This window comes from Neoarius graeffei, chromosome 3 (genome assembly GCF_027579695.1).
Source record: "Neoarius graeffei isolate fNeoGra1 chromosome 3, fNeoGra1.pri, whole genome shotgun sequence".
Lineage (NCBI taxonomy): Eukaryota > Metazoa > Chordata > Actinopteri > Siluriformes > Ariidae > Neoarius > Neoarius graeffei.
In genome coordinates this window covers 86972518-87116696 of record NC_083571.1, presented here as the reverse complement: position 1 = coordinate 87116696, position 144179 = coordinate 86972518, and the positions used below count along the sequence as shown (strand labels likewise).

At 41.9% G+C, this 144179-nt stretch overlaps 1 protein-coding gene across 2 annotated transcripts; it reads right to left on the bottom strand.

Annotated features, from left to right (window-relative positions):
- Positions 1-77567: 77567 nt before the first annotated feature.
- On the bottom strand, positions 77568-140719 carry plpp3 (phospholipid phosphatase 3). 2 transcript variants are annotated; one of them, XM_060917592.1, is made up of 6 exons: positions 140080-140719; positions 107140-107297; positions 101276-101556; positions 99982-100039; positions 89696-89872; positions 77568-79667 (listed from the first exon to the last, which is right to left on the bottom strand). In XM_060917592.1, exons 1-6 carry the CDS (start codon positions 140213-140215, stop codon positions 79539-79541), a joined length of 939 nt encoding a protein of 312 aa, XP_060773575.1. In that variant the 5' UTR covers positions 140216-140719; the 3' UTR covers positions 77568-79538. The 2 variants fall into 2 exon arrangements, with proteins under 2 accessions (XP_060773575.1, XP_060773576.1); XM_060917593.1 differs by lacking the exon at positions 107140-107297 and adding an exon at positions 107777-107931 and having other exon boundaries at positions 77570-79667; positions 140080-140703.
- Positions 140720-144179: the final 3460 nt, after the last annotated feature.

Genomic DNA, 144179 nt, shown 5'->3' with positions numbered 1-144179 from the left:
GAGTGTGAATGGTTGTCTATGTGTCAGCCCTGTGATGACCTGGCTACTTGTCCAGGGTGTAACCCGCCTTTCGCCCGTAGTCAGCTGGGATAGGCTCCAGCTTGCCTGTGACCCTGTAGAAGGATAAAGCGGCTAGAGATAATGAGATGAGATGAGAGACAAGCAAACAAACTAAAAACACAAAGCTTCTACACAACAACACACAATGGCTCAGTTACACACATGCAGTATCCACATTAATAAAAGAAGTAAAAAGAAAGTACATAAATAAGTAAATGAAGGAAAAGAAAAATAGGTGTACAGCAATGTGTCCCCTTATTATGACCTTCCAGGGAATCCCTGTAACAGAATGGAAGATACACTGGGGTCCAAGTATTTCAAATAAGGTTCCCAAACTTGATAAAATTGGTTTGATTTTGAATGTGATATACAAGTCAAGTATTCTGGGGTCCATCCCCAGTTTTAATCCTAGTATCTTTTCAATTTCTGTTAAGACATTAGACCAGTTATAGTATTCTTATAGTATTTATAGCATGTTATATAAATTATTAACATCCAAAACGACTTAAAATAAAGTAAATTAATTGTCATCCATGCAAAAACAATTAAAAATTTGAGAATGCACACATGTAAAGTCCATTTGTGATCCAGCACCATGGGGAAAGACTAAGAGATTTCAACACACTTCAGTTCACTTGGATTTGATTGACTTTAAGCTCAAAATCTAATGAAATAAAATTTTTTTTACTCTATACAGCTGTGGATGTGTAATAACTCAAAACTGCACTATTCGGTGTCACCCAGAAGGGGATGGGTTCCCTAATGAGCATTCAAAATCCTCTTGTCATTTCAAGGATTTTTCCTTGCCACTGTTCTTCCATATGACATATCTACATTAACCATCCAATTTATTAGGAACATCTGCACATTCATGCACTTATCTAATCAGCCAATCATGTAGCAGAAGAGCCAAATAAATAAATAAATAAATAAATCATGCAGATACAGGTCAAGAGTTCCAGTTAATGTTCACATGAAACATCAGAATGAAGAAAAAGTGATCTCTGTGACTTTGATCATGGCATGGTTGTTGGTACCAGTTCGGCTGAGTATTGTGTGTATGGGAGGGTCTTCCTCAAGCTTGGGTCCTCTAAAAAAAAAAGGCCTGGGAGTATCTTAGCTGTTCCTAGGACTGCACTCTTCTGGACAGAGACCTCAGATGTTGTACCTGGAATCTGCTGGAGCCACTCTCCCAGTTTGGGGGTCACAGCCCCTAATGCTCCCATCACCACTGGGAGCACTTTGGACTTTACCTTCCACATCTGTTCCAGTTGGTCTTTCAGTCCCTGGTACTTCGTGATCTTCTTGTGCTCCTTCTGCCTGATGTTAATGTCAGCTGGGATTGCCACATCTAACAAAACTACACTCTTTTGCTTTTTGTGTATCACCACTATGTCTGGCTGGTTAGCCTGCATCTGCTTGTCAGTCTGAAATTTGAAGTCCCACAGGATCTTAGCTATGTTGTTCTCCACCGCTTTTGGTGGTATGTCCCATTGGGACTTGGGAACTTCAAGTCCGTACTCAGCACAGATGTACACTATTTCAGCCACTTGGTTTCTTTCAGTACATGGACAAGAACTGAGAATATATATATATATATATATATATATATATATATATATATATATATATATATATATACACACACACACAGGTCTGGAAAAAATTAAGAGACCACTGCAAAATTATCAATTTCCCTGGTTTTACTATTTATAGTTATGTGTTTGAGGAACATGAACTTTTTTTTCTATAAACTAGTAACAACATTTCCCCCAAATTCCACATAAAAATATTGTCACTTAGAGCATTTAATTGCAGAAAATGACAACTGGTCAGGGTCGTGGAGGCAGCAGTCTGAGCATGGAAGCCCAAACTTCCCTTTCCCCAGACACCTCGGCCAGCTCCTCGGGAAGAACACCAAGACGTTCCCAGGCCAGCCGAGAGACATAATCCCTCCAACGTGTCCCGGAGGGCCTCCTCCCCAGCCGGCCCGTTGCACCCATGGTGTCCTCCCCTCTCCCTCTCCTGTGTCTGTGTTGTCTCCCCCTCAGGTGAGTGACACCCATAACACCAGTGCAGAGGGAAAGCCTGGGCCAGTGTGCTGGCGCGGCGGGGAATTAGAGCATCTCCAAGGTCAGAACTCCGCAAGGGAGGTGGGTGGTGTAATCCGGATCCCCGACGTGCCAGAAACCACCTCCGATCGGGCCAGAACATATTGCATACCGGTGAGTATTCAAGGGGCTACATATCATGCTTTGGTGGATTCCGGTTGTAATCAGACCTCAATTCACCAATGCCTGGTGCAAGGTGAGGCATTGGGGGGAGCACAAGTGGTGAAAGTGTTGTGTGTGCACGGGGATGTTCACCATTACCCTCTAGTGTCTGTCCAAATTCTATTCCGGGGCCAAATGCATCGAATAAAGGCGGCAGTTAGTCCCCATCTCACCCACTCGTTGATTTTAGGTACTGATTGGCCAGGATTTAAAAACCTAATGGAATATTTAACACGCAGTGGGTCCTGCACTAGTAGGTCAGGGGAAGATCCTGGTGTGGCGTTGACTGGAGAAGCTGTCGCAGAGCTGTCTACGTCAACACCGCGTCAGAGTGAGGACCAGCCCGCTCCTCCTCCCTCTCTCAGGGATTCCCTTGGGGATTTCCCGTTAGAACAGTCGCGAGATGAGACTCTGTGGCATGCGTTTGACCAAGTGAGAGTAATCGATGGTCAAACTCTTCAGCCAAGCACAGCACCGACCTTCCCCTATTTTGCCATTATTAAAGATAGATTGTACCGAGTGACACAGGACACTCAAACCAAGGAACAAATAAACCAGTTGTTAATCCCAAAGAGCCATAGGGAACTCGTGTTCCATGTGGCTCACTTTAATCCCATGGCTGGACACTTGGGGCAAGATAAAACACTAGCCCAAATAATGGCCCAGTTCTATTGGCCAGGGATTCACAGGGATGTCCGTCGGTGGTGTGCGGCATGCCGTGAATGCCAATTAGTAAATCCTATGGCCACTCCAAAAGCGCCTTTGTGCCCTCTTCCTCTAATTGAGACCCCATTTGAGCGAATTGGGATGGATCTCATTGGGCCATTAGATTGGTCAGCATGGGGATATCGCTTTATTTTAGTTCAACGCGATATCCAGAAGCAGTGCCTCTCCGCAATATCTCAGCACACAGTATTGCGAAAGCACTCTTCCACTTTATCTTCCGGGTCGGGATTCCGAAAGAAATCCTGACAGACCAAGGCACTTCGTTTATGTCACGCACACTGCACGAGCTGTATGGGTTACTGGGGATTAAGTCTATCCGCACCAGTGTCTATCACCCCGCAAACGGATGGCTTAGTAGAGTGATTTAACCAGACACTCAAAAACATAATCCGTAAATTCATAAGTGAAGATGCGCGTAATTGGGATAAGTGGCTCGAGCCCCTGTTGTTAGCAGTACGAGAGGTCCCGCAAACCTCCACGGGGTTTTCTCCCTTCTAATTATTATATGGGTGTAAGCCGTGTGGCATTCTGGACGTGCTACGGGAAAATTGGGAGGAGGGACTTTCACCGAGTAAAAATGAAATCCAGTACGTTCTTGACCTGGGCGCAAAACTCCACACCCTCATGCACCTAACCCAGGAGAATTTATGGCAGGCACAAGAACATCAAATCCGGCTGTATGACAGGGGCACGCGCCTTAGAGAGTTCATGCCGGGAGACAAAGTGCTCGTATTATTGCCCACGTCGAGTTCTAAATTAATCGCCAAGTGGCAAGGGCCCTTTGAGGTCACACGGCGAGTCGGGGACGTTGACTATGAGGTGAAGCGAATGGATAGGGGTGGGGCACTGCAAATCTACCACCTCAACCTTTTAAAATGCTGGAATGAGGGGGTCCCCATGGCGTTGGCATCGGTAGTCCCAGAGAAGGCAGAGCTGGGGCCGGAGGTAAAAAAGATAAGATCTTGGACCACTCTGGTCCCTTGTGGAGACCACCTTTCACCGGCCCAACTCACAGAGGTAGATAAGTCGCAGAAGGAATTTTCCGATGTGTTCTCGCCCCTTCCTGGTCGTACCCACCTCATAGAACACAACATCGAAACGACCCCAGGGGTGGTAGTGCATAGCTGCCCTTACCGCTTGCTCGAACACAAGAAAAAGGTGGTTCAGGACAAACTCAAGGCCATGCTCGAAATGGGCATAGTTGAGGAGTCCCACAGTGACTGGAGCAGCCCAGTGGTCCTGGTTCCCAAGACCGACGGGTCGGTCCGGTTCTGTGTGGACTATAGAAAGGGTAACGCGGTAAATTTGACTCATACCCAATGCCTTGCATTGATGAGTTGCTTGATCGGTTAGGCACTGCTCGCTTTTATTCGACACTGGATCTAACAAAGGGATATTGGTAGATCCCCTTGACTCCTCTATCCAGAGAGAAAACAGCCTTTTCCACACCGTTTGGATTACACCAATTTGCCATGCTCCCTTTTGGGTTGTTTGGAGCGCCCGCTACATTCCAGCAGCTTATGGACAGGGTCCTCCGCCCTCACACTGCCTACGTGGCCACCTATCTAGACGACATCGTAAACTACAGTAATGATTGGCCACGGCACTTGGAACACCTGAAGGCTGTTCCAAAGTCGCTGAGGCGAGCAGGCCTCACAACTAACCCAAAAAAGTGTGTGATTGGGCAGGTGGAAGTACGGTATCTGGGATTCCACTTGGGCCATGGGCAGGTGCATCCCCAAATTAACAAGACTGCAGCAATTGCGGCCTGCCCGAGGCCCAAGACCAAAAAGGAGGTGAGACGGTTCTTGGGGCTGGCTGGCTATTATCATAGGTTTCTACCTAATTATTCGGACATCACCAGCCCGCTAACCGATCTCACTAAAAAGGGGGCTCCAGATCCGGTCCAGTGGACAGAGCAGTGCCAACAGGCTTTCTCTGAGGTAAAAGCTGCACTGTGTGGGGGGCCACTTTTACACTCCCCTGACTTCTCTCTCCCCTTTATTTTGCAGACTGATGCATCGGACAGAGGGCTGGGGGCCATTTTGTCTCAGGAGGTGGAGGGCGAGGAACGCCCCGTGCTGTACATTAGCCGGAAACCCTCGATGTGTGAAAGCAGGTACAGCACAATCGAGAAGGAGTGTCTCGCCATCAAGTGGGCGGTCCTTGCCCTCCAATACTACCTGCTGGGGCGCCCTTTCACTCTCTGTTCGGACCACGTGCCCCTCCAGTGGCTCCACCGCATGAAGGATGCCAATGAGCGGATCACCCGCTGGTATCTCGCCCTCCAGCCATTTAAGTTCGAGGTGATCCACAGGCCGGGGGCACAGATGGTGGTGGTGGACTTCCTGTCCCATCGGGGGGGGAGTCAGCTTCAGGCCGGATGGCTCCCCGGCCTGAGTCAGGCGGTGGGAGTATGTGGCAGTGGGGGTGTGGTCAAGCAGCAGTTTGTGAATGGAGGGCGGGTCGGGGAAGGTAAGTGGCTAAGTCATTCCACCTGCTGTCAATTAGTGTGTGTGTGTGTGTGTGTTTGTTACAGGGACGGAGCATAAAAGGAGAGAGAGAGCAGAGAAAGGGAGCTCTCTCCCCAACCACAATGCATGTGAGTGAGTGATGAAAGGAAGCAAGCAAGCTGAAAAGCCCGAATAAAAGTATTCGTACAAATATCAACTCTCGCCTGCCATGCTTATGTACTCCACCCACATCAGGAAATGTTACATGCTGATTTAAGAAAAAATGAAGTGATCTCTTAACTTTATATATATATATATATATATATATATATATATATATATATATATATATATATAATCCAACCCTATCTCACAGTTACTAAGCTCTTTGATGTTATAATTATCAGAGGTGGACAGTAATAAAGTGCATTTACTTGAGTACTGTACTTAAGTACACTTTTTGAGCATCTGTACTTTACTTAAGTATTTTTTTTGGAAACTTATGACTTTAACTTCACTACATTCGAAAAGCAAATATCGTACTTTTTACTCCACTACATTTCTATCAAGGTCCTCGTTACTCATTACCATGAAGCAGCTTTGAAAGTGGAGGTTTTTTCTTTTCTTTTCTAAAACACGATTGATTTTTCGCAGGTGACACTGAGGCAGCCCATCAGTAATCACTAGGGTCACATCATGTCCATAGACTGTATAAAATCAAGTTCAGTGATTTCTCAGCAGCATTATTTGAACACGATCAGTTGATGGCAGAATGTAAGGAGGCGGTTCTTCTGGGGAATGCACGCACCCATGGCTACAGCTAGAACCCATGTTTCAGTTTTTTGAAAGGATTAAATATTCATTTCGTTTTAAATGTTTGTTTTGTTTACCTAAAACGAACCACATCACAGCCTACAAAAACTTGCCATCCGACCTGTGAAAGCATACTGAGGTATGTAAACGTTATTTCAAGAGAAAGCTTGCAATTAAAGTTGTCTGTGCTTTTAGAGCTAGCGGTAACTTTACAATAGCTATGTAGTCTGGTTGGTCAAATGACTTTCTATGGATTTGCCAGCCAAGTTGCCATAGCCACGGCTAACGTTAACACATAGCTAGTTAACTTTGACACTGTTAGTTAGCATGTAAAAATGGAGTTACACTAACATGAATAATGTTAACTTATCTGAAGTCCTTTCAGAAATATGTTTTAGCATAATCTTGCCAAATAAACAGAATGTAGGAATCAGTGGCGGCTGGTAGTCTTTCAAACAGGGGAGGCTGGTCAGTTACGATATTTCCAGATTTTAAAAGAAAAAACACATCAATTTTGCCCATACTCTTGCCTCTGATCTGGCTGATTGTTGGCAGGGTCACAAACTGTGAAATAACAGGTTTTTTTGGCCCATTAGCCTACTGTCCAATATACATGATGGTGGTGTTGGGAGGGGTATATTTTAATATTTTATATTTTAAAATTGTGGCATGTTGTTTAAAAATTGATCATTATTGAAAGCAGCTCTTTGTCAGGAACCTCAGCAGTAACAGCAGAGTGTTCTGGAATAGACACAAGCACTGACCTTGGGGAGCCAAACATAGAGCTGGGTGCCACACATTTCATTCAGTGACACTTTCCCTATATTTTACTTATTTTGACTGAGAAATGTTTTATTGACAATTTTGATAACCCTTCACTTTTAATCCAGGTCTGTAGTGTGAAATGTTCTCGGCTGTGTTTTTGTTTAAAAATGTTTTCCAAATTGTAGCTGTGTTTAATTCATCTCATCATCTCTAGCCGCTTTATCCTTCTACAGGGTCGCAGGCAAGCTGGAGCCTATCCCAGCTGACTATGGGCGAAAGGCGGGGTACACCCTGGACAAGTCGCCAGGTCATCACAGGGCTGACACATAGACACAGACAACCATTCACACTCACGGTCAATTTAGAGTCACCAGTTAACCTAACCTGCATGTCTTTGGGGGAAACCGGAGCACACCCACGCGGACACGGGGAGAACATGCAAACTCCGCACAGAAAGGCCCTCGCCGGCCCCGGGGCTCGAACCCAGGACCTTCTTGCTGTGAGGCGACAGCGCTAACCACTACACCACCGTGCTGCCTGTTTAATTCATATCCAGAAAAATATATATTCCAATATAATATACTCAGCATAAACATTTTAAATAGATTCTATATTTTTGGTCCATCCATGACATATTACTAAAGTAGCCTATTTACTGTTGTTGATGTGGGTCACTTGCTGTTAGCCAATTCACTTTCTCGTACCAGGAGAGCTGAAAGGAACGAGTATTATTCCCTACCTTTTTCACCAAGTCAGTTTGAGGCGTTGGTCTACCCTGCTCTTTAATTTTAATTTTTTCCTCGAAAGGAAGACTGGCAAATGGCTTCACCAAAATTAAATCAGCAATGCTTGGCATCCGTGCGCAGCTTTCTTGCTAGCTGACTAGACCCCTCAAGTTCAAGCTCAGTCACTCAAATAAATGAAATTTCTGGAACTAAGATAGCAAACTTGACAACACTATATTTACACTTTATTTACAATGAAAATATATACAAACTAAAAAAGCTGGTAGAAACCATATGTAATGAATGAAATCGAAATGTAAGCTGATCTCTTACAATACACCACAGCACTTGCGAATCCGCATGGGACTGAACTGAAATTCACCGCTGCCTGTCTATATTTGAAACGAGCTGTCAATCAAAGAAAATATCCGGCCGCTTTCACCAATCACCAGTCTCCTCGTGGAAACTGCCATGTTCCTCCCACTGTGAGGCTGGGAGTCCAGTGGGCGGGCGTTTTCACAGTATTTGTCCAATAATCGTCTTGCATTTTGAGATTGAAAAGCGCATAGCTCCCAAATGCCATTGAAGTCCACTGAGGCTGGGCTGCATCGTGCTGTCACGAGGGGGAAAAACTCACGCACACATTAGGTGAACTGGGGAAAGTTATAACGGAATGATTTCGCACTGTAGTTGGGTTGAGCACATATATTTCTATGATTCTGGATCTGAAATAGCAATGTTATAAGGTCGGCTATAACATAAGCCTAGCGCAATTCATCCTACACGATGTTTGTCATTTTTAGAGGAGGCTGAGCCTCCCTCGTTGTCTTAGAGCAATCGCCCGTGGTAGAAATCTTTCTTTTCTCGTAGATAGCCAATATGATTTTGAGTTTGAAAAGAGTTTGCTAGCATGTAAGGTGGAGCTTCACTGACTAGCTAGCTTCACATTAAACCACCATGATGCACATCTCATCTCATTATCTCTAGCTGCTTTATCCTGTTCTACAGGGTCACAGGCAAGCTGGAGCCTATCCCAGCTGACTACGGGCGAAAGGCAGGGTACACCCTGGACAAGTCGCCAGGTCATCACAGGGCTGACACATAGAGACAGACAACCATTCACACTCACATTCACACCTACGGTCAATTTAGAGTCACCAGTTAACCTAACCTGCATGTCTTTGGACTGTGGGGGAAACCGGAGCACCCGGAGGAAACCCACGCGGACACAGGGAGAACATGCAAACTCCGCACAGAAAGGCCCTTGCCGGCCACGGGGCTCGAACCCAGACCTTCTTGCTGTGAGGCGACAGCGCTAACCACTACACCACCGTGCCACCCATGTTCATTTTGTGAATTCACAAAATAATCCAGTCGGTTGCTTCAGAGGCATGAGGTATTATAAGCGTTGTGGCAATAATACAACAGTGTGTTGACAGAAAATGTACTTTTAATACCTAAGTATTTTTAAAAGCAAGTACTTTAATTTAAGTAAAAATTTGACTGTACAACTTTCACTTGTATCAGAGTAACATTTGGCCAGTGGGATCTGTACTTTGATTTAAGTAATGAAGTTGGGTATTTTCTCCACCTCTGATAATTATACCTCTATTTTTAACATATTAAGCATTGCCCACTTCTTGCATAAAGGCTGCACTTTTTTACGGTTTACAAGTCATGTGTTAAAGCAGGTATTTCAAACCATGGAAAGTCTCGATATTATCAGTAGCATAAATAATTTACAGGGTAAAAACTATGTGTTTAAAAAATAATACCCACACAGACATTATACATGAAGCAGGCATTTCTCAATTTGTTAAAAACAGAAGTAAAATTATTTATTGCATAGTGATCTCATTCAAATAGTGTAGTGGTAGAGGTTAGCTTGATGCAAAACTCCTCATAGAGTATTTGAGTGAAAGTTTGATATATTGCTATGCAACATGTGCTTGTTACCTGTCAGGAAATGAAGGTTGATCAACATGCCTCAACAAATGTCTCCAACCTGAGTATGGTTGGTGGCTCATTACTTTACTTTAACTACTATACTATACTATGCCATTAATTCTGAAAACCAGTGTTTTGTAGAGGAAAAAAAGGTAATTAAGAAAACTTTTGAAGACATATTGTGTTTTAAGCTGCATGTGCTGCACGTTTTATGTGCTCATTTCTGCTCAGTTTCACAAAGGGTGCCAATAATCCTAGGACCGTACCTGGACACATTTACTTCTTACTATAAATAATGCAGTTAATTCTGTTGTCCAAGCAGGTATTTTCCTGGAAACGTTTTCCAGATGGACAAGAGGGACCTCATGCATGAGTTAGCATAATTATAGTGGAATATTCCACACAAGCAAGAGTGTGAGGAATAGATTTGCGGGAGAAAGATCTGAAGTTTGTGCTCAGTGCAGAGCTTCACATAAACATTGAAAATTCACTGCAGTGTGATGTTATTCTGTGATTTATTACTGCAATATAATGATTTTTAAAACAGGCTCTCATAAGAGAGACGCATTTTCTTCTTCTCTCTTTTCCTTACTGCCTTTCCACTGACTTGATTTATTATTATTATTATTATTATTATTATTATTATTATTATTATTTATTAATCTATTTATTTAATCAGTGCACAAAGGTACTGAGCCACTCACGGTAACTAAAATGGTTTGTATTTTTTTTCAAATGAGTGATACAGAAATGCCCTGACACTTAGAAATCATTTAACTGTGGAAAAAAAAAAAAATCAAGTGGTTTAACTTAGAAGTGGAAATTCACCTGCTGCCTTAAAAGCATGAGTCAACAGACGCGCAGCTTGTGAACAGGCAAGGCAGGCAACTGCTTGGGGCCCCCTGGCCCAGGGCCCCCCCGAGAGTCAGGGCCCAAGGGCTTATTTATTTTGTTTTTTATTGTTTTTATGGTTCTTTACCATTGTATTTTCACATTTGGAATTTAAAAAACTTTGGTTTCATATATTTTTCGTTGGTGTCAGATTATTTATAACATATTGGTGATGAACACTGGTCAGAAGTAGTCTGGTTAACACCAGACCATATCACAAGTGAAATATGGTCTGGAATCCGCCTATTGAATTTCTCGTAGGGGAGGTGTGGTTTACGATTGTCAACGGCCGTTTATTGGACGTTGCGAATGTCTATCATTTGGCGTATACGTAGCCCATGGCCAATCATGGCAGTTGTACCCGGTGACGTAGTTAGAGCGACGAAGAGGCGAAGAAAGACTGTAACGCCAAACGCTGTTCTTTTTTTAAAACAAACTTTCGCTCTAAACTATTCAGAACAGTGTCTAAAGCTTGATCGAAAGTTTGGTTCGTATCGCTCGCCGCCATGTTAAATGTGATCCGTAAACAGTCCCAAATAAACTACAAGCTTCCGTTTGTCGAGTAGTATGCGTCACCGTCTTTCCACCCCTCCCCACTCTCTGATTGGCTCCCTAACTCAGGCGAGCCTTTAGACCATAGTTTCCATGCTGTCTTTTCAGATCGGAATGATTGTGCAAAGCAGTATGGGATTTCCCAGGCTAGGTCAGAAGGGCCCCCTGGAAATTTTTGCTTGGGGCCACAACGGACTCTAGAATCACCTCTGTGAGTCAAGTGAATATAGATAAAACTCACAAGTAGTCAAGACAATTAATTACTTTAAGTTGAATTTTTTGAAAACAATTCAGTTGGAGTTAAAGAGAAATACGGTAAGTGCACCTAACTTAGTGGAGCTATCTTTTTTTTTTCCCCCACAGTGGTCACAAGAACCTATGCATGGAGACTGATAATCCTACACTTTACTTCAGTCTTGGAATAGTGCATAAAGACACATTGGAGTCACTAGCAGTGCAACATGGGTATCAGTAGCTCATGAATTATCAAGATGAACGGCCTTCTTTGTCCATGGGCCCAAGTGACATGGCCACTACTTTAGTATATCATGATTACCTAATAATTGTGGCCAAAAAGATTATTAGTTTGTGGCCTTGAAAGATTAACTTAGGTCCTCAGTATCTTCACTCAGGGCTGTGCCGTATTAAAAATAACGACCACTGGCTCTATAGAAAATAGACAATATGCAACAGTATGAACATATATTAGTACAAGATCAAATCCAATGTAAATCAATTTCCTGTGTATCGTTTTCCCAGTTTAAAATGTTACCCTCAATTCCTAAATGCAATATTTTAAACAAGCTCTTACACATTCACTGAGAAACTGCACTAAGGTTTTCTAGAAGAAGAACAACAACAACTTTATTCATCACACATACACTAAAGCACAGTGAAATTCCTCTCTGCATTTAACCCATCTGAAGCAGTGAACACACACACACACACACACACACACACATGAGCAATGAGCATACAGACACACATACCCAGAGCAGTGAGGATGCACGCTACAGCACCCGGGGAGCAATTGGGGGTTAGGTGCCTCGCTCAAGGACACCTCAGCCTAAGGCTGCCCCATGTTAACCTAGCCACGTCTTTGGACTGTGGTGAAACTGGAGCAGCCGGAGGAAACCCACGCAGACAACATGCAAACTCCACACAGAAAGGCCCCCGTCAGCCACTGGGCTCAAACCCAGAACCTTCTTGCTGTGAGTTAACAGTGCTAACCACTACACCACCGTGCAACCCCGAGTTTGAAAGTATATGACAATCTCCTTCTTCTCACTGCACTCTCCAAATGTCTAAAGCAAAAAATATAGACAGATTTGGTCACACATGCCAAAATAAATTGGACTGCAAGCCATATAGCAACAAATTACTGAAATGCACCACTGACCAACTTTCTTTTCAAGACAGAATGAGTGAGCTGCTATTGTTCTGGACGGCGTAAACAAGCTCTTTCTTGGGTGGTATTTACAGCCCCTGGATAGCACGCAAATCCCTCATGGCCAGTTGTCTCAGTTAAACTATTCTTATATTGGCATCCAGATGCAGTAGATGGTTGTGCATCTTGGAAAAAGAAGCAGTAGAGAGTCATTGATGATCACTCTGTGTCAGCGTGTATGGAACTGCACATGCATGAACAGCTGCAGAGCCATCCACTAATACATATACACAGAAACAAACTGTTGGTGATTACTCAGTCGAGAGCTACAGTACAATTCAGATGTTTTTCATAATCACTCACTGTCCTAAGGATCCTGTTTGGCTGGAACAGGAGTTAGCATAGCTTTGCTGAATGAGTGATCTCACTGTCTAACTGAATAAACTGGGAGAAGGCCATTATGGAAAGCCTGTACCTCGACTGGCATCTTGGTTCCACTACCATGCTACAAATTCTAGACTCCAATAATAAAGGTCCATACTTCTACTAACACCCAGAAAAATTGAACTTCTGTCACTTTTCCTCTGATTCATGAATAGTACAATACTTTCAATGTCCCAGGCTCTATCTCTAGCTGTCCTGTCTTTCTCTGAGAGGCCCCCTGTTGGAATGTGTGAAATGTGGATTAGTAGACGGCCCAAACTGTTCCTGCTGAGCTCAAAAGAAAAGCCCAGACAGAAGACAGGCAGATGGGAGGGGAAATACTTTTACCTTGCTCACTTTGACCTTCTATGAAATGTAGTTTAGACCCCTCATTTGCTGTGCTGTCATTAACTGCACACTCTACACTGCCACATTTTGTGCAATTTTAGCATTCATTTACCTCCGACTAATGGTGTTACTAAATAAACTTGCACTATTGTATAATACTGCAGCTACATTCACCAGACACTTTATTCAGAACACCCATACAGCTGCTGTTTTATGCAGTTTTCTAATTGGCCAATCCCTTGACAACAGCACAGTGCATAAAATCATGCAGATACAAATCAAGAGCTTCAGTTAATGTTCACTTCAAACATCAGAATGGGAAAAAGTGTGATCTCTGTGAATTTCACTGTGGCATGGCTGTTGGTGCCAAATGGACTGGTTTGAGTATTTCAGAAACTGCTGATCTCCTGGGGTTTTCACACACAACAGTCTCTAGAGTTTACACTGAATGGCGCAAAAAAAAAAAACGTTGAGTGAGCGACAGTTCTGTGGATAGAAATGCCTTGTTGATAAGAGAGGTCAGAGGAAAATGGGCAGATTGGTTTGAGATGCCAGGAAGGATATAGTAACTCATATAATCGCTCTTTACAACCGTGGTGAGCAGAAAAGCATCTTAGCATGCAACAGCAGAAGACCACATTGGGTTCCACTCCTGCCAGCCAAGAACAGGAATCTTAGAATCAAGAACAAGTAAAGTGGCTAGTGAGTATATATGAACTTCAGACTGCTTTATGAAAATACATCAATATTGGTTATATTGATGTATTTAGTAATTATTATGGGTAATATCATACAACTACTACTACTAATACTAATAATAATAATAATAATAATGATGATGATGATGATGATGTCTATCAAGTATGCTACAAATCATATTACCCAGCAAAAAAAAAAGGCTAAAACATTGTTTAATTTTAGGTTAAAAATGTTTGAAGACAAACATGTTCTATATTGGAATTTTTTTGAATTGTTAAACATAGATTATATTCTCAAATCATTCCATAAAAGGATTGCAAAATATTATGCTACCAAGACATCTGAAGAGTGTATTCCTGCCCCACGCCCAGTGTTCCCTGACCAGGATAAAGTACTTACTGAAGATGAATAAATAAAATGAATGAGTCTGTCATATTTCTTCTAAAACAGGTTGTGAAATGCATCATGAGCACATGTGTACTTTGCAGGGTACAGTGCCTTGCAAAAGTATTCATCCCCCTTGGTGTTTGTCCTGTTTTGTCGCATTACAAGCTGGAATTAAAATGGATTTTTGAGGGCTTAGCGCCATTTGATTTCCACAACATGCCTACCACTTTAAAGATGCACACTGTTTTTTTTTTTTAATTGTGATGCAAACAATAATTAAGATGAAAAAACAGAAATCTGGAGTGTGCATAGGTATTCACCCCCCCAAGTCAATACTTTATAGAGCCATCTTTTGCTACAATTACAGCTGCAAGTCTCTTGGGGTATGTCTCTATTAGCTTAGCACATCTAGCCACTGGGATTTTTGCCCAGTCCTCAAGGCAAAACTGCTCCAACTCCTTCAAGTTAGATGGGTTGTGTTGGTGTATAGTAATCTTCAAGTTATGCCACAGATTCTCAATTGGATTAAGGTCTGGGCTTTGATTAGGCCATTCCAAGACATTTAAATGTTTCCCTTTAAACCATTCCAATGTAGCTTTAGCAGTATGTTTAAGGTCATTGTCCTGCTAGACCATGAACCTTCAGCCCAGTCTCAAACCTCTGGCTGACTCAAACAGTTTTTTCTCCAGAATTGCCCTGTATTTAGTGCCATCCATCTTTCCTTCAGTCCTGACCAGCTTTCCTGTCCCTGCAGATGAAAAACATCCCCACAGCATGATGCTGCCACCACCATGATTTATTGTAGGGATGGTGTTCTCAGGATGTTGGCTTTGTGCCACACATGGCATTTCCCATGATGGCCAAAAAGTTCAATTTTTTCTCATTTGACCAGAGAATCTTCTTCCATGTGTTTGGGGAGTCTGCCACATGCTGTTGGGTAAACTCCAAATGTGATTTTTTTAAGCAATTACTTTTTTTCTGGCCACTCTTCCATAAAGCCCCACTCTGTGTAGTGTATGGCTTAAAGTGGTCCTATGGACAGATACTCCCATCTCCACTGTGGACCTTTGCAGCTCCTTCAGTGTTATCTTTGGTGTCTTTGTTGCATCTCTGATTAATGCCCTCCTTGCCCGGTCTGTGAGTTTTGATGGGCGACCTTCTCTTGTCAGGTTTGTAGTAGTGACATATTCTTTCCATTTTGCTATAATGAATTTAATGGCGATCCCTGGGATATTCAAAGTTTGAGATATTTTTTATAACCCAGCCCTGATCTATACTTCTCCACAGCTTTGTCTCTGACCTGTTTGGAGGCTCCTTGGTTTTCATGTTGCTTGCTTAGTAGTGTTGCAGAGTCAGGGTCCTTCCAGAACAGGTTGATTTATACAGACATCATGTGACAGATCATGTGACACTTTGATTGCACACAGGTGGATCTCATCTCATTATCTCTAGCCGCTTTATCCTGTTCTACAGGGTTGCAGGCAAGCTGGAGCCTATCCCAGCTGACTACAGGCAAAAGGCGGGGTGCACCCTGTACAAGTCACCAGGTCATCACAGGGCTGACACATTGACACAGACAACCATTCACACCTACGGTCAATTTAGAGTCACCAGTTAACCTAACCTGCATGTCTTTGGACTGTGGGGGAAACTGGAGCACCCGGAGGAAACCCACGCAGACACGGGGAGAACATGCAAACTCCACACAGAAAGGCCCTCGCTGGCCACAGGGCTCGAACCCGGACCTTCTTGCTGTGAGACGACAGCACTAACCACTACACCACCATGCCGTCCCAGGTGGATCTTAATCAACTAATTATGTGACTTATGAAGTGAATTGGTTGGACCAGCTCTTATTTAGGGGTTTCATACAAAAGGGGAGCGAATACCTATGCACACTCCAGATTTCTGCTTTTTCATCTTAATTATTGTTTGTGTCACAGTAAAACAAAAACAATGTGCACCTTTAATATGGTAGGCATGCTGTGTAAATCAAATGGCACTAACCCCCCCAAAATCCATTTTAATTCCAGCTTGTAATGCGACAAAACAGGACAAACACCAAGGGGGATGAATACTTTTGCAAGGCACTGTATGTTATTTATTTATTTTATGAGAGAAAGCACTGTTTAAATACTTACTTGTGTCAGAGTGGCAGGTGGTGTATGAGTAGGTCAGTGCACAATTTCACTGCCAAATATTTCCAAATATCTGTCTCTGTAGTACAATTTTCCCCTCAAAGTTTGAGCTCCGTTTTGGATTGAAGCCAGCATTACATTGTCACTGAGGAATCTCCATTAAAAATCATTTTCTAGGCTAGAACTAGGTTAATCTGTGTCCTGAAATGTAACTGTATAAACCACAAAACTCTTAGTGTACCTTCACACATTAATGTAATTTAATGTAAAGCATTTGTAAGATATAAACAGTTGTGCTTTATCAGCTATGATTTTCATAAATGTTTCATTCTTTCATTCATTCATGGTTTATACCGCTTATCCATTGCTGGGTTTCAGTCATGTAACTTTTCTTAGCGGTTTTACCAGAAGTGAAATAGCTGGTGGTCTAAACGGCTGCTGTAGCGCAAACAACTAGTGATAACTTATCAGAGTATGCTCTTAATCTAGAAGCCACTGCTCGCTTTAGATATATTCAGAAGATTGCTATGTGCAATGGAATCGACCCCTACAGTCTGGGAAAGAAGGATTTGTCATACGATCTTGAAAACTACCCTTCAGTCGAGTTCCCCGACATCTCGGACTATCTGGTGTTGCAGACGTCCTTCTACACTGCAAAACAGATGAAAGCGTGGAAGAGTATGGAGGCTTACAACTTTTTTTGTATGTGGCTGGGTAAAGGACCTCGGTATCAAGTCCCTGCCAAACAAATTGGGGTTTTTTTATTGTTTTGATTGTTTTTTTCTGTGTAAGTATGTTTTTTAAGCTTTTCATTCACGTCTTTACAATGAAGCGCTGCAAGCTGAAGTGTAAACAAAAAACAGTTTGCTTGATTCTCACTTGTGTTGGCTCTTATCTCTCAGGTAAATCATTCACAAAGATCATCAGAAACCCCTTTAAAGACCTGGACCTAAGTTGAACAAGACGGAGAAGTGATCACGGCGCATTGTAACTGTATGGCTGGGTAAGAATTTTGTCACGACCTTCATGCATATGGACTTTGTGAGGAGTGAGGAGTAAACAAGGAAGCAGCTGGAGACTTTAGCGCTTTGTGACAAAAAAAGTACCGTAAAATAACGACACATCGCAAGAAAAGTACTTGGAAAACACTAAAGACATAGCTGAGAGGGATATACAAACCTTTCACAAAGTGATCACCGCAAACTCGAGCATACTTCGACTCGGCTCCCTTCGATTTCAGTGAGAGGTTCAAAAGCCACCTTTCTCAATGTCTTAATTCGGTGTTCGTTCACCCTTTTTTATTAGTTCATGGGAAACCCTGAAGAAACTTATCAGTTTTCACGGTTTGATCGATTCGAACAACCTAAAACAATGCAAGCGTAAGGCATTTTTCATGCCACCTTCTCCATACAAATGCTTTGTCAACTGAGCTTTGGTAGACCACCAGCTAAAGTTTTGAATAATTAATGAGGCGGATGTGACGTCACGTGAAACCCAACAATTGCAGGTCATGTGTGAGCTGGAGTTAATCTCAGTTGACTTCAGGTGAAAGGTGGGTACACCCCTGGCAGGTCTCCAGTCTATCATGGGGCTAACACAGAGAGACAGACAGCTATTTCTATGTGGACTTTCACATTCACACCTATGGGCAATTTAGAGTGGCCAGTTGATCTAATCTGCATTTCTTTGGCCTGTGGGAGGAAACCCACACCGGCATGGGGGGAACATACAAAGTCCACATAGAAAGAGCGCCAGGTTCAAACCCATAATCTGCTTGCTGTGAGGCAACAGTGCTAACCACTACAGCACCATGCTGCTCTTTCATAAATGATAAATGTTCTAATTATGAATATACTTTTGGATTCCTGTGGGATTAAATGAATGAAACTGCATCACCTACAAGTGCACACTAATTTGGGAGTTTCTGAAAGCATACTGTAGTGACAATAATACTGATCTGTTGCTCTTGTGAAGATTTAGTACTTTCCACACATCCCTTCAGTACAGATTTATTTTATGAACGTGTATAATAATATTTTGTCTATTTATTAGTATGAGAGCTATTGAGATTTCTATTCCTGAACTTGCCACAGACAGAACACAGTGTTCTGAAAGCATCGCTCCTGTGGAGGACAGCCCCATGTGGACAGTTGAAAGTCACACTTGGAGGACGCTCTGGACACTTACAGTAATGCTTTTATGGCTGAGGACTACAGTTGACTTGCTAACTTTAGGACTGCAGTTGTCATGAACAGTTTTGCACTCAAGTTTCCATCAATGAAGAGTTTATAACATCAACGAAACTGACTTCATGTTAAAACTGTTAATGTTGTCTGTTGTTGCCCAAATGAGGATGGGTTCCCTTTTGAGTCTGGTTCCTCTCGAGGTTTCTTCCTCATGTCGTCTGAGAGAGTTTTTCCTTGCCACTGTCGCCATAGGCTTGCTCATTGGGGATAGATTAGGGATAAAATTAGCTCATGTTTTAAGTTGTTCAAATTCTGTAAAGCTGCTTTGCGACAATGTTTATTGTTAAAAGCGCTATACAAATGACTTGACATTAGGTCCATTATTTATAGGCCCACTTGTTTTTGAGTTATTGAGGTTTAGATTAAACCCATTCACTTCAAAGTACCACACAAACACTTTAATAATTTTAACAAATCTGAGAACCATTGCCTTTGAGGATTGAGAATAGGGAGTAGGGCAACATTTCAGACATGGTTGTGTAATAAAAGATTCAGAAAGAAAGCTGAAGTGAAGAGGTCATCTCTCACATGGGTGGAAAGTCAGATGGAAACTATCCACAATCTTTTTCTTGAATATCACATTTACCAGAATTAGAGAAACTTTAACAGTCATCAATTTGTTTCTGTGTACAGATTCACCCCCCACCTAATAGCAGACCTTCCCAAACTGTATCCAGTGTCCGAAATTTGTGTGAGTTCACACTTTTTACCCAGAACTGGAAAGAAAACAATAGTCTTACTGCCAAAGTAAAACATGCAAGCTATCATTGTTTCTGGGATGACTGACAAAGAAGGAAATCCAAGATAGATACATTTGAGGTTATACAAATAGTCAAAACGGGCAAAGAAATGAGGAGCAGAGACACCACTGACAGGGAGAGCATTTATGCTACTTAAAACAATACGATTGTCAAAATGCAACACAAAGTGGAATTGGTTGTAAGTGATAGAGCCATGATAGCACTAATCCTACTAACCAAATACATTCAGGATAAAGAAATAGAATGAGTAATAGCACTGGAAGAGTGTTTAAATCACCTGAAGTGAGTGAAAGTGCAGTGTTTGAGACACACTTTTGCTCTTCTCCTGTGTGTGTGTGTGCGTGTGTGTGCACGCACTTCTGGCTAATAGCCTGAGGCAAAAGCTGGCATTCATGAATGAGACTTTGCCTCATAGCAGTCTCAGACTGTAATTATGGCCTTTCGGTGTGTGAAAACAAACACACAAATACACCACAAATCTGGCTCACACCACACACAGGCTTCAAACCTTTCCAGTCAGTGAAACCCTTGAGAATGTGGTTGTAAGACATTTCTACTTCGTGGAATTGTGTCAAAAATGACTAGGCTTTGTTGCACAACTGCTTCTACACCAAAGTGAAGCTTACACTTTTTGTGGTCCAATTATATGTGGAATGTACTGTTTTGAGAACACCATGGTTTTGGAAGTATTTATTACTGATAGTACTGCTGATAAGTGCATTAAAAAGCTCATTAGTAAGCAAAGAACTGTGTAATGAAAACATGGCCACTTTATGTTTGTATCTGCTCAACTTTTTCAGGCACTGCAAAAAAATGAAAACTGAATTTGAGGAGAAAATGACAACACTAGTGACATTATCTTGCTGCATGAACAGATAATTTTACTTGACAAGACATCTTGGGGGCGGCACGGTGGTGTAGTGGTTAGCGCTGTCGCCTCACAGCAAGAAGGTCCTGGGTTCGAGCCCCGGGGCCGGCGAGGGCCTTTCTGTGTGGAGTTTGCATGTTCTCCCCGTGTCCACGTGGGTTTCCTCCGGGTGCTCCGGTTTCCCCCACAGTCCAAAGACATGCAGGTTAGGTTAACTGGTGACTCTAAATTGACCGTAGGTGTGAATGGTTGTCTGTGTCTATGTGTCAGCCCTGTGATGACCTGGCGACTTGTCCAGGGTGTACCCCGCCTTTCGCCCGTAGTCAGCTGGGATAGGCTCCAGCTTGCCTGCGACCCTGTAGAAGGATAAAGCGGCTAGAGATAATGAGATGAGATGAGAAGACATCTTGGAAGAAGTTGGTTACAATCTAAAACTACTTTTAATAATCTCAGAGTTGGTGTCTTGTATTCTTTTCATAGGAAATGCTAGATCGTTTCAACGATATTCAAGATATTCTAACTTGCTAAGATATCATTTTTTGCAGTGTGAAATATTTCACTTTTCCAAACTGTCCTTGGAAAGAAATATAGAATATGGAGAGCTCTGAGTTATAGGACTTCATTGACACTGCGGCTAACGGTTAACCACTTCCTTTAAACCTGACCATAATTACTGACCAGCTTACAGAGTCAGGGAGTCAGCCAGAGAGAGAGAGAGAGAGTAGTAAAAAAAAAGGATGAATGAATGAAAGTAGCTGAATGAAATGAAAGAATAGAATTAGGAGAACATACAGTGGTGCTTGAAAGTTTGTGAACCCTTCAGAATTTTCTATATTTCTGCATAAATATGATCTAAAACATCATCAGATTTTCACACAAGTCCTAAAAGTAGATAAAGAGAACCCAGTTAAACAAATGAGACAAAAATATTATACTTGGTCATTTATTTATTGAGGAAAATGATCCAATATTACATATCTGTGAGTGGCAAAAGTATGTGAACCTTTGCTTTCAGTATCTGGTGTGACCCCCTTGTGCAGCAATAACTGCAACTAAACATTTCCGGTAACTGTTGATCAGTCCTGCACACCGGCTTGGAGGAATTTTAGCCTATTCCTCCATACAGAACAGCTTCAACTCTGGGATGTTGGTGGGTTTCCTCACATGAACTGCTCGCTTCAGGTCCTTCCACAACATTTAAATTGGATTAAGGTCAGGACTTTGACTTGGCCATTCCAAAACATTAACTTTATTCTTCTTTAACCATTCTTTGGTAGAATGACTTGTGTGCTTAGGGTCGTTGTCTTGCTGCATGACCCACCTTCTCTTGAGATTCAGGTCATGGACAGATGTCCTGACATTTTCCTTTACGATTCACTGGTATAATTCAAAATTCATTGTTCCATCAATGATGGCAAGCCGTCCTGGCCCAGATGCAGCAAAACAGGCCCAAACCATGATACTACCACCACCATGTTTCACAGATGGGATAAGGTTCTTATGCTGGAATGCAGTGTTTTCTTTTCTCCAAACATAACGCTTCTCATTTAAACCAAAAAGTTCTATTTTGGTCTCGTCCATCCACAAAACATTTTTCCAATAACCTTCTGGCTTGTCCACGTGATCTTTAGCAAACTGCAGATGAGCAGCAATGTTCTTTTTGGAGAGCAGTGACTTTCTCCTTGCAGCTCTGCCATGCACACTACTGTTGTTCAGTGTTCTCCTGATGGTGGATTCATGAACATTAACATTAGCCAATGTTAGGGAGGCCTTCAGTTGCTTAGAAGTTACCCTGGGGTCCTTTGTGACCTCGCCGAATATTACACGCCTTGCTCTTGGAGTGATCTTTGTTGGTCGACCACTCCTGGGGAGGTTAACAATGGTCTTGAATTTCCTCCATTTGTACACAACCTGTCTGACTGTGGATTGATTGAGACCAAACTCTTTAGAGATGGTTTTGTAACCTTTTCCAGCCTGATGAGCATCAACAACGCTTTTTCTGAGGTCCTCAAAAATCTCCTTTGTTCGTGTCATGATACACTTCCACAAACCTGTGTTGTGAAATCAGACTTTGATAGATCCCTGTTCTTTAAATAAAACAGGGTGCCCACTCACACCTGATTGTCATCCCATTGATTGAAAACACCTGACTCTAATTTCACCTTCAAATTAACTGCTAATCCTAGAGGTTCACATACTTTTGCCACTCACAAGCATGTAATATTGTATCATTGTCCTCAATAAATAAATGACCAAGTATAATATTTTTGTTTAACTGGGTTCTCTTTATCTACTTTTAGGACTTGTGTGAAAATCTGATGATGTTTTAGGTCATATTTATGCAGAAATATAGAAAATTCTAAAGGGTTCACAAACTTTCAAGCACCACTGTAAATAGCAGCATGTCTGAGAGTGAGATTTAGGGAAAAGTCTATCTTCTCCTTGTTTTCTAGTGCCTTTCGTGTCACCGTATTCTCTGTCAGCAGTTCCTTGTTGTAAACATTAGCAAGGTTTATTTACATAATGCTGAGAGAGAGTCTGTGTGTATACACATACGTGTGTGCATGGGTTTCTCTGGCTGTAACAAACACAGCACTTCTGGTGCTCAAGAGCACCAGAAAAATTTAAATAGCAATTTTTAAGCTTTGAGATACTTTCCACAAACTCTCTCTCCAATTTCCACATCTCATCTCATTATCTGTAGCCGCTTTATCCTGTTCTACAGGGGCGCAGGCAAGCTGGAGCCTATCCCAGCTGACTACAGGCGAAAGGCGGGGTACACCCTGGACAAGTCGCCAGGTCATCACAGGGCTGACACATAGACACGGACAACCATTCACACTCACATTCACACCTACGGTCAATTTAGAGTCACCAGTTAACCTAACTTGCATGTCTTTGGACTGTGGGGGAAACCGGAGCACCCAGAGGAAACCCACGCAGACACGGGGAGAACATGCAAACTCCGCACAGAAAGGCCCTTGCCGGCCATGGGGCTCGAACCCGGACCTTCTTGCTGTGAGGCGACAGCGCTAACCACTACACCACCGTGCCGCCTCCCCAATTTCCACATGAACAAACAAATTCACACAACCCGTTTGAAGTGTCAGGATTAACAACAAATCATATTCAGCAAGCACAGACAGTAAGTAAAAGGGTGGTTTTGCAGAAGTATGAACTTTAATATATTCTATTCCCATTCTGCACATTAACACACATACTTACAGCTTTACACGACTTGCCAAGACTGACAGATTTCACTCTCCTCTCTGCAATTAGCTCACCTGCTTTTCTCATTTGACTCTGGACCCAAATGCATATCAGTAACTTCCCCAGAATTGCCTTCCACTGCAAAGTCAAAGAGCAGTGTACATATGCAGTATCAAAGCACTCTCATATCTGTTTGACTAAAGGGTTAAATGTCAGCACACAGACAAGCTAAAAATTTCAGGCGTGTAAGAGTGCATAAGTGCTTGGTGAGCAACTTGAACGACGAGTGTTTGACAGGCAACATGAATGACACATATATAGTTAAAAGTAACATTTACTTTGTGATTATATCCCAGAAAAAAGGCACTTGTTGTTCATGTCACCCCCTTAGTTTCAAGAACTCATTAGCACAAGCCATATAATGGGAAATAAAACTAGCTCTTACTGGAAAGTAATGCAAATAGAGTGGGAAATATGCATTAAAATATCACCACTGTCTTAAACTAAATCAATTGTCGAGTTCAGTGTTAAAGACATACTGTACTTAGGGGGTTTATCTGATCTAAGACTTATTTTACTGTTAGAGATTAGTCATTCAGTTTAGATAGGCTTCAGTCTCGAGTACTTAAAGAATTTGAGTACTCAAGTGGCATTTATGCTAGCTCAGAAACTAAAATATAAATTAAAGATGATTCATTTATATGTGAAAAAAGAAAAAAACAGCACTGTGGTAGGTGATGGCAAGTCCTGTTGTGACTGTCCTATAATGTCATAATAAACTCAGCACTCATGGATACCTTCTGGATACATAGCAGCTCCAATCTGGATACTTACATTCACTATCATTGGGAAGGCACACTATATGGCCAAAAATATGGTAGGACACCTCACCCTCATGCAGATCTTCCAGAAACTATTGCCACAAAGTTGGAAGCACACATCCATCCATTATCCATAACCACTTAGCCTGTGCAGAGTCGCGGGCAAGCTGGAGCCTATCCCAGCTGACTATGGGAGAGAGGTGGTGTACACGCTGGACAAGTCACCAGATCATTACAGGGCTGACACATAGAAACAAACAGCCATTCACACTCAAGGTCAATGTAGAGCCACCAATTAACCTAACCTGCATGTCTTTGGACTGTGGGGGAACCCAGAGCACCCAGAGGAAACCCACACAAACACGAGAAGAACATGCAAACTCCACACAGAAAGGCCCCTGTTGGCCACTGGGCTTGATCCCAGAACCTTCTTGCTGTGAGGCAACAGTGCTAACCACTACACCACTGTGCTGCCCCTGGAAGCACACAATTGGATAGAATCTCTTCGCATGCTATAGCATTAAGAGTTCCATTCACTGGAATTAAGAGGCCCAAACCTGTTTGAGCATGACAGTGTCCCTGTGCAGAAAGACATGGTTTGATAAGGTTGGTGTGGAAGAACTCGAGTGACTTGCATAGAACCTTGAATACCTTTGGGACGAACTGGAAAGCTTACTTGAAAACTAGGCCTCCTTGCCTGATATCAGTTCCCAATCTCTTGCAACAGCCCCTCACAGCCATACTCCAAAACTCACCCTCCAGGCTGTGTGAAGAGTGCACGCTGATATAGCAGCAAAGGGGAACAAATCAATATCAATCCCCATGATTTTGGAATAGGATGTTCAATAATTCACATACTTCCAGACATATAGTATAGCATGTTTATGGTGCATGTGAGATCAATAAAAAGTTTCAGTTATACTTAAACATATTACTTATGGTAATATTCACTGCTCTTTTTATTAACTCAATCTTACTTCGTACATTAAACTCTAGTAAGGTTCATCTTTCATATCAGAGCACTTTGTAGTCATTCAGTGGATGCCAGTGTGTTGCTGTGTAGCTCTATGTCAGCTCTTTGTCTACTCTGTCCATCAGTGAATATGGGCCATCATAGGACCACCTCTGACCTCAGCGTTCCCAAGGGTTTTTTTTTTGTTTATTTGATTTTTAACACCTCCGTGTCAATGCTGGACTGAGAAACAGTCCATTGACCAAAACTATCAATTCAGCAGCAGTGCTCTGATTAGAAACTGACACAGAGGACTAGAGAACAAATAAAACACTGTACATAGGAAAGAAGCAGCTTTAGGCTCTAACTGTACACTTACAAGCTAGACCAACATGGTAAATGTGTTTAATAATGTGGCCTGTACCTGTCTTGTGTGTCGAAACCCAGCAATGCTGTATCTCAAACCAGCACCTCATACACATTACTGTACTATTATTATCACAAAAGCCATAAATATGCCATAATTATTTACCAAATGAATGTCTCACTGTCAGTGCTGTGCATTAATGGTCCATTATCCATACATTATCTGGTCAGCGATGGTCTCTTTCAAACCAGTACTTAGGAAGTGCAACTATACAACTGCAGTACAGAGTACCAGTCAAATGTTTGGACACATTTTCTAATTCAATGGTTTTTCTTTATTTTTATTAAAGGTAGACTGCCTTTCAGATTTTTCAAGTGTAGGTCATAAAAAATTTTTTCCCTGACACCCAAATATTTTTGTTTACTGGACTGAAAGCTACTGAATTCAAATCACAGACTTCCGATTTTATTAAGTTTTTTAAAATAGAACAATTAATGAATTTAGGGCCACATGGCCCTAAATTCTCCACTATTTTTTCCTGCTTCACCATGACTCAATTCAAGATACTTTATCATGCATCACGTGGTGGGTTTTCCCCGTTTGCGCAAGGCATTGTGGGATACAAATTTGAAACAGGAGAGAAAAATGTAGGACGTGAGTATGTGAATGAAACGTGAAAGACCAACAACAGTTATGGAAAGCGAGAAGAAAAGGGATTATGTTGCGAAGAAAAGGAAACAGAGGACCAAACTAATAAATATCGGCGGTCAGCGAGCACCTCGGTGTGATCAGCTGTTCGTTTAGTGACAGAATGATGTAACTGTCAGTGCACGGTCAAAGGTAAACCTGTAGATGGCAGTCATGCAACACTGTGGATGCCAGCTGCCGTAAAACCCAAAAGATGAAGAAAGAGGAAGAAGAGGAAGGAAGTAAACCTGTGCATGCAGACACAGACTTCCTTTGCCTGCTTGACTGTGCGAAGCAAGCGATTCCATGCACATTGTCTGCTAGGGAATCCCCTCAAATTAAATAACTTCCCAGCCACAGAATGACCTGGGTGTTTTTTGTTTGTCTGTTTTTTTTTAGATACTACAGAAATAAACATATCATAATGACCAAATTTCAGGGGGAACTAAATTTCACCGATTTTATGAAATCGAAAGGCCATCTAGCTTTAATTAAAAGACACTTCATGTCTTAAAGTAATGATGGATGTCCTTTCTCTGTACTTAGTTGAGTGGTTCTTGAGATAATATGGATTACTTCAGGTGTTGAATAGAGCTTCAAATGCTTTTATTTATAAAAGCATTCCAGGTGGCTACCTCATGAAGCTGGTTAAGATAATGCCAATAGTGTGCAAAGTGTCATCAACGCTGGCTAAACATGCAAAGTGTCATACTTTGAAGAATCTAAAATATGAAATGTTTTTTGTTTAACACATAATTACATATATGTTCCATATGTTATTTCATGGCAGCATGGTGATGCAAGTGGTTAGCACTGTTGCCTTACAGCAAGAAGGTCCTGGGTTCGAGCCCTGTGGCTGGCAAGGAAAGCGGCCTTTCTGTGTGGAATTTGCGTGGAATTTGCGTGCTCCGGTTTCCCCCAAAGACATGCAGGTTAGCTTAATTGGTGGCTCTAAATTGACCATAGGTGTGAATGGTTGTTTGTCTCTGTGTCAGCCCTGCGGTGACCTGACAACTTGTCCAGGGTGTACCCCGCCTCTCGCCTATAGTCAGCTGGGATAGGCTCCTGCGACCCTGTAGAACAGGATAAGTGGCTACAGATAATGGATAGATGTTATTTCATAGTTTTGATATCTTCAGTATTGTTCTACAATGTAGAAAATAAGAAAAATGAAGAAAAAACAACTAAAAATTAGAAGGCTTGTCCAAATTTTTGACTGGTACTGGTATACAGATATGGTAGGTTTAATTGGAGATAGTGTACATGCTCAAAGATATTGGAATGGAGTGGCCAAACATGTCAATCATTTTTTTTAAACAGCTCAACTACATTACCTACATATTTAAAAGGGAAGCCCTCTGTCCCTCAAGACTCATGAGAAACATAAGGCAGGAGGAAAGTCAAATATCGATACTTTACCACATGAAGGATAGAATGCTCTATGCAGTTAATAAGCACACAGTATTTTCAGGGCTTGTTTCTGTCATCTTTAATTTGATGACAATTAAGCAGACTAAACCTCAATCAAGGACCAGAAAGCAATAGAAAAGAACCAGAGGAACAAATAAATAGCAGTGGTGTGGGGAATGCAAGGAAGAGGATAAAATGCTGTGGCTTTCTCAGGCACTTTTCTCACCACTTGGTCCAAAACAATGAGACTGATGACGATAGAACAGAGGTTGAACTCCAGACTAATCCCTCTCTTCCTAGTTTATTCCACCACATGCCATTTTAACAACTGCATTTTCTCACTCCAAATTTCATTTCATTTTAGTCTATTTTCCCATCACTCGCTGTCACACAAGCTCTCTGCTTCTTGCTGTTCCCTGAAATAATTTCTCCCTTATGTTGTCTAATCAAACTTGAATTGTGTCCAGTCTTCAGAAATGTTGTTATTACAATACACTGTAATCAGGAATAAAAAAGGGCAACAGTGTTTATAGGCAGTGTTGGGGAGTAACGAATTACATGTAACGACGTTACGTAATTTAATTACAAAAAAAGTGTAACTGTAATTCGTTACAGTTACAACAGGAAAATATGTAATTCAGTTACAGTTACTTATGGAAATATTGAGAATTACAATTTTAGTTACATTTGAAAAACAAAAACCTTTGCGACATGAGCAAGGATATTTTTATTGCTTTGCGCATAATTTTGCCGTTTCCCGCCACGGCTCCTTGTCTGTCCTGGGTTTTCCTATCATGTTTGCCAGCAGCAGCGCCACTCTGTTTCTGTGCTTGAACACTAGAGCAGCAAGAAGCGCGCGGTTCAGTTCAGCTCAAGCAGCAGTCAGGGCCGGAACTACCATTGAGGACACCGAGCTCATGTCCTTGGCATTTTTTTCCCACGTTTTTTTTTTTTTCACTCAGAAATGTGAAATTAATATATGATGAAAATTGTTCTGACTTTGATCGGTGGAAAATTCTAAATTCAGCTTGCATCCCCCTGTTCTCATTTGTTTGTCTAAAAATAAAGTCCACATAATCATTTTTAAACGAAGCTGAAATATCCGACATTGGAAACATTTCATATCAGGCAGCCTCGCGATAGTCAGCTAAGCACCACGGGATACACAAGAGCTGAGAAGTGTTCTCATCAAGGTCCGACTCCGCAGCCAGGCAGTTTGTCAATTAGTCGTGGAATCTGAAAATTGACATAAGATGAAGAAGTCTACTACATTAAAACAAACCAAACTCAGCTCTGGAAAGTCAACAAGTGAGAGAAAAAGAAAGAGGGAAGAAGGGGAGTTAATTTTGCCAGTCACTGACAGTTATGTGCCGGAATGCTTATGATCATTAACAGTGCAATTTTAATTAGCATTTCAAGCAACAACAGTCGAAGCCACTTAGCTAGATAGGATTTTCGTTTTCCAGGCGGCACAAACTCTTTTATTCTCTCTCTCGATTTGATTTGGTGCGTTTCAGATCAGAAAAGGCTGGACAGTCGTGACCTGTTGTTTATGAAGTTATTGTGTTCTGACGAGACTTGATCTATTTTGCTAACTTACCAGACTATAGGCTAACGTGAACACAAGACACTATTGTTTTGATCATTGGTTGTATTTTCGAACGGAAATGAAAACGGGTAGCAAACTTATTATGTTCACATTTTATTTACAACATGATGTACCACCTCTGACTGCTTTCTGTCAATCATGAACAGCCCAGCCGCGTTCACAGCTCCTCCTCCGATCAGCAGCTGGAGATGAGCCTCCTCTCGGGAAGTCTTGTCCCGCCCCTCTTATTGACTCCCATCTCCAGTGAGGCTCAGTCTCCCAATGGAGCGTTTTAGTCGGTTTTGTCCAATAACCGTCTAGTATTTTGCTATTGAAAAGGGCAGATATTTTTTAAAAAGCAATTGAAGTCCATTCAGGCTCGGCTAGATTGCGTTGTCACTCTCACCCACTCACACTCCATCACTCACTCAAACTCTCACTCACTCACTCACTCACTCACTCACTCACAAACTCTCACTCACTCACACTCCATCACTCACTCAAACTCTCACTCACTCACTCACTCACTCACTCACTCACACTCCATCACTCACTCAAACTCTCACTCACTCACTCACTCACTCACAAACTCTCACTCACTCACACTCCATCACTCACTCAAACTCTCACTCACTCACTCACTCACAAACTCTCACTCACTCACACTCCATCACTCACTCAAACTCTCACTCACTCACTCACTCACTCACTCACTCACTCACTCTCACACACTCACACTCCATCACTCACTCAAACTCTCACTCACTCACTCTCACACACTCTCTCACTCACGCACGCACACACATACACACAAAATACTTTTGTGATCGTGCAGTTTTGAAATTGTTAAAATAAACATGTTCACCTATGTACATGTTCATCTTGTTGGGCTTGTGATTTTGACTCGTTTCCAAAATGTATGAAAAGTCACCATATTAGGACATTTTTTTTGGCAAATAAGATGTATCGCAATGTTTGACCTCGGTATTTGAAAAATCCTGGTTACGGCCCTGGCAGCAGTCATGTCAGACGCCTTCAAGCATTGGAAATTTAAGAAGCATTTCATCTACATCACTGAAAATGGCTCAAATTTAACTGTCCAATGCAAGCAGTGTTTGCCGGCCATCAAGAAGTTGTCCACGTCGAAGCAGTCTATGTCAAACCTAAGGAAACATTTAGAGGTAAGTGCAACTCACTGGTTTATTTCCGATCAGAAGGCATTCATTTTGAGGTTGTAAGCACATTAACAGCAAGGTAGGCTATGCTGACGAAATATGTTGAACTACCAGCTCTAGAACAACTGACACCCACCTACATACCATCGTTGTTATTAATCCCAGTGGGCAACATAATATAATGATGTACGATTGATTCAATGTCATATATCACAACAACGGTTAAGCACACGTCGTTTCCCTAGTTAGCTACGTGCTAGGCTACTACCATTCACTTGAATGTGTTTATTGTTTATTGTATTTTTTTGTAATCAACATTCCATTGACTCTTAAATGTTCAATGACTGACTACTCATCGTCAGTCTTAATTCTTGATGGGCTGTATTGTGCCATGTTTCATTTTACAAGCAAAGAGAAAAACAAGAAAAATAAAATGTGATGTAAAAGTCTCACTTTGGTTATTTATTACTAGATTAAAGTAGAACACTTCATTGTCATTGCACATGTATGAAGTAATGAAATGCAGTTTGGCATCTAATCAAGTGCAACACGTGCAGACTGCACATAATGCAGTATTTAGAGACAAAATGCCGTTATTTACAGCTAGTGTAAGTAAAGATGGTTATATGTGCAGAGCATGTATGCGCAGAGTATGTACAATGTAGTTATGGCAGTACAATGCACAGGGCAATGAAAAATAGCATGGTATAAATAAATGTGATGAATACAGATGGAATCATTATACAGGTAATCCTATACCACTGTAGATAGGGCTATACAGATGTGAATTGAAGAGGAACACTATATGGATGGTAAGGTGTGGATAGAGGGGAACGAAAGACTGGTCTTTGGGAAGAGTTCAGTAAGGTGACCGCTGTGGGAAAGAAGTGGTTTCTGAACCTGCTTGTGTAGTCTGCAAACTGTGAAAACAGTAGAGCCTAGGGGAGGAACAGAAGAGTATGGCCCCTATGACAGGAGTCTGAGAATCACATGCACGGTGCAAGCATCTCTTATGGACCTCCTGTGATTGCTTGTCAGCAATTCCCTCTCAGCTTAGTACTGCTTTAAGGTTCACACTGTCGGTTTTCAAAAATTAAATGGTGAACATGGGTCAATATTCATTAAAACCTTAAAGTAATTAAAAAGTAATCCAAAAGTAACTAGTTACATTACTTTTTAAAAGTAATTGAAAAAGTTACATTACAATTACATTTTAAACAAGGTAACTTGTAACTGTAACGAATTACATTTTTAAAGTAACTTACCCAACACTGTTTATAGGTCAGATCAACAAAAGCCCTTCATGGCAATTGACATAAGCCCAAATAGATAGTTATACAGGCTTATTCAAACAGGCGTCAGCTGTCATAAGCATTGCTTTTGTCAATTTTAATGTCAAGTTAGAGTAACTTTGTAGCTCAGTGAATTTCGAGTATGCCAGAGTTTGATGTCATGTTGGGCAGTATGTCAATTAAGTAACATAGATTTGATGACATGAATCTAAAGTTGCGTTATGACACTTTCTGGGATAAATTACAGGACTAAATTACATCAGAACTGACTCTGGTTGTCAACTGACTTTTAGCTCAGTGTACTTCTGGCAGTAAAATGGTGGTGAACTAAGTGCCATTAATTGGAAAATTGAACAAAGATGAGCCTGTACTGTTTCTTGTACTCAGCACTAGTGGAAATGTTCTTACATAATGAAGGTTTCGAAGACAATCATCACACTGTGAAGATCATCAGACTGACATATATTTCCTCTAGCCTTTAAATAGAGTTTTATATTTTTTCTTATAAGATTTGATAACACATGAAAAACATGTCATGCATGATGTCATCATATGTGGTTGATGTCCAGTAGTGTGTTTGCATTGCCGGTAATTTTCATGATGTGTCAAAATGTTTGATGTCATGACCGGCAGGGTGGAAAATAATTGCATCATTATACTGATTACTATAGTATTACACTGGCATATTGACTGTCTAATTCACGTAATATTATTGAAACTGAATATTTTGAAATTGAAAAATTGCTAACTGCTTGAATTTTTATTTAGACCTTCAAAATTCTCATTACAAATCACTAAGCCAATGCCTGTACACGATATCAATCAGATGGGCTCAGTTTAGTATCCGGTCATTTCATTTTAGCATCACATTTATCAGTGTAGAAAAACTATCAAGAATCCCGTCAGTGTGTCATCGGAGGTGATATTTTCATGCTATACAATGTAGTTCAGCTAGAGTTATCCATCCATGGACATTTAATATGTACAGTATAAGAAAGACACAATACTGCAATGTTGAAGAGATAAACACCTTTGGCCCTACCTCAGGAAAATGTTTCAATATACTGGAGTAAGCAAAGACGCATATAAAATGAAGTGTTTCCTTTGCCTCCCTAGAAGGCATGACCTCCGTCTAATTTTAAAAGGCTTTTCTAATTTTGCTGAGGTAGGCTTTGATAATTTTCTAACATTAACTGGCTTTATTTCCTCAACTAATTTAACCTGTTACTGTTTTTGTTTTGTTTTCCTAATGTCGGGTTAGACTAGCACTGATACCTGTAGATATTGGCTGTGCAGGAAGTCAAGGTAATGGTGAACATATTATTATCTCATCTCATTATCTCTAGCCACTTTATCCTTCTACAGGGTCACAGGCAAGCTGGAGCCCATCCCAGCTGACTACGGGCGAAAGGCGGGGTACACCCTGGACAAGTCGCCAGGTCATCACAGGGCTGACACATAGACACAGACAACCATTCACACTCACATTCACACCTACGGTCAATTTAGAGTCACCAGTTAACCTAACCTGCATGTCTTTGGACTGTGGGGGAAACCGGAGCACCCGGAGGAAACCCACGCGGACACGGGGAGAACATGCAAACTCCGCACAGAAAGGCCCTCGCCGGCCACGGGGCTCGAACCCGGACCTTCTTGCTGTGAGGCGACAGTGCTAACCACTACACCACCGTGCCGCCCACATATTATTATATACATTATATTTTATTATGATTACCTAATTAATTATCAAATTATGTAGCATTAGCCATGCTCAGGACCAGAAAACTTTCAGAGATTGAATGATGCTTTCAGGCAAAACAACATAGTTGCTTTAAAAAGAAAGCCACATTTGAACAGTTTTAGATAAGTAATAAAAGTGTTTTTTTGTCTACAAAAAAAAACATGCCATTAACTTAAGTTCACCAGTTAAGTTAAGCAAGAGTGATCTTTTCACTTTCACTTTTGCTCAATGCTCTCAGTAATTTCAGTATCCCGTGTATTCCATTTACAATATTTGTGATTATTATACAGTACATACAAACCACTTTTTTCCATGGAATAAAAATGTATTCTATTCCCTTCTAGTGGGTTTCATTCATTTGGTTTGATAGCATCCAATATTGTTATCATATTGCTTATCCTCCATGTATTATGCCACTCTACCCAATGGAGAATGAGCATGCAGTATTCTTACAATATTGCACATTGTCAAGACTACACAATGTCACACATCAGAGAGATAAAACTTCTGCGCTAGCAAGTGACAGTGACAATTTGTAAACAAATATGGCCGCCAGGTTTGCTTCATTAAAAACAGAAGATTCTGAGAGAATTTTGGCTGCCAGTTAGCTCCGTTGTGTGATGCTGTCGATGTTGATTTTAAAAGTAACTAAGTAAATTACCCAGGGTAAATAATAATAATAATATTCGGTTTGACTGCGCTAGCACTGGCCTTTGCTAACACTACACCGGCTGGAAGGTAACCGAACTGCCATGCTAACAGCACTGAGTCGCTGGTAAGCTAGCGTTGGCCTTCGCTAATGCTACTGCTACACTGGCTGCAAGGTAACTGTACTACCACACTAACAACACCAAGTCATGGATAAGCTAACGTTGGCCTTCACAAATGCTACTGCTAAACTGGCTAGAAGGTAACTGGACTGGCACGTGAACAGCAGAGAGTCACGGGTAAACTAGTGTTGGCCTTCACTAATGCTACTGCTACACTGGCTGCAAGGTAACTGGACTGCCGTGTTAACAGCACCAAGTCACAGGTCAGCTAGTGCTGGCCTTCGTTACTGCTACACCAGCTGGAAGGTAACTGGACTACCGCACTAACAGCACCGAGTAAGCTAGTGTTGGCCTTCACTAACGCTACTGCTACACCGGCTGGAAAGTAACTGGACGGCCGCAGGAACAGCACCGAGTCGCGGGTCAGGTAGCATTGGCCTTCACGAACACTACTGCTACACCAACTGGAAGGCAATTGGACTGCCGCGCTAACAGCACCAAGTCGTGGGTAAGCTAGCATTGGCCTTTGAGAATGCTCATCTCATCTCATCTCATTATCTCTAGCAGCTTTATCCTTCTACAGGGTCGCAGGCGAGCTGGAGCCTATCCCAGCTGACTACGGGCGAAAGGCAGGGTACACCCTGGACAAGTCGCCAGGTCATCACAGGGCTGACACATAGACACAGACAACCATTCACACTCACATTCACACCTACGGCCAATTTAGAGTCACCAGTTAACCTAACCTGCATGTCTTTGGACTGTGGGGGAAACCGCAGCACCCGGAGGAAACCCATGTGGACACGGGGTGAACATGCAAACTCCACACAGAAAGGCCCTCGCCGGCCACGGGGCTCGAACCCGGACCTTCTTGCTGTGAGGCGACAGCGCTACCCACTACACCACCGTGCCGCCCAATAATAATAATAATAATAATAATAATAATGGCTTTTTTTCGTCGTCTATCAGACATATTCCATTTAGCCAGCATGATACTGAACTTGTCTTCGACTTGTTCACTATCATGCTACCTGAATGGAATATATCTGACAGACCACACAAAGTCAGCCAATATTATTTAAATGTCAAATATCTGTTGTCTATAATAAAAGCTCCAAATATTCTAAACATATTGATCTCATCTCATCTCATTATCTCTAGCCGCTTTATCCTGTTCTACAGGGTCGCAGGCAAGCTGGAGCCTATCCCAGCTGACTACGGGTGAAAGGCGGGGTACACCCTGGACAAGTTGCCAGGTCATCACAGGGCTGACACATAGACACAGACAACCATTCACACTCACGGTCAATTTAGAGTCACCAGTTAACCTAACCTGCATGTCTTTGGGGGAAACCGGAGCACCCGGAGGAAACCCACATGGACACGGAGAACAACAGGGAGAACATGCAAACTCCACACAGAAAGGCCCTCGCCAGCCACGGGGCTCGAACCTGGACCTTCTTGCTGTGAGGCGACAGCGCTAACCACTACACCACCGTGCCACCTAAACATGTTGATATTAAAGTGTATTGTAAACATTATGCTATATTGTTCTAAAAATTTAGCAGTCTAACATTACCATAAATCATGGGGACTTATTATGAAAAATTCACTTTTTCAATGCTTACCAACCCAAATTCACTTTTTCTGGAGTGCTGCTTACCAACCCACAAACTCTGAAATAAGACACCCAGTTAGTTTCTTTTGAGCTGCCTATTTCCAAAAATGTGCTTCAACAAACCGTTCAGATTTGGCTCCTCTTTCTATGTCACAAGGGGAGCTCATTAGAATTATGACCCCCCACCCCCACCTGAGTATCTCCAGAACTGCCTTAGAGAATGAATATTCATGAAGAAAATGCTACCAGATTGGCTGGCAGAAGAAGGGGGTGGGGTAAGCAGTGGCTCATTATCATTTAAAGGAACAGGCATGCAAATCAGCCATTTTGAACAGGACTGTTTAGACATGGTGAGAAGGGAGTTGTGGTGCTTTATCCTTGTGGTATTTTGACCAAAGCACATCACAGACATTTCATTAAGACCTCAGAGAACAATATCAACTTGTGGAAAAGGGGTATGTCACCTTTAGTATCAAAACATGTAAAAGACAATGGCAAAATAAGATTATTATTTGTTATATTATTGGACAGGAGGTGGCATGGTGGTGTAGTGGTTAGAGCTGTCGCCTCACAGCAAGAAGGTCCGGGTTCAAGCCTCGTGGCCGGCGAGGGCCTTTCTGTGCGGAGTTTGCATGTTCTCCCTGTGTCCGCGTGGGTTTCCTCCGGGTGCTCCGGTTTCCCCCACAGTCCAAAGACATGCAGGTTAGGTTAACTCATCTCATCTCATCTCATCTCATTATCTCTAGCCGCTTTATCCTGTTCTACTGGGTCGCAGGCAAGCTGGAGCCTATCCCAGCTGACTACAGGTGAAAGGTGGGATACACCCTGGACAAGTCGCCAGGTCATCACAGGGGTTAGGTTAACTGGTGACTCTAAATTGACCGTAGGTGTGAATGTGAGTGTGAATGGTTGTCTGTGTCTATGTGTCAGCCCTGTGATGACCTGGCGACTTGTCCAGGGTGTACCCCGCCTTTCACCCGTAGTCAGCTGGGATAGGCTCCAGCTTGCCTGCGACCCTGTAGAACAGGATAAAGCGGCTACAGATAATAAGATGAGATGAGATATTATTGGACAGCAATTATGACAATTCATTACAGCACATGGCATCATGCATGGCATATTTATGACATGGCTATGTCTGAGTCATGACACAGGTTTCCAGTAACCACAGAGACAACATGTGAAACCCCACACAGACATTAACCAGAGCTCAGGATCAAACCCAGAACTCTCAAGCTGTCTGTACCACTGTGCTGCTGTTAGGCTACGTTCACACTGCAGGCTGAAGTGACTCAAATCCGATCTTTTCGCCCATATGTGACCTGTATCCGATCTTTTATTGACAATATGAACGACACAGATCCGATTTTTTCAAATCCGACCCAGGCCGTTTGGATATGTGGTCCTAATTCCGATTCCTATCCGCTCTTTTCATATGCGACTTCAGTCTGAACCGCCAGGTCGCATTCATCCGACTTACACGTCATCAACAAGCCACAAACATCACTATTCTGCGCTGAAGTAGGCGGCGTGTCTCTCAAAAAAAGTTACAACAACATGGCGCATAATCACGGGCGCAGATAGAGGGGGGGATTCGTCCCACCCAGATTTAAATTCACCTCGTTCGGCCCCCCCCCACTTATAGGGAGGAAAAAACGTCTATGCTGTCTTTCTTTGCATAAGGCAAACCTCATGGAAAAATCAAAAGACTAATTACCATTCAGTTTATTGAGGTGCACGGCAGTGTATACATAGTTGCAACAACTCACATAAAACAAAGACTGATATTCGGTTAGTTGAGCTGCGCAGACTGCACAGGTTGCGAGCTCGAGCTTGGTTGCTATGGTTACTAATAACAAGTTTGACAGGCATATCGGGGTTGGGGTTGGTTTGCTGGCAGCTTTGTCCCCCCAGTTTTTTGTCCCTCCCAGTTCAAAAAACGTATCTGTGCCCCTGCGCATGACATCAATGCGAGGGACGCTTCGGGCTGTGAAGGTTCTGAATCTTCTCAATGGAAGGATGCAGAGGTTAGGGAGCTGATTTCCATTTGGGGGGGATGCAGCTATTCAAGCTAGATTGGATGGGTCATACCGCAACCGGGCGGTTTTACTTCCGTAAACACTGGCCATGCTCACTGCGTGTGACGTCGTCGTATCCTGCAATGCGCATGCGGAACACTTTTAGGTCGCTTTTCGTTCATACTGAGGATCACATACAAGTTGCATATATTTGTTAATGTGAACGACCTCACAAAAAAATCGGATTTCACAAAAAAATCGGAATTGAGCATTAAGCCTTGCAGTGTGAACGTGTGCAATACTAAAAAGTTCATACTTTTTCCATGTTAAAGTGCATATCACAGGTACATTCAGGAGCAAGATCAATGTAATTCTCCTATTTTATATTAAACTTTGGTCAAATATCTGTAACATACTGCATTCTCTGCAGTTTTTTACCTTGCGCAATACCAGAAAAATTCAGTTGAAATCAAGCCATTTGAGGCGAATTGGTCCGCCTCTGAAAAAACTTTGCATTTGAATTTCCCAGGAAACATTGACTTTCGTGACGTCATCTGTGGGACGCCTCCCTCTGAATCCTACGTCAGCCCTGGTTTGTTTATGAAAAAACGACCTGGTGGTTTTCTGCAAATTTCAACGTTATCATGTCATTATTAAAATGGTTAACAGATGTGTCGTAGGAGGGTGTAGCAACACCAATCATGATGGGATTAGTACTCATCGTTTTCCAAAAGACTGGACAATGAGAGAGAAATGGGAGTGCTTGGTCTACACAGGCTGTGCACTGAAACTGCGCAAGCTCGCACAGCCTGCTGGTGCTTCTGCAGGAGACATCACGAATCTGGCTCCAGACTCCCTTGGGATTTTTCCAGACGCGTTTTATTTTATTTGTTTCTGCTGTAGACAGATGGCCTTGTGCAAAATTACCCTTCTGGATGAGTGTGTAAAGGGACATACTTTCATATAAAAAAAAAAAAAATTGGTCCAGAATATGCCCTTTAACCTATGATTGCACCAAAACTCAAAACATCTGATCACAGCTAAAGTAGAATAAATATAATTCTCACAGATCCACTGCCATTGCCCTTTCTATAAGGTTACTCCATTCATTCATATCTAAACAGTGTTAAGAGTTCTTTGTGTGGTCTGACTCTTGTGGCAGACTGAAATAGTCCTCGTTTACATAACTGAGAGTCAGGATGTGCTCTGTGAGGTTGAGAGCCATTAGGAATGATGTAAAATAGGTCCTTATTATTGGAGGTCAAGCGTTCTGAGCTGACAGAGTTGAGCAAATGGACTCATTAAGGATCAGCTGTGGCTGTCTAGCCCCATGGCCTTCTACACTTAAACCACAAGCTCTCAGACACACACAAACAGGCCTGTGGAATGCAGCCTCACATGACACTACACGAACAACAGTCAGGAGTTACTAAAACCAATTAACAAAGGCAAAGCCAAATCCAGGTATTTTGAGTTTTTGTTTGTGGGGGCTAAAACATTTGGAGCCAAATTTACTCAACACAGCAAATTAGCATGAAGCCACAATTTTTAAAATTTTTTTTAAAAAAGTGCAAATGGGAATGTTTAGTTCCGCAGCTGATCTACTAACAATGTGAAAATTAATGAACACAGACACAGCCATGTTAATTTTAATAATGACCAACACAACCTACCAAGAGCAGTGCAAATTAGTGAAGTGTTCCCAGCAGGTGCGTGACTCCTTCTAGTTGGAGGCTCCAGGTCATCTTTGATTTCCTCCAGCAAATTAAGAATAACATGCCTTGCCAATTGATATGTTCTGATGAAATTAACACAAATACATATGCAATGAGACCAGTAGGGTGACCAGATGTCCAGTCCCAATTTGGGGTTGTGTGTCCCGAGTCCCGACAAAAGTCTGTCGGGACACGGATATGTCCCGGTTTTCGCCACTCGCAACGTTTGCGACTGAGCAGCGTGGGAATCATTAGCGGAGAAATGTCTGCATTTACTATTTTGATGAATTGACAGGAATCGCAAACTTTCCTGGTTACTGCCCCCTGGCCCTGTGGCATGGGTGTTTATTTAGCCACATTATTCCAGACAACAGAACGTATTGCCATGCAACAATAAAATAAACATTAACTGGTGCGAATGTTCTTTGTCTAGCAGCTAGCAGCAGTAATGCCGCAGCAATTATGCCGAAAAGAAAATGTACCTTTTCCAAAGATTTACAGGGCACCTACCCCTTCCTCCGAGAGGTGCAGAACAATGCGCATGAAGCCTACTGCACACACTGTAAGTGTTCCTTCTCCGTAGCCCACGGTGGTAACGCCGATATACAGGATCACATTAAAACTGGAAAAGATTCACTCTTCTTGTAAATATACGTAGGCTAATGCATTTTGTTTAGGGTGGGTGGATTGACAGTCGCCTTAGCTTTGTTCCTGTGCTTTGTTCTTGTACTGAGTTGGGTAGCCTATGTTGCAAATGATGTGCGCTCCTGTGGGGTTTTCCTCGGGCTGTCGCCCTTCTCCTCCTTTATTGCTGTTTTGTTTGAGTGTATATTCTCAAATCACTTGTCTCTTTTTTATTTCTGTTTAACATACCATTCTGACAGTTTGGCCATATTGCTGTGTTGAACAGCTTGTTGCACCTTCCATTAAAGTGTTCACTTTTGTACACATCTTCTTGCTTTATTCAAGATTTTTTTTTATTTGTCATATACACAATAACAGACACAGCGGTTTATTATTGGGTAATGAAATTCTTATTTTGCAACTGCCCGACCAAACTACGCTTACCAAAATAAAAAGAAATATATATATAAAATATGAAATATAAAATATAAAGTGCATATGGAATGCAAAATATAAAGGTAGAGTGAAAAATGAAGATAACATTTTAAAAAAAGGCAAACAAACAATGTGCAAACATAGAGGTAGATATACTGTGCAATGTCTTTAAAAAAAAAACGCATTATTCATTCAGTTGTGGGGAATGGTTAGTAAGGTTGATTCTGACCTAGGCTATGTTGAGGTCACATATCTACTTTTTAAGTTCATGCTATAGTGCATACAATTTTAGAGATATAGCCTACATGTGCATATGCATTCTTCTTGGTGTTCTCACAAACAGGTGAAATAAATCAGTTTAAATTTGGCCTATGGACATAGCCTGGCCTATTCTCAGCCATTACAAAATCTGTTGTCTGACCATAATTTAACTGATCTGTATACCACTATGCTACTAGATAACAAAATGCTTGTTTCTTTTATTTCATGTGAGATGTTGATAAATGTGAGCTTCAACAAAATGATAAGAGCACCTCTCTGAGTGTCACGTTTACGTAAAAAAAAGGTGAGCGTGCACGAGCATGGTCGCGCGCAAAGGTGTCCCAGTTTCAGACTAGGGAAATCTGGTCACCCTAGAGACCAGACACAAAAATAACTGTACCAACGCTTTTCCATTGCAAACTTTTCAATGCATGTCTTTAATAAATCCCAACAGTAGTGTTTTTTTAACAACAGTAACAAAAAAAGAGGGTTTGTGCTGGCACAAACCATTTGTAAATCTGGCCCTTGGGCTGTAAACAGTGATTAATTTTCCCATAGTAGGAAATGTAATACTGGCTTTCACTGCATAATCAACTCAGAAAAAAATTAAATGACACTCATAACTTGCATACTTTGAAGATTTCTTCAATTATCCATTAAACTTCAGTCCTTTGCGATGAGCAGGGTCACTGATTAAGATGCTGTCTCATCCAGTGTTCTCTGTTTGAAAAAAAAAAGGATTTTAAGCAATTAATTAATAATGTAATTTTTTTTAAGTTAATATTGCCATCAAATGGGATTCCATAGGTTTTTGAGTGCATTTACAATTTCCAAATTTCATCATGACATATTTTGGTTACATCAAACTGCCAGACAGCTGCACTGGACATCTTACATGAGCCAATATTTCACAAAAAAAATTGGCTTAAGTGCTTAAGCTGGCAACCTTCTAGACCTGGTCTTCCTCAGAAACTGCTCTGCCTCAGATCCCACAGTTACCCCTCTCCATCTGTCTGACTACCACTTCATTTCATTCTCCCTCCCTCTTCCTCTCCACCAATCCACCCCCTTCTACCCCCACTGTTACAGTCCACCATAACCTCCACTCCCTCTCTCCCTCCTGTCTTGCCTCCTCTGTCACTGCTTCCCTTCCCCCCTTTGAATCCTTCTCCAATCTTCCCACTGAACCTGCTGCATCTTCTCTCCTCTCCTCTCTCCTCATCACTTGAAATATTATCTCCCCTTGTCTCCAGGCAAGCAAGCTCTTCCTCTCCTAGTCCCTGGATGTCTGAAACACTTTGCTCCAACAGAAGCAGTCTACGAGCAGCAGAGAGGACGTGGATAAAATCCAGGGCCCCAGCCGACCTGTCTCACTTCCAGTCCCTTCTCATTGAGTTCACAGCTTCACTCAAATGAGCTAAGATCAAGTTTTTTCACTCCAAAATTCATACCTCCAGCTACAACCCTCATCAACTGTTTTTCTGTTTTCTCTTCTCTCCTCAACTCTCCACCAGCTGCACCTCAGTTCTCCATCACTACAGAGGACTTTGTGGTCTTTTTTGAGGAAAAGAGCGTGGCCATCAGCAACTCCACCACCCCGCCTCCCTCCCAACCCCTCCCCACCCTCCCTGTCTCTTCCCCCTTGCTTTCTGCTTTTTCCCCACTGTTCAGTTCTGATGTCTCCCAGCTCCTGCTCACTTACTGTCCTACCACCTGTGCCCTTGACCCTATCCCCTCATCTCTCCTCCAAACTATCACTCCTGATATCCTCCCATTTATCACCTCCCTTGTCAACTCCTCTTTGTCCTCTGGATACTTTCCCTCCAGCTTCAAATGGGCCCACATCACCCCTCTGCCAAATAAAATCCACCCTAGACTCCTCTGTCATCCAGAACTACCACCTGGTTTCTCTTCTTCCCTTCCTATCAAAGATGTTTGAATGTGTTGTTGCTAACCAACTCTCCTCTTTTCTCTCTCAGAACAACCTCCTGGATCCTCACCAGTATGACTTCCAAGCCAGACACTCAACTGAGACTGCGCTTCTCTCCATCAATAAGGTACTTCATGCAGCACGTGCTGCCTCCCTCTCCTGTGTCCTGATTCTCTGAGACCTTTCTGCTGCATTTGACCCTGTTGGTCACCTCATCCTCCTGTTGTCCCTATCAGCTCTGGGGATCTGCAGGACAGCCCAAGACTTGTTCATGTCCTACCTCCTGCTCTTTCCAGGTTACCTGGTCTGGTATCATATCAGCATCATGCCCACTTACCACTGGTGTCCCTCAAGAGTCAGTCCTTGGTCCACTTCTCTTCTCCCTCTACACCCAGTCTCTCGGCTCAATTATCTCTGGTCATGGTCTGTCCTACCACTGCTATGCTGTTGACACTGAATGATTTCTTTATTTTCCTCCTTCTGACACACAGGTCCCTGCTTGCATTTCTGCTTGCCTGCATGACATCCAGAGCTGGATAGACAACCATCACCTGAAGCTCAACCCAGGCAAAACAGAGGTAATCTACATTCCTGCTCCATCCTCTCCACCCCTGGACATCATCATTTCTCTAAGGGACATCTCTATGTCACCTTTACCCAGTATGAAGAACCAAGGGGTGGTGTTTGACAACAAACTCTCCTCCTCAGCGAACATTGCTGCAGTGACCCGGATGTGTAAATTTCTCCTCTAAAACATCTGAAGGATCTGCCCATTCCTCAGCAATTACTCTACTCAGCTCCTGGTCCAAGTACTGATCTTCTCTCGTTTGGACTACTGCAACAAGGAGAGATCCTTGTCGGCCTTCCAGTATCTGCCATCAGACCCCTGCAGCTCATCCAGAATGCTGCAGTCCACCTAGTCTACAACCTTCCTTGTTCCTCCCATGTTACCCCTCTGCTTGCCACCCTGCACTGGCTACCAATCACAGCTTGCATCAAAAAATTCTCTATTTAGTTGTATTTTGCCAGCTCATTTGTATGGTTGAATTGTTTTCCTTGGCTGTTTGCTGAGTATTGGTACTTCAACAGAATACTACACTACATGTTATTCAGTTGGCACTAGAACTTTCTTGTCTAGAAGTTCAGCACTTCTACCTGACTTTTGCACTTGTTATACATTGCTCTGGATAAGAGTGTCTGCTAAATGTCATGGAATGGAATGGAATGGAATGGAATGTAAAGTCAGACTCATGTGTAACAGAGATACATCAATGTTTTTGGCACACTGTCCATGTATCCCTAATGTTATACTTGAAGTCTGAATACCGGTGTGCATAGTGTTTGGAGGAACTCCTCACGACATGTATAATTCAGCTCTGAATATAGCCCACAGTGTCTCATACACCCAACAACCCCCACCACACACACACATGCACACAAACCTTGGCCTTGATCTGTCTCTTTGCTGCTTCTCATAGAGCAGGTAGATGGTCTAGCAAGCAAATTGCTGTTGTAAATGACCCTGTGCAGATGTCGAGGCCAATTGTGGGCTAAACACCACCTGGGTGAGTAAAAAATAAGTGTCAACGAACATATAGTCACATAGCAGCACAGCTGGAGTAAAAGTGGAAAACTGAGCCCATGAAACTTTATTCACTAGGGTTGTTCTCCCAAGCTGTTCATGTACTAAAATCTGATTTGCCAAATTGATGATTTATTGTATTGGTTCAACACAAACCTCAATTACAGATTTGGTTTTACCAATTTTGCTAAAGTTGTTTTAATACAGATAAACTGATCCTCAGCTGTTTTTATATATATATATATATATATATATATATATATATATATATATATATAAATAATATATTATATATATATATATATATATATATATATATATATATATATATATATATATATATATATACATATTACCAGTTCTGCAAGTTAATTTTCACAATAATCCAGTCTTTAATATCTTGCTAATGTATAGGTTTAGAAACTTAAGTGCAGTAAATACCACGTAATTCTAATCAGCAAGGACCTTATGATATATTTTCTAGTCTGAATCCAAAGTCCATGAATCCTTCTTGTCTGTCCTCCATGCCTGTTTCTCTATGACCCATTCCCTTTGCCCCCTCACCTGTCTGCCCTTTCCTGCTCTAAATCACTCTATTGGTGCCTGCTCTCTAGCTGCTTCCTGCTCCATTGACATCAACTCATGGACCAGTGTGAAGGCTCAACGAGTACCAGGCTTGTAACATGTTTGCCTGGCTCGGTGGAGGGTCAAAGCACCAAACACAAAGACTTGTTTAATACAGCTAAAGGTTTGTCAAAGATAGTATTCACACTGTACAAGGTCTTTCCCAGGACTAGAGATACCACACAGGATACTGAATACATACAGCAGGATATTTATATATTGCTCACACAAATGCTGTTTTCATGCTGATGTTTTACATAAAAAAATTAAATGAATGAAAACAGCAGATGTACAGTTAGGTCCATAAATATTTGGACAGAGACAACATTTTTCTAATTTTGGTTCTGTACATTACCACAATGAATTTTGAACAAAACAATTCAGATGCAGTTGAAGTTCAGACTTTCAGCTTTAATTCAGTGGGTTGAACAAAATGATTGCATAAAAATGTGAGGAACTAAAGCATTTTTTAAACACAATCCCTTCATTTCAGGGGCTCAAAAGTGCAGTGGTGCTTGAAAGTTTGTGAACCCTTTAGAATTCTCTATATTTCTGCATAAATATGACCTAAAACATCATCAGATTTTCACACAAGTCTTAAAAGTAGATAAAAAGAACCCAGTTAAACAAATGAGACAAAAATATTATACTTGGTCATTTATTTATTGAGGAAAATGATCCAATATTACATATTTGTGAGTGGCAAAAATATGTGAACCTCTAGGATTAGCAGTTAATTTGAAGGTGAAATTAGAGTCAGGTGTTTTCAACCAATGGGATGACAATCAGGTGTAAGTGGGCACCCTGTTTTATTTAAAGAACAGGGATCTATCAAAGTCTGATCTTCACAACACATGTTTGTGGAAGTGTATCATGGCACGAACAAAGGAGATTTCTGAGGACCTCAGAAAAAGCGTTGTTGATGCTCATCAGGCTGGAAAAGGTTACAAAACCATCTCTAAAGAGTTTGGACTCCACCAATCCACAGTCAGACAGATTGTGTACAAATGGAGGAAATTCAAGACCATTGTTACCCTCCACAGGAGTGGTCGACCAACAAAGATCACTCCAACAGCAAGGCATGTAATAGTCAGCGAGGTCACAAAGGACCCCGGGGTAACTTCTAAGCAACTGAAGGCCTCTCTCACATTGGCTAATGTTAATGTTCATGAGTCCACCATCAGGAAAACACTGAACAACAATGGTGTGCATGGCAGGGTTGCAAGGAGAAAGCCACTGCTCTCCAAAAAGAACATTGCTGCTTGTCTGCAGTTTACTAAAGATCACGTGGACAAGCCAGAAGGCTATTGGAAAAATGTTTTGTGGACGGATGAGACCAAAATAGAACTTTTTGGTTTAAATGAGAAGCATTATGTTTGGAGAAAGGAAAACACTGCATTCCAGCATAAGAACCTTATCCCATCTGTCAAACATGGTGGTGGTAGTAACATGGTTTGGGCCTGTTTTGCTGCATCTGGGCCAGGACAGCTTGCCATCATTGATGGAACGAATTATATCAGCGAATTCTAAAGGAAAATGTCAGGATATCTGTCCATGAACTGAATCTCAAGAGACGGTGGGTCATGCAGCAAGACAACGACCCTAAGCACACAAGTCATTCTACCAAAGAATGGTTAAAGAAGAATAAAGTTAATGTTTTGGAATGGCCAAGTCAAAGTCCTGACCTTGATCCAATCAAAATGTTGTGGAAGGTCCTGAAGCGAGCAGTTCATGTGAGGAAACCCACCAACATCCCAGAGTTGAAGCTGTTCTGTACGGAGGAATGGGCTAAAATTCCTCCAAGCCGGTGTGCAAGACTGATCAACAGTTACTGGAATTGTTTAGTTGCAGTTATTGCTGCACAAGGGGGTCACACCAGATATTGAAAGCAATGGTTCACATACTTTTGCCACTCACAGATCTGTAATATTGGATCATTTTCCTCAATAAATAAATGACCAAGTATAATATTTTTGTCTCATTTGTTTAACTGGGTTCTCTTTATCTACTTTTAGGACTTGTGTGAAAATCTGATGATGTTTTAGGTCATATTTATGCAGAAATATAGAAAATTCTAAAGGGTTCACAAACTTTCAAGCACCACTGTAATTGGACAAATTAAATAATTGTAAATAAAATGTTCATTTCTAATATTTGGTTGAAAACCCTTTGTTGGCAATGACTGCCTGAAGTCTTGAACTCATGGACATCACCAGACGCTGTGTTTCCTCCTTTTTAATGCTCTGCCAGGCCTTTACTGCAGCGGTTTTCAGTTGCTGTTTGTTTGTGGGCCTTTCTGTCTGAAGTTTAGTCTTTACCAAGTGAAATGCATGCTCAATTGGGTTGAGATCAGGTGACTGACTTGGCCATTCAAGAATATTCCACTTCTTTGCTTTTATAAACTCCTGGGTTGCTTTGGCTTTATGTTTTGGGTCATTGTCCATCTGTATTATGAAACACCGACCAATCAGTTTGGCTGCATTTGGCTGGATTTGAGCACAGAGTATGTCTCTGAATACCTCAGAATTTATCCGGCTGCTTCTGTCCTGTGTCACATCATCAATAAACACTAGTGACCCAGTGCCACTGGCAGCCATGCATGCCCAAGCCATCACACTGCCTCTGCCGTGTTTTACAGATGATGTGGTATGCTTTGGATCATGAGCTGTACCACACCTTCGCCATACTTTTTTCTTTCCATCATTCTGGTAGAGGTTGATCTTGGTTTCATCTGTCCAAAGAATGTTCTTCCAGAACTGTGCTGGCTTTTTTAGATGTTTTTTAGCTAAGTTCAATCTAGCCTCTTTATTCTTGAGGCTTGCACCGTGCAGTGAACCCTCTGTATTTACTTTCATGCAGTCTTCTCTTTATGGTAGATTTGGATATTGATACACCTACCTCCTGGAGAGTGTTGTTCACTTGGTTGGCTGTTGTGAAGGGGTTTCTCTTCACCATGGAAATTATTCTGCAATCATCCACCACTGTTGTCTTCTGTGGGTGTCCAGGTCTTTTTGCATTGATGAGTTCACCAGTGCTTTCTTTCTTTCTCAGGATGTACCAAACTGTAGATTTTGCCACTCCTAATATTGTAGCAATTTCTCGGATGGGTTTTTTCTGTTTTCGCAGCTTAAGGATGGCTTGCTTCACCTACATGGAGAGCTCCTTTGACCGCATGTTTTCTCCACAGCAAAATCTTCCAAATGCAAGCACCACACCTCAAATCAACTCCAGGCCTTTTATCTGCTTAATTGAGAATGACATAACAAAGGAATTGCCCACACCTGCCCATGAAATAGCCTTTGAGTCAATTGTCCAATTACTTTTGGTCCCTTTAAAAACAGGGTGGCACATGTTAAGGAGCTGAAACTCCTAAACCCTTCATCCAGTTTTAATGTGGATACCCTCAAATGAAAGCTGAAAGTCTGGACTTTGTCAATGTCCATTATATAACTATAACCTGAATATGTTTCAGTAAACAGGTAAAAAAAAACAAAATTTGTGTCAGTGTCCAAATATATATGGACCTAACTGTATAATAAAAACACCTACATATAAAAACAAAACTTAACATCTCCCCGCATTTTTTCCTCTAAAGAATTCCATTGGTGATGGGATCCTATTTTCATTGCCAAAAGTGGCACAGAAGTACACTTCCCATCAGCCCCAGCACTTCACAATAATCACACACCTGAGGCATGTTGTAATCTAATGAGCACAGGTTTTAAAGTTCTGTCTCAGAGCACTCTTTGTTTAGCTTTCATCATCTTCATGTTGTGCTTCATGGAATTTTACCATGTTTGCCAAGGTGTTGTTCATGTTCTAGAGTTTGTTTCTGTGTATTTCACTAATTAAATATTTATCTGCACCTGTATCTTGTGTGTTTATTATTTATTTATGCATTAATTATATATTATTCTTGTGTATGACTTGACTTGTAGTGTTTCTAGAGTGCTCCAGTATCAGATAAGGATAGCCTGGAGTCCATTTGAGGGTCGAATTGAAAAGGCCCAAATACACACTACTGCTCTGCAGCCTGAAACAGTGTCGAATTTAATTCAAACCCTTCTAAGTCAATGATGAAAACAAATTTAAATAATGAAAATGTGATATCAGTAGGGCGGTGTAGTGGTTAGCGCTGTCGCCTCACAGCAAGAAGGTCCAGGTTCGAGCCCCGTGGCCGGCGGGGGCCTTTCTGTGCAGAGTTTGCATGTTCTCCCCGTGTCCGTGTGGGTTTCCTCCGGGTGCTCCGGTTTCCCCCACAGTCCAAAGACATGCAGGTTAGGTTAACTGGTGACTCTAAATTGACCGTGAGTGTGAATGGTTGTGTGTCTATGTGTCAGCCCTGTGATGACCTGGCAACTTGTCCAGGGTGTACCCCGCCTTTTGCCCGTGGTCAGCTGGGATAGGCTCCAGTTTGCCTGCGACCCTGTTGAACAGGATAAAGCGGCTAGAGATAATGAGATGAGATGAGAAAATATGATATCAGTATTGATGTCAGAACATCCACTAATAATCTTCCAATATTATAATGCGATCATATGATTGGGTTCAGTAAACAGAACAAACATCCATTTTAAAGGTCTTCCTGCTTTTGCAAAAATGCTTACAATGCACAGGACCAAATATATACTCTATGACCAAAGGTTTGTGCATAACCGACCATCACACCTATGGTACCAGTCAAAGGTTTGTACACACCTTCTAATTCAATGCATTTTCTTTATTTTTATTAATTGAAAGACACTTCATGTCTTAAAGTAATGATGGATGTAGTTTCTCTTTACTTAGCTGATGGTTCTTGACATAATATGGATTATTACTGTTGTGGAATAGGGCTATTTACTGTTTTTTTTTAATTATTCTTTACTTACTGTTTTATCTCAAAACATTAAGAAGGCAAGAAACTGCACTAATTAACTTTTGGTGAGGCACACCTGTTAATTGAAAAGCAGGTGACTACCTCATGAGGCTGGTTAAGATAATGCCAGTAGTGTGTAAAGCATCAAGGTAAATGCTGGCTACTTTGAAGAATCTGAAATATAAAACATATTTTGTTTTTGTTTTTTAACACTTATGTTTACCACATAATTCCACATATGTTCCATATTTTATTTCATAGTTTTGATGTCTTCAGTATTGTTCTACAATGTAGAAAATGGTCAAAATTCAGAAAAACTTACGAATGATGAGATGTATCCAAACTTTTGACTGGTACTATATGTGCATTCTTTCCCAAACTGTTGCCACAAAGTTTGAAGCACACAATTGTATAAGATGTCTTTGTATGTTATGGAATTTCAATTTTCCATCACTGGAACTAAGAGACTTAAACTTGTTCTAATTTGACAATGCCCCTGTGCACAAAGCCAGCTCCAGGAAGATATGGTTTGTCAAAATTAGTATGGAAGAAATCAAGTGGGGTGGCACGGTGGTGTAGTGGTTAGCGCTGTCGCCTCACAGCAAGAAGGTCCTGGGTTCGAGCCCCGGGGCTGGCGAGGGCCTTTCTGTGCAGAGTTTGCATGTTCTCCCCGTGTCCGCGTGGGTTTCCTCCGGGTGCTCCGGTTTCCCCCACAGTCCAAAGACATGCAGGTTAGGTTAACTGGTGACTCTAAATTGACCGTGAGTGTGAATGGTTGTGTGTCTATGTGTCAGCCCTGTGATGACCTGGCAACTTGTCCAGGGTGTACCCCGCCTTTTGCCCGTGGTCAGCTGGGATAGGCTCCAGTTTGCCTGCGACCATGTTGAACAGGATAAAGCGGCTAGAGATAATGAGATGAGATGAGAAAATATGATATCAGTATTGATGTCAGAACATCCACTAATAATCTTCCAATATTATAATGCGATCATATGATTGGGTTCAGTAAACAGAACAAACATCCATTTTAAAGGTCTTCCTGCTTTTGCAAAAATGCTTACAATGCACAGGACCAAATATATACTCTATGACCAAAGGTTTGTGCATAACCGACCATCACACCTATGGTACCAGTCAAAGGTTTGTACACACCTTCTAATTCAATGCATTTTCTTTATTTTTATTAATTAAAAGACACTTCATGTCTTAAAGTAATGATGGATGTAGTTTCTCTTTACTTAGCTGATGGTTCTTGACATAATATGGATTATTACTGTTGTGGAATAGGGCTATTTACTGTTTTTTTTTTTATTATTCTTTACTTACTGTTTTATCTCAAAACATTAAGAAGGCAAGAAACTGCACTAATTAACTTTTGGTGAGGCACACCTGTTAATTGAAAAGCAGGTGACTACCTCATGAGGCTGGTTAAGATAATGCCAGTAGTGTGTAAAGCATCAAGGTAAATGCTGGCTACTTTGAAGAATCTGAAATATAAAACATATTTTGTTTTTGTTTTTTAACACTTATGTTTACCACATAATTCCACATATGTTCCATATTTTATTTCATAGTTTTGATGTCTTCATTATTGTTCTACAATGTAGAAAATGGTCAAAATTCAGAAAAACTTACGAATGATGAGATGTATCCAAACTTTTGACTGGTACTATATGTGCATTCTTTCCCAAACTGTTGCCACAAAGTTTGAAGTACACAATTGTATAAGATGTCTTTGTATGTTATAGAATTTCAATTTTCCATCACTGGAACTAAGAGACTTAAACTTGTTCTAATTTGACAATGCCCCTGTGCACAAAGCCAGCTCCAGGAAGATATGGTTTGTCAAAATTAGTATGGAAGAAATCAAGTGGGGCGGCACGGTGGTGTAGTGGTTAGCGCTGTTGCCTCACAGCAAGAAGGTCCTGGGTTCGAGCCCCGGGGCTGGCGAGGGCCTTTCTGTGTGGAGTTTGCATGTTCTCCCCGTGTCCGCGTGGGTTTCCTCCGGGTGCTCCGGTTTCCCCCACAGTCCAAAGACATGCAGGTTAGGTTAACTGGTGACTCTAAATTGACCGTAGGTGTGAATGTGAGTTTGAATGGTTGTCTGTGTCTGTGTGTCAGCCCTGTGATGACCTGGCGACTTGTCCAGGGTGTACCCCGCCTTTTGCCCGTAGTCAGCTGGGATAGGCTCCAGCTTGCCTGCGACCCTGTAGAAGGATAAAGCGGCTAGAGATAATGAGATGAGATGAGAAATCAAGTGGCCTGCACAGAGCCCTGACCTACTGATCACCTTTGAGTTGGATGAACTGGAACACCAACTTTGCCATCAGTCCCTGATCTCACTAAATTCTTGTGGCTGAATGAGCACAAATCCCTTCAGCCATGCTCCAAAATCTAGTGGAAAGCCTTCCCAGAATAATGGAGGTCATTATAACAGCAAACGAGGACTAAACCTGGAATGGGATGTTCAACAAACACATGAGTGTTAGGGTTGGGTGTCTACAAATTTTTGGCCATATAGTGTCACCTAAATTTAATCATTTTAAAACATATGTAGAACTTATCTGTAACCCTGATAAAGTTAGCAGGAAGTCTTTGCAAAAGGTATTCTGCAAGACCAAAATTCAGACACCCATTAAAAATATGAGGATATGCTTTATTAGTTGGGAAGGTGGGCTTTTGAAGTACTGGAAACAGTGTCATCTGGTACCAGGAATCTGTAGATAACCAGAAAGATGGAACATTCATACACAGATGTTTCTCAATACCATAGGAACAATTTGCAGTATTCAGAAGAACAAGTGTGACGTCAGAGATCTTTTAACGTCAAAAGATCCTTACATAAACAATAGGATGGGAGCTATTATTAAAGTGATTCATAACCTCTAACTCCCCAATGTATTACAACATTTCGTTTCTTCACCTCAGTGCAATAAATGCACATCTGGTTCACGAAGCTGAAAGATGAAAAACACAAAACATGTGGAGAACAAAAAAGTGTGATGGAGAAAGAAAGATTCCTGGTTTTGTCCACTTAATATATAACAGTCATGGAGACAACAGTGAGCATTGTCTGCCTTTCATCTTCCCCAACAATCTTTCACAACCTGGTGACATTTTGACCTTTGTTGTGACCCTTGACCTCTAGGGTTGCACAACAATCTCAGCACTGTGAGGATTGGCATCTCTGTTGTTTGCCTCCACTCCACTCCATCACAGAGTGAAACAGAAGCAACTAGATTCATGTAGACAGACAGAGAAGGTAACTACCGTAGAAGCATTATTCTTATCTACTTTCAGAATTAAAAAGTGTAAACAGGAGCAGTAAAATAAAGTGAGTGAGTGGAGTTTGCTGTAAAAGGTGACAGTACTTATATTTTCAAGAAACATGTTCTCTATGAATATTCATCCAAGAAACAGGATGATTAAAAGCAAATCTGAGTTGGCCATTGGCTTAGTTGAGTCAAAATGGTCTCTTGTACATCTCATATGGGACTTGTCCATTTCCTAGCAGGTACTATTGCAAATTCTGAATAATCTGTGTGAGCCAGTGTTGTAGTTGAGTCACTAAACCTCAAGTCCGAGTCCAGTCTCAAGTCCCCAGTGTTCAAGTCCGAGTCAAGTCGAAGTCATTAAAGAAAATTTCGCGTCGAGTCTGAGTCGAGTCCACTATTGATCCAAGTCGAGTCCGAGTCAAGTCCGAGAACAAGACTCCAACCGCACCATTTGACGGTGGCTGTTGCTGCCTTTACGTGAAAGCATCTCTGCTGCTGTGTTGGACTAACGTTACTGCTTGACGGCCCCATTTTAGTTAATAGGCTACAGATAAAAAGCTTGTTCATCGCTCAGCAAGCCCCACCCACTATCAACAGGACAAATAACATGAGAGAGGGTTAACACTAGCTCGTTCATCGGTCAGCAAGCAAGCTCCGCTATCAACAGAGCAATGAACACAGCATGTCACTTACTTCTCTGGGTGGAGTCTTGCCAAATGATGACTGAAGTTCGAGGTTGTCCCCGTCGTCTCCTCGATAGTTCTTCTACATATGGAACGCATAGCAGTGCATTTTTTCCCACTGCACAAGAAGTCTGTATAAGCAAAACGGACAAACCTAGGGGCTTCTCTCCAGGCATTTTAGTGCCATTAATGTTAGTTTGTTCCTGAACATGACGTATGAACAGGTGAATGTGCATTCTGTTGCACAAAATTAGTATAAAAATTAATGTAGATATAAATATATTGTGCCAGATTATTATGGTATGTTGCAAAAAATAAAGAAAAAAATCAGAGTCCTCATCTACAATTTATGAGTCCGAATGCAGTTAATGCATGAGTCCGAGTCCAAGTCCGAGTCATCCGTGCTCAAGTCCAAGTCAAGTCACGAGTCCTTAAAATTAGGACACAAGTCGGACTCTAGTCAGAGTCCTAGAGTTTCCCCATCATACAACAGCTACCAATCTCTGACAGTGTGGCCTAAAGTGCTTCCTATAAGGCACATGAAACCAGCCAACCTCATCTTTCACATTAAGCTTGGCATCGTAACACACTTGGAGGAAAGTGCTATCTACCCTCTTCCACATACATGAGCTCACAGCTGCCCACAATTGGGCAGTGTTACTGTGATTGATGGGGGGGAGTATATTCAGAGAGTATATCTATGGCCAAATTTACTCCTTTGGCTCCCAGCCATGGATACCTGTGACAGCTTCAGGATTTTCTCAATCAAGAATTAGAAGTAGATTTTCAAAAGTTGATGAAGTCAATGAGGGAGTGATTATAGTCAAGTCTACTAGATGCAATCACTTAGATATCATCCTTTACACTCCTGAAATCTGACCATCTGTCTGACAAAGTCCTGTCAAAAAAGGAGTACATTTTTAACATTATCTTGTTGGCATGTTGGGCATCTTGCACTATGTGGCTATGTCTTGTTTTATTTGTTTTAACTATTAGCTGAGAGTAATCTTGATAAACAGATGGACACAGTGAAGAAAAAATATTTTAAGGTCAAATACAGGCAAAATACAGAAACAAAAAGTAATGTTTTGTGTGTGTGTGTGTGTGTGTGTGTGTGTGTGTGTGTGTGTGTGTGTGTGTGTGTGTTTTTAATCCCAACTGATACTATGAGCTGTACTTAAAGCCCAAATCTTTCTCTGTCTGTCTCTTTGTTTTAATATGGCACCCTGATAACATGGTGCTATAAAGAGATCCTTAATCGCTTGAAAACTCAGTCAAGTTGTCAATATCAGTTTATGATAAAGTGAAAGGCAGTGACCACTGGTCATGATATTAGATAGGGTGTTGAAATCTAATATTGATCAATAGCTTGACAAAAATATTAGGATGCAGTAATGAATTATATCAGATGGTTTCATTAATTGGCACAATACAAACAATTTGGAGAAAATTATTATACACCAAGCCAGATCAGCAGCTGCATTCATGCTTTCTAATTTTCCCCATTTCAAATCCATATTTCTCAACTGGCTTCATGTCATGGTTCTTCCCAAAACTAGACATGATAAAGAGAAAAAAATGTATAAAAACATTAAAATAATTTGGACAACATGTGCTTATTCGGCGGCACGGTGGTGTAGTGGTTAGCACTGTCGCCTCACAGCAAGAAGGTCCGGGTTCGAGCCCCGTGGCCGGCGAGGGCCTTTCTGTGCGGAGTTTGCATGTTCTCCCCATGTCCACGTGGGTTTCCTCCGGGTGCTCCAGTTTCCCCCACAGTCCAAAGACATGCAGGTTAGGTTAACTGGTGACTCTAAATTGACCGTGAGTGTGAATGGTTGTCTGTGTCTATGTGTCAGCCCTGTGATGACCTGGCGACTTGTCCAGGGTGTACCCCGCCTTTCGCCCGTAGTCAGCTGGGATAGGCTCCAGCTTGCCTGCGACCCTGTAGAACAGGATAAAGCGGCTAGAGATAATGAGATGAGATGAGATGTGCTTATTCTGTCTACTTTTAGTTTCCCCTCCAAGTAGGGCGATCCAGTAAATCATCCACATGGTTTGCATTCATTACATGTGTAACTGTATTTTACATGTACCTTCTCAATCATTGCTGATGATATATTGTACATGTCATGGAGATCTAGGGAGCATTTCATTCTGTGTAATCATTTGATTCAACTGTCACTGGTAGGCTGCATGAAGCTATAGTCTGAGCTAGAAAGAAATCAGTCCCAGTCTCTACTTCTTCATGATATTCTGTCTATTTTTTTTCACATTCATTGGTGATACTGTTGCGCCTGTTTCCACAAAAGTGCAAAATAATTTGTTTTAAAACATGTGTTAACAGCAAATAATCTGATGAGGATGCCAAAAATGAGGATGCCAGATTGATGTCTCAGGGCTTTCCCCAAAGTGTGGATATGTGGCGCTCCGCCGTGCTGTGCGACGTCAGCACCGTGCTGTCATTTGCACATGCACACACACAAAAAATAAAAATAAAAATCAGTACCATAAATTGAACAATGCATAGTACTTTCCACACAAAAATATCTCCTATTCCCCTCCGAAAATGAGTAATAACTATAGAAATAGGAAGATATTGTAATATATAGGTCTAGACTATCCTGGAACTCAACCCAGAAGTGAAAATAAAGGGTTTTGCTGCGTACACTGACTGCCATTCGCAACCAGACATAAAACCACATTCTCTGTGCTGGTCGCTAGATGACGCTGTTGCATGAGTTGACCTTGATTCTGTTCCTGGCATCCTGGAATTGGAAAATGAAAAGGTGTCCTACGAAGTATTTTCATTTCAAATTTAATGTTGCCCTTTAAATTTTGCCCCTTGTATATTTGACAATATAAAAAGCAGCAAATTTTATAATGTTGAACAGTGTCTAAATTAGCTCTAGATGCCACCAGAATGCACCATTTGAAGTCTCTAATTTCAAAATTTTTCCAGGGGAGCATGCCCCCAGAGCCCCCTAGCAGCTTTTGAGGCCCTCCAGGCTGGGCCAGCTCTTACAGGCTGAGCTCTGCATCAGTAGCACCACTCTTATATTTTCTTTCTGGGGAAAGTCCTGTGTCTGTTTGTGAAGGTTCTCAGTCATCCAGGTCATCGTAAAGTCCAGTTGCCTTCTTTAGCACCTATGGTTCCAGATTGTTTTCTTTTAATCTTTGAAAGGCAGCCAGAGTCAACACTGCTAGTCCTAGTTTATACCAAAAAATGACCTGAGAATTTGTCACCGGTTCTGTTCATAACTTTTATAGACAGAATTTCTAGATGCAGCCAAGGGGCGGAGGGTGTCCGGTTTGGTGGCATCAGAATCGCGTTTCTGCTTTTTGCGGATCGTGTGGTCCTGTTGGCTTCATCAATCTGTGACCTACAGCATGCACTGGGATGGTTTGCAGCCAAGTGTGAAGTGGCTGGGATGAGGATCAGCGCCTCCACGTCCGTGGCCATGGCACTCAGCCGGAAATAGGTGGAGTGCCTACTTTGGGTCAGGGCGGAGTTGCTACCTCAAGTGGAGGAGTTTAAGTATCTCGGGGTCTTGTTCACGAGTGAGGGTAAGGAGGAGCGGAAGTTGGACAGATGGATCGGGGCAGCATCAGCAGTGATGCGGACGCTAAACCAGTCTGTGGTGGTAAAGAGAGAGCTGAGCCAAAAGGCAAAGCTCTCAATTTACTGGTCCATCTACGTTCCCACTTTCACCTATGGTCACGAGCTGTGGGTCGTGACCGAAAGAATGAGATCGCGGACACAAGTGGTTGAAATGAGTTTTTGCCGCAGGGTGGTTGAGCTCTCCCTTAGAGACAGAGTGAGAAGCTTGGTCATTTGGGAGAGACTCAGAGTAGAACCATTGCTCCTTCACATTGAAAGGAGTCAGTTGAGGTGGTTCGGGCACCTTGCGAGGATGCCCCTTGGACGCCTCCCAGGAGAGGTTCTTTGGGCATGCCCCACCAGGAGGAGACCCCAGGGCAGATCCAGGACACACTGGAGAGATTACATCTCTTGGCTAGCCTGGGAACACCTCAGTATTCCCCTGGAAGAGCTGGTGGAGGTGGCTGGGGAGAGGGAAGTCTGGGCTGCTGTGTTTAGGCTGCTACCCCCGTGACCCGGACCCAGATAAGCAGTAGAAAATGGATGGATGGATGGATGGATGGATGGATGGATGGATGGATGGATGACCTGAGAATCACAGCACTGGAATAAATCACAAACAGAATCTGGATCCTTTCACTAGCAATTCACAACCCTCTGGAAGGGATGAAAAAAATGAGTGAATATTTTCCAAGTAACTGTGGGGCCTGGTACTAAACAGCTGTGGAAATTAAGCATTCACCACATTCTGGTTCTCATACACGCATATGCACGTGCAAACTGCCACATGCAGAGCAATGAAACAGTGACTTTCACTCTGCAAATATTTTAAGTCATGTTTCAGGAATAGGATGACTTTTGAAATGCATCTCTCTCTCTCTCTCTCTCTCTCTCTCTCTCTCTCTCTCTCTCTCTCACTAAATGTCATAGTATAGCAAACATATTTGATCAAGCCAGCATAAAAGCATCATCATTGATCAATCTTGACTACAGCGCAAATGTAACACTCCTTAGTTATTTCTTTTCACTTTTACATCCTGTCATTGTGAATTATCTCAATGCATCAGCTCATTTTACATTATGAAATTGCTTGTGTGTGATTCATCTGAATGGGAAGCCGTGCCAAAATGACATCAGGTTTGGCATCAGAGGGAAAAAATAAAAAAGAGAAAGGGGGAAAGATAGAAGGAAACACATAAGGATCAATAAACTGCTGTGATTCATTCAGCCTTCAAACTAGTTGCAGATCTGGATATCACACTTGCAGCTGGAGGCCCAGCAGAACTATGGACTTAAACAAAACCACTAAGATAGTAAAAGAAAAAAAATGCATTCACACAGCAGGAATAACAGTGACTCCAGGCACCAGCTCCAGAGCTTTCTGCCAATCTTTTAGCCATGGTGAGATAGAGATGGTTAGATCGCCACTGAGTTATAAATAATGTGATGTTATATCGATCTGCTTTATGTATAGGAGGTTATAGGTTATATAATCCAACATGACTCAAATTCCATATGAAGCAAAGACATGAGCTTAATGTGCTGTAAGTCATGGTTACAATTAGTGCACATTTATTTTCGGTACAACAGTGGTATTCAAGTGGTATTCAATTTCAAAGGTTGTATAAGCCAGCTGTTCCTGTTCATAGAGGTGCCATGAGTGTTAATCTTACAGAGAGCCTACTTGGTGATGAACCCAGATAATTGTTCATGCATAAGGTTAAAAGCAAGAGAGGCATAGAATGAGGCAGACGAGAAGCAGACGTAGTTGTGGAATGCAACAGCAGCCTCAAGCTATCTGTGTTTATATTGGAGTTAAAGGGAGGGAGAAAGCAGACTGATGGACAAGAGATACATGATCTGAAGCTCAGGTAGAGAAGAATTTAACGAATGTGGGATTTTTTTTCCAGCATTCAGTCACTTTATAGTATACTTCATTAAATAATTTAGCAAATATTGAACATTTCACAGCTGGATTGTTGTTGTTGATTGCTAGGCCTTGGGCTATTTCTTTAATGTATAGAACTGGTTAGTGCTGTTGTTACTCACTGAAACCTTGAAATTCTGGAATTCTGGACAAAGTACCATTCAGTATTGTGTAACGACTATCAGAGTGTGATTAATTTATAACCACTTTTATTACAAAGCTAAAAACTATTCAAAGTCCCTCGAGAACCAAAAACAGATGTCAAAAAGCTGCATTTCACTACGCAATACTATATCGCATGCTTTCCATACGCTCTTAAGGAAAACAAGATGTCTAGATCCATTAAGAATTCTTCAGAGACTGAAGAGTCTTCAACAAACACATATATCTCCAAACCTCACAATCACATACAAAATCAATTACACCAATCGCATTCAAACAAACTCACATCACACACACACACACACACACACACACACACACAATATGCCCGTTATGGTATATTTATGAGCAAATCACCATAAGGATAACATTCATCTTGTGTAAAGATAAAATATAGTGTTGGGACAAGACATCTTGTGTTCGGAGACAATGAGAGCATGAGAGCAAGTGAGAAAAAGCATTTCCAGTGAAGTTAATGTTTTCCAGATCATCCTCCCACAAGTGAGAATGCATGAGATGAGGAGACAGGTGTCCACCAGTGTCTACATCCGCACTTCCCTCAAGTCAGCGTTAGTCCGAGATTCTCAGCATTCTCCCTCTCATTACTGGAAAATTGGATAAGTGCTGTCCAAGTCAGCATGTGTAACAGACATTACGTAGTGCGACTTGAACCCCCTTGAGCTGACCACTAACTCAACATAAAGAAGTGCTGAAACCTTCTTAGCCGCAAGAAACACCAGGGCTCCTGAGAGAGGAATTACTCATGACTGTTGAACTGATGACTCCATATTTCATAAGAAATGACACACTGACCTTTAGTAAAACTCTCTGTTTAAAAAAAAAGTGTACGATTCCATTTTGTTCATTCTTCAACGCTGACTAATATAATTTATTCTCTGAAGGAACGTTTTATATTATAGCCATATAAAGGTCTTTATCAAAACTAAATGTCCAACTGAGGAGAATAATTGTAATAATAAACGCATAGAGATACATCAACAAACACAGAAGCAATTCAACAAAGCAGGGGTCCAGGAGTCATGGCTGGAGATCAAACACACTACTTCAACAGCGCAGAAACATATATTAACTCTTAATATGACTCTATTGGACTCTCTGGCTTAGGTATGTGAGACACAAAGAAGTCTGTATATCAGACTTGATAGATCTTAGAAACAGAGAGTCTGGAGAAGAGGCTCCTATAGAAGAGCTTCAGATCTTTAAAGCCCACACATTCCAGTTTCAAGTCCAACCTTTATATGGCAATGAACACTGAGTTTACTTCAGTTAATGTTTATCCACTTACTAACAAAGAGACTCGAAATCACCTAGATAATATTTTTCTTCTCTTTTTGTCTCAGAATAAGTATGAGGGGTTTTTTTTGTATGTTTTTATTTCTTATGTTACTTGCTGATAGGAATTCTGATACCAGATGCATCTTTACAGAGTTTCAGTATAAGCTGCTGAGAGGAGAAAGAGCAGTAGCACACTTTGCTCCACATTATGATGAGGTGAATTTTGGTTAAGGTACATCGGGGTCGAAATGTCTGAGAGCACGAATGAAAATGGTTTTATTTTACATTATTTCCGAAATTACTACAATAATTTCCATTACAAATTATATTATTTACGGGTGGCACGGTGGTGTAGTGGTTAGCACTGTCGCCTCACAGCAAGAAGGTCCTGGGTTCGAGCCCAGTGGCTGACGGGGGCCTTTCTGCATGGAGTTTGCATGTTCTCCACATGTCTGCATGGGTTTCCTCTGGGTGCTCTGGTTTCCCCCACAATCCAAAGACATGCAGGTTACGTTAATTAGTGACTCTAAATTGACCGTGAGTGTGAATGGTTGTTTGTCTCTATGTGTCAGCCCTGCGATGACCTGGTGACTTGTCCAGGGTGTACCTCGCCCATAGTCAGCTGGGATAGGCTCCAGCTTGCCTGTGACCCTGCACAGGATAAGTGGTGACAGATAATGGATGATATTATTTACAACAATTTGAGTGAAAAGTCAAATCTTTTAAATATTTACATGGATTTTGAGTTTCATAGTATTTCATTCGCCCCATTTTTGCTTTAATGTACTCGAGCTGGCAGTGACTCCACAGGTTTGTGCAAAACCTTATGATCCATTTTAGATCAAATCCATTGGTGTGTCAGTGGAACACACACTTCAGTAGAAAAGATTAGACATGAAAATCTGACCTTTTGTACAAAGCAGTTGGCATAGTCAATATCATAGATTGATTGCATTTAATAAATCCGGACCTAAAAATTGTGCAGAATCTGGAATACTACATATTCAAGATATTGAACATTTACTTTGTTTTAAATATTTCAAATTTCTAAAACCTTCTGTTTAATGAAAAAAATAAATAAATTCCAGATCCCAGATATTCAGTGTTGTCTCAGACATTTGGACCCCAGTGTGTATTTAATATTTAATACTTAATAGAATTAATGTTTTTTAATGTTAATAGAATTAGGGTCTAATTTGAGAGCTACCAAATCCCTCACTGGAAAAAAAACATCCATGCAATATTTCTCACATCTAGTGAAAAATGCTGCCCACAACTCAAAACACACAGCATGTTTGATTCACTTTGTGCAGTTGGATTGACTTGCTGAAATCAATCCAAGCTAGAATCTGTTTTGGAGCCAGAATGAGACCACCTCATTCAGATGGTAATAAATGTAAGATACATGGGTTTTTTTATTACAATACAAAGTAAAAGCTAAATTCTAGTGCCAAAAAGTTGCCAGAAAAATGTTTGTACTACTACACTATTGAATATTACTGAGTCACTAGCTTACTGCTATGTTTGTGTAATGCTGACTGTCTGGATTTTCAAAACAAATTTTGCAACAATTAATTACATTTGAATCTAGAAGGCCACTTGGTAGAGTACATACCTCTGCCAGGCCACATATCAAAATATCCAGTTGTTTACTATGTTTACCTACATATTCAGATTTGCATCAAAATCAAATCAGTTGTTCCTTGGTGCCTGGCTCACCTTTCTTCAAAATTTCATCAAAATCCCTTCACTACTTTTTGAGTTACATTGGGAAAAGGCAAGTAAACAAACTAGAAGGCACTAGGTAGAGTGCATACCTTTGCCAAGCCAAATATTATCAACATCAAAATCACTTGAACCTATGATGATACTAAAACTGTACACCAAATTTCAACAAAATCAGTTCACTATTCTTTGAGTTACTGCGAGCTGGCCTAGCGGTCAACGTTTCCGCCTCTTCATCAGGAGATCACAAGTTCGACTTGTGGTCAGGTCATACCAAAGACCATCATAAAAACGGTACCTACTATCATCTGGCAAGGCACACTGCAATTGAGGTTTTTCACCTGACGTCACAGGGTCACGTGACGCCCCGGTGTCCGCCATTTTGAAGGTCAAGCTAGCTAATGTCAACAACATCATAGCTGGTATGTTAGTGTAGCAATGTTTACGTTCAGTCATTTGGATGACTGTTAAAACCTTTCAGTCTCAAGTTTTTCCTTTACTGTATTTACTAGTTTACTGTAATTATGATCCGGCAGCTATTTACACCGGATCCAGTGTAAATAGCTGCCGGAGCGTGCTCCGGCTTGCTCCCCCTCAAATTAAGCAGCGCGCTCCGGCTTGCTCCCGGAGTGCTCCGGCCGAGGTTCCGGAGCGCGCTCCGGCAGCTATTTACACTGGATCCGGTGTAAATAGCTGCCGGATCATAATTACAGTAAACTAGTAAATGCAGTAAAGGAAAAACTTGAGACTGAAAGGTTTTAACAGTCATCCAAATGACTGAACGTAAACATTGCTACAGTAACATACCAGCTATGATGTTGTTGACATTAGCTAGTGCTAACAGCTAGCTGCTAGTGCACTGCTACAACACAGACACCGACCCTAATAATACAGTTCTTGGTCATTGCCTGGTAACAGCAAATTTATAACGGGCCATGTCTCAACAGACTAAGAAGTTATTTCAATGACATTTAATAACATTTTGTTTATCCTGAGGACCGAAAGTAAATGAAAATGTGAACAAACCTTAGCTGTAATAAGATGGCGACCACCGGCTCCAGGGACGACCCGCTGATGTAGGCATGTTACCCAGCCTGACACAAAATATTTGTAGGTATCCAAACTCTTATACGCTTTCAGATCAATACCTGTGTATGGCGATGGGTTTTTAACGACATAGGTATACGGATCATGTGGGCCGAAGTCAGGTAAAGATGAGGGCTTCGTGTACTTCCGTACGTCAGTGAACAATCCTGGTGGAAGCAGGTAAACGTCGTTCTCTAAGCCTGCTAACCTCAATTTTTGCAAATACCTCTCCCTCTGCTCGCCCTGTAAATGCCCTATGTCGCTGGATAGTGAAGGTGTTTTCTGCATCTCGTTCCTTTTTCTTTTATGTTTTTCGTTTGTCGCCTTGCTCGCATTCAAACTGATTCAAGCCGTGACGTCCAAAATGGCAGCCTCACATGACTTGGTCACGTGGGTGAAAAACCTCAATGCAATACAGATGCAAGTGGGGAGTCAAACTCTTGTGGTTACCAGAGGACCAGCCCATCCCCCACCGTAACCCTAGCTGTATAGGCGAGAGGCAGAGGGCTACGGAAACAGAAACTGGTGCTACCCAATGCGCCTTAAGGGCCTAGTTAGTACTGGGATGGGAGACTGTCTGGGAAGACCAGGGCATGGTGCAGGAAGGACTTCAGAGTTGTTTTTTTAACTTTTTGAGATACATTGGGAACAGACAAAAAAAATCCTGGACTCACATACAGGTCTGGATTTGCATCAAAATCTAATCAACTCTTCCTTGGCCCATGGCCCACCTTTCCTCAAAATTTCCTCAATATCCCTTCGTTATTTTTTGAATTACATTAGGAACAAACAAACAAATGAAAAGTTGTGCAGAGCACGATACTTGCAAAAATCACAAAGAAACGGAAGTTATAGCCAATTAACTAAAAATAAAGGATTTTATTTTTATTTCTTTTTCTATTTTCATTTAATTTATTTTATTTATTTATTTTTTCTGTGTGTTTGTGTAGTTTGATGTTTGTTTGAGTGTTTTGTCCGCCGGTGGTGGTGTAGCTCCGGACCCAATTTTGGGCGTCGGTTCCCTCCAGGCCTTGGTTCGCTGTGGGTGATGCCTGTGCTCCCAGCTGTGGACTGCGGTGAGCTCGTTGCTCATTTTACATCGTGGTTGTCCAGTGCTCTGTGCTTTAATGCTTGGCGTGATGTTCTGAGCGATGTTGCTCGGTGGTGTCGCGGCGCCTGTGCAGGCGGTTTGGATATACCAGCGCTTTGCATGGCGGAGCTTCTCTGCTCGCTTTGTGGATCCATGGCGTGGTGTTCGAGCGATGTTTCTGACGGCGTCACGGCGGCGGTGCTGGAGATGTGGGACTCGTTTTCGTGCGCCTTTTGGTGGGACTGTGGCTACTACACCACTGGAATTACATCCTGACCCCTACTTGGTGGACTTTTTACTTTTTATTATTTATTTATTTTTTTTTTTTGTTATTTTTTATTTATTGACTTTTTTTCCTTGTCTATAATTGTAAAGCGTCCTTGGGTTTCTTGAAAGGCGCTATATAAATTTAACTTATTATTATTTATTATTATAATTAGGTGTTTTTACAAGATTTGACCTTGGTGACCTTGACCTTTGACCCACCAAAAACTAATGATGTCTTTGTGTGACCCAATGAGTTGTCCTGTGCATTTTGGTGAAGATTGGTCAAGAAATGATGACGCTAGAGCACCAACAAACAAACAGACAAATGGATAGATCAACATACTTGCCAAAATCTCCAATTTTCACAACAAACAAAATTTGTTTGTTGTGAAACAACAAAAACCTAGCCTTCTCCAACAAAGTTGGTGGAGGTAACTATCAATGGTCTGCATTATTTCTAACTTCATCCAGATGTGCCTGTTCTGTACTCTTGATACCATGGCAAAGGGGGTAATAAATTCAACACAGGTTATAATACAGGTCACTTGGCAATGGGAAAAATGACAATTTCTCAGATTGATAAATTGTTTTTCTGTGCCATGCTGTATCGCGGCGGCACGGTGGTGTAGTGGTTAGCGCTGTCGCCTCACAGTAAGAAGGTCCTGGGTTCGAGCCCCGGGGCCGGCGAGGTCCTTTCTGTGTGGAGTTTGCATGTTCTCCCCGTGTCCGCGTGGGTTTCCTCCACAGTCCAAAGACATGCAGGTTAGGTTAACTGATGACTCTAAATTGACCGTAGGTGTGAATGTGAGTGTGAATGGTTGTCTGTGTCTATGTGTCAGCCCTGTGATGACCTGGCGACTTGTCCAGGGTGTACCCCGCCTTTCACCCATAGTCAGCTGGGATAGGCTCCAGCTTGCCTGCGACCCTGTAGAACAGGATAAAGCGGCTAGAGATAATGAGATGAGATGAGATGCTGTATCGCACTGTTCCATGGCAAAGTGCTGGATGTGTGTGGTCCCAGTTGCCAGAGTATATGTGTAGCAATTTCTAAGTTACTATAAAACAAAACAAACAAAAAACAGCTAATACAGATGAATGGGAAAGCATGAATATCAGACCTGGGTTTTAGTAGGAGGAAGGTGCACTGCAGGAAACATCTGAGAAAAGGAAATCTCACCTTTTGTTAATGAACCTCCTTTGAGAGATTTTCATCAAACATCAACACTTCAGTTTCCCTTGAGCAAGCTGAATGTTTATCCATGTTGAAAACGTTCTGTGCAGCGGATGCACTTAGGCAGGCTCCACTGATCTGGCCTCTCTGATATTTAGGATCTTTGCCTAAAAAAAAAAAAAAGCTCTTTTTGTTTTGTTTTGGCTTTTTTTACAACTTGTTAAGATTAGCTCATAGAATGTTGAAATTCAACAATGCACTTAGTCAAGCGCATAAGTGAACTGTGCACACAAACTCAATTAGGCTGTGTATAAAACGTCAGCTCCAACAACCAGAACTACTCAAGCAGAACTATCGTTATTGTGAATTATCTACAAATATTTACTTGGATATACTTCCTGCAGTTACATTTGATGAAATTTTAAATGCAAAGGGACTAATATTTACTTTTTGTAGTCACTTGAACTCTTCACCATGACCTTATCGCTTTCTCATTAGCCCTTCTCACACAAATCACATATGGCAGTAAATAGGTGGAAAGAGAATAGGGGGGTTCAGAAGCATAAAGACCCCTGGACTGTGTTTCAGTAATGACCATTGCAGATACACCCAGAGTGTTCAGAGTCTGCAGTTTCGTATCTATATCATACACAGAGAGAGAATCAGAGGTGGTAAAGGAGTGATCTATTGCTCCATACAGCACTGATTTTACTGCATACTGTACTGTACCTCCCAGGGTAATTTCACAACGAACCAAACAACTGAGGGATTTTTTTTTTTTTATTAAATTGACAGAGGAGCAATAAACACTCTAGCATTTCACAATGGTCCTTGGGCTATGAAAAGTTTGGGCAAAGAGCACCATGTGTCCTCACCATTCACCCACATACAGTATGTCTAAAACAGTTCTTTTTTTCTTTATCCATCTTTATATCTACTTAAACCAAGAACAAGCTTCCAAAGTTTTTCATCATAATTCATGCTAGTTGGCTTTTTAGTGATCAACAGTTCTACCTAGGAGAGCACAGGTTGAATACACATCAAAGAACAAGTGTGGCAATATCCCAACTATGCATGATACGCCTACCATATGACTTACGACAATCTCATAAGTCAAGAATGAAGTGAATGCCTTTGAGGACATGCAACATTATAGGTAAAAAAAAAGGGCTTGTCCCAGTAGTCTTCCCATCATGAAAACAAGATCTGTGCAAATGATCAGCATGCACAGAGATAAAAACCACTTCTGGCAAATAGCCTTAACATTGTAACATGTGATGCTCGTCCATCATAAGCTGCCCAAGTTAACCAGCAGATCCTCAGTGGCCTTGAAGACAAAAGTCAGTCTTCAACTTGCATTTCCAACCAGTTCTCCCCACTTCGTGACGTGCCCACTGAGACACCCATTTAAACAGTACTGCTAGGAGCTGGTTTTATAGTATGAACCATGAAGAATATAGTTTCATCCTCAGATGAATTGTCTGTGGACCCCAATGGAATGTCTGATACTTTTTCTACATTGTATTTTACTTTTCTGGCCACAAGCTTCAGAACTTTGAAGGTTGTAATTGAATTGTTCCTATGCAGCACACATACAGCAGGTACACCATTTTCAGATGGAGAAACAGTGCCTATCAGAGCAACATATATAGTTACCAGATTGAAAACTGTCAAAGCATTTAAAGCTAGACGGCCTTTCATAAAATCAGTGAAATTTAGTTCCCTCTGAAATTTGGTCATTGTTATATATGTTTGTTTCTGTAATATCTCAAAAAAAAAATCAGGCATTCTGTGGCTGGGAAGTTATTTAATTTGAGGGGATTCCTGAGCAAATAATGTGCATGAAATCACTCACTTTGCGCAGTCAAGCAGACAGAGGAAGTCCATGTGTGCATGCGCAGGTTTACCTTCTTCTTCTTCTTCTTCTTCTTTTGGGTTTTACGGCAGCTGGCATCCGCAGTGTTGCATTACTGCCATCTACAGGTTTACCTTGACCATGCACTAACAGTTACATCATTCTGTCCTTAAACAAACCGCCGATATTTATTATTTGGCCCTGCTTTGCCTTTCCTTTGCAACATAATGTCTTTTCTTCTCGCGTTCCGTTACTGTAGTCGGTCTTTCACGTTTCATTCGTACACTCACATCCTCCATTTTTCTCTCCTGCTTCAAATTTGTATCCCACAATGCCTTGCGCAAACAGGGAAAGCCCACCACGTGATGCATGATGTAGTATCTTGAATTGGGTCATGGTGAAGCAGGAAAAAATAGCAGAGAATTTAGGGCCATGTGGCCATAATTCATTAATTGTTCTATTTTAAAAAGCCAAACAAAATTGGAAGTCTGTCATTCAAATTCAGTAGCTTTTGGTCCACTCAACAAAAATAATTGGGTGCCAAGGAAAATTATTTTTATGACCTAAACTTGAAAAATCTGAAAGGCAGTCTACCTTTAACACACTATACTGTTAAGTTTTATGAAAATCTGTGTGTGGAATGTCAATCAAATGGCCAGTAATCTTGTAAGACTAAGGAGCTCTTTGGCATGCCTCTAGCAAATTTGTCTGTGATGGTTATATATCACTAGTGATGCACAGAACAAGCAAACGATGGCGCATTTTGTGCCACACACTACAAAAAATGACATCAAGGGAAACATTATTGAACTTAGTGAAATTAATTTAGTATTTCGGGAATTTCCTATTTTAATAGTACAACAAACCAAATATATAAATATATCATTTAAGCTATTTCTAAATTTTCTCTATTAAATTCCAGCACGAAAGACTCTTCTTCTACTAGCAGATCATGTTAAACATTATTTTATGGATGCAAGTGCAGGTACATGTTTATTTACAGTGAAACCAAAGCAATACAAGAACTATGAAACATGAACAAGGCAAGACAATGACATAAACATGGTACAAATAAAGCTGAAGATCTACCAAGAGTGATACAATGCATGACTTAAATGCTCGTGTTAATTATTTTTTTCCACTTCTTTTTATTGACTTTTAGTATAATCTGCATTACAAAATAATCCCACTTGTAAATTATACATTAGGTGTATGAAGTAACATGAAGAACAATGAGACAACAGAGTATCAAACAAAAATATGGCAGAACAAAAGAAAAAAAAACAATACAAAAAAACCCTAACATAGTATGACTAAGTTATGGTATTTCACAGGTCAACCAGATCAAATGAACAGTGTAGTCCACATTCTAAGGATTTTACACTGTCAAAATACAGTGTGCCCTCGCCCCCATACACCAGGAATAGGAATAAGAGAATGACAATTAAAAAAAAAAAAACATGATTAACTTGGAATTGCAGGGAAATCTGGTCGCTTAACACCAGAGAAAAATGAGGTCCACATTGCCCAGAATTTATTCAGACTCCTTCAATGTACACTACCATTCAAAAGTTTGGGGTCACATTGAAATGTCCTTATAATGTTCTTTTCAATGAAGATCACTTTAAACTAATCAGAAATACACTCTATACATTGCTAATGTGGTAAATGACTATTCTAGCTGCAAATGTCTGGTTTTTGGTGCAATATCTCCATAGGTGTATAGAGGCCCATTTCCAGCAACTCTCACTCCAGTGTTCTAATGGTACAATGTGTTTGCTCATTGCCTCAGAAGGCTAATGGATGATTAGAAAACCCTTGTACAATCATGTTAGCACAGCTGAAAACAGTTTAGCTCTTTAGAGAAGCTATAAAACTGACCTTCCTTTGAGCAGATTGAGTTTCTGGAGCATCACATTTGTGGAGTCAATTAAATGCTCAAAATGGCCAGAAAAATGTCTTGACTATATTTTCTATTCATTTTACAACTTATGGTGGTAAATAAAAGTGTGACTTTTCATGGAAAACACAAAATTGTCTGGGTGACCCCAAACTTTTGAACGGTAGTGTATGTTTGATTTTTTTTCCAGCTTGATGCAATTTAAAATATTGTGAATCCACATAGCATGGGATGGAGGTGCAGGAGATTTCCATCTGAGCAAGGTTTGTCATATCACCAACAAAGTAACAAAGATGATCACATCCTTTTTAATTTTGGTCAGATGTACGTAGTACAGTCGGAGGAACCGTAAATAATGCTCTTATAGGCTCCGGTTCAATCTGTGTACCGCTTATTTTTGAAAGTGTATTAAAAATATCTTCCCAGAAGCCAGCCAGAGATGAACAACCCCAAAACATGTGCACATGATTTGCAGGTGACTGATTACATCGGCACAGTGGTGTAGTGGTTAGACCAGTCGCCTCACAGCAAGAAGGTCTTGGGTTTGAGCCCAGTGGCCGATGAGGGCCTTTCTGTGTGGAGTTTGCATGTTCTCCCCGTGTCTGCGTGGGTTTCCTCCGGCTGCTCCAGTTTCTCCCACAGTCCAAAGACGTACACGTTAGGCTAATTGGTGGCTCTAAATTGACTGTATGAAGGTGTGAATTTGAGTGTGAATGGTTGTTTGTATCTATGTGTCAGCCCTGCGATGACCTGCCGACTTGTCCAGGGTGTACCACGCCCCTTGCCCATAGTCAGCTGGGATAGGCTGCAGCTTGCCTGCGACCTTGCACAGGATAAGCGGTTACAGATAATGGATGGATGGATGGATGGATGGATGATTACATCTTACACAATTAGAATTCACATCATTATAGATCAGGGATAGCCTTGCTTTGATCCAATGGGTGCTATGGATAGGTTTTAATGCTCGTGCTAGTTAGACAACACATGATACAGGTGCTTGTGGTCATGTGACATGGTGCATACAGTGAGCAAGTGATGTGAAGTGGCTTGTGGGTGATGTAGTCCACTGCCGTATTGGCCTTATTGTGACATCTAGAAAGAAACAAATTTATCTGCCAATAGAATAAGTACTTTTAAAGCTGAAATTAGTAGAAATGTCTAGAAATAGTATTCAGAATCTTCTATTTGGTTTATTGAGTCCTGGGCATGACTTTAAACTGCAACCGGTGGTGAGTCTCAGGTCCGGGAGGACTTGAGTATTGGGGAAAGTGGAGTTACCCCTTAATCACCATTGCTCCCAGGTCCGCTCTGACCCAGAGTGGTAGCACCTGCCTGGGTTCCAGCTATGGGTTAAATAGTACATCACCAATAAGGCAGCAGGGCGCTTTTTGGTGTAATGTGGCAGATGAACCCAACAGGGTCAATGGCACACTACCAGATGGCATGCGGAAGAGCCACTCAAATGGCCAACGGATGGCATCACTCACTGAGTCAGTTGTCACTGCGGGGCAACTTCCATACCCATCAGATCTGTGGCACTTTTGTGCACCACTTGACATCAGGTCTAGAGGTCCAGAGAGACAACACGATGGGGGCACAACATTGTTTGTCTTACCTTACTTTGCAAGGTGCTTCATTAGGAGAGGAGAATAGTATGTATGCAAGAGCTCACGAGGCCAGGCATTCCATGGCGGCTCGGCTGGGCTGTTTGTGCTGCCTCTGCAGGTGACTCTGTCGCTCTGGTGTGGGCCTCGCAGCCCATCTGTGTTTCTGTGCATCCTAATCAAGCAGTCATCATGGCTAGCAATGAATAGCCACCGCTGCTGATTTGGTTTATTGTCATCTTATAACGCCAGATAATTTTGACTATAATTAAGATGTGTTCATTTAATGTCTTCATTTTCATGAATGATTCTAATTTATAAAGCTTAGTACTACCAAAGAAAACCAACCTTTGAATGCTCTAAATGTATATATTGTATTTACTCATTAAAAGCCAATGAATATAGACCATAACCCAACCAAAAACTGGAACAACAAAAACTAGGCCAGTCTTTCCTTTCAAATTTAAAAGGATGTTCTTGACTTACTTCCTTAATATACACAAGCACAGAGCCAACACAAAATGATGTAATTGGTTTAAGCCATTCAGTTCACAGGATAAGCCTCCATGATTAAGAATTTGATTAATTCCAGTAAAAGTTGCCTACGCTGACACATTTGTCAGAGGGAGGCAGAAATATGCCATGGCATTCATGAATGTATTATTGTTTCAAAATGGTGATGTCATAAAAAATGAATTTGTGATAAAGTAACACAGTGTCATAGTGAAGCCTTTAAATAGTGCATGAGCTCTTCTTCTTTCTCGTTCTCATCTAAAATCCACTTCTCTCAAGTAATGATACAGATATTGCTCAAATGTAATCTAACAGGATTAAGCATACTTATTAAATTCTCATTCATCCTTTGTTATTTTAATTGTCCTGGCTTAGCTACCGCCCTCCTCACCCACCCAGCACACATACACACACCCATCACCGTAAATCCGTCTCTCTTCCTCTCGGTCTCTCTCTTTTCTCTAGCACACCTCTCAGGAATGTATTCCATTTCCCTAAAGGAAGTGAGAAACTGAGCCCTGCCCAGGGTACACCTCCTCTTTCTTGCTTACAGTGAACTGAAAAGCCCCTGTGAGCCATGGACCCCCTTCCTGCAGGTCCCACCCTCCAGTTGGCCTCATTCCCATCCCTGCCACAGCTGGACAGTTCCTCTCTCACCACAGTGCGCCTCTTGTCCCTGGATGATTTTTTTTCACTATACTGTATATGTGGTCCTACTGTATGCCAACACTTCCATTTCCCCAAAGACCAAGTGCCCTCCTGTGCAGTCATTCAGCACAGACTCACTAGCTTTCAGTTTGCTCAAATGTTTCATTTGAATCAGGGATTTTAAATGTTTTTAATACAAGGAATATAATGGACTACAAATTGTAGCAATTGGTATTGTATATAATATATTATATTATTGGGCGGCACGGTGGTGTAGTGGTTAGCGCTGTCGCCTCACAGCAAGAAGGTCCTGGGTTCGAGCCCTGGGGCCGGCGAGGGCCTTTCTGTGTGGAGTTTGCATGTTCTCCCCGTGTCCGCGTGGGTTTCCTCCGGGTGCTCCGGTTTCTCCCACAGTCCAAAGACATGCAGGTTAGGTTAACTGGTGACTCTAAATTGACTGTAGATGTGAGTGTGAATGGTTGTCTGTGTCTATGTGTCAGCCCTGTGATGACCTGGCGACTTGTCCAGGGTGTACCCCGCCTTTCACCCGTAGTCAGCTGGGATAGGCTCCAGCTTGCCTGCGACCCTGTAGAAGGATAAAGCGGCTAGAGATAATGAATGAATGAATATTATATTATTTCTATTCTATATTCAGTGTCCAGATTTCCAGAGTTTTGGACAGCTGGATTAAATTCCAGCTCATGAGGACTGGCTGTCAAGGATAAACTTCAAGATTCAGTCCTGCAGGTCAGTGTAACTGATTCTGGGAGAGAATTACAGCAAACAGAGGAATTTCTGCACAGTCTTTCAGACACAAAGAGAGAGAGAGAGAGAATATGTGTGTCCTTGTGTGTCAAAGGGAATGGATTCAGAGATGATATCATCATCCTAAACTGAAATCCGGACCTGCTAAATGAAGGTCTCATCTCATCTCATCTCATTATCTCTAGCCGCTTTATCCTTCTACAGGGTCGCAGGCAAGCTGGAGCCTATCCCAGCTGACTACGGGCGAAAGGCGGGGTACACCCTGGACAAGTCGCCAGGTCATCACAGGGCTGACACATAGACACAGACAACCATTCACACTCACATTCACACCTATGGTCAATTTAGAGTCACCAGTTAACCTAACATGCATGTCTTTGGACTGTGGGGGAAACCGGAGCACCCGGAGGAAACCCACGCGGACACGGGGAGAACATGCAAACTCCACACAGAAAGGCCCTCGCCGGCCCCGGGGCTCGAACCCAGGACCTTCTTGCTGTGAGGCGACAGCGCTAACCACTACACCACCGTGCCGCCCTAAATGAAGGTGATGAGTAAAATAAGTATGTTTGCCACACCCTTTTTTTCTCTATCAAATAGAGTTTGTTTGTTTGTTTGTTACAAAAATATTTTTTGCTCAAACTTTCTTTTTCACTTCTTTTTCACCCATACACAAATTCCTATAGACACATGGTCAACTGTGGAACAATCAGTACTTTCACATGCACACTAATATTCCACTATTATTTTGTATGAACAGTATATTCCATTTGGATATTCTGAATTTTTCCACATTCTGAATTTAGCATTTTCCAAATGAGACATGCGAGATATTCTGATATTATTCAGGTTTTAAGAGTATGTCTTAGACATGTACTCTTAAAGTGTATTACGGATGTGCATCTTAATGGGGTTTTATGGCAGTTTTTTCATGCTTACAGTCAGCTCTGTGCACAACAAACCAACTAGACAACAGTTTGCACAGTAAATGCATGGACATGGGAATATTAGGAGAATATTTACTTTTATTAGCCATGTAAACAGCTTAGTAGGTACGTTGGGTGGCATGGTGGTGTAGTGTCGCCTCACAGCAAGAAGGTTCTGGGTTCGAGCCCAGCGGCTGACGGGGGCCTTTCTGTGTGGAGTTTGCATGTTCTCCCCGTGTCTGCATGGGTCCCCTCCGGGTGCTCCAGTTTCCCCCATAGTTCAAAGACATGCAGTTAGGTTAACATGGGGTGGCCTTGTGCCCTCGAGGAAGGTACCTAATCTCTAACTGCTCCCTGGGCGCTGTAGTATGGCTGCCCACTGCTCTGGGTGTGTGTGCGTGTTTTCACTGCTTCAGATGGGTTAAATGCAGAGGATGAATCTCGCTGTGCTTGAGTGTGCATGTGACAAATAAAGGTTTCTTATTTTCTTTCTTCACTGTCTTTTCAGGGTAAGGGCAAAAAGTATCATTTTTTGTGTATGTAAATGTAATTGGATTATTGTAATGCCTTACTGTCTGGATGTTCCAGTAGGTGAATAAACAAGCTCCAGTTAGTCTAAAATGCAGCAGCAGGAGTCCTGACTAGAACTAGAAGATATGACCACATCACCCATGTCTTATCCACACTGCACTGGCTCTCAATTAAAATTCACATTTGATTATAAAGTACTACTATTGACCTATAAAGCACTGAATGGTCTCGTGCCACGGTACCTGAGCGAACTTCTGGTCCTTTATGACCCGCCAGGCCGACTTGGATCAAAAGGTGCAGGTTGGGGCATCGTGGCTCAGGTGGCTAAGGCGCCATACCATAAATCCGGGGACCCAGGTTCGATTCTGACCCGAGGTCATTTCCCGATCCCTCCCCGTCTCTCTCTCCCGCTCATTTCCTGTCCTGTCTCTACACTGTCCTATCCAATAAAGGTGAAAAAAGCCCCCAAAAAAATCTTTAAAAAAAAAAAAAAGGTGCAGGTTGTTTGTTGGTACCTCAAATAGTGAAGGCTACATCAGGGGGCAGAGCCTTTTCTTACAAAGCCCCACAGTTATGGAATAGCCTTCCAAGTAGTGTTCAGGAATCAAACACAGTCTCAGTGTTTAAGTTTAGGCTGAAAAGATATCTGTTTAGTCAAGCCTTTTGTTAATAGCTTTTTATTTGGTAAAGGAGTAGATCTGGAGGCAGGGACAGCTCCAGACTGATGCTCCTGTAGAGGAGCATATGGACAGTCTAAAGATACAGTTAGAAGATGGTTCTGGACACTTACAGTTTTGCTACGATGGCTTAGGGCTACAATTGCCATGATAACTTTAGGACTACAGTTGTCATGAACAGTCTAGCAGTCAAGTCTCCATCAATGAACAGTTAATAACTTTGACAAAATAGACTTCATGTTAAAACTGTAATTAACTTTCTGGTTACACAGTTATACTTTTTGACTATATAGGACACAGTTATAGAAGCAAGTTATTTATAATCACACTATCTGTTATCACCCAAATGAGGATGGGTTCTCTTTTGAGTCGGGTTCCTCTCAAGGTTTCTTCCTCATATCATCTGAGGGAGATCTTCCTTACTAACATCATGTCAGGCCAGCTCATCAAACTATTAGTTCATATGTTTAAAGTCTTTACTTTTCTCGAAAGCTGTTTTGCGACATCTATTGTTAAAAGTGCTATACAAATAAATTGACTTGACTTCACTAGTGAATCATGACTCTAAATCAGCTTTTTTTTTTAGGTGAGTCATTTTGGTGTGCATAATGTGTGCACCACTGTAGAGTGCAAGTGTGTCACTTGCCTTCAGATTATGAACTATTCAAATATCAAGCTTATTATTCAAACGTATATAATACTATTCTGACTATTTATTACAGCCATACAGCTTTTTATTCCTGAACTTTCCACTGACAGAGCAGAAGAGGTCCAAGTTGGCATTATTTATAGCCCTACTTGTTTTTGTCTTACTGAGGTTTGGATTAAACCCATTCAATTGACGTGACTAGTCAAACAAGCTAATAACTAAAAGAACTTAATAATAAATACAATTCTGATAATGGTGGGTTATTATTTCTACCACTGGAACAAAATGGGGAAAAAAAATCACAGACCCCACTTTGAGAACCACTGATCTAGACAATCCAAAATAGCATCATGGCTTAACCCTTATTCCTGGCATTTATTATACGTAGATGTGCCAGTCTCTGTGAGTGGAAGAGCCAGAGATTGAAACTTCTACACCACCCTTTCCTAAGCACCAATATGGTCTCCACAGCAAACACTCTCAGACTCATTAGCACGCCTTATTTCTTGGTCTCATTTTTATACATAGGCAGTGCCAACTTTTCTCCACACTCTCGAGCCAAACATGGCAGCAACACCAGCCTGCTCCTTCAGAACTGCTCCAGATGCCACCACTATGATCTATCTGTGTGTTATTTTTGCCAAGACCTCCAGCTCAACTCTGGCACACTTGTACTCTTGGCTGCAGTTTTGACACACATTTATGGCTCACCATGGTCCTGTGTCCGTTCTCAGGGAGCTCTTAAGTTTGATCAGTTCTTAAGTCCATCCTGGGGATATGGGTTTTAAAGGTGTAAACAGATTTTTTTTTTTTTTTACAGCCCCAACCCCATGCTGTAACAGATCTGAAAGCAGATTTACTGCAGCGAGTCAGACACATTGGCTTAAAAACTGCTCTCTGAGACCATAATGCTAGTAGCTACATACTTGTGCCACTAGCACACTGCCAAAGTGTTGAAGTCATGCACTCGTTCAAAGTGTGTTATGGTCGATTGAACATTAACACACTTATTACTTAAATAAGCACGTAAGCATTTCTGTTCATAATGAGCATTTTTTTTTATTTCATAACACATGTATTAGATCTAGGTACATTTAGCAGAAAAAAATGCTATTACTTCTTTTGTACAAAATGAGACAATACAAAAATACTAATAGTGAATTTTGATACATTTGTAGGTGTGGTTCTTTAAAAAAAAACTTAATATGACAAATCTACAATAGTTTAGTAAGCTAAATACAAAAAAAAAATCTGTCAATGCTTATTGAAGCAGCAATTTGTAAATAACACAGGTCATGACACTTTGTTTTTATTTATAGTGGATATATCTAAATATGTTCAGAAATAATATTTTACATAGTTAATTTTAGTGATCTATACATTATTTATATATTTTTAAAAAAGAAAGGAAAAGAAAAAGAAAAAAAGTTTGCTGAAATGATACGGACGGACTAGACAATGTGAGGGATGTGCAACATGTTGGAGGCTGTGTGGCATCGTGTCGATGTTCTATATGGTATGTAAACTAATCTGGCAGCACTGTACAGGTGTTAGTGAGAACAGTAGACATTATTTTATATAAGAAAAGGCCAAAGAGGCATTTAGAGAAAAATAAATCCACAGTTTTCTTCCATTTTTTTCACATGGTAACAGTCCTCTGCACAGAGGCGAGGACTAGGTGCAGAAACACAGTGAGACACACACACATACAAAGAATCTCACTCATACACACTCACACACACACAAAATGCGGCACTGAGTGATTGTGGTGGGACCCCACACCTTGAACTTGTTGGGTTGGATGGGACTTCTGGCAGGCAATTGAATTAACACCATCCCTGGCTATAGGTACAGTTGGCACTGAGTGATTGAGTGATTATGTGCTTGGAAGGGAGAAGAATCCATACTAGCCAGCAGAAAAGACTCGTTCGCCTATCCAAAATGAAATGTGCCAAGCCAGTGCAATCAATGGGATTCGCTATGCCCGCCCCATCCCATCCTATCCTGTCCCACCCTTCCCAGCACAAATCACACCCACTGGATGCAGAAGCACGGCTCTGCCATGCTCTCTCAGCTGGGTAGCCTTCTTGAATTCACTATTTCACTACTAAAACTTGACTACCATCGGTTATCTACAACCCACCCCCTAAAATCCCAGTAAAATGCAACATCCCTTGGAGCTAGGCTTCTGTTTGGATAGCTTAGGACAGCAGGGACGGGTCTAGTGCTTAGGAGTGTCAGCGTATCATAATGGCATGTGTCGTCTGCTAGATTCTGCAGAGCCCTCACATACCACCGCGTAAGAGTTCACTGCTATTCAGTCTACCACACACTATACCTCATCGAGTGTCCTCAGAGCTACACCGCCCAGACAGCGAGTGGTGACGATTTATAATGATTGGATATAGTGCTATAAGTTATTCTTCATTATATTGTTAATATATCTGTGCTAGTAATGTTGCAGGTAATAACATATCATTCCTATAACTAAGGAATTTGTTGTCTTATACTGGTGAAAGGCCTCAGAGACAAGAGAGGAAAAGGGGGAAAAGAAAGAGAGAGAGATCAGAGAGAGAGAGGTCACGTGACCAGCCTCACAGTCACACTCTTCATTCATTTGCCATGCATCCATTCATTTGTTAGCACTTGTTTTGCTTTCCTTCTGCAACATTATTAATGTAGCCCCTTTACTTTCTGCATTTAACTCCATTTAGAGCATTGCAGGTTGTAAGTAAGTTACAGGCCCACTTCATCCCTGCTGCTTTGGGAACAAACTCCCCAAAGTGAATGACGTTTCTTATGATTGTTTAGTTTTTATACGGTAAATTGGGCTCAAATAAGAAACAGCAAGGTTTGTAATAGTACAAAAATAGAGAGTCTCAATAGTTTAAAAAAAAGTCTCTGTCTCCTGCCCCTACATTCTACTGTCAAATGAGAGAAAGAGAGAGCAGCAGCTAAAATGCTGCTTCTCTTCATTCACAGGTGGCTCTTCAGGTTCTTCAAAGGTATGATGGAATTCGAGGGATGCTTCATCCCATATCCTCCTCTCACACCATATTGTGATGGTTGTTCCTGTCTATGATGTCAACGGAGGGCAGGAGTTCTTTCTTGATTGGTGATGGTGGAGGATTGACAGTCTTGCCTTTGGGCTTAAACAGGTCCGACACATAGAAGACCTACAGAGGAGACAAGAGAAAGCAAATGCAGGTTAAAACTAGAAGGGCACTTGGTAGAGTCCATACCTCTGCCAAGCCACATATTAGAATAACCAGATGTTGGCTATGTTTACATACACATCCAGATTTGCATCAAAATCTAATCAGTTGTTCCTTGGCCAACTTTTCTTCAAAATTTCATCAAGATCCATTCAATACTTTTTTGAGTTACATTGGGAACAGACAAACAAACAAATGGAGGTGAAAACATAACCTTCTCCAACAAAGTTGGCAGTGGTAATGAAGCTTACAGTGAAAACCAACTGTAAAGTAACAAGTGTTGTCAGGCAAAACAAACCTCCCCCGGCAGCACTTATTTTATTCCTATATGTTGATAATGGTAATATTTCTCAAGCATCAGCTGTCAGGTTATAGTCCTATGAAAATCCATGACCTTGAGCTTGACATTTCAGAGTCATTCAAGGTCAACAGTCATGGTACCAAATGAAAGCCCATATGGCACTTCCTATAAGTTGATAATGGTAAATACCTGTCTACCATCAACCGTTTTCAAGTTACAGCCCTCTGAAAATCTGTGACCTTGAGTTTGACCTTTCAGGGTCACTCAAGGTCAAAGATCATGGTGCCAAATGAAAGGCCATATCAGAGTTCCTATATGCTCATAATAGTAAACATTTGTCTATCGGCAAATGTTTTTGAGTTATAATGGAAAATTTTATTTTGACCGAAAGGTTGACCTTTCCGGTGACCTTGACCTTCATCTTGACCCGATTTCTCCCAAAATTTAATCAGGTGATCTACGGACCATTGCTCACCTACCCTGAAAATTTGAAGTCAATCGGTGCAACTGTCTAGACGCTAGATTGTTAACAGACAGACACACACAAAAAAAACAAACAAACAAAAAAAAAAAACGCCCTGATTACAATACTTCGCCCCACTTACTCCGTCACGGGCGAGGTAACAAAGCACAAATCATAGATATATAGGGAATGTCACCACAAAATTGAGTCCAGTATAACAAAAGTTACTTACATATTGTTTTTCTAATTTTGCTGTAAATACTTTCCTTAATCTATCAGTGACCAAACTATTCTAAACAACCTATGAATATGACTTTGTAAGCCAAATAAATGTGAGCTATGCATTAATTTCAATTTACGCATCACCAAGGTTACAGCTGATTTTCTCCAAACTTGATTTTCTGTTAAGATGATAATACCTTAAACATTTTCACTAATTTCTCTGGATTGGCTGTACCAAATTTAACAAATCACCCCTTATTTTAATGATAATTAACTTTAGATTTAGAATATCCAATATAACCACTTTTCTTTTTTTTTCCTTTTTTTTTAACAACTGGACTCATTTTGTGGAGACACACCCCAAATTACAACTTGAGTACATGTAGTCCACTGGCAAATTTTATTTTATATTGCATTTTAATGAGCCAGTTTGAAAGCACACAACACTCCTCCAATTCAGATGTTTTGCAACACTATTTGTAAAGCACAGCTTAAAAAAAAACAACAACAACTATCAGCTTGTGACTAATAAAGAGTTACTGAGTTATTAATGTCGTCATTCATCCTTTTGACCTCAGCCGCTCACACTCTGATAACGGCGATCCAACCACAACAGTCTTTCAAAATCACTGAGTCAGAAGGGAAGACAAATGCCCCCACTTGTTTCCCTGGGCCCCCTTTAAGAAAGTGAAGTCAGAGTGAACCATGTGTGAGAGGCGCTGAGAAAGGAAAAGATATCGCCTGTCAGCCAAGGATGTATAACTTGATGATGACATCAGTGACGGAACAGGAAAACAGAGTGAATAATAAGTGTGCCCTTGGCAGCAAGCCAAGCACTTCCAGGATGATTCTCAAGGAGTCTGGAAGGTCAAACTGGTGATCTAAATCTACACCTGGACCGGCTTTAAAGGCCAAATGGAGTATGAATCTTTGACATTTGGGCTTGGAAATGTCTAGATTATTTAGTGTTTCTGGCAGAGCTGATGTAAAGATGAAGCCAACAAACTCTAAGCCAGTTTACAGTACATGCAGTCAAAAGTATATATTATTGCCTTTTCAACATAGTTGATGAGAGGTTATGGTTGAAGTGAAGGCGATGTGCAACACAGATTGGCATTTTTTTCTTTTTTTATGACTCAACTTGTATGAAATCCAACAAAAACATTCGGTTTCATTAGATTTCTTTCAAATTTATATGAGCTTGGGTAGATGAAGTAGGCTTTCGACACATTCAGTCTTCCACACCCATGTGTTTGACTGAAGCCTGGGCTGCAGCTGAGTGAAATGTTAATAGCATAGAGTAACAGATTCCAAGAAGACTGCCATTGCGCACACACACACATGCACACAAAAACAGAACAGGTACCGTATAATGGGAAAGGTGGGCATAATACAACTGGCAGCTAGTTTTTGTTTTTTTTTAATTTCCTGCCATGCCGCATTGTAGCTGGGATATGGCAAGGGGGAAACATGGCACAGCTGAAAAATGGATTTCCATTTTGTGTCTGTGACTGATAGGGTGAGCTTTCAACCCTGCCAAGCTCATCTCATTTCATTATCTCTAGCCGCTTTATCCTGTTCTACAGGGTCGCAGGCAAGCTGGAGCCTATCCCAGCTGACTACGGGTGAAAGGCGGGGTACACCCTGGACAAGTCACCAGGTCATCACAGGGCTGCACATAGACACAGACAACCATTCACACTCACATTCACACCTACGGTCAATTTAGAGTCACCAGTTAACCTAACCTGCATGTCTTTGGACTGTGGGGGAAACCGGAGCACCCGGAGGAAACCCACGCGGACACGGGGAGAACATGCAAACTCCGCACAGAAAGGCCCTCGCCGGCTACGGGGCTCGAACCCAGACCTTCTTGCTGTGAGGCGACAGCGCTAACCACTACACCACCGTGCTGCCCACCCCGCCAAGCTTATAATTTTAAAAAAATGGTTCAGGTTTAGTCTGAGAGAGAGAGAGAGAGAGAGTTCGGTGCCATCATTTACAGGAATACCTCTTTTTTTAAATAATGGATTAGAGACTGGAGCCAGTGTCTCTCTCTCTCTCTCTCTCTCTCTCTCCACACACACAAAGAGCGCTTTGCCATCATTTGAGTCTTCACAGTTTAAAAAGGGCAGTATTATTCAGTGTTTGCAGTGTGAGTGTACAAGTGTGCATGATTAGATCATGGCATTTTTCTATGTGACCTTTAGACACAAGTACAAATGACATCAGAAAACTGGAACACAAGACCCCTCACTAATTGTATGTGTATGTCATTATTCTTCAACAGAGTACATGATAGTAATGAGCTCGCGAGTATATAATAGCTCTGTGGCAGATGATCCATCCTTTTACACAAAAGACTAACACTACGACCTCTGCCCTTTGACTCTAGGCATAATGAAGCTTTACTTATGGAGGGAGTGCTTCCTGTGGTGAGATCTTTCCATGTGAAAGTGTTCTTCCTCTGCACTGTTCGCCCATTGTGTTCGAAATGCCTTATCAGCAACAGGATCCAGTGTGGCTTGTGTGCATTTACATGTAATGCTCTTAGAAAGGGTATATACATGGACCATGTCTGTGGGGATTGGATCCAGAATCGGTTCTGAAGTCAATCAGGCTTTCAAGTGAATGAGCTCTAAGTTCACACTGGTGTAAATTAGAGTTTTGCTAGTTGCCAAAAGAGCATTTTTCCATTCTTTCATCTAGCTGATGTGAAACACTGAGAAATGGTGTTTTAGTTTTTCTGCTTGGATTGTACATGACTCACAAGTACAGCTTTACAGGCATTAATTCCCAGAACCTACGGTTGTTTGGTTCCTGGTTTAGATTGTGTGACTTAAAAAAAAAAAAATCTAACTTTGCATAATCCATAGTTAAAACAAGTACATTTCTTGCTGGTGAAACTTGACCACATGATGGTGAGATGGAATTGTTAGGAGCCCAGATTTTACAGCCTCTGACACACACACACACACACACACACACACACACACAGAGAGAGAGAGAGAGTCAGACAGGAACTGACAGAATTAATTTATAACCATCCAACCATTGTGCCAGGGAATGTTGGAAATTTTAGAAAGAGAATCTGCTGGAATAGAAAAATATGTCAGATTTTTGAGCTTCTCAGCTTTTTAACAAATACGTTACAGGAAAGGAGTATACAAAGAAGGACTACTGACTACAGGCTTAACAGTAACAGGCTAATGATAAACTAATAGTGTGTGTGGTCTTCTAAGTGTTTAATTTAGAGGGCAGACTGTGTTGTGCCTGTGTGTATAGGAGTGTGTGGGTGCAGCCCATAACTTGTTTTAGGGCACGCTTCATGAAGGAGCATCTGCGTAATGACTGTAAAGACAACATCAGTGTTTGGCACATATTTATCCCCTGCGTAACTTGGGCTGACTTTAATAATGCTGTTAAAATTTCCTCAACTTTACATAAACAGACACATTATTTTTGGCTCTGCGCTGCCTTCCCTGCCTGTCACGGCTCAAAAGAGAGCTGTAAACGTTGGGGGGGGGGGCAAGCCAAACCAAATGGCCAGACATATGGAAGAAAGCGATATCTATCTCGGCACTCAGACCGGCGGAGAAGAACTCTGTCTTAAAGTCTTATCAGTGAAGGAACATGAGTCCGGAACAGTGACCGTGACCTAGAGGAAAGGTGGGATACTGGAGGTCAGGAAGTGCAGAACGGAGAGGAGGAGCATGTAGAGCGAGAGTGGAGAAATGGAGAGGAGCAGAGAGGAAAAGGCAGTTGGTGCATTCCTCTCCAGCTGTTTCCCCCCTCATCTACCAGTGACTTTCTGCAAGAAGCACTTCCAAACTGAGGCCTGACTGGTGTATAGAGCATTTTATTTTCTTCTCTCCTTAGTATGCACAGCTTTGAGGACTTGATGAAAACATATTAATCTATGGGTGGAAGAGCAGAAGGATGTGAAGGCTTGCCAAAAATAGCAGACTGCCATGGGTTTTTTATTGGTGTGTCAGACAAAACACAAACCAGGTAACCCTTGGGTCTGCTTGGGAAAATATATAGTACTGTGCAAAAGTCTTAGCCACCCTTTTTTTTTTTTTTACAAACTTTGTTGTAGCTTTTTATTTCATGACTTCTACATTACGGAGTCAGTACAAAAACATTTTAGATTTCCAAACATTAGTTTTCCAGCACAAAATTAATTGTTGCAGAAAAATGTTTGGATGTCAGTAAAGAAAGCAACACATTACATAAGAGACACTTTTCAGAAAGAAAAAAAAAACATAATGAAGCCTGTTGGGTTTTGCTGCAAAAATAAGAAGAAGTGTGACAGTCAAAGTCTCCAGAAGAACTGTGGCTGGATCTGTAAGATGCTCAGTAAAACCTTAAAAAAAATTGCACACATTGTACCTGAAACTACAATATTTTTTAAGCAAAGGATCATGACATTAAATATCGACTTTGTTTCATTTATTACTGTTTACTGCTGTTTATCACATTTTTTAAATGTATAACGATTTAATTTCATTATTTTTGAAGGCATCTTTGCTCTACAGCATTTCTTTCCATGTGCCTAAGACTTTTGCACAGTACCTGCCTATAGACTCCATGTTGGTGTGTCTATGCCACACTTCGGAGACTTAGGAAGTCCTTAGTTCTCCACAAATGAAACTCAAGGAGCTCTGGGTCTAGAGTTTCCTTTCATCAAGCAATGGCCATCAGCAGATTGACAGTACTCTGATTGGAACTCTGTCAACTTCCGTCTCCGTAAACCATATGAGCTGATCTCGGCTAATGAGGAGCAGACGCCAAGCCTGTCAGCAGCTCTGCACTACTGCCAACGCTCACCAGAACACACCACTTAAAAGCCAGGACTCACCACTTCAAAGCCTGACTCATTGCTTTAAAGCCTGTTACTTTGGTATCGAATCAAGAATAAGAGATTAGTTTCTTCTCTACAAACCATCCTATCCAAGAAAAAAACAAAAACAAATCGGCTTCACACCAGAATAAACTCCAATACAAACTTGGAAGAAGTGGTTGAGTCTGACACTCTGAATCTTCAGTCATGCCCCAATATGTTGCAAAACGGTGCAGTATGTGATTACATAAATTTATACCATTACGTCTTGGCTGGTTGTGTTTTCATTTGTTCAGTGGCCACGTGCACTGTATGTCCTTCCCATATGTTCCCATTGAACTCTTGTTGTTAGAGATACTCTAATTGGGCTTCCAAAGTGTTCACAGATGTGTGCGTGTGAGTGCAGTGGAACAGGCCGAGGGGGAGAGCTGAGTGGGAGAGATTCCAGTCCAGGGTCATAAAAAAATATATATATATATCGCACGGACGCCTTAATCTACAGTGCTGCGCTGTGCTCTCACTCACTCTTTCTTTAAACATGCTCTAGTGGTGTATTGTCACAGAAGTGCATGTTATGCAGCACTTCATGGACACAATGCTATAAAAGTTGAGTTGAGCTTTATTTTAACAAGACAAAATACTGCAGAAAAGGCTAGTTAAATAGAAAAACTATTCATAGGAAAAAATAGACTGTGTTCCTGTGGTACAAAAAAAAATGAGAGTGCTTAAAAGAGCATTTGGAATCTTGCTTTATAAAAAAAAAAAAAAGTACTATGATGCAAGGACCTCAGTATTGCACAAACAGTTGGAAGGATGTATGTTCACTACTTGTGTACTGTAGGAAAACATCCAAAATAAAATTTCCTGTGCTTTCTGGGTAATGTAGGCCACCAGAAATGTGCCGTCGTGTGCCAACCACCGACAAACGACCTGGTACATTTTGGAGCAACAGAGGCTTTGCCAGGATTTTGTAATCACCAAGGGAACCTCTGTGAAAGCACTTTTCATTTAAACATCACTAACAATTTCCATGTTTGCCTTTGGCCCCCTGTTCAGAAGCCATGCAAAGGCAGTTATGAGCTGGGCAAAGTGGTTTTAGTGTTGAAGACGATGTGGGGTAACCGTGCTTTCATGGTCTCATTCCCTGCTAGCTTCCCAAAGTATGTCTTAGCCATTCTGAATGGAATTAAAAACAAAATCTTTATAGCTGGATAAGTTTGTTAACAGAGAAAAAGAGAAAGAAAGAAAGAGACAAAGAGGGGCGGAATGGAGGAGAGGGTATGTTCTGGGGAATGTCCTGGTCTGTTGCCAGTGGTTTGGTTTCCAGACTCCAAATAGTCTTCTGTCCTCACTTTGACATGAAGGGAAAAACAGCCAGTGATATTGCAACTCTTAAATGCTTCTCATTGTGGTAAGCACAAACCTCACCACATAACACTTCCGGTCTATCAGGAGACAAAGAGAATCGTACAAGACAAGACTGTCAATGGGAATTGTATTTGGGGTGAGCATGTCTAGTTATAACCTTCTGCTTCAAAAAACAGCACCAGAAAGAGGGAAGAGGCACAGAGCCTTTGCATGGCTGCTCTCAGCACGTGGTTTGTGTTTGTGGGTACGACGTCTGCTGTTTGAGGCTGCTGCTGCAAACAGCGTGTGTAAGTGTATGTGAGTTGAAACCGGTGGAAACTCGGCGCCACCATCATAACATGACCCGAGAAGAGAGTAGTTAACCCTTAAGTTCTACACTGATCTATTTTAAAGGTAAACAAAATAATAAGAGTGATTATTTTCCAACAGTTCTTGCCTCAATTCGGAATTTATCCGTGCAACAAAACAAAGGTAACTTTCGTTCTTGTTATATTCTTTGCATCTGCACATTCAAACACGCCTACCATCAGGATGCCCAAGCATATGAACTGATTTTGTGTCTTATAACAGAGATGAAGATCCATCCATCCATCCATTATCCGTAACCACTTATCCTGTGCAGGGTTGCGGGCAAGCCGGAGCCTATCCCAGCTGACTATGGGCAAGAGGCGAGGTACACCCTGGACAAGTTGCCAGATCATCACAGGGCTGACACATCGAGACAAACAACCATTCACACTCACATTCATACCTATGGTCAATTTAGAGCCACCAATTAGCCTAACCCATAACTACATCATCGCTTGTTTACTGCAAAGCATTATGGGCAATAATGGGGTAAGCTCCGTTATATTGTTCACTTTTGCCTTTGTTAAACACTGCATTGTTCTGTCTTGCCGGTTTTAACCATGCTGCCTAAAGTGAATTGCTGTGTGCCTAACTGTGTCTCCACAACAAAGAGAACACCTAAGTTGAGCTTCTATCAGTTGCCAGTCGAGAAGAAAGAAATGGATAAATTTAATCCGCAATGAAAACCTTCGAACTGAATCGAAATGGACAAGTGTTTGTAGCTTAAATTTCTCTGGTGGGAAAAAGACGTACAGACCAGCGATATTTCCATGGTCTGCGGAATGGCCTTCGGTTATAGAAGATTATAACAATCAACACTGTTCATTGTCTGAAACTAGTGATATTCCAAAGCCCGTAAAACAAAGAAGCATTCTTCGGCCTTTGCCTCTCAACGTACCGAAGCACTCGGTAGTCGAACGAGCCTGTCGGACCGATAAACCTCCCAAACCATGAAGGGTTCTCTTTCGGGTATGTATAATGTTCAGTGTACCTCACTAACGGCATTTATTGAAGTAAATGTTCATTTATACTGAACATGACACGGTAGATCAGCGGGTTTCCAAAGTTTTTATTTTTGTAATGTTTCCTGATATCAAGTTTTATTTAACTAATCAAGATTAAGTACAAGGCGAAGATTTCATTAGAGCAAAGCTTCTTAACAAATGGTAAGGAATAACTGAAGAGTAAAAGAAACAAATTTAGGCTTAAGTCTAAGATTAAGTCGTGATCCTGGTGCCTGTAGTCTGGGGGGGTGTTTTTAATAAAAAAAAAAACTTCTTACCTTCTCACTAAGCTTGATTTGAATTCCGATTTTCCTGCTGTAAACCCTCGACATGTTATCCACCTCTTTAGATCACCAATTTCATTGTCTTCCACAACAGAGCACGGCAAAATTGCTCCTCTCACAAAAAATTTACGTGACATTCGCTGTATCGCTCAACTGCCGACCCCAGCAATCCTCCATAATGCACTGCGGTAAACAAGTGATGACATAATTGTGCTTGGGGGCTATTAACCTAACCTGCATGTCTTTGGACTGTGGGGGGAAACCGGAGCACCCGGAGAAAACCCACAGAGGCAAGGGGAGAACATGCGAACTCCACACAGAAAGGCCCCCGTCGGCCACTGGGCTCAAACCCAGAACCTTCTTAAGGCCAATTTATGCTGACAACCCAGTCCTCGCAGACGGTGTCGCAGATAGCGTCTGCGTAGCCCCCCCCCACCTTCGCAGACGCTCTGCGCGCACCTCCCAAAAATTGTGACCGCCGCAGAAGCCTCGCAGACAGCGTCGCAGACAAGAGGGCTCTGATTGGTCCACTCGACATCCGCTGTACACGTACTTCCGCTTCCCTACTTTCCCGGTTTGTTTTGTTTTCACGACCGGCATTTTTAAAAACACGAGCGAAGATGGAGCAGCATGAAGAGCGGTTGATTGAGGAAGTATGTACATCTATACGACTCCAGTTCTAGTCATTATAAAAAAAAAAAGTTCTAGTCATTATAAGTAACCGGAGGATAAACACTCCACTAACCACACCCACCAACTACTCCTAGCGACTTCGCGCCCCCTTGCGTTGTGCCGGTGAATAACATCGCGCACGCCTATACTCCCCGCTCAACAATAAATTAAAACTGTCTGCGAAAAGCTATCTGCGAAAGCCTTGTCGCAAGAGCATGCAGAGGCCTTTACTGTGAGGTGACAGTGCTAACCATTACACCACCGTGCTGCCCCTAAGATGAAGATGTGATACGGTATACTGGTACTGTATTTAATACACTAAATACGATAAGCTGGTATTTAAAATATATTCAACAATCAACCAGTTGATGTTCCATTGCTTAGTGGTGGTGATAACACGACAGATTAAAGTGGCTTATCAGAGTATATATATGGGAAGAAAATGATAAGATGAGAAAAGGAATGAAATGTAGGATGTACTTACTATGCAGTAGGCTACCAGTGCTCCTTGTACAAATCCAGCGAGCACATCAGTGGGATGGTGCTTATGGTCTGAAACACGAGACAGACCGGTGTAGAAGGCCATCATCAGAAGAGTGAACTGGACCAACGGCCTCAGGAGACGAGCTCCACGCCACGTAAACCGAGACTGTAGGTAGAACTGGAGAAAGAGACAGAGAGAGAAACCTTCATGTTAAAACAGATCCATATTTTTATGTTAGTAGACGTTACAATATGTCTGTTTGAAATCACATAGCCAAATATTCACACTAGCTTCAAGATGGCAGAGGAAGGACAGCGATCTAATAGATAAGTCTCTCACACAGCTGTACAAACAGAAGAGGAAGCAACCCACACACACTCAGATTAAACAAATACTACAAACTACACAATTTGAACACTGTTTTCAAAATACCAAATGAGACTTCTTTGTTAAGGAGGCTTGTAGCAGGTGTCCGAAATTTGTCAAGCTTTGGAGTGTCAGTGCAACATCATAGACCGCTACCAGATCATTGATTCTTCATCTCCTTGAACCAAAAACCTTGAGAAAGAGTGCATTTTCTGGGAACAGGAAGACCCTCTGGATCAAGACAAAACCAGCAGTCAGGTGAGAGCAAGAGATGATGAGGAAGTGGCAAGTGGGGGTCAGTAACTGGATGACGCAACAGGGTGGGAAAAAAATGCCCCAACAACAGACAGATCTCATAGACTGGTCAATGTAAACACTATTCATTTCCTGCACACACCATCCAAATGTTGCATATCTATCTATGGCATAAAAAAGGGCAATTTCCCATATGCAAGACATGGAGGTGAACTGTAAACTAACTCACGTCACACCCGCGCAATATCAGACAAAGAGTGAAGACCAAAGTGTCAGACAAAACAAACAATAGCACAGGAACATTAAGATTGCCAGCTAAGGTGTGGACGAGGTCAGTTTTGTCTTCCTGAACGATTTGCTGTTCACATCGCTGCCATTGTATGTGTCCCAGAAGGAAAGGATCCCTCCCTACGGATGTTTGGAAACGGAGTTTCCTCACTCCTTGTAGTTCTCCGACGAGTTCAGGATGGGTGGAGCTCACTGCTCACCACTGGCCACATTAATCCATAGGCTAAAAATAAAACAAAAATTGTTCTTTTTTTCATCCACGTGTACCATATACATATCTGCAACGATTTCACACATTTTGTCTCTATCTAACATGATACAAGATCTGTGGTTGGTTGAAGAGAGCAACTGGACTTGCTTGACGATTCTTGAAAACGTTTCGCCTCTCCTCCGAAAGGCATCCTCAGTTCTGTCTGACTACTAGGGAGTATCCAGTATTTATTCTCTCATGGATCATCATAGAATCCGAATCAGAATGCTGATGGCTGCATTGTGGGCGGCTGATAAGATGTCATAGACACCCACCAATGAACGATCCACTCTGGCTAAGATGTCTGCCAGTTTTCTGGAAGTCCTCTCATACTCCCGCACCAGTCGAAGGGATCTCATCCCAAAGTGCGTAGAAACATATCTGTGAAGAAACTCAGTCGTCCAGGTACATAGTAATCTGTGGTTGGTTGAAGAGAGCAACTGGACTTGCTTGACGATTCTTGAAAATGTTTTGCCTCGTTTTCAAGAATCGTCAAGCAAGTCCAGTTGCTCTTTTCAACCAACCACAGATTACTATGTACCTGGACGACTGAGTTTCTTCACAGATATGATACAAGATCATTTTGCAGAATGAAAAGTCCACAAGTGAGCTAATCTGGTCTGCTAATCCCCCGTTCGCAAACAGCTCATGATAAAATGGTGACAAAAAGATAAATGTGACTGAGGATGTGCTCTAGACACGAACCCACGCTCAGTGTGTTGCAGGCAGATTAAATTAATAGGCACGAAGCTATTATCCGGTCATGTTAAATCATGAAAAGGCTAAACACATCCAGTATTACTGCATCCTGACTCAGCGAATGAGAAGAACCTCCATCCAGCCTCGCTTTCTTGGATTGCCTGCCTGCTTTTCTTCCAAATAAAATTCACTAGTGTTTTAGAAGAAAGAAAGAAAGAAAGAAAGAAAGAAAGAAAGAAAGAGAGTTTCTCTCAAACGCCAGCGATAAACCGCTGTTCAATATGAAACACTTTTTTTATTTAAACAACAAACAAGAACATCCTTTATTCCAGGCAAAGCAGCACTTATTGGATCTGATCAAAGTCTTCTGTGAGCAATTTTTAGTGCTTTAAATGGTTCTAGTCCTGCTTCCATTAGCGAACCCATGATTTCCCATAAACACCAAATATCTCAAGTTTATAAATCCGCAAGTTTGACTGAAGCTTTATGGTACGTCATTGCTTGTACAAGCCGCCCTGTTCCGTTTGCAGCCAGGGCAAACCGAGGGATATTCTAACCTAAACCTCGGAGTTATTTTAACTGCTGACTTGCGGATACTTGCTATTCTTTTTGCTAAAACAAACAGTAGTATCCAAATACAAATTAAAAACAAACACATAAATAAAGCATTCGAACATATTCTCATGGAAAACGAACAGGATGCTCTCGGTACAAAGAAGTGCGGCCTGTACAGAATTTGACATTCAGTGACTCAGTAGTGCCAGGTCATAAAACTGACAAAACAAAGACTTGAGAGCATCCAGTTATGAAAAGAAAATGTTACTTGTGGTGGGATGAAATGAGTTTGAGAATGCCCTTTCTTTGTCAAAGTCTTTCAATTGCTGTTTATCCTTAAGGATTAGGTATCAAAGCAGAGTCTGTTCATAAAAGACTATATGTTACGTCATGTCATTCCAAGTACTGTATACGTCCTGCAGATCAACACAATTAAACAAAGTGCACAATTGCAGTTAAACTAATCATCTTAATGTCACTGAAGTGAAAAGACATGTAAAATAATGAATGAGAGTGCTCTCAATTCCGCTACGTCTCTCTCACCCACTGTTCCCTGATGGCTGTCATTACGAATGCTACACAATGCTTGGAATGCTCGTAATTTCACTCTGAACATAAACAACTGACCACAAAACAAACAAGTCAACAAAACCCTTGGGATAGTACACACCATGAACGGATTAACACACACACACTCACACATATGGAGACAGGAGAGGAATGTGACATATCCAACAATCCCAAACCACATCTAATGGTAACGCTGAACTTATAAAACTGTATGTCAAGCAAAACTATCAAACAGCAGCAATTAGTTCCAAAACAAGCATACGGAGGAAACAAAATGGTGTAGGCAGGGGGTGGGGATGGGGGTGTTGTAGAAAGGGCACTGGGGATTGGTTAAGCACAGCTTTGGCATAGCAGAGTGGCACGTCTAGGCTTGGAGACACACATTCAGGGACATTAAGGACCTGATGGTGTAGCATCCCTGCAGGGCAATATATAGTCTCTCTCTGCTAATTGATAACAGTGTGTGCTTGAAAAAAAACCACTCTTCCAAGCTCACATAGTGCCCTTAGCTATCAAAGTTCTGATAAAGTCAAAGTGGTGAAGACGTCAAGACACACACACACACACTAGTGTTCAGAGCCCTTGATCTCCTAAAACCCATAAGGATCTGGGTGTGGATGGAAGACAAAGTGTGTCCTGATACTCTTATCCCAGGGTGTGGTGTAACACACACATACACACTAAGCTAAGACATAACACACTCATCCAGGAGATAACATGCTTTGTCTTCCTAGGATTCTCTTACTATGTATGCATACCCTGCAGGCAAGATGTGATACACTAAATAGGGGTGAGGTGGGGGAGTCTGGCTGGTCCAGTGGAAAAGAGAAAAGTTACTCGTATTTTTAAACTGCTAGTAACTCCTTGGACTCCACACATAGCCAGCCATGAACAAGCCCTGAAACCATACAGTAAATATTTGGACCTATTGGTAGAATCTTCCTTTCTATTTTTGTGAAGTGGAAAAGCAAATAAAGGGAGTACAGTAGATTTGCAAAAAGATAGAGTGTGACAAAGAGAGGGTGGGTTCTCTCCATTACTTTGGCACTATTTTTTTTTCCCTTAACGCCACAATCTTCTTGTTTTGCTCTCTGAGGTCAGGTCAGGTTTGGCAGCACACAGCCACCATATTTTCATCTGAGTTCAGCCTTAAAGAAAGTAACACGGTGATCCAGGATCTTTTTTGACGTGACACCAACACTGGACGTGATGATAGAAAGCAAATATCTCAAAGGACATCACTCTGCAGGGCAGCACGGTGGTGTAGTGGTTAGCGCTGTCACCTCACAGCAAGAAGGTCCGAGTTCGAGCCCCGTGGCCGGCGAGGGCCTTTCTGTGTGGAGTTTGCATGTTCTCCCCGTGTCCGCGTGGGTTTCCTCCGGGTGCTCCGGTTTCCCCCACAGTCCAAAGACATGCAGGTTAGGTTAACTGGTGACTCTAAATTGACCGTAGGTGTGAATGTGAGTGTGAATGGTTGTCTGTGTCTATGTGTCAGCCCTGTGATGACCTGGCGACTTGTCCAGGGTGTACCCTGCCTTTCGCCCGTAGTCAGCTGGGATAGGCTCCAGCTTGCCTGCGACCCTGTAGGACAGGATAAAGCGGCTACAGATAATGGATGGATGGATGGATGGATGGATGGATGTTCTCGTCATATGGAATGCCAACTTCACGACAGCATATCATCTCTAAAAAGTGAAGCCATGATAGGTCTAGTGCCCCTGCTGGCTGGCTGCAGTATAATGTGTAGCCCTGGCCATCCCCACGTGTTTCAATGACAAAATAGCCCTATTTTCTATGTCACTTTTCCAGGTATTGGATCCAGCCCAAGAATCTGACAGATGCATATTTGCAGAAATATTTTCACAAATTTTACTAGATTGCTATGGATAGGCTCCAGCTTGCCTGCGACCCTGTAGAACAGGATAAAGCGGCTACAGATAATGAGATGAGATGAGATGAGATGAGATGAGATGAGATGAGATGAGATGAGATATGAGACGAGACATCACTCTGCAAATTCACCCCTTGGTCTGTCTCTGAGTCTCCTACAGTGTCCCATCATTTCCTCACTCTACCAGCTGGGTTGTGTGGTTTGGGCACTACATGGATGTCTCTATCTGCCCCAAAACAAAAGCCAAGAGTTGAGCAGCTAGAGGTTAGCAAAAGATTAGACGCATACAGAAATATTCACAGACTGCTGCCTAGAGTCAGCCATCGATCATCACGCTAGTTAAGGTCGCTTTAATGATGTTTAAAGTTCCTAATAAACTCCTTTGGGGGGGATGTGGGCCAGAAAAGTTAGGCTATAAGCATCTCATCCGAACAGGCTTGACAAGGAAATGAATCAGCAATATGGAGTGACAGTTAAGACATGTTTAGACAATGCCATTAAATGCCATGTGCTACTTGTCACCGATTGGCACACTTCACAGAAGAAATGTAAAATATATATATATATATATATATATATATATATATATATATATATATATATGATTTCCATCCAACACAAAACACTGCATTAAAGCACATAATGCGCATACTAATCTGTATGTGTATTATGTGCTTTAATGCACGTGTTTTGTGTTGGATGGAAATTTCTCTGGAAAGTAAGACAGTTGAGTGTATTATGTAGGATGTGAGAGAAGATGATGGGGTTTTCAGACAGAGGGAATTCCTGGTTGTATGAATAACAGATGTAAATAAGATGGAAAGAGTGACTGAGAGATGGAGTCATGAAATAATCGTGTCTCCGATGGACTAGATATCAATAAGAGAGAATGAAGAAATAAGGGCAGTTTATAATTTGGAAGTTATCAACTCTATCAGGTCTGGTTTCATTCCCAACTGTCAACTTCTATCAAATGTCAAATTCTAATCCTGACTGGCTTCATTCATTCATTCATTCTTCTGTAATCACTTTATCCTGATCAGGAAGATCAGATAACTGGATCCAGAGCCAATCCTGGGAACACTGCAAATGAGGTGGGAAAACACCCCAGATGGTATCCTACTGGCTTTCTGCTCACTGTATTAATTAATAACTCCATGGCTTAGTATAATTATAATTTTGTTGAATCTACATATGGAGTGCACAATACGCTCAAGAGGATATCATTTCAGATTTAAAGCTAGACTGCCTGTCAGATTTGTCAAGTGTAGGTCATAAAAAGAATTTTCCCTGACACCCAATTATTTTTGTTTAGTGGACTGAAAGCTACTGAATTCGAATCACAGACTTCCAATTTTATTATTATTATTTTTTTAATAGAACAATTAATTAATTTTGGGCCACGTGGCCCTAAATTCTCCGCTATTTTTTCCTGCTTCACCATGACCCAATTCAAGATACTACATCATGCATCACGTGGTGGGCTTTCCCCGTTCATGCAAGGGATTGTGGGATACAAATTTGAAACAGGAGAGAAAAATGGAGGACACGAGTGTGCGAATGAAACATGAAAAGACCGACTACAGTAACAGAAAGCAAGAAGAAAAGACGCTATGTTGCAAAGGAAAGGAAACGCAGGACCAAACTAATAAATATCGGCGGTCAGCGAGCACCTTGGTGTGATCAGCTGTTCGTTTAGCGACAGAATGATGGAACTGTCAGTGCACTGTCAAAGGTAAACCTGTAGATGGCAGTAATGCAACACTGTGGATGGCAGCTGCTGTAAAACCCAAAAGATGAAGAAGGATGTACTGTAAACCTGCACATGCGCAAACGGACTTCCTCTGTCTGCTTGACTGTGCGAAGCAAGCGATTTCATGCACATTATTTGCTAGGGAATCCCTTCAAATTAAATAATGTCCCAGCCACAGAATGGCCTGATATTTTGTGAGATATTACAGAAATAAACATATAAATCACAATGACCAAATTTCAGAGGGAACTAAATTTCACCGATTTTATGAAATCGAAAGGCAGTCTAGCTTTAATCACACCGTGTTTCTTACTGAAGTATCATCATAATGAACTCAGAGGGTGGTTTTCTATTTTATTAATCTTGAACCAGAGAGAAATTTATGTAAATTGATTTGTGAAAATAAAACATGCTATAAAACATTTTCCTACGTCAAGTAGCAAAGGGTTATATGGCCATAGATTTATGGATCAAACATTCAAATGTGGTTTTTTTTAGTCGCAGAATGTGTACATAAAGTATTATGAACTTTCAACAAGTATTTGACCAGCGAAATGTGGTCTGACTGCCCTAATTCACATGCTTTCTTGGATATTAATTACTGTGGTTTCTTGGATATTAAATTCTAGCAGTGTGAGTCCATGCACTATGCACTTGGCCTCTATTTTGTGCTTAATCACTTGACTAAAAGTGCACTAGATGAAAAGCCAATCACTCCTGTCATGAAACACTGTCAGTTCCGTGAGGCCCACAAAGCTGTCAAAGTTGCACATTAATTTAATGACTGCTCAGAGTGTATTAAGGTGATTGCTGTCTGAGTTAAAACAGCTTCCCCTTATTGGTCCTCTGGCCACATGTGCGCGCGCACACACACACACACACAGTCTCGGGGTCTTGCTTACACCGAGCTGGCGGCGCTCCTGCCACGTTCTGCCCTCTCTCACACTCCCACTTAATCTTTCCAAACTCTGGGAATGCACAGCTGGCCACATTCATTAGCGAACAGGACCCTCGGCCCCCACACTTCATCTGCCCTACCTCAGTGCTCTCTAGGCTACAGCTGAGAGAGAGGAGGCGGTGGTGTGGCATCCAAAGGGAAATGCCTGAGTGAGAAGAAAGGGAAACCAAGAAAGAGGAAAAACAGGGTGGGCCCAAGACCTGAGGTGAGACTAATAGAATAGGTTTGAAAGCAGGAAACCAGGTTTGATCCACAATGTGAAAACGCCCTAAACACTGGCTTTCAACAGGTGGAGCTGAACGAGTATGAGACGAAAAGGGGAAAAGAGAAAGAAAACTCAGAGAAGAGTGATGGGGAATCAAAGAGGAGCAATCTGAGAGAAGATGCAGTGTCTTGCCAAAGTATTCATCCCCCTTGGTGTTTGTCCTGTTTTGTCGAATTACAAGCTGGAATTAAAATGGATTGTTGAGGAGTTAGCACCGTTTGATTTACACAACATGCCTACAGCTTTAAAGGTGAAAATTAAGATCTCTTATCTCTCATTATCTCTAGCCGCTTTATCCTGTTCTACAGGGTCGCAGGCAAGCTGGAGCCTATCCCAGCTGACTACAGGCGAAAGGCGGGGTACACCCTGGACAAGTCGCCAGGTCATCACAGGGCTGACACAGACACAGACAACCATTCACACTCACATTCACACCTACGGTCAATTTAGAGCCACCAGTTAACCTAACCTGCATGTCTTTGGACTGTGGGGGAAACCGGAGCACCCGGAGGAAACCCACGCGAACACTGGGAGAACACGCAAACTCCGCACAGAAAGGCCCTCGTCGGCCACGGGGCTCGAACCCGGACCTTCTTGCTGTGAGGCGACAGCGCTAACCACTACACCACCGTGCCACCCCAAAAATTAAGATAAAAAAAAGAAAAACAGAAATCTGGAGTGTGCATAAGTATCTCCCCCAAAAAGTCAATACTTTGTAGAGCCACCTTTTGCTGCAATTACAGCTACAAGTCTCTTGGGGTACAGTACTGTATGTCTCTATTAGCTTAGCACATCTAGCCACTGAGATTTTTGCCCATTCCTCAAGGCAAAATTGCTCCAACTCCTTCAAGTTAGGTGGGTTGCAGTGGTGTTCAGCAATCTTTAAGTTATGCCATAGATTCTCAATTGGATTGAAGTCTGGGCTTTGACTAGACCATTCTAAGACATTTAAATGTTTCCCTTTAAACCACTCCAGTGTAGCTTTAGCAGTATGTTGTCCTGCCTGAAGGTGAACCTTCGTCCCAGTCTCAAACCTGTGGCCAACTCAACCAGATTTTCCTCCAGAATTGCCCTCTATTTAGTGCCATCCATCTTTCCTTCAGTCCTGACCAACTTTCCTGTCCCTGCAGGTGAAAAACATCCCCACAGCATAATGCTACCACCACCATGCTTCATTGTAGGAATGGTGTTCTCAAGGTGTTGGGTTTGCACCACACATGGCATTTCCCATGATGGCCAAAAAGATCAATTTTAGTCTCATTTGACCAGAGAATCTTCTGGGGAGTCTTGGGGAGTCTACCACATGCTGTTGGGCAAACTCCAAATGTGTTTTCTTATTTTTTTCTTAAGCAATGGCTTTTTTCTGGCCACCCTTCCATAAAGCCCTGCTCTGTGGAGTGTACAGCTTAAAGTGGTCCTATGGACAGATACTCCCATCCCCGCTGGGGATCTCTACAGCTCCTTCAGTGTTATCTTTGGTGTCTTTGTTGCATCTCTGATTAATGCCCTCCTTGCCTGGTCTGTGAGTTTTGGTGGGCTGCCTTCTCTTGTCAGGTTTGTAGTAGTGCCATGTTCTTTCCATTTTGCTATAATGGATTTAATGGTGCTCTCTGGGATATTCAAAGTTTGGGATATTTTTTATGACCCAACCCTGATCTATACTTCTCCACAACTTTGTCTCTGACCTGTTTGGAGGCTCCTTGGTTTTCATGTTGTTTGCTTAGTAGTGTTGCAGAGTCAGGGTCCTTCCAGAACAGGTTGATTTATACAGACATCATGTGACAGATCATATGTGACACTTTGACTGCACACAGATGGATCTTAATCAACTAATTATGTGACTGATGAAGTGAATTGGTTGGACCAGCTCTTATTTACAGTAGGTTTCATACGAAAGGGGGTGAATACCTATGCACACTCCAGATTTATGTTTTTTCATCTTAATTACTGTTTGTATTACAATCAAAAAGAGAGGAAAAAAAAACAATTTGCACCTTTAAAGTGGTTGGCATGTTGTGTAAATCAAATGGTGCTAACCCCCCAAAAATCTATTTTAATTCCAGCTTGTAATGCGACAAAACAGGACAAAACACCAAGGAGGATGAATACTTTTGCAAGTCACTGTAAGAGAAAAAGATAGTCTAAGATAGCAGAGGAAGTCTGTGCAGCTGCAAAAATAACAACAGCTGTGGTATGTCCAAGATCAAGATGATCAAGGAAAACAAATTTCAGAAGGAGACACCTATGGGGTTCCACAGATGAACATTGAAATCACCCCCATACAGAACAAAACACACTATCTCCATATCTCAAGACCAGCCATTGAGAGAGAGTGTGTGTGTGTGTGTGTGTGTGTGTGTGTGTGTGTGTGTGTGTGTGTGTGTGTGTGTACAGTATGTACATGTCTATTCTTGTGTGCCTCAGTAATATACTTACAGCTAGATACAGCATGGTGTACATTGAAAATGAGGCGTGTCCAGAGAAGAAGGATTTCCTGAAAAAAAAAAGACAAAAAGCACATTTAAAGCTAATATTAACAAGACAACCCTGTGTTTCTTCCTGAAATATCACAATATTCAAATCATAATGTCTCATCTCATCTCATTATCTCTAGCCGCTTTATCCTTCTACAGGGTCGCAGGCAAGCTGGAGCCTATCCCAGCTGACTACGGGCGAAAGGCGGGGTACACCCTGGACAAGTCACCAGGTCATCACAGGGCTGACACATAGACACAGACAATCATTCACACTCACGGTCAATTTAGAGTCACCAGTTAACCTAACCTGCATGTTTTTGGACTGTGGGGGAAACCGGAGCACCCGGAGGAAACCCACGCGGACACAGGGAGAACATGCAAACTCCACACAGAAGGGCCCTCACCGGCCCCGGGGCTCGAACCCAGGACCTTCTTGCTGTGAGGCGACAGCACTAACCACTACACCACCGTGCCACCCCCAAATCATAATGTCCTTTTCTATTTTGTATTCTGTTTGCCTGGTCGGAATCAGAGAGGAATTTCAACCTGTCATTCTTTTTCTATTTGGTCTGATTCATTTTCACACTGTCCTGATTTAAGTGGAACGAAAGAAAGAGCAGTTTGCTGAAAGGACTGTGGGAAGGCGAGCAGCTGGAAAACATGCTGGAAACTGTTTTTCATTCATTGTTCACAAATATACAGTAGCTGTGGAAAATATATGCAAGCACCTAAATGCACCAAGCACAAAGTGGAGAACCAAAGATTGGTGCAAGTAAGTTATTAGCTAATAAAGACATTTAAAAATGGTGTATTTTATGAACATGATCTGTTTGCCTGTCCTCTTACACTTAATTTGCCATCTGGCATTTCAGTTTAGCAGCTCACATGCTGAAAAGTGTCACTCAAAATCCATACTACAGTACACAACATGTTGGATTTCAGTGAATTGTCTTTTTAGAGCAGTCACACTTTATTAGGACTTGCTTTGAACGAGACCAACTTTTGCTTGTTCTGATTGATAGTTGTGCAAGTACTGTTCTGTGTTCATACCTGCCCAAACAAACCATATGAAGGAAGTAAACGCACCGAGGTTTGACTAAAACCGATGACTACATATGAGAAGATTTTTCATTGATGTACAGCACGTGAATGTAATAATGAGCATAAACGGAATTGAGCAAATGTGTGTCACTGACTGAATGAGTAAGTATGAGCATGTGTGTGTGAATGAACTTATGAACTATATAGCTCACCTCGCCTCCTGCACCTTGCTGAAGTTGCCCATGCACACATAATCAGTGATGTAGCCAGCAGAGCAGTTGATTTGTGAGTAGTCTGGCTGGCATACGTTCAGAAAGTGTGGCCTCATGCGCCCCACGGACACCTTGGCGATGTCTGTGAAGGACTGGCTGACTGCACAGCCAAAGATGAACACGCCAACCTGCCGGTAAAGGGCAGAGATGTATGGGTTTCCCACAAACGAGTGTGAGCCCTGCTTCAGGTAATGGATCCTAAAGCACTCGCCAATGACGATCTGCAGGCCAGGGAGAAACATCAGATATTTACTGACATTTGGTTCATAAATAAATAAATAAATAAATAAACCACCTGTTGGATAGCTTATTTATTAAAATCTAGGGTTAGATGTAAAGAAATATGGTGTCTTGCAAAAGTGTTCATCCCCCTTGGTGTTTGTCCTGTTTTGTCGCATTACAAATTGGAATACAAATTACCACCATTTAGCACAAATTGGAATTACATTAGCACAAACTGGAATTACAAATTAGCACCATTTAATTTACACAACATGCCTACCACTTTAAAGGTGCAAATTGTTGTTTTATTGTGACACAAATAATAATTAAGATGAAAAAACTGAAATCTGGAGTGTGCATAGGTATTCAACCCCTTTCGTATGAAACCCCTAAATTCACTTCATAAGTCACATAATTAGTTGATTAAGATCCACCTGCGTGCAATCAAAGTGTCATATGATCTGTCACATGATGTCTGTATAAACCAACCTGTTCTGGAAGGACCCTGACTCTGCAACACTACTAATGAAGCAACATAAAAACCAAGGAGCCTCCAAACAGGTCAGAGACAAAATTGTGGAGAAGTATAGATCAGGGTTGGGTCATAAAAAATATCCCAAGCTTTGAATATCCCAGGGAGCACCATTAAATCCATTATAGCAAAATGGAAAGAACATGGCACCACTACAAACCTGACAAGAGAAGACCGCCCACCAAAACTCATAGACCAGGCAAGGAGGGCATTAATCAGAGATGCAACAAAGACATCAAAGATAACACTGAAGGAGCTGCAAAGATCCACAGTGGAGATGGGAGTATCTGTCCATAGGACCACTTTAAGCCGTACACTCCAAAGAGCGGGGCTTTATGGAAGAGTGGCCAGAAAAAAGTAATTGCTTAAGAAAACACGTTCGGAGTTTGCCCAAGAGCATGTGGCAGACTCTCCAAACACATGGAAGAAGATTCTCTGGTCAAATGAGACTAATATTTATCTTTTTGGCCATCATAGGAAACGCCATGTGTGGCGCAAACCCTGAGTACACTATTCCTACAGTGAAGCATGGTGGTGGCAGCATCATGCTGTGGGGATATTTTTCATCTGCAGGGACAGGAAAGCTGGTCAGGACTGAAGGAAAGATGGATGGCACTAAATACAGGGCAATTCTGGAGGAAAATCTGCTTGAGTTGGCCAGAGGTTTGAGACTGGGATGAAGGTTCACGTTCCAGCAGGACAATGACCCTAAACTTACTGCTAAAGCTACACTGAAGTGGTTTAAAGGGAAACATTTAAATGTCTTGGAATGGCCTAATCAAAGCCCAGACCTCAATCCAATTGAGAATCTGTGGCATAACTTGAAGATTGCTGTACACCAATGCAACCCATCTAATTTGAAGGAGTTGGAGCAGTGTTGCCTTGAGGAATGGGCAAAAATCCTAGTGGCTAGATGTGCTAAGCTAATAGAGACATAGCCCAAGAGACTTGCAGCTGTAATTGCAGCAAAAGGTGGCTCTACAAAGTATTGACTTTTTGGGGGGTGAATACCTATGCACACTCCAGATTTCTGTTTTTGTTTTTTTCCATCTTAATGTTTGTTTGTGTCACAATAAAACAGCAATTTTCACCTTTAAAGTGTTCAGCGTGTTGTGTAAATCAAATGGTGCTAACCCCCAAATATTCACTTTAATTCCAGCTTGTAATGCGACAAAACAGGACATACACCAAGGGGGATGAATACTTTTGCAAGACATTGTACAATAAATAAATACAACCCCAATTCCAAAAAAGTTGGGATGTTGTGTAAGCTGTAAATAAAAACAGAATGCGATAATTTGCAAATCGTGGAAATCCTTTATTTCACTGAAAATAGTACAAAGACAACATATCAGATGTTGGAACTGAGAAATGTTATTGTTTTTTGAAAAATATATGCTCATTTTGAATTTATTACCAGCAACACATTTCAAAAAAATTGGGACAGGGGCATGTTTACTACTGTGTTGCATCACCTCTACTTTTAACAACACTCTGTAAACATTTGGGAACTGAGGAGACCAACTGCTGTAGTTTTGAAAGACAAATGCCCCATTCTTGCCTGATATACAGTTTCAGTTGCTCAAGTTTGGGGTCTCCTTTGTCGTATTTTGCACTTCATATTGTGCCAAATGTTTTAAATGGGAGACAGATCTGGACTGCAGGCAGGCCAGTTTAGCACCTGGACTCTTTTACTACGGAGCCATGCAGTTTTAATATGTGCAGAAAACAGTTTGGCATTGTCTTGCTGAAAGAAGGAAGGCCTTCCCTGAAAAAGATTTTGTCTGAATGGCAGCATATTGCTTTGAAACATGTATATATCATTCAGCATTAATGAAACCTTCCCAGATGTACAAGCTACCCATGTCATGTGCACTAATGCACCTTCATACTATCACAGATGCTGGCTTTTGAACTGTGCACTGATAAGCCAGATGGTCCCTCTCCTCTTTAGCCTGGAGGACATGATGTCTAGGATTTCTAAAAATAATTTCTAATTTTAATTCATCAGACCTTGGGACAATTTTCCACTTTGCCTCAGTCCATCATCAAAGAGCTTGGGCCCAGAGAAGGTGGCAGTGTTTCTGGATATTGTGTATATATGGTTTTAACTTGCATTTGTGGATGCAGTAATGAACTGTTTTCACAGACGATGGTTTTCTGAAGTGTTCCTGAGCCCATACAGTGATTTCCACTACAGACACGGCTGCTTTTAATACAGTGTCACCTGAGGGCCTGAAGATCACAGTCATCCAATGTCAGTTTTCAGCCTTGTTTCTTGCATACAGAGATATCTCCAGATTCTCTCAACCTTTCAATGATATTATATACCATAGATGATGTGATCCCCAAATTCTTTGCAATTTTACATTGAGGAATGTTATTCTTAAATTGCTGGACTGTTTGCCCATGCAGTCTTTCACAGAGTGGTGAACCCCTCCCCATCTTTACTTCTGAGAGACTGAGTCTCTCTGAGATGCACTTTTTATACCCAATCATGTTACCGACCTGTTGCCAGTTAACCAAATTAGGGTTTTTTTTAGCATTACACAATTTTGTCAGTATTTTGTTGCCCCGTACCAACTTTTTTGAAATATGTTGCTGACATCAAATTCAAAATGAGCATATATTTTTCAAGAAACAACAACATTTCTCAGTTTCAACATTTGATACATTGTCTTTATCCTATTTTCAATGATATGTAGGTTTTCCATGTCTTTCAAATCTTCACATTCTGTTATTATTTATGTTTTACACAGTGTCCCAACATTTTTGGAATTGGGGTTGTATCAAATATTCATAACGGTCAGGTTTTAGACATGCATTGTGAGTACACTACCGTTCAAAAGTTTGGGGTCACTTTGAAATGTCCTTATTTTTGAAAGAAAAGCACTGTTCTTTTCAATGAAGATCACTTTAAACTAATCAGAAATCCACTCTATACATTGCTAATGTGGTAAATGACTATTCTAGCTGCAAATGTCTGTTTTTTGGTGCAATATCTCCATAGGTGTATAGAGGCCCATTTCCAGCAACTCTCACTCCAGTGTTCTAATGGTACAATGTGTTTGCTCATTGCCTCAGAAGGCTAATGGATGATTAGAAAACCCTTGTACAATCATGTTAGCACAGCTGAAAACAGTTGAGCTCTTTAGAGAAGCTATAAAACTGACCTTCCTTTGAGCAGATTGAGTTTCTGGAGCATCACATTTGTGGGGTCGATTAAATGCTCAAAATGGCCAGAAAAATGTCTTGACTATATTTTCTATTCATTTTACAACTTATGGTGGTAAATAAAAGTGTAAGTTTTCATGGAAAACACAAAATTGTCTGGGTGACCCCAAACTTTTGAACGGTAGTGTACATGCAAATGAAATTAGTGGAGAATGCATGCATACGAGACTGAGTGTGTGTGCGTGAGAGAGAAAGAGAGAGAGAGAGAGAGAGAGATGAGTGAAGGGAACAGGAGAACAGGTTTATGAGTCCGGGTATGACCTGCCTCTCCTGTAAGTGGTGACATTTAGTGATGGTAATTATATGGTATGGAATTTTGGGTGACCTTATTATAAAGTACCAGCTGTGGATGATGAGTTTCAGAAAAATTATCGACTGAATTATAGGCTTCCAGACACACTGAACCACTTATCACAAAGTGGCTAATTGTTCTATCCCTAGTTTTCTGTCTCAATCTCATTCTGATTCTGTCACTTTTAAGCCTTTTTCACTCTCTAGCAGTAGAAGAAATGCTTTCTCAGGTCCAATCCGACAGAACAGGCATTTTCATCCAGCCATTTAAAAAAAAATTAACAAAAAAGCTTACACTTAATTTAAAAATCTAGCAGTAAAGAATAGATGCAAAAAAATCATTATAAGGTATACGGATTTTTTTAAATAAAAGATTATAATAGAAACATACATGTTTGACTGCTATGTGTGGATATGCCTTAACATAAACATTGCCACTGAGGACATTCATGCACTGTTTGGACAAAGACATTTTCTCAATTTAATTAGCAAAAACAATTTTAAATGAGACGGGAGGATAAAACGATTAATGAAGATAAATAATATTTTTAAAAAAGCCATACAATGTTGGTATTGTAGTGTTGGTATTTTCTGTCAAATCACTTTTTGTGTTCTGTTCAGGATTTTTGCATGGCTTTGGGTTTAAAATTCTGAAACGTTAGAATGGAAATCCAGCTTGTGACTGGAGGCAATACTAATACTGTAATTAACAGCTGCTACACGTCTTTGTTTCGGATTGTTATATTGTTTGATGTTTATGGTGAAGGAACAGTGTTATAGCATTAATACGAGCCTGTTTCTAGTATACACTAGACAAGCTGCTAGATCACAGCTCTTTGCCAAACCTGTGTCCTGTATTTCAGGAAGCTGGCTTCAGCTGTCACTGTTACTATTAAAAGTCCTCTCAGATCTAATAAAGAGAAGTCAGCAGCCCAGCAGCTGCAAGGTTACGGATATCAGCAGGCTTAGATCTGCGAGCCCAAATAGAAATTGCAAATCAGAAATAAATGTTAGCCTCATACTGTTTCGGTCAGGGGCGGCTTGATTTCCAACTCTTTTAAAAGAGGTATTAAATCATTAATGATCGTATCTACTGGTCCTGATCCGCTACCATTTTCAAAGTTCCTTTGAGTTGATGCTACAAAAGGAAATTATTCACAATAAAAACTGCAAAATAATAACAAATCAATCGTAAATAAAGAAATAAAACATTCACCATTAAGGCTCATAACCAAAAATCACAGAAAGACAGCAATGGAGTCCAAAATGGAAGAAGAAGAAGAAGGAGAAGAGAAGCCCAAAAACAACCCCTGGCCATGATGAACTCTTTTATATTAAGTTAGTTTAGGTTCTTTTTGTCAGATGGATATGAATGGTTTAGTTCTGGTGGAGTTTTATGTTCTGTGTTATTCCGACTAGATCCTATACTTCACTATTTAACTGTGGTTAATTGGAGGGGTGAAGCTCTATTCCTATAGGAGTGGAGTTAAGGATGATATGTTGGATATATAAGAGGAGCACTTACAGAGACGATGACAATAAGAATGCCAGCGAGAGAGAGCACGGCATCGCTTATGGTGTCTCCGTTTTTATAAGGATACCGGATGGACTGGTCACTGCAGTAAAACCCGCGACGATACGGCTCGATCATGCTAGTTTCAATTAACAGGAAAGGCAGGGCAGCTACAGCGAGAGGGAAAGAGAGAGAGAGAGAGAGAGAGAGAGAGAGAGAGAGAGAGAGAGGCTTCACGTCAGTCACAGACAAACAGAAAGACACACAGGAGGCGAGGTGGCACAGCACAGCACGCACAGCAGCCGAGAATCGTGGGATACACCAGGAAAGGTGGGGATCTTGTGGCATGGAGGACTAGCCATTAAAAGAGAGAGCCTCTAAACTCAACCCTTTGTATAAATGGGTTCTCCATATCGCTATATGTTTTCAGCTCATATATATCTTTTGACATATTCTGTTATTTTAAAAGAAATGTTTATTTCTAGACATCCAGTTCTGTTGTCTTCCTACAAACTATGTTACTTTGGAGAATAGACAGTATGCCTCCATAAATTCATATCTCTCTTTCAGAGGCCAAGGCCTCCCATGCCATCCCCAGTCTTGCCTGGCACCATGCCCCAAGTCTGATGCCCCCAGCAGGGGCACTTACGCTGGTGAGGGGCAGGAGGACGCCCACAGCCATCAGCACGGAAGAGGGTACAGTGCTGTTTTTATAGGTGTAGCGGATGCTGTCGTCCGTGCAGTAGAAGCCGCGGTGGTACGGCTGTATTGAAGACTTGTGCAGCACCATGGAAGGCATCATGACTGCACAGAACACACACAAATACACGCCGCGCATATCGTCACATACAGACTTACCTGAGATGCTGTGCTGCTCATAAATTATGTACATTTAACTTTTCTTTCTTTTGACAATCTCACCTGCATTATTCAGACAGGATAAACTTGAAAAGGAAAGACAGTATATTTAACAGAGATCCTGCAGTATCATCCTCCTTGACTCAAAAGGGTGCCTAAGCACTTCTTATCTACTAACTAAACACAAATATACTGTATGCCTAACATTCAAACACCACAGATTCTCACTGGTACTTACTTTTCAAGCAACTCAGCATACTGTGAGATCTAAAGAAGAATCTAAAGCTTGAAATAATGCATTCTAAGTATCATTAGGTAAAATCCCTTAAATAAACTAAACTTGAGAGAGCTCTTCAGTAAACTGCAATAAACAACACTCTTACAAGGAAAATGTTCTTTTCTTTAGTATGTTCTTCTGAAGGAACCTTTACAATGTCCTATTTAGAAACATCATATGTTTTTTTTTCTTTTTCAGAAAAGGTTCCAGGTAGAACTGCTTTAGGACGCTTAAACCTCTATCCATCCAAAGAACCCTGTGTACTTACATACCAAATTCTGCTTGATTAAAGGTATGACAGATTTAATCCAAATTATTAGTTAACAGCACTCTAATATGGCAGAACATGGTGAGAATCACCAGGTATGATTTTCTTAGTGAACTGAGCTCTGGTGCTTTGGTTATTCTAAAGATTTCAGAGGATTCGTAAATAAGGTGTGGATAGATGGGGTTAAAGGGATCCTCCAGTGGACTGATTTTCAAACTTATTTAACATTAAATTAGTTGTAGATTTCAAAAATCTAACTTTCATTTTCAGAGACCAAATAGTTTTCGAGAAAAATGCATTTTTTGTTTGTTTGTTTGTTTGTTTGTTTGTTTGTTTGTCTTTTAGAGTACCGGATGGGCTTCCTGTGGAAGTGACGTATGCGTCAGGTAGTGGTCGCTTGGAGCAATTCAGCTGTTTATATTCTCTGTTTACATCATAGTTTTGCTAGTTTTACAAGTATTTTTACCAAATTATCAGTTTTTAAATAAGTATGCCTCATTGTGCAGCATATAAATACCACAATTATCCCAAAAAGAAAGATAAGAAGATATCTTTTCACTGTTTACCTGGTCAGAATCGCCCAATTATTCACAAGAAATAGATTCACACCATTGGAAGGCCTCAAAACAACCTGCCCTACTTATGTTCTGAACATTTTCAATCATCCAGTTTCGATGATTCGATGGAATTAAAAGCAATATTAATGGTGGCTTCCAGAATAAAAAGAAAGCTAAAAGATGATGCCGTGCCAACAATATTTGCCCATCATTCAACTCCAAAAGTCCGCTGATTTCAACTTTGTTAGGTTGTTTTTAGTTTCGACTTTGTTCTACCGTGATTCTTTGTGGCATATTATTGGCATCTTACCTGGTGAATTGTAATCGGTATTCCAATGTGTTATAGGTTCTTCAGTGTATATTGGAAGAAAATACGAGTGCCAAAGAAAACATTGATGTTGAAGAACAATCACTGATGGATCAAGAGACAGAGCATTCAATTGAGCTTCAGGTATGGCCTACTATACTCTCATCTCATTATCTCTAGCCGCTTTATCCTTCTACAGGGTCACAGGCAAGCTGGAGCCTATCCCAGCTGACTACGGGCGAAAGGCGGGGTACACCCTGGACAAGTCGCCAGGTCATCACAGGGCTGACACATAGACACAGACAACCATTCACACTCACATTCACACCTACGGTCAATTTAGAGTCACCAGTTAACCTAACCTGCATGTCTTTGGACTGTGGGGGAAACCGGAGCACCCGGAGGAAACCCACGCAGAGAACATGCAAACTCCACACAGAAAGGCCCTTGCCGGCCCCGGGGCTCGAACCCAGGACCTTCTTGCTGTGAGGCGACAGCGCTAACCACTACACCACCGTGCCGCCCTCCTACTATACTCTATATAAGAGAATTACTCAGAGTATTTGTTGGCTACAACAACAGCACACTGATACTTCTTTGGGCACTCTATCTTCGGAGTTGAGCTCCGTTTTGTCATTATTTTCTCTGCTGGAATCACTCTCGTAATCCATTATTTCATCTTCATGATATTCTGGTTCGAATTGGAATGGTAAAGCTTGCAACAGCTAAAACATAAACTTAGGCGAGATTTCGTACTAAAACACACACTGAGGCAACTGAAGCTGTTGCAAGTGACCGCTACAGTACCTGACATCATCGCATACAGTATGTCACTACCACAGGAAGCCCATCTGGTACTCTAAAAAAAAATGCATTTTTCTTGAAAACTATTTGGTCTCTGAAAATTAAAGTTAGATTATTGAAACCTGCGACTAATTTTACATAAAATAAGTTTGAAAATCAATCCGCTAGAGGATCCCATCTCATCTCATTATCTCTAGCCGCTTTATCCTTCTACAGGGTCGCAGGCAAGCTGGAGCCTATCCCAGCTGACTACGGGCGAAAGGCAGGGTACACCCTGGACAAGTCGCCAGGTCATCACAGGGCTGACACATAGACACAGACAACCATTCACACTCACACCTACGGTCAATTTAGAGTCACCAGTTAACCTAACCTGCATGTCTTTGGACTGTGGGGGAAACCGGAGCACCCGGAGGAAACCCACACGGACACGGGGAGAACATGCAAACTCCGCACAGAAAGGCCCTCGCCGGCCCCAGGGCTCGAACCCAGGACCTTCTTGCTGTGAGGCGACAGCGCTAACCACTACACCACCGTGCCGCCCCCCCCGCTAGAGGATCCCTTTAAGCTAATTAGATGTGTGATTGACATTATGATAAGTTTATTGTGAAATTATACAGAGTGAGCTTAGTTATCTTCTTAGTCAGTTATACCACAAAGCCATACCAACAGCACAGTGGTTAACCATACACACACAATAAATAACTAGATCTAAAAGGTACATTTAAGAGGTGCAGAGTTCTCAGCCCACTGTGTTCTTTAGAGGAAAGGAAGAGATGCCAGTCTGGGAGCGGAGCCCAAAATGGCCTACTCGTTAACATCGTTAAAATGTCACATCTCTTGCAAAACACGTCAGCTGTCACGCATGGAAAATAAATCTCGATTTCCAAATCAAAGCAAAGAAAACGCAAATGGTTCCAAACTGTAGCGGGAGCACTTAAGAAGGCTTCTATGAGACGTTGTAAAATGTGTGAATAGCAAGAAAAATAAGTCTAAGCTTACACTGGCCACCCAAATCTCTGGAACAGTCTTTGGGATGGCAAGAAAGGCCAGGGTAAGGAAGCGTTTTGGGTTTGTGTGGTTAGAGAGAGGAGCGAAACGCATAAGTCAATATAACGGTAACAGTCAACCTTCATTTGGAAGTACTTTGAAAGTCGAGTTTGAACTCCCTTTGGCACGAAAAAGGTCCCTCTTGACCTCAAAAAGGCATGCACCACCGTTTCCAAACCTGCAGCAAAATGACATTCAGGAATCCTTAAATCCCAGTCCTGGAATAATTTGTACGCACGAGTTGGTATTCAATAATATATTCCATATCACCACAATATGGCTGAACTTTTCCTGCCTGTCGTTTTCACTCTTTACACAGCTGAGCATGGCAGTTCTTTAAAGCTTCAGTCGCAGGCTTTACCTGCATAAGCAAAGTGTGTGCAGTTGTGAGGAAGCACATTTAGGAGTAAAATAAACTATTACTGAGGGTTGGTGAGTTCACAGACTTGGCAGGACTTTATGGGAACAGGTTGTGAGCTGGGGAAACACCCATTGGTATGGATACTTCATAAACATGTCTGGATTCTTCCCACACCTGTGTCATATAGACTAGGAAGAACGGCCTGCAATCAATCATAGGCAGGGTACATAGGTGCACATGGATAAGTGTGTTGGTGTCTGCATTTCCATCCTCCACAAATGCAAATGGAAAGCAAAGTTCTTGGCGAGTAGAGAAATTCCAACTTGAAACAAACCATCAGAAATTTCCATCACACTGTTGTGGTTCTATGCACACTGAAATTATGATGCAAATGAGAGAGAGAGAAACTAACTTTCGCACAACAGCCAAAAAGGGAGAGTTAGAGTGAGCGAAAGCTAGATAGAGAAAAGCAATCATAGCTTTAGTGCATGTGGGAACTCCAGTGGCAGGGCACTAACCCCTTACTGAGCCTTAAAAATAAGTCCAACGGCAGCATGGGAGAATGCAGAGGACCTACTACAAAGCCTAAATAGGCTTGAAAAGAGTGTGAGTGTGTGTATGTGTGCCTCTCCAACAAATGTTGATGAAAGCCTCTCTGTATATGCCTGCACTGCCAGCTACACTATGCCAGCTTGGAATTGTTCAGCCCATCATGCCATCACCATGAGAGACAACTGGTATGCGGAGATTTGGTCCGTCCCCTCCACACACATACACACACACACACACACACACACAAACGCGCACGATCCCGTTCTATTTCCCGAACCCTAATTCGCTCCTCATGCCTGGACTCATTCACGTCACAGGACAGAAGCTGGAGGGCTTCAAACGAAACAGGCTCATAAATAACAGACTCATGCCGCTTTGCCTTAAAGGTAAACTGCCTTTCAGATTTTTCAAGTGTAGGTCATAAAAAGAATTTTCCCTGACACCCAGTTATTTTTGTTTAGTGGACCGAAAGCTACTGAATTCGAATCACAGACTTCCAATTTTATTAGTTTTTTTTAAATAGAACAATTAATGAATTTAAGGCTACGTGGCCCTAAACTCTCTGCTATTTTTTCCTGCTTTGTCATGACCCAATTCAAGATACTACATCACACATCACGTGCTGGGCTTTCCCCGTTCGTGCAAGGCGTTGTGGGATACAAATTTGATACAGGAGAGAAAAATGGAGGACGTGAGTGTGTGAATGAAACGTGAAAGACCGACTACAGTAACGGAAAGCGAGAAGAAAAGACATTATGGTGCGAAGGAAAGGAAATGCAGGACCAAACTGATAAATACTGGCGGTCAGTGAGCACCTCGGTGTGATCAGCTGTTCGTTTAGCGACAGAATGACGTAACTGTCAGTGCACGGTCAAAGGTAAACCTGCGCATGTGCAAACGGACTTCCTCTGTCTGCTTGACTGCGCGAAGCGAGCGATTTCATGCACATTATTTGCTCGGGAATCCCCTCAAATTAAATAACTTCCCAGCCACAGAATGGCCTGGGTTTTTTTTAGATATTACAGAAATAATTTTTTTTTTCGCGGTCCAAATCCTGCGCTCTGATTGGCTGGCGAGCGGGTCCATATCCTACGGTACGGACCCCGGTTACGAACCCTGGTTACGGACCTCTGGCGACTCACTCATTCACAAGAACAACAAACATAGTAGCATTTTTTGTCAACATTTATCCTTTTTTTAATAAGATTTATTTAAAAGATTATCAAAAATCTTATACATTTTTTCCAGCATTTCTCAGGAGAATAGCATTAATTTTACAGCATGGATAGTGATAATGACAGTGTTCACAGTGAAAGTGAGTTTTACTACCCTGAGGAAGAAGAAATAAAATAAAACATTTCAGGAGAAAGCTAAAAACCTGTAATGTGCTAACGCCGAGCAAAAACATGGCTGAATCCTGAATGACTCCTATTTGTATAAATAGGGGGCTACATAGGCGGCAAAATGTAGTTTTTTTCCTGCCATGGAAGTGCACTTGTATACCGAGGAGGAAGTCATTTGCATTACAGCCGTGAATGAGGATTCAAAATGGCGGCTCGCCTTGGCTCGGTTTTCCCTTTCGGGCGCTCTCGTTTTCTGTTAGAATTTGGTAAAGAAAAAAATAAATATATTATTTACCAGCTTAAGGTTGGTCTGTATGGTGAAATACCATGACCTCGGCCTTAAATACTGACCTCGGCCCAGAGGGCCTCGCTCAGTACTTTCAAGACCTCGGTCACGGTATTTCACCATACGGACCTCCCAGCTGGTAAATAACACACATATACATCACAATGACCAAATTTCAGAGGGAACTAAATTTCACAGATTTTTTTAAATCGAAAGGCCATCTAGCTTTAACATCTCTCTTTCTTTCTCTCTCGGTTTTGCTTTACTAAGCACTAAGCACAAGGCACCTGAAAGAGGATACTGAATGGACAGACATTAAAACGTTGCGCTTTCCTACACTATTTGGAAGCAAAGGTTTCATTTAGGAATCAGTAAGGAAGGTTCTTTGGTTTGGTTTAAAGTCCAATGGAGAACTTTTCATTTGAGTTTTTCCTTTGTAGAAAAGTAAAACCTTTCTTTACAAAGAATTTTGGACCATCCAAACAACCACTGGTGAACCATTTTTTTATTATTTTTTTTTTTTTAAGATTGACAACAGTGCTCTAATTTTAACAAATGTGAAACCATCAGGTTGTGTGTCATAAATGAACCTGAGTAGAGTAAGAGCAATTTCCCAGGAGGCCCCAGATTTGCTTGGTGTAAACAGTTCGGCTAGTAAGCTGCCCCAAACAGATCGCTCCATTAGAGGTTAATGAAAATCATCTGGAGCCAAAATGCGCCGGAGTTTCATCTTGAGGAAGCCAAGCTGCATATACATACCACACACAAGCATACAACAACAATCAGAAAGTGGGTGGTAGAGTGCAGTATCGCAAGGGGAATTTTCTTATTTGGGTTATCAGATGTGGGCACGCAATTTCCTGTAGCAGAAATAGAGAACGGACGAGAGTAGCCGTCACAGTTTGCCGAAAGCTCAAGACAGCACATCAGACATAGCAACATGACATAGTAGAGTGTCAGACAAATTTTAAAATGACTGTTTACACAAAAAATGAGTGCATGGAAGTGATCTGCTGACTCAGCCTTCTCAGACATGCTGCTTGGTGGAAGTGAGGAAGTTCCAAAAGTCCAGTTCAAACATGCAATATGAGGGGTGTGTGTGTGTGTGTGTGTGTGTGTGTGTGTGTGTGTGTGAGATTTGATTACCATCAGAATCAGGCAAAACAAGAATACTATGTGGTTTGGCACCAGCATGGAACATGTCTCTGATGTGCATGTACATAGGTGAGCTCATGAATCATTTTAGAACAGGTTGTCAAAAGATAAGTATGCCCCTCGTCTATCCACTATTTTTTTCCATATTAAATCTCATCATTTTCCACGATGTTGAAATTTGGAAATAGTTCACTTGTTGGAAATACAATTTGATTAGTCAGGTTTATATGACTCTAAATTGACCGTAGGTGTGAATGTGAGTGTGAATGGTTGTCTGTGTCTGTGTGTCAGCCCTGTGATGACCTGGCGACTTGTCCAGGGTGTACCCCGCCTTTCGCCCGTAGTCAGCTGGGATAGGCTCCAGCTTGCCTGCGACCCTGTAGGACAGGATAAAGCGGCTACAGATGAGATGAGGTTTATATGATGAGCTGGCATAATTGTGCAACAGGTAGCACTGACACTTCACAAATCCAGGATCCCTGGGACAATCTATTAACTACTTTCACATTACCCATAATGCTTTGCGCCTTGGGGGGGGGGGGGGGGGGGGGAACCAGGCGCTATATTTGTTTACTAACTCAAATAACCTCAGTCATTTCTTCGAACTCACATGGGGAAAAATGATTTTTCCTGATTTATAGTTTTACAGAATACCTATAAAAGACCTATAGAATACCTGTGGTTCGACAGAATTCACCGTCAAAACTTTACACTGACAGACAACACATGACTGTGTTCTGCACACTTCAGTGGTGGAGTAAAGTCTGATGATCCGAGTCACGAAGCCTACAACCCCTCTGTCTTTGTGTTTAGTCATAAAAACTGAAAAACAAGGACAAGTCAAAGAACCGAAAAGGACAACTTTATTGAAGGATCAGTTCCCAAAACAAAACGCTAACGATGCAGTGTAAAGGCCAATTTATGCTGACAACCCAGTCCTCGCAGATGGTGTCGCAGATAGTGTCTGCGTAGCCCCTCCACCTTCGCAGACGCTCTGCGTGCACCTCCCAAAAATTGTGACCACCGCAGAAGCCTCGCAGACAGCATCGCAGACAAGAGGGCTCGGATTGGTCCACTCTACATCCGCTGTACATGCACTTCCGCTTCCCTACTTTCCCGGTTTGGTTTGTTTTCACGACCGGCATTTTTAAAAACACGAGCGAAGATGGAGCAGCATGAAGAGCGGTTGATTGAGGAAGTACGTACATCTATACGACTCCAGTTCTAGTCATTATAAAAAAAAAAAAGTTCTAGTCATTATAAGTAACCGGAGGATAAACACTCCACTAACCACACCCACCAACTACTCCTAGCGACTTCGCGCCCCCTTGCGTTGTGCCGGTGAATAACATCGTGCACGCCTATAACTTCCTGCTCAACAATAAATTACAACTGTCTGCGAAAAGCTATCTGCGAAAGCCTTGTGGCAAGAGCATGCAGAGGCCTTAAGTAAGCTCACATGCACTTCCCCTTTTAGTGTTTACATAGGTAGCTCGAATGTAGCATTTGACCCTGTAGTCCTAACAGCTTCCTCTAACAGCCCAAAGATTGTCATAATCTCGTAGCATTTGAGCTCCAGAAAAATGAGAGTGAAAGAAATCAAACTCAACTTAAAAAAATAAATCTGACAGTTCTGCTGTGTTTACAGTATTTACTCGACTGAGTGAATTCCTTGCTTGTGTTCCCATGCATGAAGCGTTTTGTATTTTCTTACGGCTTTCTCGTCATAACCAGCACCCAGCAAAAACGAGTTCACTGTGGATTTTTCTATGATCAGTGTTGAGCTTTCTCGTTTCTTCTGCCAATCTTTTAACTTCTGCAGGTAATTGTTGGAACCCCCGTGTTGACAGACAAAGAAGGCTGCTGACTGCCACCCGAAAGAGAGATGTTCAAAGTGTTCGATACGATATTTACAAGCACTTTTTTACTGATTGATTTCTCGATGTCCACAGAAAAGGCTTTGCAGATTTCTTTAAAGTGCACATCACGGGTAAATTCAGGAGCAAGGTCAGTGTAATTCTCCTATTTTATATTAAACTTTGGTCAAATATCTGTCACATTTTGCATTTTGTGCAATTTTTTTTACCTTGTGCAATACCAGAAAAATTCAGTTGAATTCAAGCCATTTAAGGCGAATTGGTCCACCTCTGAAAAAACTTGGCATTTGGATTTCCCGGGAAGCATTGATTTTCGTGACGTCGCGTGCGGGACGCCTCCCTCTGAATCCTAAGGGCCTCTACATGCTCTTGCGACAAGGCTTTCGCAGATAGCTTTTCGCAGACAGTTGTAATTTATCGTTGAGCGGGGAGTAATAGGCGTGCGTGATGTTATTCACCGCCACAACACAAGGGGGCACGAAGTCGCGAAATCGCTAGGAGTAGTTGGTGGGTGTGGTTAGTGGAGTGTTTATCCTCCGGTTACTTATAATGACTAGAACTGGAGTCGTATAGATGTACGTACTTCCTCACTTCCTCGATCAACCGCTCTTCGTGCTGCTCCATCTTCGCTCGTGTTTTTAAAAATGGCGATCGTGAAAACAAAACAAACCAGGAAAGTAGGGAAGCGTAAGTGCGTGTACAGCGGATGTAGAGTGGACCAATCAGAGCCCTCTTGTCTGCGAGGCTTCTGCGGTGGTCACAATTTTTGGGAGGTGCGCGCAGAGTGTCTGCAAAGGTGGGGGGGCTACGCGGACGCCATCTGCGACGCCATCTGCGAGGACTGCGTTGTCAGCATAAATTGGCCTTCAATCAGCGCTGGTTTGTTTATGAGAAAACGACCTGGTGGTTTTCTGCAAATTTCTTCAACATTATCACGTAATTATTAAAACGGTTAACAGATGTATCGTAGGAGGGTGTAGAAACACCAATCTTGATGGGATTAGTACTCATCGTTTCCCAAAAGACCGGACAATGAGAGAGAAATGGGAGCGCTTGGTCTACACAGGCTGTGCACTGAAACCGTGCAAGCTCGCGCAGCCTGCTGGCGCTTCCGCAGGTGACATCACGAATCTGGCTCCAGACTCCCTTGGGATTTTTCCAAACGCGTTTTGTTCTTTTATTTTTTTCTGCTGTAGACAGATGGCCTTGTGCAAAATTACCCTTCTGGATGAGTGTGTAAAGGGACATACTTTCCTATAAAAAAAAACGAAATTGGTCCAGGATATGCACTTTAAGCTTTGGTTTAGTTAGCTTTGACACTTCTTTGAAGGTTTTAGGGAGATTTAAATTCGAAAGATTACTGTCAGTGTGCGAAGTTGTGTTGTTTTAGTTTGTTTATATTTTGGTTAACCCCCCCGGTGCAAAGCATTATGGGTAACGTGAAAGTAGTCAATGTGGGGTTTTACATTCTCTCCTCCAGCTATCTCCATAGAACATGCTGGTAGATGGATTGCCTGCTCTAAATTGGCAAAAGTAGTGAATGAGTGTGTGAAGGGCGGCACGGTAGAGCAGTGGTTTAGCACTGTTGCCTCACAGCAACAAGGTTCTGTGTTCGAACCTGCCAGTCTTTCTGTGTGGGGACTTTCTGTGCGGAGTTTGCATGTTCTCCACGTGCCTGCGTGGGTTTCCTCCCCCAGTCCAAAGACATGCGTATTAGGTCAACTGGCTACTTTAAATTGCCTGTAGGTGTGAGTGTAAATGGCTGTCTGTCTCTCTGTATTAGCCCTGTGATAGACTAGCAACCTGTCTAGGGTGTACCCCGCCTCTCGTCTAGTGTCAGCTTGGCTCCAGATCACCTGTGAACCACAATGGATATGCGGTATAGAAAATGGATGGACGGAGTGTGTGAATCTGGCCCATCGTGGACTGTCACCTCTTTAGCACTGAGCACTCGGACGTTGAATAGTCAAATTAGCATTATAACAAGATCAATCATTATTGGATGACAAGTGCGTCTTGGGAAAGGGAGTGGGGCATTGTGAGGAATCATGCTGAGGAAATCCTTTATATGTGCTGTGACATGCCCCAAAGAAAATACACACACGCGCGCGCACACACACACACACACACACACACGGAAAGATTGGGAAAAGCAAAGAGTACAAAGGTCAAAGCCTTTAGCTGGGGAGTCTATCAACAGTGCACCCTCGTACACTCATGCGGATACACACACATTTGGGTCAGAGGTTCTGTTAAACCCACCACACCATCATTGACAGCATTAAGACAGATTAGCAGAGGGGCAGAGGTCATGGACCAGACCTGTAGTGGGATGGCACTAAGTAAGAAGTAACTCTGGAGCTTGAAGATAAGACAAGAAAAATCAAACACAAGTACACAAGATGTTGTTTGTCATGACCATGGACCAAGCAAGTAGTGACAGCAAGCATTTCACAAAAGATAAGAAGCATCTGTCAGAGCCAGTCAGAGCATTGACCTGTCCGTGCCCTAGCAGCTAGTGTGCTTAAGATTAACTCTCATTTATTTACGCTGGAAGCTTGTGGAGCACTGAGAGCACGGCTTAACAGTGCTTGTGCATATACATTTGGGTATCTGGAGCACCTACCAACCCACACACTCTAAAATAAGAGAACCTCATCTCTAGCCGCTTTAACCTGTTCTACAGGGTCGCAGGCAAGCTGGAGCCTATCCCAGCTGACTACAGGCGAAAGGCGGGGTACACCCTGGACAAGTCTCCAGGTCATCACAGGGCTGACACATAGACACAGACAACCATTCACACTCACATTCACACCTACGGTCAATTTAGAGTCACCAGTTAACCTAACCTGCATGTCTTTGGACTGTGGGGGAAACCGGAGCACCCGGAGGAAACCCACGTGGACACTGGGAGAACATGCAAACTCCGCACAGAAAAGCCCTCGCTGGCCACGGGGCTCGAACCCAGACCTTCTTGCTGTGAGGCGACAGTGCTAACCACTACACCACCATGCCACCCATAAGAGAACCTAAGTCTGCCTCTTTCAGAAAACATGCTTCAACAAGCCGTTCAGATTTGGCTCCCCTTCCGATGTCACAAGGGGAGAGCATTAGAATTATACCTCCTCTTTATCTCAGTATCTCACTTATGGCTTGCAGGGTTCTCACTAGGCCTTTTCAGCGTATCGGACCGATATGCAATGTTTCCTTACAGCTACGCCCACAATATTGCTGACATGCCTGTAAAAGTTGCCGCTACAGTAATAAAATGACTTGTCAGTCTTGAAAATGTGGTCTTTTGTTTAATTTTCTCTTGTTATCTCAATGCGGCGGTGACAGCCAGCCGCTCTGCGAATGTTCTACATTCGGACATACTCCACTCCCCACCCACTGCACAGCTGCCAGAGTAGTTCTGTATGGAGATTGTCACTGATCATGATAGTCCGGTTTACCTCATTTCTTATGCTGTGTTTGTGGTAAAGTGCCATCCATGTTAAGAGGCGCTTACGTGCCATGCACGTAATCTGTGCCAGTCCCTGGAAAAATTTTTTACGATGCAAAGCAATACATTGAAACAGTCGGAGTAGCAGAAGGTATGATATGAGTTAGATCTGGATAGTCATGTATTGTAATTGAATGACTGAAGCTGAAAATAAAGCTAACACTCGGTGAACATCAACTGGTTGTTTTATTCTTATTCCATAAATATGTCACTAATATTGCTGGGTTTCAGTCACATGACTTTTCTTAGCGGTTTTACCAGAAGTGAAATAGCTGGTGGTCTAAACGGCTGCCGTAGTGCAAACAGCTAGCGATAACTTATCAGAGTATGCTCATAATCTAGAAGCCACTGCTCGCTTTAGATATATTCAGAAGATTGATATGTGTAATGGAATCAACCCCTACAGTCTGGGAAAGAAGGATTTGTCATACGATCTCGAAAACTACCCTTCAGTCGAGTTCCCCAACATCTCGAACTATCTGGTGTTGCAGACGTCCTTCTACACCGCAAAACAGATGAAAGCCTGGAAGAGTATGGAGGCTTACAGCTTTTTTGTATGTGGCTGGGTAAAGGACCTCGGTATCAATTCGCTGTCGAATGAATCCTGTGTTGTTTTTTGCCCATGTAAGTATGTTTTTTTAAGCTTTTCATTCGCGTCTTTACAACGAAGCGCTGCAAGTTGAAGTGTAAACAAACAACAGTTCGCTTGATTCTCACTTGTGTTGGCTCTTATCTCTCAGGTAAATCATTCACAAAGATCATCAGAAACCCCTTTAAAGACCTGGATCTTAGTTAAACAAGATGGAGAAGTGATCACGGCACATTGTTACTGTGTGGCTGGGTAAAAATTTTGTCGCGACCTTCATGCACATGGACTTTGTGAGGAGTAAACAAAGAAACAGCTGGGGACTTTAACGCTTCATGACTAAAAAAGTACCGTAAAATAAGGACACATAACAAGAAAAGTACTTGGAAAACACTACGGACGTACGGTAGCTGAGAGGGATGTACAAACCTTTCACGAAGTGATCACTGCAAACTCGAGCATGCTTCGACTCGGCTCCCTTCGATTTCAGTGAGAGGTTCAAAAGACACCTTTCTCGACATCTTTTTGTGAAATCCTGTGCTTGTTCACCCTTTTTTTTTTATTAGTTCACAGGGAACCCTGAAAAAACTTTTATCAGTTTCACGATTTGATTGATTTGGACAACCTAAAACAGCGCAAGCGTGAGGCATTTTTCATGCGAGCAATGTACCTTCTCCGTACAAATGCTTTGTCAACTGAGCTTTGGTAGACCACTAGCTAAAGTTTTGAATAATTAATGAGGCAGATGTGACGTCACATGAAACCCAGCAATAGTTGAATATTAATCATAATAAGTCTTCAATCAAAAACAATCACAGCAAACTTTTAGCAAAAATAAATAAATAAATCTTGTTAATATTACCAAAAGAGAGTGACTATCAGAGAGGCCTGAAAGTGCCAGGAAATGTATTTCCGAGCATGTAGAACCTGTGAGCTTTCGAGGGCCTAAGGCAGCCCCTGAACCCCTGGCCATTATAACTAGTGCTACTATGATGATATTTTCGTCTCGTTACAACCCTGGGCTTGAGAGCTGCCTTTGTGAATGGATATTCATGAAGAAAGTGCCACCTGATTGGCCAGCAGAAGAAGGGGGTGGGGTGAGCAGTGGCTCATTATCATTTAAAGAAACAGGCACTCAAATCAGCCGTTTTGAACAGGGCTGTTTAGACAGGATTAGAAGTTGCTGTGGTACTTTATCCTTGTAGTATTATGACCAAAGCATGTCACAGCCATTTCATTAAGACGTCAGGGAACTGTGTCAACTTGTGGAAAAGGGGTATAATATGCCACCTTTAAGATGAGTGATATCACACTAACAGTGGACTCATTAATGATTCATATGTCATCTCATCTCATCTAATTATCTGTAGCCGCTTTATCCTGTTCTACAGGGTCGCAGGCAAGCTGGAGCCTATCCCAGCTGACTACAGGCGAAAGGCGGGGTACACCCTAGCCTGGGCCCGCCCATCCTAAGCATGACGCAACACGAGGGCCTGTTGCGAGTTTAGTCTGGCCAGGCAAGCTATCTACAGCTCTTCCAAGCTCCCGAAAAATCGGGAGCCAATCAACTTTGAGCATCTCCAACGGCCCTGGGTAGAGGCGTGTTCAAGGCAGTGACGTAGTAGAACTGCGACCGGAAGCCATAGATTGTTTACAGAATCTATGCCGGAAGCGCTTGATTCACTAGAAACATTACGAACATGGAGCAAGTTCTCATTGAAAATGGAGCAAAGAGCAGCCCTGGAGGTATTTATTGAAAGGAAGGACATTTTCGCCTTGCTCCCGACCGGCTTCGGTAAGAGTTTAATCTACCAGTTATCCCCGTCGCGTCACATACGTCAGAGGAAAGAGTGATGTGATTGGTTTAAGCTTCGTCACAGCCTTTTCTGGCTTCGACCAGTAGCAAACTGAGGCATTTCAGGGAGGCGGGTCAACCACGCACTTTGGGAAACGGTTGGGCTTAATATCTTTGCCAGACCAAATGCTCGCAGAGCTTTGAAGTCGCGTTAGCCAGACTAGGTACACCCTGGACAAGTCGCCAGGTCATCACAGGGCTGACACATAGACACAGACAACCATTCACACCTACGGTCAATTTAGAGTCACCAGTTAACCTAACCTGCATGTCTTTGGACTGTGGGGGAAACCGGAGCACCCAGAGGAAACCCACACGGACACGGGGAGAACATGCAAACTCCGCACAGAAAGGCCCTCGCCGGCCACCGGGCTCGAACCCGGACCTTCTTGCTGTGAGGCGACAGCGCTAACCACTACACCACCGTGCCGCCCTGATTCATATGTATGAAGCGATATAAGATGCTCATTATCTGCTAGTGAAAGGCTTATTAAATAGACTTATTGATAGATGAATAAACAACCAGTGACACAGCCTTCATTTAAAGATCAGCAGTGTGATGTAATTATAATCTACAAAGCTAGCTTGTGCCAACAAAAAAAGAATGACATTTACGCCTCCCTCTTACATAATTGTTCTTTGCCTAAGGGGGACTGCGCGTTTGTGCACAACTTAATATGGAAAAATGTTCTCACCAGTTCCTGTGACACCTACACCATCACCCTGCTAACAGCCTGGCGCTGTCTGAATAAAGGAAATGTGTCACACTGATAAGTCAGGCGGTTAGTAGCATGGTAGTCATCTCTGATATTCGAAGCTTTTTGGCTTCAGTGACTCATTTAATAAAAATACATTTTTCAACTGTACTTTATGTGCTACTGTGTAAAGTGAAAATAGTGTTTGATGTTATCATGTGTTTAATCCTGGCCACATTTTCACCATTAATTTTTTCATATAAATGATTTTTCCTGTCGCTTTCCATATATCTAGAGAGAGTGTGTTAAATTAAAGTATCCGAATGTACTCAATGTTGAATGTAATCAAAAGGGCACAAAGAACAGTAAGCCCATTGCTAAGCAGTGAAGAGCAAAGTAGGGTGAAGACATAACTGACAGCACATATTAGCCCTTTAGCTCAGCGTTTTAGCCTCGCAGGGGCATCGGTATTCCATACAGAGAAGGGGTTTGTGTTGAATTTAGGTTTCTGCTCTCCTGATTGGTTTGTCAATGGCGATCATTTGGAGGAGAGGCCCAGGAGTCAGGGGTCGGATCCCAGTCCGAAATCCCAGAGAGGGGTGGTGTATGGAGGCTGCAAGAGAGAGAATACAGCACGCTGTGGGAATGGCCCTGTGGCGGACAAGTGGAGTTCTGCCAGACCTCATGAGCCTCTGCCAGAACAACAAAATACAATCAGAGAGAGAGAGAGAGAGAGAGAGAGCGCTTTTGGGAACAAGGGGAACTCTAGAAGAAAAGTTCATTAATTACTCAGGGTTGGAGGATATAAAGAGAGAAGAGAGCATGAGAGAGAGCAAGAGAGAGGTGGCAGGGATAGAAAGGGGAAAGAGAAAGAAAGAGACTTTTCTGTATCCATCTTTTGTGCCTGTATATTTAGAGCTGCATGTGATAGTGTGTGACTTTATGACCATGTGCTTTATAAATATGGCACTGCACTTGCTGCCTGGTATTAGGCTGCACTGTGTAGCATTCTTCAGGAGTCAGAGGTGCATTTCAAGCTGGCATGGAATTTGCAAAACACACACATGCACGATGTCTGGCACAGCATCACTGCAAACTCAAATTCATGATCTAGCTGACCCCTGTCCTGTGAACTGTGAACTCCAAAATGTGTGGCCTCCCTGCTACGCATCCTCACTCCTGCCTTCTCTGCATGGCTACTGACCCTTATATAAACACACACACACACGTTTGCGGATGATACTGAACTGACATTTTCTGTGGAGAAAGTCAGACATGGCAAATAACATTTTCACATATTAAAATTAGACAACAAATTATAATAAATATATAAATATATAGGGCGGCACGGTGGTGTAGTGGTTAGCGCTGTCGCCTCACAGCAAGAAGGTCCGGGTTCGAGCCCCGTGGCCGGCGAGGGCCTTTCTGTGCGAAGTTTGCATGTTCTCCCCGTGTCTGCGTGGGTTTCCTCCGGGTGCTCCGGTTTCCCCCACAGTCCAAAGACATGCAGGTTAGGTTAACTGGTGACTCTAAATTGACCGTAGGTGTGAATGTGAGTGTGAATGGTTATCTGTGTCTATGTGTCAGCCCTGTGATGACCTGGCGACTTGTCCAGGGTGTACCCCGCCTTTCGTCCGTAGTCAGCTGGGATAGGCTCCAGCTTGCCTGCGACCCTGTAGAACAGGATAAAGCGGCTAGAGATAATGAGATGAGATAAATAAATGGTTCCACAGGAACAGAAGCATGTTATTGGCATTAAGAATGGAATAAGTAAGTGATAAGTAATAAGTAAGTACATCCTTGTACAATATAAACTAATCAGTGGAATAGCAATGTTCGGCGTTAAAGCTAGACGGCCTTTTGATTTCATAAAATCGGTGAAATTTAGTTCTCTCTGAAATTTGGTCATTGTGATATATGTTTATTTCTGTAATATCTCAAGAATATCAGGCCATTCTGTGGCTGGAAAGTTATTTAATTTGAGGGGATTCACTCATGCGTTTCCTTTCCTTCACAACATAACGCCTTTTCTTCTCGCTTTCCGTTACTGTAGTCGGTCTTTCACGTTTCATTCGCACACTCACATCCTCCATTTTTCTCTCCTGTATCAAATTTGTATCCCACAATGCCTTGGACAAACGGGGAAAGCCCACCATGTGATGCATGACGTAGTATCTTGAATTGGGTCATGACGAAGCAGGAAAAAATAGCGGAGAGTTTAGGGCCACGTGACCCTAAATTCATTAATTGTTCTATTTTTTTTAAAAAAGCTACGAAAATTGGAAGTCTGTGATTCGAATTCAGAAGCTTTTGGTCCACTAAATAAAAATAATTGGGTGTCAGGGAAAATTATTTTTATGACCTACACTAGAAAAATCTGAAGGACAGTCTACCTTTAATTGCAAAATGTCTGATTTGACCTGGTAGTCACAATACTAGTCACAATAGTCACCATGTCAGATTAGGCAATCATAATTCCATAAATTCTTGCTTTGTCTGAGTCAGATGATTGGCAACACTACAAGTTTGACCCCAACCAATCATCGTTCATATCCTTGCGTGTCATCAGGGAGGAGGTAAAAAAATTATCAATCATAATTATCATAGGAGTTGTCGAACTAGGTGAGAAAATAGAAAAAAACTGATATGTTTGCCTTTTCATCAGGGTGTCATGGGGCATCCCAGACGCCACATCACTGTTCTTCGGTTATGTCACACTATCAGGTCAGTTCATAATTCCCGATGTTCATATACTGTAATCGGACCTGATGCTGGAAATTTGTCGGCCACAACAAAATCATGCCAAAACCAAGCTGAATTCCTGTAGCCTGACCCCAGCATTAGTTGTACCTCAGTGAGATCCAGTCCCAATTGACCCCTTCTTTCAGCTGCTCCCGTTAGGAGCTGCCACAGTGGATCATCATGATCCACATATTTGATTTGGCATAGGTTTTCACACTTCCTGACGCAACCCTCCCCAATCTATCCAGGCTTGGGACTAGCACTAAGTATGCACTGGCTTGTGCAACCCCAGTGGCTGGTATTTCGAGTTGATAGATAGATAGATAGATAGATAGATAGATAGATAGATAGATAGATAGATAGATAGATAGATAGATAGATAGATAGATAGAGCGCTTTTAACAATAGACATTGTCACAAAGCAGCTTTACAAAATTGTAATGACTTTAAACATGAGCTAATTTTATCCCTAATCTATCCCCAGTGAGCAAGCCTGTGGTGACAGTGGCAAAGAAAAACTCCCTCGGACAACACGAGGAAGAAACCTCCAGAGAAACCAGACTCAAAAGGGAACCCATCCTCATTTAGGTGATAACAGATAGCATGATTATAACATTTTAACAGTTTTAACATGAAGTCTGTTTTACTGAAGTTATCAACTCTTCATTGATGGAAACTTGAGTGCAAAACTGTTCATGACAACTGCAGTCCTAAAGTTAGCAAGTCAACTGTAGTCCTCAGCCATAAAAGCATTACTGTAAGTGTCCAGAGCATCTTCCAAATGCGACTTTCAACTGTCCATATGGGGCCGTCCTCCACAGAAACGATGTGATGAGACTCCAGCCAGACGTAGGGTATCAGGATGGATCAGGCAGGTCCGAGGAGCAGAAGAGGTCAGCATCTCGATCTCGTGTATTTTTATATATGTCTTTGAACTGTGGGAGGAAACCAGAGCACCCGGCAGAAACCCAGACAGACACAGGGAGAACATGCAAACTCCACACAGAAAGGCCCCCATCGGCCGTGAGGCTCAAACCCAGAACCTTCTTGCTGTGACGCAACAGTGTTAACCACTGCACCACTGTGCTGCCCAGCCCATCTGAATTGACACTATATTTTATTTGCTTTACCTAACTAACAAGTACTCATTCCCAAAATACCTATTTGACCTCCGCATGTAACAGTGGTACTCTTTAAACTGACTTCACAATTAACCTAACCCCCAACTGCTCCCTGGGCTCTGTAGCATAGCTGCCCACTGCTCTGTGTGTGTGTGTGTGTGTGTGTGTGTGTGTGTGTGTGTGTGTGTGTGTGTGTGTGTGTGTGTGTGTGTGTGTGTGTGTTCACTGCTTCAGATGGGTTAAAATCAGAGGACAAATTTCACTGTGCTTGAGTGTGCATGTGACAAAAATAAAGGCTTCTTCTTCTTCTTCTTAGTAATATAACTTGCTCCTCAATAACAATAACAAAGTCAATCTGGGATTATTTTGACAATGTACACAGATAATGGACTCCATCCAAATTTACTGTAGCTTAATTACTACCTTCAACAGTGTTTAAAAGATTCACCCACAGGCTTTTGGTGCTGTGTGATCCTCTTGTTCAGTGATGATGGGTTTGTCCTCCATGCGTGTGAGTACTATTAGTAAGAGCTACCATTCCTCTGTCTCTATCACACAAACACTGAGAACCACTCAGCATTGTCTGTGCGAGCTGCTAAGCTCAGCGTTCTCTGTGCCTCAATACACTGGATTGGCTGTGGAGTGAAAAACATGCTTACACGCAGCAATTTCTGCTCACAGAATATCAGCGCCTGTTCCTGGCCTTTGCATACATACACCCAAAGCGAGCAGCGTCGTCCAGTACTACACTGCTTCAGATGTAGACGGTTTGATTTCTGGTGGCACATCAAATCCGACCGTGTAAACTTATCTTTTTAGATACTGATCTATATTTAGAAATTGTCCATGTTTAGGGGAAATTAAAGTGCGGTGCATTTTTACATTGGCATTGAAGCTGCTCTGTTATTTTACCTTTTTGATCCCTATCCCACCCACTATGCACTGTGCTGTGTACCGTACACCATGCAGGGATGTGTTTACCTAAGAGGGGACGTGGGTGTGCATAAATATCATTTACTGTGGTTTCTTTAAAAAAAAACAAGAAGGCTCACATTCTACCTTAACATGTTAATATAAGAGATGGGAGATTTTTAAATCATGCTGCTAAAAGCTCTAACATGCAGAACACTCTTAACTCTCTAACTAGATGTATAGAGCTTTCTGCTGAGTCACAAGTCAGATCTCAGTCTCGTATGCTCATGATCAATCAACATTGAGAAGCATTTGGCCATATGTCCAGTTTGTACTTATTATAAACCTATATTTCAGCGTTGTTTATTGAATTTATAATAATACACTACTGTTCAAAAGTTTGGGGTCACTTTGAAATGTCCTTATTTTTGAAAGAAAAGCACTGTTCTTTTCAATGAAGATCACTTTAAACTAATCAGAAATCCACTCTATACATAGCTAATGTGGTAAATGACTATTCTAGCTGCAAATGTCTGGTTTTTGGTGCAATATCTCCATAGGTGTATAGAGGCCCATTTCCAGCAACTCTCACTCCAGTGTTCTAATGGTACAATGTGTTTGCTCATTGCCTCAGGCCAAGTTTACATTAGACCGTATCTGTCTCGTTTTCTTCGCGGATGCACTGTCCATTTACATTAAAACGCCTGGAAACGCCGGGAAACGGGAATCCGCCAGGGTTCACGTATTCAATCCAGATCATGTCTGGTCCAGTGCTGTGTAAACATTGAGAATACTCGGATACGCGGATACGCTGTGCTGAGTTCTAGCTGGCGTCGTTATTGGACGTCACTGTGACATCCACCTTCCTGATTCGCTGGTGTTGGTCATGTGACGCGACTGCTGAAAAACGGTGCAGACTTCCGCCTTGTATCACCTTTCATTAAAGAGTATAAAAGTATGAAAATACTGCAAATACTGATGCAAATACTGCCCATTGTGTAGTTATGATTGTCTTTAGGCTTGCCATCCTTCCACTTGCAAGTGGTAAGTGACGTGCATGCCCGACATGCACTGAAATCACACACACAGCGGCTCAGTCCCGAATCACTGCTCGTGCGCTTCACTCGCGCGCTCTGTGAGCTGCGCAGGGCCGGAGTGCGCACCCTCCAGAGGGCACTCGCTGTTCAGGGCGGAGTGATTTGGAGCGCGGGATGCCTGCGGAGCCGAGCGTATCCGTTTATTGGCATTGCTGTGTGCACGCGAATCGTGTATTGGCGTTGCTGTGTGCACTCGAATCGTTTTAAAAACGTTAATCTGATGATCCGTTGATACGGTCTAATGTAAACCCCACCTCAGAAGGCTAATGGATGATTAGAAAACCCTTGTACAATCATGTTAGCACAGCTGAAAACAGTTGAGCTCTTTAGAGAAGCTATAAAACTGACCTTCCTTTGAGCAGATTGAGTTTCTGGAGCATCACATTTGTGGGGTCGATTAAATGCTCAAAATGGCCAGAAAAATGTCTTGACTATATTTTCTATTCATTTTACAACTTATGGTGGTAAATAAAAGTGTGACTTTTCATGGAAAACACAAAACTGTCTGGGTGACCCCAAACTTTTGAACGGTAGTGTATGTAAACACTTCAGCACAGCACTGACACTCACACAGTTTCTCCTTTCCCTGCATTCACACCAATAAGCGTGTTTCAACAAAAAATATGGGGGGAATATTCGACTAAAAGCTTTCAACATGTTCAGGGTGATAATGTGATCGTGTGATTCTGAACCACAATCCACTGTGTAATATCTCTGTGTCTGTGCCCAATCCCATGTCGCCCTTAAGCTACACAGAGAGAGAGTGTCTGCTGTGGTCAGAAAATTGTAACCATGCCTATACATAGCATTTCTATACTCATGTTATGCAGACAACTAAAGCTACATTTAGACCCAGTTTAGATCTGGGGCATGAAAACAGATGTGTTTGCATGTCTGGATTGGAGTGTGTTAATGTGTATGTGGGTCTGGAAGTGAGTGTTTCAGTTTAATGGATATGTGTGAATCTAAGAGGCCAAAATTCCAAAGCCTTACATTCATTCGTTCATTCATTCATTGATTTAGGCAGCACGGTGGTGTAGTGGTTAGCACTGTCGCCTCACAGCAAGAAGGTTCTGGGTTCGAACCCAGCAGCCGACAGGGGCCTTTCTGTGTGGAGTTTGCATGTTCTCCCCGTGTCTGCGTGGGTTTCCTCCGGGTGCTCGGCTTTCCCCCAAAGACATGCAGGTTAGGCTAATTGGTGGCTCTAAATTGAATGTGAGTGTGAATGGTTGTTTGTCTCTGTGTCAGCCCTGCGATGATCTGGCAACTTGTCCAGGGGGTACCCCGCCTCTCGCCCATAGTCAGCTGGGATCGGCTCCAGCTTGCATGTGACCCATTTATTTATTGGGGGGAGTCATTAAATATAAAGAATAAATACAAACTTTTTACTTTGTTGATATTAAATAAATATCAAAATATATCTGAATATCCTGTTACACATTGTTTGTTTGTTTGTTTGTTTAATTGGTGTACACTTAACACCCTGACTAAATCAATGTTATTATGAAGCGAAGTGTTGTTTTTACTGTTTATGACAATAAAAAATATCATTTGAAACGAGATCGTCAATGACAACGTAGCTCACTCCGGCCCTGTGAGAAATCAAATCTGGGTAGAAGTTATATGCACCCTAGGTACCCTTACTTTCATGTGAGAAAGAGAATCAAAATCAGTGAGAAATTGAGGGAGAAGCAAATTGTGTGGAAACTGCTCATTAGGGCTTAATTACTCCATATCTTCATTGTTAATTGCAATTATGTAAATTGGGGTAGAAGCTATATGCACCCCAGGCAGACCTACTTTCCTGCCCAAAAGAATAAAAATTGGTGAAGAATTGAGAGAGAAGAAGCAATTTTCATGAAATGTGGACGACGCCAGACGGACGATGGACAACACATGATGGGATAAGTTCATCGCCTGTCAGTTGGATGAGCTAATAACTGTATTAGTTGATTGTGCAACATATCCCTGTGTTGGGATCAAGCATGCACTGAACAGACTGCTTCATCAAATGACCCACTCTCTTTATCAACAGGAATTCTTCTTCTTTAGTGTTCTGCCTGATGGCAAGTCCCGCTGTGACGGCTTCAGCCATTAAAGTTTCTAGGGAAGAATTACAGTTGTGGTTTCCTGTTGCCTTCTACTGGATTATTATAGAGGTTTTCTCCTCTCAACCATTCACACCTATGGGCAATTTAGAGTCGCCAGTTAACCTAACCTGCATGTCTTTGGACTGTGGGGGAAACCGGAGCACCCGGAGGAAACCGATGCAGACATGGGGAGAACATGCAAACTCCGCACAGAAAGGCCCTCATTGATCGCTGGGCTCGAACCCAGAACCTTCTTTCTTTGAGGCAACAGTGCTAACCACTGCACCACACCACCATGCTGCCTTTTACAGGAATTAGTGGCTGAATATCAACAAAATTTTCAACATATTTATTCTCAAAGGGCCAATCATGGCAATAATGAGATCATCCGGATGATGTTAACAGCTGTCTCTTATGTTATTCGGAATGATTCTGAACATACAGTCCATCAGCTGTGCAAGATGAATGCAAGTACATGACGTTCAGAACGACATGTTACCTGACACAGAAGAATAATAAGTAAATGTTGCAAATATAGGGAATGTTGATATGTGATATGAGGTAAAAATATATAACTTCCTGTTTGAGTTTTTTTTTATTATTATTATTACTGTTGTTTCCACTTCCTCTTTGTGGTTAAGTTCAGAAACCACAGGTTTGAATGGAATAAAATCCACTCTAAGATAAACAACACTAAAACACAGACTAATAACACAAACTTGTATGGACATATACAGTACCAGTCAAAAGTTTGGACACCCCTACTCATCCATAGTTTTGGGGGGTTTTCTGTATTTTGTATTTTCTACATTGTAGAACAATACTGAAGACATCAAAACTATGAAATAATATATGGAACATATATGGAATTATGTGGTAAACAAAAAAGTGTTAAAAAACCCCAAAATGTTTCGTATTTCAGATTCTTCAAAGTAGCCAGCATTTACCTTGATGACGCTTTGCACACTATTGGCGTTATCTTAACCAGCTTCATGACGGAGTCACCTGGAATGATTTTTAATTAACTGGTGTGCCTCCTCAAAAGTTAATTAGTGCAATTTCTTGCCTTCTTAATGCGTTTGAGATCAAACAGTAAATAGTAAATAATAAATATACAGTAAATAGCCCTATTCCACAACTGTAGTAATCCATATTATGTCAAGAACCGCTCAACTAAGTAACGAGAAATGACATCCATCATTGCTTTAAGACATGAAGTGTCTTTTAATGAATAAAAATAAAGAGAAACTATTGAATTAGAAAGTGTGGCCAGACTTTTGACTGGTACCGTATGCATTTCAGAGAATACATTTATAAATAAATAAATAAATAAATAAATAAACCTCCTTACATCTGTCAAAATACATTACTGCTGTGTGTTTGTGTCCCAACCCCTGGCAATGTATTTAAATACCAAAGTGACCCTGCAGTTAATTTCCAATTAAAAACAGTCAAGCTTAATCTCACGAAATGGAATCCACGGAGTTCAGTTAAAGGATCACAGCATGTTAATTTTCTGTTGTTATTATAATCTTGCCTCTTTCTTGGAAGACGTCGAAGAGCATGACTCGCACTGACTGACCCAGAGGTGATGGACCTTTACACACAGGACAGTTCGACACAAACACAGGAATGCAGAACACCCAGACTTTAACCAAAGACAGAAAGGGAGAAGGGGGGTGCGTCCTTGGCCTTTGGGACATAGACGCGGTTTGTTTAACAGATGCCCACACAGGATTCCTGAAATCTCATTTGAGAATATACACTCCCAAGCACACACACACCGGATTCCACCAAATCACATTCCTGAAAACACTCCGGAATTATAACTAAGCTCATGAAACTGAGAGAAATTGTTCTTCACAGGGCTAAGTAGGTTAAGCAGGGACTTTAATAAGGTTACTGTTTCTAAAAAAAAAAAAAAACACCTTTAAGCAACTATCGAACACCTACTGTACACAAACAAACAAGTACATACAATGCTTCAATTCCTGAAACAATAGGTTATAAATGGCCAATGAGAGAAAATAAAATGCAATAAATCTCAATGCAAATAACCAAATTATTTGTGTCTCCATGGAAATGTTGCCAAGAAAGTTAGGACGAGCTTGTTTCAGTACATCCTTAAACACAACAACCAATTATACGGATTCCCTTTTGTTCTTGAATACAGTTAGATGACAGTAAAAGGAGAGAAATGCATACGATGTCGGACAGCTGTTGGCTGATAATGCAGGCTCACTAGAAAACAGACACTCTGAGGTATTTAACAAAAGCCAGAGGCATGTTATCACTACACTGCTTTCCTGATGTCTGTTGTTGGATTTGATAATGTCACCACACACACACACACACACACAGAGCTCTAAGATAACCATGCGCATCTAATTGCAACATCAAGCACTCTGTTTTGTCAAATTAATCGCGGGCTGTGGAAGCAAATCACCTGACCAGCCACCTTGGAAACCAGCCACAGACATACAGACAGTACTGCTGCAGTCATACACTGAGTGTAAACCCTACAATTTGACAGATCCATTAGTGGGTTGTGGGTGTCACTCAGATGGTGTGGTTTATGGAGTATGTGTGTGGAAGGGGTTACTAAATGACTCTACTGATCCCAACATACACACACACACACACAGCGTTCACAAATAACCATCTCTGGCATCACCTAATCTGACTCCATCTACATGCACTTACCATGAATACACACTGCCTGCAGAGATGTCAACATTTAAGATGGTTCACACTTGGTATTAATATCTGTCTCATGAGTTAATGCTAGTTTTATTGATCCCAATTTGAATTCAAATTCAAGTTCCTGTACCTACAGTACCAGTCTAAAGTTTGGACACACCGACTCATTCATAGATTTTTCTGTATTTTCACTATTTTCTACATTGTAGAACAATACTGAAGACATCCATCCATCCATCCATTATCTCTAGCCACTTTATCCTGTTCTACAGGGTCGCAGGCAAGCTGGAGCCTATCCCAGCTGACTACTGGCAACACCCCGGACAAGTTGCCAGGTTATCGCAGGGCTGACACTGATGGTGATGATACACGGGGCAACTTTTTGGGCAATGTTGCCGAGCAATGTTGCTGGGCAATTGCGTTTTGACTCTTTTCTATTGAGATTGGGCAACATTGTTTCTTTCTGAATGGTTTTGATAATCTCTGGCAAGTTTTTGAGATAAGCCAATCAGAATGCGAGTATCGAGTCATGTGACCTCCGGTGAGGTTCGGATCAGAAATTTCAAACAAATATGGCGGCCGCTCAGTGTCAGTGGAGTGAAGAGATGGAGAGACTCCTCATCTGTTTTTACGCCGGTAAGTTGTTATTTTAATATTCTATATGGAGGAATTTACCTCACCAAAGCTCTAAAAAACAACAGACAGCTTGATTAAATGGTCACAGCAAAAATTAAGACATTGATTTTTTTTTAGCTAACTGTAAACTGCCGTTGCTAACTGTTGTTGCCCATTGTTAGTTGCCCTGAAAAGTTGCCCTGTGTCTCACCTAGTTGCCCGTTGCCAGCAACATTGCCCAAAAAGTTGCCCCGTGTATCATCACCAATAGAGACAAACAACTATTCACACTCACGGTCAGTTTAGAGTCACCAGTTAACCTAACCTGCATGTCTTTGGGGGAAACCGGAGCACCCAGAGGAAACCCATGCAGACACGGGGAGAACATGCAAACTCCGCACAGAAAGGCCCTCGCCAGCTGCTAGGCTCGAACCCCGGACCTTCTTGCTGTGAGGCGACAGCGCTAACCACTACACCACCGTGCCGCCTACTGAAGACATCAAAACTATCAAATAACATATGGAACATATATGGAATTATGTAGTAAACAAAAAAGTGTTTAAAAAACAAAATGTTTCGTATTTCATACGAAAGTGATAAAGTGATATATCTGACTTGATGCGCTCTGCCATTTTGTTTTTCTTTACTCGCGGTATATGAGCTGATATCCTAGTAGTAGAGTAGCCAATTAGAGCATGCGGTTGCTCATATCCAGTGAATGTGGATAGAATAAATCAGGATATATACCGTAGCATACTGAAATGCTGTCATTCAATATTACTACAACATGGACAAGATCTCTTGGCCAACTGTAAGCTTCACTGTGTTCCAGCTTCTTTTCTCAGAAAGAAACTCCTCTGCTCCTTTTCTCGTGGGTTCTCTAAACAACACTGTCCTTTCTCATTCTTAAATTATGGCCCTCACACTTCCCGGCCCACTCAGCTGACCACAATCACAGCTTTTTGCCTTGCCCCAGTGGATAGTGTCCTCTGACGTGTACACATGAGAGTCCTTAGTACTGCAACCGGCGCCTGGCTCATGTGATTCTTTGTGTGTATTTGCAAACATACAGCTTAGCCTGTAAACACGCCAAACATCCTGGCACCACGTCTGAGAATATACCAGACGTATAACTATACAGAGTGGAATATAGCTCCTCTCTCTGCCTGCTCTGCTTGACTACTGGTGAAACTCCTGAGCAGAGAATTTCTCTCGGCTTGTCTAAAATTAAAATGGATTGCTTGTCAAACATACATGTAACATTTTGACTATGATGTGTAACATTAGTGTAGTCTCTGACGCAACATTCCTGCTGCGGTGTATGTTAGTGTGGTATTAGTACAGAAGGGCTTCATCAGTCTTGGGCTTGGCAGCTTTTTCCTGAATACTGTGTTAGCTTCAAGATGCAATTATGACCCAGTCAATGAGGGCGAGAGGTTTTGCCCTTGAGGAAATGGTCTGGAAAAAGAGAGGGATTACGTTTCACAGCACAGCTGGCCACATCTAGGGCAAAGAGTGAAAGTAAAGGATGGAGAGATAAAGAGAGAAAGAGAACAGAGCGAGTGAGAGAGCAAGACAACCTTTTCCTCTTCCCACCCTTTCCTGAGTTTGGTTCTACAGATGCCCGAGCCAAAAAATTACACCACATGTCAGAGTAAGAGCAGGGGCTATGCTGACCCAAGACCAGGCATTTGAGAAATCTTGGAAAACATTTATAGACTTGGCTATGTGTGCACCTTTGTGAAATGAGAGGTTAATCCAGGCACACTAAATGAGTGCATCTCCCATGAGTTCTCCAACACGCCATAACTCTGCCCAGTACCCCCTTTCTGGAATGCCACACTTCAGAGAGGAATTATAAATAGCCAAAATCAAGAGAGCCAAACCTTTTTTTATTCACTTTGATCATGCACTAAGCCAGGTCGATGAAAAAGCGAGTGCCAGGTGCTTCTGGTGTTGTTTTAACTTGGAACACTCTTCACCAGTGATTGCACGCAAACACCCCCTTCCATCTCCATGCATAAAGAAGCCAACAGTTAGTGTTCGCATTTCCATATTTCCGTGCAGCTTACTGGGGTAAAAGTTAGCTTGACGTGTGTTGTATTCTGGTGAGCCATCTTAAAATGCACAGAGCGTGCTTGGGCTCCATCCTGCCTTGAATGGCATCCCGGCTCCATTGTGTGCTTGAGGAAAGTCATTGAAGCGCAGTGGCGCTTAGGTGAGTGCCACTTTTAGAAGCCGACTTCCTGCGAAAGGCCACCAACAAGCAAGTCTCTCCATAACAAATATCCCAAAGGAAGTTACAGTAGGGACCGAAGGTCGATAAGCATTCTAATGTTTCACCATTACACAGCCACGAATATTATAGGCTAATGCTGTACAATTACACTGTTCCTGCTTGAGTAAAAGGGGATTAACTAACCTCAGCAAAGTAGCACAAATAAAGAAGGACGGGGTGAAAGCCTGTTTGGTGGCTGTGGCATGTCCCAGAATGTGTATCACCCCCACCCCTTTGGGGGTAGAGGGGAATATGGGAGTGTTCACCAAGGATGCACCTCCTGTGCTTTAGTGCACTACTGTATGCTAATTGGACCAGCCTGAGCGTCACTCTCTCTGGACGAGCTCAGCAGGAGGCACGGCTTCTCAGTCAGTGATCTGTCTGACTGCTTGTGTTTGCAGATTCACCTTCACTCTGCTCATAAAGGGCAGCAAGTTCCAATCTACAGCCGGTCATGTGGTCAGGATTTGACCACATGCACAGCTGCATTGACTCTCGACTGCTCTACCCAAGATATAAGGCACGTTGTGGAGAGTGAGAGTAACGCGGGTATTAAACAGATGGAACCCCAAGCGTCCAGCATCGCACTGAACAAAGCCTATTCAATCAGACATTCTTCAAGTGGCCCACAACTTCGCATCCCCCCTCCTCAAGTCTCCATCTTAATGAGTCTCCTCTCTTTCACAACACCCTCCACCCTACAACATAAAGGAGAGCAACCGCCCTGTCTTTACCATCACAAAGAGAATGTTCGTTTGTATCCTGCTTTGATGCACAAAACTGATGCCACTGCCATCTTTTAATTGGAGAAGGAAATCTGTTTCAACAGGAGATTTACTCCATATGTTGTTTATGGCATTCTGCATCGAAAGAGAACCACATATAAGGGTCTTGTTTGAAAGTGCATGTAAAGCAAACACTGTAAATGTTTTCCTTATCTTCCAACTAGGAAAAGCGGAAAGGAGGGGCTTAGGGCATTGTGTTCACAGTTGTATCCATATCCTGGATTTATAGCAACTATAGCAAAGTATCTCAACGTGCTTGTGCGTCAAATAGCAGTTCATCAAATGCACAAATGCAAAAGAAATCCCATCTTTCTTTCCTCTGACTTGAAGGGTCAGCAACAGTTTGAGTGTTGCCTGCTTCTCCAAAACACACATTTATATCATTTTTTCCCTCACATTCCATAAACAAAAAGGTCAGAGAGGCACTTGGTCCGTCTCCGCACGAAAAGAAAGCTGATACGATGCAGTGTTGTGGTTTGTAAAGAGGCAAAGCGGCAGAAGAAAGGGATTTGCGGAAAGTATTCTGTGCATTGGCCTCATGTTTGCTAATCCCAGAGCTCTGAATACTGGCTTGCATTTGTATAATGCTGGATTGTAACGTATAATGTTGGGGGCGCACAATGAATGCATAACATTTGCAAAAGAATGTGTGTAATCCCAAATTCCAAATCCCAATCACAAGTTTAAGATTGTGTTAAAGTTTGAAAATATGCTAAAAGTCATCTAAACACTGACGTTTGAGGAAAATGGAATGTATAGTCTAACTTTGGGGTAACATTAGTCCCAGAGTCCTGAACGCTGACTGAGATTAGGGAACTGTGATGACTGGGATGGTTTTCAGCCAGTGAAACAATAACGAGGCGAATCGGCCATCAATACCCTCCAAAACACTTGCTGAGCAGCCCTGACATGCTGCCAGACTAAACGATTTACCATTCCTTTTCGGTTATTTGCAATCCTGCTGGACTTGTCCTCTACAAGATGCTCCTGTGCTGGTAGATGAACCATAGTTGCAGCTTAGCCACGAAACTGAAACGTTCAATTTAGGGAGACTCGACTGATGGATGCAATCAACCCAATCTGGCACTCTAGAGGCATGACATGCACGAAGCAACAGCGCAGTTCTGTTCCCTACACCATGTACACAGAATGCAAACAGTACAGGTGTGTGTCTGATGAAACATGCATGTAGGAACCAGAAAACTTAAGCAGGTGTGGGTTTTAATTAATAGGCTATAATACTGTATATCAGACAAGACACGAGCATCCTTTCAAAACTTTCCAAAAACCAATGGGAGGGGAAAAAAATCGAGAATAAGAGCGCTTGATCTTGAGCAAACTGGGAAGCATGACAGAACCCCCACGGTTACTGATTATATACATGTTAAGGATGACTTACAAAGGCAGACAGTGAGCACTCTTTGTGCCTCACAAAACCCAGAGAAAGGTTTAAGAACACTATGACAAAACTTTAGAAAAATGCTTCTGTTCATACAACCGTTATTAACTGACGTTTAACAATAAGGCATTTTGTATTTCCCTTGATAAGCCTGTTTATAACGGCACTTGCATATGTTGAATGAGATAACAGTGTCCAAGGGCAACCTTCACCAGTGTCAGGAATGAAGTGTGAGACTGCTGAGAGAGATTCTACAGGTTGCAGGAGGATCTTATTGGATATAGAGAGTATTTAAATCTCAAAAGGCAGAATTTGGGGGGGGGGGGGGGGGGGGGGGGGGTAGGGTCATTTCAGTGGAATGGTCAGGGGTGCAGATCCGATGTCAGGATTGGGGGGGACACAAAAGTGATTTTTTTTTTTTTTTTGCCCGTATGCAACTCATCCCATGCAACCATAAACCACAACTTCGTAAAGGCTCGCCACATCATTCAAAAAGTACTGCACAGGGAATCATTTGTGCTTACCTTTCTTGTTTATTTGTCCAGAGTCAGAAATATATTTGTCGAACATTATTTGTTCCACCATTTCTATCTAAAATGTGAAGAATATGAAGTCTGAAAATACATTTGTTTGTACAATTTTGAATAATTTAGGGGATTTTTATTGGGAGGGGGGACAATTCATGTTTTTCAGAAATTGGGAGGGGGGGGGACATGGGGGATCTGCACCCATGGGAATGGTATAGACTATAATACAATACAATCTGAATGAATCTCTCTCTCTCTCTCTCTCTCTCTCTCTCTCTCTCATATTATTTCTTTTTCTTGCAAGTCTGCATCAAATCCTCAAGTTGTTCTTTACACAAGGCTGAACCACTCACCTAAAAGGAGGCAGATGATATCCAGGACGATCAGCAGTTTCCTCTTGCTTGTCCCAGTGCTGTTGTTGTTGAATGTTGATGATCCGCCGTTTCTTGTCTCGGGTGCCATCGCTTTCTCGTACATATACGATTGCATCCAACTTCTCTATAAAAGTCGCAGTTTATACACTAAGTCTATACGAGTCCCAGAAAATAGCTCAAGGACGAGTCAGCAAGTTTAAGGAATCCCGACTGTTTTGGGGAATAAGTCCTGAAAAGTTGAATAATAATAATAATAATAATAATAATAATAATAATAATAATAATAATAAAGTCCAAATGTCCACTTGTTCACGGAGAAAGTTGAGCTTTGAAGCGTACCTTTCAAATAAAACCGACTGTAGCTGCAGTGTTTTAATGGAAGGGGTTTAAAGCCCTGGGATCTTGAGGGATCTTGAGGGATCTCTTGGAGAGGCAGAGGAGAGAGCGCGCGCGGGGCTTTAAAAGTGCTGAAGGTCCAGATCCACGTTTAAGAATCCTTCCTTGATCTCCTCCTTCTTCTCCTTCTCCTCCTCCTCCTCCTGCTGCTGCTGTGAGAGCTGTGAAGTCTCTACTCCAGTGACGAGCTGTGTGTGGTTCAAGCCCAGTGCACAGCTTTAGTTCGAAGCTGTCAGAGCTGATGAGAGAATTAGTAATGTCGGGTTATAAATGAGCGCAGTGTCTGAGAGTATTACACACTTTACCTGAGTTGAGAACATTTCTGAAGCCTTTGTTTTTGTTTGTTTGTTTGTTTTATGTACACTGGCACTTTGTCAATCACCTACTATTTCTACTCATCATTCATTCATTCCTCTTCAGGATGGTGGTGGACCTGAAGAGATCCCAGAAACACTGGGCACAAGGCAGAAGAGTTCACTCCAGATAGGAAACCAGTCCAACACTCATCTCATCTCATCTCATCTCATTATCTCTAGCCGCTTTATCCTGTTCTACAGGGTCACAGGCAAGCTGGAGCCCATCCCAGCTGACTACGGGCGAAAGGCGGGGTACACCCTGGACAAGTCGCCAGGTCATCACAGGGCTGACACATAGACACAGACAACCATTCACACTCACATTCACACCTACGGTCAATTTAGAGTCACCAGTTAACCTAACCTGCATGTCTTTGGACTGTGGGGGAAACCGGAGCACCCGGAGGAAACCCACGCGGACACGGGGAGAACATGCAAACTCTGCACAGAAAGGCCCTCGCCGGCCACGGGGCTCGAACCCGGACCTTCTTGCTGTGAGGCGACAGCGCTAACCACTACACCACTGTGCCGCCCCCATGTGGGGGGTGTTCAATATTATTATAAGTCCAAAGACATGCAGTTAGATTAATATGGGACGGCCGTGGGCTGAGGTGCCCTTGAGCGAGGCACCTAACTCTTAATGCGCTGTTACCCTAGCATGGCTGCCCACTGCTCTGGGTATGTGTGTGTTCACTGCTTCAGATGGGTGAAATGCAGAGAGGAATTTCACAAGTGTGTGATGAATAAAGTTGTGCTTGCTTGCTTTCTTTCTTTCTTCTTCTTCTTCTTCTTATTGGGCGGCACGGTGGTGTTGTGGTTAGCACTGTCACCTCACAGCAAGAAGGTCCTGGGTTCGTAGCCAGCGAGGGCCTTTCTGTGTGGAGTTTGCATGTTCTCCCCGTGTCCGCGTGGGTTTCCTCCGGGTGCTCCGGTTTCCCCCACAGTCCAAAGACATGCAGGTTAGGTTAACTGGTGACTCTAAATTGACCGTAGGTGTGAATGTGAGTGTGAATGGTTGTCTGTGTCTCTGTGTCAGCCCTGCGATAACCTAGCGACTTGTCCAGGGTGTACCCCGCTTCTCACCCATAGTCAGCTGGGATAGGCTCCAGCTTGCCTGCGACCCTGAAGAACAGGATAAGTGGCTACAGATAATGGATGGATGGATTATTATTGTTGTTGTGCAATACCGTTCAAATTCGTATAATTTGTTATGCACGTGTAATTGAAGGAAAGACACTAGAGAACGTTTGTTCCCTTAACCAAAGGTTAGGGGATATTACTACAGTAATTACTCTGTGATATTTCTGTTCTGCTTGATCTTTTAATATCTCAGTACTGATCCACTTCTGCCATCTAGTGGTAAAGGCTGCTACTACTACTACTATTATTATTATTATTATCATCTCATCATTCTCATCCATTATCTGTAGCCGCTTTATCCTCTTCTACAGGGTCGCAGGCAAGCTGGAGCCTATCCCAGCTGACTACGGGCGAAAGGCGGGGTACACCCTGGACAAGTCGCCAGGTCATCACAGGGCTGACACATAGACACAGACAACCATTCACACTCACATTCACACCTACGGTCAATTTAGAGTCACCAGTTAACCTAACCTGCATGTCTTTGGACTGTGGGGGAAACCGGGGCACCCGGAGGAAACCCACGCGGACACGGGGAGAACATGCAAACTCCACACAGAAAGGCCCTCGCCGGCCACGGGGCTCAAACCCGGACCTTCTTGCTGTGAGGCGACAGCGCTAACCACTACACCACCATGCCACCCATGATTATTATTATTATTATTATTATTATTATTAACAACAAGAGTCATCAGTAGATTACATATCCCCCCCCCCCCCGACCCCCACATGAAACCCCACTCCAAATTTTCCTAAGTTGAATTGGTTGCCATGGAAATATGGAAAAAAATAAAAATCACAAAAATCCCAAAATGCCAAAAGGCACAACTCGTCTAGGCACTTCACATAACTGTCAGGTTTCGTGAACAAATTGCTCATAGTTTTTTTTTTTTTGGGGGGGGGTAATTGATTGATTTTTATTTGGTAATAAATGTACATGTACATAAAATACATAAAACAGACATTGCCGATGATAGTACAATAAAGCATAAACTTATTTCCATTGTGGTCCTCAGGATAAAGAAGGGAAAAAAAACAGCAAATAGGCATAGCAAGTGATTAACAAAATAAAAATTAACAAATAAGGCTAATAATACATAAAATTGTTTTGATCATTAACTCGAATTTGTGACATAAAGAATTCTTTAACAGCTTTCTTAACCCTTGTGTGGTGTTCATATTTTTGTCACTCAGCCAGTGTTCGTGGGTCTGGTGGACCCGCTGCATTTTGGTGTTTTAAATTCAACACAATCAAACAATTTTACATTAAATACTTTATAATACATAGGGTCAAATTATTCAATTCTGATTGGTCAATCAAGGAGGGCTTTTTTCCTTAACACGGGGCCATATTTCTGAAATGCTATTGGCTAGTTTGTTGCTTGGTTACGGTTACAAAAATTAGCAAATTTTGTCAACAAAATGGCTGACTCTGCTGACTCAGCAATGCCGCGTTTTGCTATATTTGACGAAGAAATGATAAACCAATTGAAAGCTGCAAGCGAAAATGAAAATACCAAAAAAAGTACGAATTTTTGGCTTTCCGTGTTTTTCATTGCTCATGTGTGTGTGCATGTGTGTGTTCACTGCTTCAGATGGGTTAAATGCAGAGAGGAAATTTCACAAGTGTGTAATGAATAAAGTTGTGCTTTCTCTCTTCTTTCTTTAAGAAATGGGCCGCAGAAAGACAAATAAATGACTCTCTAGTGGCATATGAATGCTGTGAGTTAGGCAAGGTGCTATCGCAGTTTTATGCAGAAGTGAGGAAAGAAAATGGGGAAAACTACGAACCAGACTCTCTTAAAGTAATGCAGGCAGCATTGGATCGGCATCTGAGACAAGAGAAATATCCAGGATCAATCCTGAAAGATGTTACTTTTCAAGAATCACGAAAAGTCCTCGAAGGAAAAGCGAGAGATTTGCAAAAACAAGGAATGCTTTAGAAACTGATTCAAACGTGCAAGGTAGTCTTGCGCCCTAGTTGGTTCAGAAAATGTGAATGACAAATGTTGTGAACTTGAATGGCTTCCGAAGTATGGATTTGGCCCTATATATTATAAACAAGTAATCGTATGGTTCCTCGTAAAATTAAGGATCAATTTCACTTGTGATTTCAAAGTTTTGAAATTGCCCGAGTTGCTTTCAAAACTTCGAAATCACTCGTGAAATTTATCCTTAATTTTACTC

Excerpts from the sequence above, each read along its gene's own strand:
- plpp3 (XM_060917592.1), bottom strand. The coding sequence starts at position 140,215 with ATGCAATCGTATATGTACGAGAAAGCGATGGCACCCGAGACAAGAAAC. Across the intron at positions 101,557-107,139 it reads TTCTTATTGTCATCGTCTCT|ATCGTCATTGGCGAGTGCTT; the intron begins GTAAGTGCTCCT and ends CCTGGCCTGCAG. Across the intron at positions 100,040-101,275 it reads AGCAAGGTGCAGGAGGCGAG|GAAATCCTTCTTCTCTGGAC; the intron begins GTGAGCTATATA and ends TTTTTTTTTCAG.